Genomic DNA, 144,179 nt, shown 5'->3' with positions numbered 1-144,179 from the left:
AAAGTGGTATTCAAAGCAGCACTGATAGCAGATACAAACTACTGTGTATAAAATATATAGACAAGGTCCTACTGTATAGCACAGGGAACTATATTCAATATTCTGTAATAAACCATAATGGAAAAGAATATATACATATATATAACTGAATCACCTTGCCACACAACAGAAAGTAACGCAAATTGTAAATCAACTATACTTCAATTAAACAACAAAAAAAAGCGGACTTCGCTGGTGGTGCAGTGGTTAAGAATCTGCCTGCCAACGCAGGGGACATGGGTTCGAGCCCTGGTCTGGGAAGATCCCACATGCTGCAGAGCAACTACTGAGCTTGCACTCTAGAGCCCGTGAGTCACAACTGAAGCCCACGCACCTAGAGCCTGTGCTCCACAAGAGAAGCCAACGCGATGAGAAGCCTGCGCACCGCAACAAAGAGCAGCCCCTGCTCGCCGCAACTAGAGAAAGCCTGCACACAGCAATGAAGACCCAATGCAGCTGAAAATAAATAAATAATAAATAATAAATATAAATAATAAATAATAAATAATAAATTAAAACAAAACAAAAAACAGCACTGATGAAATGGAGAAGTGATCAGAAACTAAGAGAACACTTACGAAAAGGCCAGGTAGAACAATTAGGGTTTTTTTAATTTTTGAATTTTATTTATTTTTTTATACAGCAGGTCCTTATTAGTCATCCATTTTATACACATCAGTGTATACATGTCAATCCCAATCACCCAATTCATCACACCACCCCCACAACTTCCCCGCCTTGGCGTCCATACGTTTGTTCTCTACATCTGTGTCTCTATTTCTGCCCTGCAAACTGGTTCATTTGTACCATTTTTCTAGGTTCCACATATATACGTTAATATATGATATTTCTTTTTCTCTTTCTGACTTACTTCACTGTTTAACAGTCTCTAGATCCATCCTCGTCTCTACAAATGACCCAATTTCGTTCCTTTTTATGGCTGAATAATATTCCATCGTATATATGTGCCACATCTTCTTTATCCATTCATCTGTTGATGAGCATTTAGGTTGCTTCCATGACCTGGCTATTGTAAATAGTGCTGCAATGAACATTGGGGTGCTTGTGTCTTTTTGAATTATGGTTTTCTCTGGGTATATGCCCAGTAGTGGGATTGCTGGATCATATGGTAATTCTATTTTTAGTTTTTTAAGGAACCTCCATACTGTTCTCCATAGTGGCTGTATCAATTTACATTCCCACCAACAGTGCAAGAGGGTTCTCTTTTCTCCACACCCTCTCCAGCATTTGCTGTTTGTAGATTTTCTGATGATGCCCATTCTAACCAGTGTGAGGTGATACCTCAATGTAGTTTTGATTTGCATTTCTCTAATAATTAGTGATGTTGAGCAGCTTTTCATGTGCCTCTTGGCCATCTGTATGTCTTCTTTGGAGAAATGTCTATTTAGGTCTTCTGCCCATTTTTGGATTAGGTTTTTTTATTTTAATATTGAGATGCATGAGCTGTTTATATATTTTGGAGATTAATCCTTCGTCCATTGATTCGTTTGCAAATATTTTCTCCCATTCTGAGGGCTGTCTTTTCACCTTGTTTATGGTTTCCTTTGCTGTGCAAAACCTTTGAAGTTTCATTAGGTCCCATTTGTTTATTTTTGTTTTTATTTCCATTACTCTAGGAGGTGGATCAAAAAAGATCTTGCTGTGATTTATGTCAAAGAGTGTTCTTCCTATGTTTTCCTCTAAGAGTTTTATGGTGTCTGGTCTTACATTTAGGTCTCCAATCCATTTTGAGTTTATTTTTGTGTATGGTGTTAGGGAGTGTTCTAATTCCATTCTTTTACATGTAGCTGTCCAGTTTTCCCAGCACCACTTATTGAAGAGACTGTCTTTTCTCCACTGTATACCCTTGCCTCCTTTGTCATAGATTAGTTGACCACAGGTGTGTGGCTTTATCTCTGCGCTTTCTATCTTGTTCCATTGATCTATCTTTCTGTTTTTGTGCCAGTACCATATTGTCTTGATTACTGTAGCTTTGTAGTATAGTCTGAAGTCAGGGAGTCTGATTCCTCCAGCTCTGTATTTTTCCCTCAAGACTGCTTTAGCTATTCGGGGTCTTTTGTGTCTCCATACAAATTTTAAGATTTTTTGTTCTAGCTCCATAAAAATCACCATCGGTAATTTGATAGGGATTGCATTGAATCTGTAGATTGCTTTGGGTAGCATAGTCATTTTCACAATACTGATTCTTCCAATCCAAGAACATGGTATATCTCTCCATCTGTTGGTATCATCTTTAATTTCCTTCAACAGTGTCTTACAGTTTTCTGCATACAGGTCTTTTGTCTCCCTAGGTAGGTTTATTCCTAGGTATTTTATTCTTCTTGTTGCAATGGTAAATGGGAGTGTGTCCTTAATTTCTCTTTCAGATTTTTCATCATTAATGTATAGGAATGCAAGAGATTTCTGTGCATTAATTTTGTATCCTGCAACTTTACCAAATTCATTGATTAGCTCTAGTAGTTTTCTGGTGGCATCTTTAGGATTCTCTATGTATAGTATCATGTCATCTGCAAACAGTGACAGTTTTACTTCTTCTTTTCCAATTTGTATTCCTTTTATTTCTTTTTCTTCTCTGATTGTGTGGCTAGGACTTCCAAAACTATGTGGAATAATAGTGGCAAGAGTGGACATCCTTGTCTTGTTCCTGATCTTAGAGGAAATGCTTTCAGTTTTTCACCATTGTGAATGATGTTTGCTGTGGGTTTGTCATATATGGCCTTTATTATGTTGAGGTAGGTTCCCTCTTCGCTCACTTTCTGGAGAGTTTTTATCATAAATGGGTGTTGAATTTTGTCAGAAGCTTTTTCTGCATCTACTGAGATGATCATATGGTTTTTCTTCTCCAATTTGTTCATATGGTGCACCACATGGATTTATTTAAGTATATTGAAGAATCCTTGCATTCCTGGGATAAGCCCCACTTGATCATGGTGTATGATCCTTTTAATGTGTTGTTGGATTCTGTCTGCTAGTATTTTGTTGAGGATTTTTGCATCTATATTCATCAGTGATATTGGTCTGTAATTTTCTTTTTTTGTAGTATCTTTGTCTGGTTTTGGTATCAGGGTGATGGTGGCCTCATAGAATGAGTTTGGGAGTGTTCCTTCCTGTGCAATTTTTTGTAAGAGTTTGAGAAGGATGTGTGTTAGCTCTTCTCTAAATGTTTGATAGAATTCACCTGTGAAGCCAGCTGGTCCTGGACTTTTGTTTGTTGGAAGATTTTTCATCACAGTTTCATTACTTGTGCTTGGTCTGTTCATATTTTCTATTTCTTCCTAGTTCTGTCTTGGAAGGTTATACCTTTCTAAGAATTTGTCCATTTCTTCCAGGTTGTCAATTTTATTGGCATAAAGTTGCTTGTAGTAGTCTCTTAGGATGCTTTGTATTTCTGCGGTGTCTGTTGTAACTTCTCCTTTTTCACTTCTAATTTTATTAATATGAGTCCTCTCCCTCTTTTTCTTGATTAGTCTGGCTAATGGTTTATCAATTTTGTTTATCTTCTCAAAGAACCAGTTTTTAGTTTTATTGATCTTTGCTATCAAAAGTTTTCTTTGTTTCAATTTCATTTATTTCTGCTCTGATCTTTATGATTTCTTTCCTTTTGCTAACTTTGGGTTTTGTTTGTTCTTCTTTCTCTAGTTCCGTTAGGTTGGTTTATTTGAGATTTTTCTTGTTTCTTGAGGTAGGCTTGTATAGCTATAAACTTCCCTCTTAGAACTGCTTTTGCTGCATCCCATAGGTTTTGGATTGTCGTGTTTTCATTGTCATTTGTCTCTAGGTATTTTTTGATTTCCTCTTTGATTTCTTCAGTGATCTCTTGGTTATTTAGTAACGTATTGTTTAGCCTCCATGTGTTTGTGTTTTTTACGGTTTTTTCCCTGTAATTCATTTCTAATCTCATAGCATTGTGGTCAGAAAAGATGCTTGATATGATTTCAATTTTTCTTAAATTTACTGTGGCTTGATTTGTGATCCAAGATGTGATCTGTCCTGGAGAATGTTCTGTGTGCACTTGAGAAGAAAGTGTAATCTGCTGTTTTTGGATGGAATGTCCTATAAATATCAATTAAATCTATCTGGTCTATTGTGTCATTCAAAGCTTCTGTTTCCTTATTTATTTTCATTTTGGATGATCTGTCCACTGGTGTATGTGAGGTGTTAAAGTCCCCCACTATTATTGTGTTACTGTTGATTTCCTCTTTTATAGCTGTTAGCAGTTGCCTTATGTATTGAGGTGCTCCTATGTTGGGTGCATATATATTTATAATTGTTATATTTTCTTCTTGGATTGATCCCTTGATCATTATATAGTGTCCTTCCTTGTCTCTTTTAACATTCTTTATTTTAAAGTCTATTTTATCTGATATGAGTATTGCTACTCCAGCTTTCTTTTGATTTCCATTTCCATGGAATATCTTTTTCCATCCCCTCACTTTCAGTCTGTATGTGTCCCTAGGTCTGAAGTGGGTCTCTTGTAGACAGCATATAGATAGGTCTTGTTTTTGTATCCATTCAGCCAGTCTGTGTCTTTTGGTTGGAGCATTTAATTCATTCACGTTTAAGGTAATTATCGATATGTATGTTCTTATGACCATTTTCTTAATTGTTTTGGGTTTGTTTTTGTAGATCCTTTTCTTCTCCTGTGTTTCCCATTTAGAGAAGTTCCTCTAGCATTTGCTGTAGAGCTGGTTTGTTGGTGCTGAATTCTCTTAGCTTTTGCTTATCTGTAAAGCTTTTGATTTCTCCATTGAATGTGAATGAGATCCTTGCCGGGTAGAGTAATCTTGGTTGTAGGTTCTTCCCTTTCATCACTTTAAGTATATCATGCCACTCCCTTCTGGCTTGTACACTTTCTGATGAGAAATCAGCTGTTAACCTTATGGGAGTTCCCTTGTATGTTATTTGTCATGTTTCCCTTGCTGCTTTCAGTAATTTTTCTTTGTATTTAATTTTTGCCAGTTTGATTACTATGTGTCTCGGCGTGTTTCTCCTTGGGTTTATCCTGTATGGGACTCGCTGTGCTTCCTGGACTTGGGTGGCTATTTCCTTTCCCATGTTAGGGAAGTTTTCGACTATAATCTCTTCAAATATTTTCTCGGGTCCTTTCTCTCTCTCTTCTCCTTCTGGGACCCCTATAATGTGAATGTTGTTGCATTTAATGTTGTCCCAGAGGTCTCTTAGGCTGTCTTCATTTCTTTTCATTCCTTTTTCTTTATTCTGTTCCTCAGCAGTGAATTCCACCATTCTGTGTTCCGGGTCACTTCTCTGTTCTTCTGCCTCAGTTATTCTGCTATTGATTCCTTCTAGTGTAGTTTTCATCTCAGTTATTGTATTGTTCATCTCTGTTTGCTTGTTCTTTAATTCTTCTAGGTCTTTGTTAAACGTTTCTTGCATCTTCTCAATCTTTGTCTCCGTTCTTTTTCCGAGGTCCTGGATCATCTTCACTATCATTATTCTGAATTCTTTTTCTGCAAGGTTTCCTATCTCCACTTCATTTAGTTGTTTTCCTCGGGTTTTATCTTGTTCCTTCATCTGGTACATAGCCCTCTGCCTTTTCATCTTGTCTATCTTTCTGTGAATGTGGTTTTTGTTCCACAGGCTGCAGGATTGTAGTTCTTCTTGCTTCTGCTGTCTGCCCTCTGGTGGATGAGGCTATCTAAGAGGCTTGTGCAAGTTTCCTGATGGGAGGGACTGGTGGTGGGTAGAGCTGACTGTTGCTCTGGTGAGCAGAGCTCAGTAAAACTTTAATCCCCTTGTCTGCTGATGGGTGGGGCTGCGTTCCCTCCCTGTTGGTTGTTTGGCCTGGGGCAACCCAACACTGGAGCCTACCTGGGCTCTTTGGTGGGGCTAATGGCAGACTCTGGGAGGGCTCACGCCAAGGAGTACTTTCCAAAACTTCTGCTGCCAGTGTCCTTTTCCCCATTGTGAGCCACAGCTGCCCCCTGCCTCTGCAGGAAACCCTCCAACACTAGCAAGTAGGTCTGGTTCAGTCTCCTATGGGGTCGCTGCTCCTTCCCCTGGGTCCCGATGTGCACACTACTTTTTGTGTGCCCTCCAAGAGTGGAGTCTCTGTTTCTCCCAGTCCTGTTGAAGTCCTGCAATCAAATCCCACTAGCCTTCAAAGTCTGATTCTCTAGGAATTCCTCCTCCCGTTGCCGGACCCCCAGGTTTGGAAGCCTGATGTGGGGCTCAGAACCTTCACTCCAGTGGGTGGACTTCTGTGGTATAAGTGTTCCCCAGTCTGTGAGTCACCCACCCAGCAGTTATGGGATTTGATTTTATTGTGATTGTGCCCCTCCTACCGTCTCATTGCAGCTTCTCCTTTGCCTTTGGTTGTGGGATATCTTTTTTGGCGAGTTCCAGTGTCTTCCTGTCGATGACTGTCCAGCAGCTAGCTGTGATTCTGGTGTTCTCGCAAGAGGGAGTGAGAGCACATCCTTCTACTCTGCCATCTTGGTTCCTAATCGAACAACTAGTTTTTCTTTAAATGCCTTTTGGTGGGATTAAAAGAAATTGTTATCAACAAGGCAATGCTATTGTTAAAGAGCACATCACTGGCCTTTGTGTGATGAATAAGAGCAATGAAATAATTTTCCTACTGAACACAGTTATGTCTTTGGGGGGGAAACTTAGATAATCCAGGATCCCTGGAATGATTAGACATTTGACAAAACACTCTGGTCAGTGTATTCTCCCCAAGTCATCAGGGAGATAGAAACATTCGCAGAGGTTAGAGGAGAGAATAGATTCAAGTATATTTTCGTTAAAAGAAATAGCAGGCATTGAACCCAGAGAGTAGCCTACCATGTAACAGATTTCAGCAAGACATGGTAACTCTGTGTTTTCGATAATTAAAAAGAACATACAATAAAAAAATTGATAATGTAATATGAGAGACTGAAGTTAAATCTGGGGCAACATACATAGAACCTGAAAGATACGAGCCTTTGTTCTGAGTCTTTATAGACACACGCGCTGTCACGTGTGCAATATTTTAACGCCATCCTTCTTACAGGCCTACTCATGACGATCAGCCCTATTATTATTCCCTTGGATACAGTTTAGAATATAAGTTTGTGCACTTAGTAAATGGACTGAATCGTAAGCAACTGTCTTTTGCTCCTGAATTGGCTGCTTTGCTTATGCGTACACTTCCCTAGTCAATCTTAGGGGGAAAAATGTTCGTTTTCTTTTGAAAGAATTGAAGTGCCTGGTTTTAGAGAACTAGAAAGAATAACGGCAACCATTGTGTTATTTTCCTATGAAAGTTGACGGATGTTTAAGGTGACTATGACAACAAAATCACTGGCTACTAGTAACAGGTGCTTTTCTTTTGATATGGAACTTAAAAGAGTTTTTAATTATTATTTGAGAATTTCCAGTTGTCTGTTGAAGCGACATAGGGAAAATGGGCAGTGCAGGGCCGGTACTCAAGAAAAAGACAGGAAGCTGGTAAACAGAACAGCATGATATGCGACTATAAAGAGACTTATTTAAGCGTTAAAACTACCTATCATTCAAACGGGTATTTTTCTTCAAAGTAATCTCCATAAGGAAGCTATTAGTGCAACGATAACTTTGTTCTAAGTATTCTGAAAACATCGCTTTGGGAATTGATTTTGTATACAACACCAGCTATGCAAGCGGTCAGGCACTACAGCTTTGCCACATCCTACGTAACAGCTCAAGCTCTGTAGCTTCCCCCCAAATAGCAAAATAAATATCCTTTCCTCAGAAGATTTGCTGCCTCCTCGTCTTACTGACAGCGCCCTACAATTAAACTGAAGCATTTTTAAACATTTTAAACTTGTAGTGAGAGCTATTACCTTCAACACAGATTCATGGCCCTTAAAGTTTTCTATGACCATGTGCTAAATAGACAACGTGAACGGTCATGAACGCACGCACCAACCCACTCCTGTTTTACTATCGGTTTGGTTACACGAGGCTACTCTGCATCAGCACATAAACATTTAGGAAGAAAAATTACCTACACAGCGCAGGTGAAATGTCACAGGCTAGTTAATACATTTTGGTCCTCGATTGCCACTTTAAACTAGCTCGATATTCGTGCAAATTCTGCAGCCAGCTTGAGACCATTACTCACTCCTGACATAGTCGCTTACAATCCAAAGAATGGTCATGTCCCTCCACTTAGGAAGGCAAGAGGCTTAGGACCCAAACTCCATAAATTATCACCTCCAGTCTAAACAAAGCCTCTCGTATCTCATCATTCTGAATAGAGTTACTGTTCCTTAAAAATTGTTAAAATATTGGCTGAGGGCTTCCCTGGTGGCGCAGTGGTTGAGAATCTGTCTGCTAATGCAAGGGACACGGGTTTGAGCCCTGGTCTGGGAAGATCCCACATGCCGCGGAGCAAATGAGCCCGTGCGCCACAACTACTGAGCCTGCGCGTCTAGAGCCTGTGCTCCGCAACAAGAAATGCCGCGACAGTGAGAGGACCGCGCACCGCGATGAAGAGTGGCCCCCGCTAGCCGCAACTAGAGAAAGCCCTCGCACAGAAACGAAGACCCAACACAGCCAAAAATAAATATTAAAATAAAAGATTACTATTTAAAAAAAATATATATATATATTGGCTGATAGAGTATGGTGGCATGGCAGATTTTTTAAAGGAAAAAACTGGCAAATGCCAGCAATATATAATGAAATGTAAGGACACAATTCCTGTCTTACAAGCATTTATCATGTTTGTATAATGTATAATGGCAGTATATAGTATAACAGTCCCCTCCAAAGCCATCACTGCATTACTGTCATTATTGTTTTCAATAAAACCTCTTGCTTTGAAAGGGATGGTGGGAAATGTGACTAAAGATGTTTGTAGGTTAACAGCGTAGATTATGTGTCTACTGTGTTGTCTGTTACTATAAAAATAGTTAACACGTCTAGAGAACTTACTGTGATCCACACACTATGTTTAACCTGTACAGGAGGCATGGCCAACCCTATTTTAAAGATAAGTAAGTAGAAGCTCAGTGAGGTTAATAATTTGCTCTTGGTTTCATCCCTAAGAAGTGGTAAGACCAAAATTTCAACCGAGGTCTAACCTCAGTTTGCATTCGTATTGACTGTTTCTGCGAGTTTTGACTAATCCTAGTTGTTGACGTTTTAGTAGGAAAAATCTCAGTCTCTAGGGGCTGAACTATCAATATATAAACTGTTGTAAATGACAGTATCTGTCAGCTAAAGAAACACAATTTAAAACAATGTTTAAACCCGAGACTAAACTCCGTGTCCTATTTATTGTTTCAAAAATGATTAAATAAATTTCTTTCCCTGACGGACTCACATCAGAATGGCATATGATATATTTGGAATCTACGGTCCAGCCTCAAGTGGCCAGAAAACAAAAGCTGCTTTCAAATCATTTCTAAGCAAAAAGCCGAAAGGCCAAAAATCACTGGAGAAATTCACTCTGGTGAGATTTTCAGTTCTATTTTATTCTCCCTTGCGGTTCCAACAAATATCAGATAATTATCTTGAACTTGGTGATGAACCAAACTCAGATTCAGACAATGGCTTCTCAGAGGGTCAGCCCTTCCATTTAGACTAAGGCAGAGCTTTACAGTGATGAGTCAAATGGGGTCAGACGCTCCACACTTGGCAAAAGCCTCAGTTGTCATATTGAAACAATGTTGACAGGACGGCAGGCTTTAAATAAACCCCCGGTGGAGGCTACTGATATCATTGTTGCTTTCCCTTCTGTCTTATTCAGCCTTGCTGCTTTCTGGAGCACATGCCAATCACACACAGCACTTACTAAGAACTACCGAGACTAGGCGACAGTATTTCAGCAACAGGAGTCAGTCCTGGGCACACACACAAGGGCGCTTCCTCGACGCCCCAGCCCAAGATAAAACACACCGCTGACACCCATCTGCCTCAACGATCAGAAAGCAACCAAAGCCACCACAGCCTCACCCACCAGCAGTTAACCCTTTTCAGTCAGTTTGACCGAATAAAGTGGGCACTGAACACCAAGAGTTCTTCTCCTCAACAATCCATTTTGGCAAAAGTTCTGAGAATGTTGACTGATTTCAGTTCGGCAACATCTATCCGTGTTTCTGGTGAACGAGAAGCTGGCTTACCGACTTTGAGTTAAACACCATGTCAGGATTAGAAACACGGATCAATTAACTCTTTGGGTGGTACCATTTCTCTACGATAAACTAACTTGGACTGCTTCAAGTATAGCCTAAAAATGTAACCCAAATTATGACAAGGCTAAAGCCTTGGATTTGCTGACCTTTCGCTGCGCCGTAATCAACTGTATCAACAGATACAGAGCTAGCCACACTGTGAGGAAAGTTAACTTTTTGACACATTACTCCTCTGTTCCAGAGGAACGGATCGTCCCATAGAGGTAAGAGAATAATAGGAGAATACTGTAATTAAAAGAAATATAATTGGATATTAAGGTGATACTGTTTTAAATGGCTCCAATTATCTTTGCCTTTGGAATCTATGTAATACGGTAATTTCAGCCCATGTACCTTTTGGTACTAAAATTCTGAAGTTGGTAAACAGATATCTCGGTAAGCACACTGGGGTGTCCTAAACCACCAGAACGCTCAGGTAAATGGGCTTTACTACAACGAAAAGTTGCAAAACTACTAAAATGAAGGGAAACGTTGAGAAAAGAATGTTCTTCTAATGGGGGGTCTTAGACTTACCCCATTCTTAGGTTATTCATCATTTTAGTGCTCTCAGAATTTTACAGTCATGGATAATTAAAAAGCTAGAATTTGAAGGGGTCAGAAGATGGCTTGATTTGGTCCTTTACAAATGGGTTACAACGCATCATTCTGAGGCTACCCAAAGGCGAGAGCCGCGGGCTGCCCACGCCTGCCTCCTTCCGGGCAGGTCCTCCACCCTTCAGCTACTGGTCTTGTAAGCAGAGTTTCTTTGGGGAAAATAAAGTGCACTGTTAAGGGAAGCATTAAAACTCATGGCTCTTGTCCATACTCATTTAACAAATGCATAAATTACACACTAAATAAAAACAGGTAACCCACAAGGACCTACTGTATAGCACAGGGATAGCACAAAATACTCAGTATTTTGGAATAACCCATAAGGGAAAAGAATCTAGGGAAAAAAATAGATATATACGTGTGAATAACTGAATCATTTCACTGGACACCAGAAACTCACGTAACATTATAAATCAACTACACTTCAATTTTAAAAAAAGTGAAGTTGAGCAAGGTGATCAGGCTCCCGTCACGACCTGGCTAATGACCAGGTCAGAAGTGCAACAACTGTTCCCACTGCTGATGCCAGAACGCGTCAGGCTCCTTCAGGAGACAACGGTTTTCCTCATGTTGCCGTTTCTTCTGTCCGCAGTACCCAATCCCCTCTTTTAACCTTTTATGTCCTCCTCATTTTCCCAGGATAAATCCATGAAGCCCTTTTGGGATCCCAGGCACCTTCATCCCTGTCACCACACAGCTGAGCACTTACCCAAAGCCTGAAGGAAAGCACAGGGAGAAACTGGCATCAGAGAGAAAAGCCAAAGCTGGGGTGACACCTTCACTTCATTTCAGGATTACGTCACCATCATCATGATCATGATTACGTCATCATCATCTCCTTCATCATCCTTTATATTCACACTGCACTCTATAATGGTTTACTAACATGCACGTCACTTCATTTGATGACCCGTCAACAAGTACTAGGAAAGCATCTTAAGAAACTGAGTGCTGGGGAAATCGAGAATTCGGACGACTCTGTCCTTTTAGACAGACTGCTTTGTCCACAAGTTGCCTAACGTGTGAAATTTCTCTCACAAAACAGATTTTCAAACTTTTGAGGTTGTCTGTTATGCCTCCTGTCCCTTTTTTATTACACAGACGTCTAACACAGAGACACGTGTACAGAAAACAATCTGCAGATGACTGGTTAATGGAACTAGAAATAAAGCCAACACCCTTCACCACAGAGTCCAATGACGAAAAGTTGGGTTGAAAGTGGAATCAACTACAGAGGAACTGCAGGGGTGCTGCAGCCCTGACGACCTCCCTGCCGCTGCTGATGCTAATGACCATGCCCTCCTTCCTGAACCTTCCATGCCCTTTGCTTCATATATCACTGCTCTCTTCTTGGCCCTTTGAAGCTTCCTTCTCAGTGCCATTTTATGGCTTTGCTGACCCTCCACGGATGTTCATGCTTCTGAGTATTTGCTTATGACATTCTTTTCTGGCTTCATCTCTGCTTGAACTTCTCACCTTCCCAGATTCACCTCAATACTGTTTCCCTTCTAAATTCTTTCCTGACCATCCAGGCTGGAATGATTTGCTCTTGCCTCTTTTCTTTTTAAAAAATACTTTTAGTTTTTCAAACAAGAAATGCATTCACAGGGTTCAGAAACCAAGAACATACATAGGCATGCAGTGACATCTCCTTTACACCATTGTTTTCTGTCGCCCAATTTTTCTTCCCATTGATTGATTGGTTGATTTTTGTGTTTCCACGGATACCTAAATAAGGAAACACGAGCGTCATTTTCCTCTGGTTTTACACAAGTGGTGACGTACTACACAGTATGTTTTGCACATTGCTTTTTTTTTTTTCCACTTAATGTTGTGTTTTGGTGAGAGGTGCTTTCCTATTAATACACAGAGTATGGTATCATTCTCTTATATTCTCTTATGCTTAATATTTTATTGCAGGGTTATAAATAGTATATTTTAATCAGTATCTTATTGATGGAAATTTAAGTTGTTTCTAACTTGTACCATTTTGAGCAATGATACAGTTAACAGTCTAATAATACGTTTTTGCACATACGTACTATCATACCTACAGAGTAAATTGGAATTGTTCTATGAGAGACTATGAAATTCTGATAAACATTTTCAATAGTCCTGCATGTCTGTGTTGTAGAAATTTATATTTTCTCAAGCAATATGTGAAGTGCTTATTTGTCTCCCATTCTTGATAACACAGGATTATCAAATTTTCCTATCTCTGTCAATCTTAATAGGTAAGAGATGCTATTTCAGTGTAATATTAATTTTCATTTCCTTTATTATGATTAAGGTCGAGTACCATTTCTTAGTTTTAAAGGTCACATATATTACCTTTTTAATGAATTATTTGTTTATATCATTTCCACATTTTTCTACCAGATAATCTCATTTATTTATAGATGCTCTTTACATATTAGGGAAATTAGATCTTTTTTTCGGTTAAATGAGCTGCGATTTTTTTTCCAGTTGTGCTGTTTGCTTTTGATTCTGTTCACAGCAACCTACCTCATTTTCTAGCTGCTCATTAACTATTCATTGAACTTATTATGTCATAAATGTTTCTATATTTGCTATTACAAACAAATATTGTTGCTGTTCGACTTTGAGAATCTCAAGAGCACATATCATTTCTTATTCAATTTTCCATGACTTTTCTACATGAGCACAATGCCAGGCACCTAAAGGTGAGCAATCAATCTTCTGTGAATGAACTGGTGTTTGCTCTATTTTTTTCTTTTGAGCTTAAATGAAGGCTACACTGGAAAGGTTAAATTGGTGTTAACTACATGTATTACATAAACAGCATTTACAGCACTGCTTTGTTGTGGCTCTCTGTTTCCTTTTCCCACTCTATGGATGCTTAACTGAACAATAACAAGCAGAAATTATTCAGCAGATTGGTTTTAACTTGGGGTCCAATTCAAAGCATGTCATGAGAGTGTGTCTGTGTGTGTGAGGGTGTGCGCACATGGGTGTGGGAGACGGAAGTGGAGGAGGCATGTTCACGGAAACATTTAAGGGCCTGAGCTTTTTTTTTTTTAATCTATAAAAGAAATAAGCGCCAGAATACAGCCTCCTGGAACACACTGAAGATTTTGTGCCAAGATTCCTAGTCCCAGAAATCTATTTAGAAATTATAGCTTTGAAGTCAATCAACAGAAAATCCAAGGAAGTAAGAGACTTGCCCTTCAGTGAATCCAACATCAATCGGGACTACCTCTGTTTGTTCTTTATTTTCCTCCTTGCATATCCTAGATACACATTTTAAGATATCTTTTTTAGAAAAAAAAATGACAATTTAATTTTCTAGGATCAGCCACTTATTCTCATACTATTGCTTCTCAAGTGTTTCTGTGGTTGAATGAAAATACAAGGACGGGGCTGGAAGGAAGGTGTGGAATTCCACACACACGTTCACCCATAACTTTCTCTTGGGTTCAGACCTTAATGAGAAGCCAAGGTGATCCCTCGCTTCGTCTGGGTTCGAGGTCTCTGTGCTAGCATGTGCTGGCTCGAGAGCAATTCACCCAGACTCACCTTCCCTTTTCGTTTGTTTGTATCTTTTTTTTTCTCTCTCTTTCTGCCACTGATAATTGCAGAAAGAAAAAGAAACAGTTTTCCTATGGTGCAGTGAATAGCAGTGAAATATGCCAGGGCAAGGACCCCTTTTCTAGAAAATGAAATACAACATATGGAAGGAAACTAAGAACTCTTGTCAAAATTATTCCACTGTGAAACTAGTTACATTCCACAAGAAAATATAATCATGCCAAGGGTTTCTTTCTTCAGTGACTCTCACATAAACTGCAGTAGGAGAAAAAAATCGAATCTTCAGCTTCATAAGCTGTCAGTGCCATTGGCTACCTAAACCCATTCGTATTCGATTATTTTCAGTCCACTGCAATTTCTATACAGCCCTGGTTGATATTTCTTTGGTTCACTGAATAAAACATTCACATCAGCCTGTGATTGTGCTGTCGCTGTCTCTGCTATAATTAACACAGCAACAGATTAAAAACTACTACTTAAAATAACTGGTGTACAGTTCACTTCCAAACAGAATACACATAAAAAAGATTATCCCACAGAGAGCTGCCAAACGTACTGTAAACTGGAAGGATTTCAATATCCCTTAAACACTCGGCTAGAAGCTAACTGAACCACGTCTCTGCTGTCAGCAGAGCATGAAACCCTGAGATCTGTTTCAGTTCCCATCCAGTCTCTGCCAGTTAAAACTAAAGACTTCCACAGGGTAAAGGCATATTTCCATTTTTACTGGCATTGTCTACTTACTCTTTTCCAAGCAATATATTTCCCTCTCAAGGATGCTTGAGTCTTTTATGAGATGACATTCTGAAAAGCACTATGGTGTAACAAACTTTCCCAACTCTGATCACTTTCCCTCGTCTCTACGAAGGCTTTCTTGGGTGCACACGGTTGTGAATGGCACCGTAAAGGAAATCTAATAGACCCTATCCTTTTTCCAATGAGAATGTATCACAGAAAAACACACACACACTCTCTAGAGAAAAAGAGGGAGAAACGAATGCAGACGGTAAATCTGCTCCACTGAATTCCCATTTCTTATCAAATCAAATTCAATTTTCTCAGCATGTCATTCAGAGACTTCCACAGTGTGAGCCTAGATTATCTTTCCAGCCTATGTTCTAGCAATCTCCTGGCTGTATCTCCCACTCCTAGTAAACCAGATTACTCGTAGCTCCTGTGACATTGGCGCTTTCCCATTATTTGATCCTACATCCTATTTAAGCAGAGAATCAGGGCCGGTGGAGTCAACTCGTCTAGGGTATGGGGTGTTAGATGCCTGCTTCAAAGGGAGGGAGGCAGGGGCCTAGGAAGGAAAAGGTGTTCCTTGTAATCTTATCAACAGGCAGCTGGTGTGCAGCTAAGAAAGGGATCTGAGCCCGACCATTTCTCAGAGTCGCTGAGGAGGAGAGCCATGCAGACCGTCCAAATAAGTTGTCAGTTGAAATGAGTGCTGCAGAAATAAGGTTTCTGTGATGAAACCAGGAAGACAGAGATAGGGCAGGAGGCGTTTTAAAGCGGAGGCACTGAGATGCAATCGAAAGCTGAAGGAATGAGAGGAGAAATGAAATGACTCCCTAATAGTGACTGCTCCTCCGGGCGGCTGGGGACAGAGTTAAGGATGTGAATGGAACCAAGTGCCCCCTCAGGGCTCCTATTCATGGCATTCTTTCTGCAAAGAACATCTTCCTCCACTGGTTCCAATCATATCCAGCCTTCACAACCCATCTCAAAGAGCATCTTTTCCATGAAACCTGTTCCTATCCCTTCAGAAGAGGCCACCCCCTCCCTCTTTTTCACTTCATCAGACATGGCTGGTACTTCTTTACGGCCTTCGGTAGATTGTATATTACAGTCTTCCAGTTTACTTGTCTCATACCTTTACTGTATTATATACATTGTGAACTATGCATTTATTCTTAATATCAACTGTAGCAACTACAAACCCTGATGCTTAATTGTTGCTCAATAAATATTGTTAATATTATTTTACTAACATCTGGGTAGGGAACAAAGATTTGCCTGATCTCTGGAAAAACGAAAAGGGTATCATGGTCCGAACATATCTCTGGGTGTCCTCCCAGCTGTCCAGTATCACTGGCATTCCCACAATATGTTTTAGAGAGATAACTAGTTACGTTCCCCTTATATTGAATATTTATCTACAGTTCCTTATGGGCCTAGTCAATCAATTTGCTAATTTGTCAGAATAAGATTATTCACTATATTCTCAAGGTACATGGAGGGTGCTTAATAAATATCACTGCAGAAATACAGAGATGTCCGTTTTAATATTCTCTCTTAGCAGAGCCAGGAAGCCATTTCATCCCACCTACAAGTCTGATACCAAGACTAATTTAGGTTATGTTATGATTAAAATTTAGTTTGCTATTTTATTTTAGTCAACAATTATTTCTCACTATATTATCTGTTTGTTAAATTCATCATTTTGAAAATATATGCTTGAAACACATATTTCACAGAAACCAGTGGTAGGAGCCACAGGAAAAAATCTTACACTGCTATCAGGAATAAAATACTTGAATGTTGTCTGTATTAGTTGCTAGGAAGATTGAGGTCAAATTTTCAGCCAAGCTATAGCAAAGCCTATTGGACATTAGGAAATATATTTTATGGTTAAAAATTATCCCCAGATTTATTTTACTTTTCCTACTTATTTCTCTATTTTCCAATTTTATTACTTAAAAAATTAGTATTTTACAAGTCCCTTTAAATATTTTTTATTTTAACAATGAGGGGCATAAATAATAAACACATAAAATTAATCTACTCTTATGGACACTTCGATATCCTAAAGTCAACTATATTACACAGAAGTATAATACTATTAAATAAAAAAGAAATTGCCCCTTAGGTATATTTTCTTAAAAGTAGAATGATTTCAAAACTAGCTGGAGGGTTCTGGAAAAATTTATTGATCTAATTGGCTCCAAATATTGAGGGAAGCCATTTATTCATTTTTCTCTCCTCTTTTTCTCTAAAGGGTAAGGTAAATGAAACTCTTACAATTCACTTTTACAATTCTATCATAAAGTAGAAAGGTGACAAATATGGGCCAACTCACTTTTACAATTCTATCATAAAGTCGAAAGGTGACAAATATTGGCTTTCAAAATTCCTTGCGATACTCACAGAGCTGGAAGATGATAAGAAGTGCAGAGTGGTCCTATTCATTAAGGACCTTGTTTTCCAAGGCTATAGGCATGAATCAAGAAAACAAACTATAAATATGATACATTGTTGGCCATTCAGCATTTGAAAGACCGACACCTTTAAAACATGTAGTTCTCTCACTAAAATAAGATGAAAACTTAGAAACTGAAGCTGATGAACAGCAAAATCATTGCAAGTGTGATGAAATTTTGTCATAACTTCTTTTTATTTCCAAAACTTCCCTATCCTTAGTAATGCTATGTTTTGCTTTTATTTGTATATGTTCATTTCCAGTTAAAATGTTTCAGAACTTAATGTTTTGACTGAAAACAGTCATCGAAAGGCCAGTCCAAAACATGAAGTTTCACAAAAAACAAAGTCTTTTCCTTAAAAAACTAAAAATAGAATTACCATATGACCCAGCAAGCCCACTACTGAACATATACCCTGAGAAAACCATAATTCAAAAAGACACATGCACCCCAATGTTCACTGCAGCACTATTTACAATAGCCAGGACATGGAAGCAACCTAAGTGTCCATCGACAGATGAATAAATAAAGAAGATGTGGTGCATATATACAATGGAATATCACTCAGCCATAAAAAGAAATGAACTTGGGTCACTTGTAGAGACGGGGATGGACCTAGAGTCTGTCATACAGAGTGAAGTAAGTCAGAAAAAAAAATAACAAATATCATATATTAACACATATATGTGGAATCTAGAAAAATGGTACAGATGAACCTGTTTGCGAGGCAGAAATAGAGACACAGAGGTAGAGAACAAACATATGGACGCCAAGGGGGGAAAGGGGAGGGTGGGATGAATTGGGAGATTGGGATTGACATATATACACTATTGATACCATGTATAAAATAGATAACTAATGAGAACCTGCTGTAGAGCACAAGGAACTCTACTTAATGCTCTGTGGTGACCTAAATGGGAAGGAAATCCAAAAAAGAGGGGATGTATGTATACATATAGCTGATTCACTTCACTGTACAGCAGAAACTAATACAACATTGTAAAGCAACTATACCCCAATTAAAAAAAAACTAAAATTAAAAATGTGTTTAAACAAACTATGAGGCTTTTTATGAACCAGTTATTTAAATGTGTGGAAGTGAGCAAATGTTATCTTACTGTTGACTCAGAAGAAGACGCTGTGTGGGCAGAGAATGCGGAAGCTGTTTGTGAGGGAAGAGTTTGTCGTCTAAATTAATGTGGTAGACTTGCGTCATAAGCTATCTCCACCGCCCTGCTTTATGACTCTGCTGGGAAGAGTCAAGGTCAATATTCCACTCATTTAGAACACAGAGCCTATTTATTTACTAAGGGACTCACATCCCTTCAGGTTGTCAGGATACAATAAGACTCAGGTTAAAAGCTTCTTTAAGAAATCAATTATTCAGGGAAATGAATCAACTACTAAACTTGAACAAATATGTCAAAATCCTGCTTGCTCTCCTCTGCTACTGGATGCCACGACTAGCCTACCCAAACAGAGGAGATGGTCACCTAGCAACTCAGATTTCAGTGCGGTTAAAGAGGCTCCTCCCCCCGATGCAATATGTTTCCCTCTTTACGTGTTCGTTGAAGGCTTGATTTCTATTATTTTTCCCCCAAATCCTTTAACAAGGAACAAGGCATTTCGTTGCTCAATTAGACTTAAGAATTAAACTCCTTTATGCAGAAGGAGTGCTGTATTCAATACGGCGACCACGCTCTCAAAAAGCAGAAAGTGAAAGCAGTACCTGGAGACTAACAGAGAACAGGAGACCCTGAAAGTGTCAGAAATCAACTTTAGGGGGTCAACGTTTTGCTCCTGGTTTTTGCTGAAGGTAACAACATACTACATGTACCTAGGATAAGGACTGGAGAATTCGTTCTGAATATTTAGACCGATGATTTCTATTTATAGGAAGTAATCATGGCTGGTCATAAAATTAACTGAATACTGAACAAATGGACTCTTCATGGCCCTGTGGGCCAGTTTCCAACAGTGAACATAATCTTCGTACCATTTTGTTCCCATAGATGCACAAAGAGCTGCTGCTTCGGTTTTCTTGCCCAGAGGATTAGTCCATTCAGTTCATCCATATGGTGCCCTAGATTCTACTGAACAGTCAATGAATTATGTGGGTGAATGGCAGTGGACCACATCTACATCCTCATTTTCTTTTCCATTATTTGGGGTTTTAAAACTTTAGTTTGAGTTCATTTTGATTGCTAATTATTAAGTCTCTATAGCTGGTTAGAATTGCTGAGAAGGAGCTGGGAAGATGGTAGAAAAAGGCAAGAAGCTGGGAAAAGGCTCAAGGTTGGTATGGGCAAGTGACCAGCTGGGTTGCCCATTTCCTAGTGCTCCAGAGAGATCTCTATATTAAACCTTTTCTGCTAAAGTCTTTGCTTCAAAACCAGACTAATTCTCTAACAACTTCTTTCAGATGATTTTTTTAAAATACTCGTTCTGCACCCATTATACAGGAAGCACTGTGACAGACTTTCAATTACAAAAATATTTTTTAAAAAGTAATTCCTGTTTTCACGGAGCTCAGGGTCCTTGTGAAGGTCAGCATGAAAGCAATACAGCTGAATAAAAACTATTATAAGAACTGGCGGCAGATTATGAAGAGATGCAACTGTCTCAGAGAGAAGAGATGGAAGGGTTACTTAGCAGGAAAAACAAAGATCACGAAAAAGGTAGCATTGGAAGGAAGTCTTAAAAAATTGTGACTGAGAAATATGATGTGATTTCAACATTATGAGAACCAGGGAATCACTTCCAATTCCTCACCACCTGAGGGTGCGTAATACAATTGGGGGTCTGTGTTTCCATCCTATGCACTTTTAGCTACTTCCTGTTTCTATTTATGCACCGTTAGCTGGTTGGCTGGAAACTATGCTACCACGTGTTCATCCTTACTCGTCTTTCATTCTTTGTAAAAAATGACTCAACTTCTGTAAGATTCTATGAGATTTTCTCATAGGTCTCTATTTCCCTATAATTTTATCATCTTTAGGCCCTTCCTTGACCATCTGTAGGCCCTATCAATTCAGCTGTAATGGGGCTCTCCAAAGGGCAGAAGTATCAGACCTGGGGCAAATCAAAATTGGTTTTCCTTCTCCCCTAGGAAGTACGGTTAAAAAAACATCAATGAAATCTATGAAGGAACTAAACAGAGAGGAGATCTCCCAAAACCAACTGACATGAAGCAGAGTAAGGCCTGCTTCTTCCTCTTGTTGAGGGAACACTGTCATAGAGGAAAGAGGAGGGACTCGGCCACTGGGAGCCTCTCCCACCTTTTCTCCCTGTGCTTTCCACGTGATACAAGGCAGCTAAACCCTTGGTACCCACTTCAGGCCTGGATTCAGGTTGCATCTCTGTGCTTGTAAGAGCCCTCCATTCGGCTGGAACAGAGGAGACTAACTTAGTTGTCACAGCAGATAAGAAAGCACACGCAGTAGCAGTGGAGTTGGCAGAACAGACAAGAACACACGGGTGTTGTGGAGGGCTTTCAGCCACCCGAAGCAGAAGAAATCAGGCCGAGCTCACACAACACAACCCGGAGCAGAAAGGCCTGTGTGTGTTCAGCACACATTCATCACCCTTCCCCTCCACTCATTCATTCTTTAATAACTGTATCCTAGAAATCGATGCTCTATCTCTTCCATCAGTTATATTTTCATTTGCCCAGATGTACTTTTGCTCTCAGCCTCTTGGCGTAAGAAACAGGAGGATAGAATGGCCACTATTCTCCTGAAAAGCAGATTCCATCTTCAGTAGCTTATTGAGAGGCTGACAATAATTCATTCCTACCAACCACTTCCAGAAAGTCAGAGAAGGAACAGCCTAGCGCCCTGAAGGAGAAAGTTAATTTCTCTGGGATTTTTAAATGTACAAAAATCTCTCCTGCAGCATTGGCTATAAACTGCACAAACAATAAATTGTTTTGAAGATTAAGCTCGCAAGAGTTGCTATGACCATTAATTAATGGCATCAGCAAATTGTACATGACATAAACAGAGCGTTTGTGAAAAATCAACACGCACAACTAAATTTGGTTGTAATCTGTTCAAGCCATCTTAGAAATCTCACGAAAATGGAAAACAAAACAAGTATTAAATGGTACAGACGTCTAAGTATTCTGATTTTCATTACTACTGCACCAGCAGAGTTGGATCTTACATTGTAAAATTTTAGGGTAAATTTTGGTTTAGAATGTGTTCCCATTTTCAAGGATGTAGTTTTCTTAGGCCAAAAACATAGTCTGCAATAACTGTAAGGTTTTTTCCCCCTATATTTTTGTATCTTTGACAATAATACTTTATTTAACCCCTTTTCTCACCCTGTATATTTTCTACCTACCAGAACAAATTTGAGGTGAATGAATAAGCTATCCAATTTAGCAAGCATTTTCTTTTATTTTTTAAGATTTATTATTTACTTATTTTTATTTTTTTTTTTTGGCTGTGTCGGGTCTTAGTTGCGGCACGCAGGCTGTTCGTTGTGGCGTGCAGGCTTCCCTCTAGCGGGCCTCTCTCTAGTTGTGGCGTGCGGGTTTTCTCTTCCCTAGTTGTGGCGTGCAGGCTCCAGGGCACGTGGGCTCTGTAGTTTGCAGCACAAGGGCTCTCTAGTGGAGGCGCAAAAGCTCAGTAATTACGGCACGTGGGCTTAGTTGCCCTGTAGCATATGGGATCTTAGTTCCCTGACCAGGCATCAAACCCGCGTCCCCTGCATTGGAAGGTGGATTCTTTACCACTGGACCACCAGGGAAGTCTCTGGCAAACATTTTCTTTTTTAAGTTTATTTATTTATTTTTGGCTGCATTGAGGCTTCGCTGCTGCATGCAGGCTTTCTCTCGTTGCGGCAAGCAAGGGCTACTCTTCGTTGCAGTGCACGGGCTTCTCATTGTGGTGGCTTCTCTCGTTGTGAAGCACGGGCTCTAGGCACACGGGCTTCAGTAGTTGTAACACGCAGGCTCTAGAGTGCAGCCTCAGTAGCTGTGGCGCATGCGCTTAGCTGCTCTGCAGCGTGTGGGATCTTCCCAGACCAGGGCTCAAACCTGCATCCCCTGCATTGGCAGGTGGATTCTTAACCACCGCGCCACCAGGGAAGCCCCATGAGCAAGCATTTTCAATCGTTAAAAAGCTGATGTAAAGGTAGCTGAATATAACCCAAGAAAATAGAACGGATCAGTGTAGGATTACCTGAACCGTACATCATCCTAAAGCAGAGGGGTCATCTCTAATCGTTCTTGCACCTCTTCTTATTGCCTAATACAGGACATGGCATAGAATAGGTTCTCAGAATCGCTGGGTGAAAATGGTTAGAGATGAATATTCTTATCTTGTAAGAATACAGTAAATTTTGTTACCCACCTCTTTCAAATGGCCTCTATGGAAGCAGGAGACCATCCTGCCTCTTGGCACTAAGCTTGAAAAGTGGATTTGCCAAGGTCAATGTCAATAAGGCCAGTTACAGGATCATCCTTAGTAATCAGATCTGTGCTGAAAATTTAGTTCTATATGTGTGAATTAGAAGTGGTCTTATTAGAGTTTTATTTATTTATTTATTTATTATTGTTTTATTTATTTATTTATTTTTGGCTGCATTGGGTCTTACTGCTGCGAGCAGGCTTTCTCTAGTTGCGGTGCACGGGCTTCTCATTGCGGTGGCTTCTCTTGTTGCAGAGCATGGGCTCTAGGCGTGCAGGTTTCAGTAGTTGTGGCATGTGGGCTCAGTAGTTGTGGCTCACGGGCTCTAGAGTGCCGGCTCAGTAGTTGTGGCGCACGGGCTTAGTTGCTCCGCGGCATGTGGGATCTTCCCGGACCAGGGCTTGAACACGTGTCCCCTGCCTTGGCAGGTGGATTCTTAACCACTGCGCCACCAGGGAAGTCCCAGAAGTGATCTTATTAGGCTTTTAAAGTGTGAGACCTGACCGCAGTTTAAATCAAAATATCTCTTCAAGGAGGAGTCATGTATACAGGAAGAGCACTGAGGTAGGAGTTGGCTGACAGAACTCTATCTTGACTGGGTCATTCTGAATGAATCTCTTTTAACTCTCTAGGTCTCAGCATGCTCACCTATAAAATGAAACAAGTTGAACCCCCAAATCTTCTATGTGTGTCAGGGTGAAACTTTTTAAGTAGCCTGTTGCCTTTCACCTAGTAAACCAACAATTGTGAGAAATGACCAGAACGGAGGTCTTTAAAATTTACCTTTAATAATTATTTAATAATAACAACAACTGAAATAAAAATGTGATGAAAGGGCGCCTCTTACTTGATTCCTTGCCCACGGCCTTGGCTTTCCTCATCATTTTTTCCTCCTCTGTCTGATGCTGTTAGAACCTGTGCGAGAGTGTGTGAGTGTACTTCTGGTCCCACTTGCACTACCGCGAGGGCTTAGTTTCTTGGATTTCCCCACAAGATTCTATTTGTCTGCCTGTGCTAGCACTTCTGTGATTTTTTAGTAACTGCTTCTCTAATCCTCCAACATCACCCTTCCAGAGCATCACTTCCTCAGCAAGCTCCCACATTCGTCTATAGTCTAATTTCTTCCACAAAACCTAATACATCTTTTATTCCCATGGAACTTAGAGTGGCTCTGTTCTCCTAACTGAAAGCTGATGGGTACAGTGGCATGACATACCATGGGGACCACCAATTATAGTCTCTGACTTGTTGGCATATGTTCAGTCTCTACCTTCAAATCTCTTTGTCCTCAAGAAGGTACCCCCAAGAGAAAAGGACAGTGAACTTCCCTGACAACGTGATACATGCAGAATCACTGCATACCTATGTACCTATTCTTTACCAGGTGGAACACAAGGTCTTAAAGACGCTTCCTGCTAAAAGGAGATCCTCGCCTATTCTGCGAGTATGAGAAGAGAAATCGTATGAAAGAGAAGTGCTTCCGGGCAGTTCTCTGTTTCAGCACCACTCCTAAAACTGTTCCCGAAGGGAAGAAGGTGTCAGGAAAATGGTTATCACGTGAAACTCTTATCCGTGTCCCCAAGATCTTCACACATTTTAAAATCCATCCATTCTCTCCTCAGAAAACTTAGGGTAAAATGCAGAAAATAATGAGAAACTGAAAAATAGATATGAAGGAAGCATTGAGTTAATGAAAGTCAGTATCAATAGACGTAAAACATACTAAAGAATAAAAGTAAAATCCTATTTTATTGACAAATAGATTTCACATTGTTCAGTGACGCAGAAACCTAATCACTAGTGGAAGTGAGGGAAGGTAAGACCTTCATTACTTTGAAAGGCACTCCGTCTTCTTTGTCCTATTGGTTTTCTAGTCCATTTCTAAGTGCCAATGCCCTATCAGATGCTCAAATGCGAAAACTTGAGTTCAGGTAATTGGCAACACTCAGCTGGACTGTTTTTCATTCCATCTTACATTTCTAAATCATGTTTATTTCATAACTTTAAACTCAAGCCAGATGAAATCCCTTGACAAAAGAACTGAACAAGTCCAGATTGATCTCTTAACTGGATCAATAGAAACTTAACTGAAATGGATTGGGGATTTAATCAAACTTGATATAGTAGAACACTAATGAGATCACTTGCAACTCACACATACAGAACTAAATTTTCAGCACAAATTGATCTGATTATTAAGGATGAATGGTCACCTTTAATAATGGATTAAGGTGGTAAAGAATTATCTTCTTATACAAAAATCCTTTTTTTTCTTTTAAACTACTGGAGATTGCTTTAACTTTTCTTCTTATATTGACCTTTACTTGCTTCTTACACGGTCAGGTTTGAGTTTGGGATTGTTTTAATTTTCAGAATTTGACCTGAAGTTTTCAATTCAGAAATATCTTCTGAGGTATTCTCAAAAAGGAATTTTGTAACAGCCAGAAAAGTCACGGTGATACAAATGTACTGCTCCAGTAAACCACAACATCCCTAAAAGCTGTTTGTAAAATAATGCAAATAGTAGTTAATAAAGCCGTGAGTATGACAGAGGATTGTACATTTGAAGTGTTAGCTTTGTCCATTTTGTGACTATTAATATGATAATCCGGATATACATTTCTTAGAAGATCTGTTACACATTAGAATTTTTAAATATTATTCATAAAACAAATGCATGAAAATTTGATGATCAATCTTCCAGTTGGTTGGGGTAAAGACTTAATATAGTGATGAATAAAGGCCAAAAATTGTCTCTCTCTCCAATCCATTTGAAACATTAGAAGATTCATCCATCCAACATCCATCTCTTCATTTCTACATTCAGTGACTAGCTCCTGCAATGGTGTCAAGTGTTGGCTCAGAACGCTCCCAGCAAGCTTCACTTTTCTTCACCGAAGACAAAGAGTGGTACTATGAAATGGTCAGATCCTAGGAGACTCTGTTGGACACTTTGTTAGTGAATGCATGTGAATGTACCTTTTCCAGATCTTTTCTTCCTGGGATCATAGAATAATGTTCCATGACCTAAACCCCTTGAGAAAATCAGTCAGTCAATCTCTGCCTCTCTCTGTCTGTCTCTCTACTTTTCCTCTATCCCTCCCTTTCTCTTTGGTCTCTCTTCAGGTCTTTAACTCTACTGACTCAAAATCTCCCCATCTAACATTAGGTAAATAGATCCAAAGGCAGAGAGCTTCTCTATACCTAAGAAAATGTTCAAACACTCAACCAAGGCTTTGTATCTTGTTCCTGCATTCTCCTTTGCTTACTGGTGGGTGTGCTCTAAATTAGAAATTCTTAAACATACTTGTGCTTCAGCAAGGAAAGAACAAGATAGAACATGTGGTCTACTTTTTGCTTCTAGGTTCTTAGAACATAGATGGTTTAGATGGAGAAAATCCATCTAAAACGTTCTCTGTCTTTCTGGTTCAGGGTAACTCACAAGAGTTTTATATTGGAGTAGGGGTCTAAAGCCCTAGAACTTCTGCAGTATCTTTGTCCCTCGGGATGCCTTCTCTGTTCATCTTTGTGCCCAGAAGCGCACACACACACAAAGGTTGATTTGTCTAGTGTAGATCTGGATATAAATCTGTTCCTAAAACTAATACCACCATAAGGGTCACACACATCTTTCAACACTGGGAACTATAAGAAATATAAAAATGAACAAGATATTACAAATGTTCTCAAGTGACATGGAATTATCCCTGATTTCCTTGAAGTCACTCTCCTCATGCAGGACTCTTAATTTTTATGTTGTTTTTGAAAATAAGTTTATTGTATTTTTTTCTAAATGTAAAAGTAATGATGTGCTTATTGTAAAGTAAATATTTGGAAAATATAGAAAACAAAAAACTAAAAGAAATAGAAACTCATATATAGTCTCACAACCCAGAGAAAATCATTAGGCTTTAGAGAGGAACTACTCTGTGTTTAAGTTGAAAAGTTCTGGAGCTGAAGCGCTAAATTGAAAATTTCTTTCTGTTTCTAGACCAAAGCCCAAATAATGGCCACATATCTTGGATATTCAATGCAAGTAAAGGTCACCATTTCAGAAAGAAGAGTGGTCAAGATATCCAAGAGACACAGAATAGTTACCTCAATTTTTATTGAGTTATTAACTGATCCCATCCCCATTCCACTCACCCATCCTACCTGATTATGTTGGAAGGAATTCAAAAGAGAGAGATGGCAAATATAAATGGTCTAAATGAGAAAGAGGATGCTCCCAGCTACCGACAGTACCAGACCACTCCGGCCCTGCACAGAGAAAGCCCCTACCCATTTTCAAGTGGATGATAAGGCCTCTTTGGCTTTGAGCAACACATCTCCTAAAAGCACATTAAGTGGACTATTCCTACCTCTTCTGCAATAAGGAGTCAAGAGGTTCTGTGGGGAGATAGGGTTTGAGCTCCTTTGAGAGACCAAAACCATAGTCTAGGATGTGACATGAGTATGGGTAAGTAAAGTGGAGTAGTGGCAAAAGTTAATTAATGTGAGATAGTAGACAAAATGAGAGCTGAGGGTCATTGCTTGCTGTTAGATCAAATGTTACTACTTCCCTTCTTTCAGTGACCCTCTTGGAGGGATGCTTCGACATCCCCACTCTGCTGAACCTAGACGTGCTTTGGCCAAATAAATGTGTGTGAAGTGGTGTGAGTTAAAGAGATGTAGAGGTTTTAAGAGCCTATTTGTGGTTTGCCATGCCTCTTTTCTCCTTCCAGCTAGAGATGGTTCCATTACCCTAAGTTCTAAAGGAAATACGAGGAACAGAGTCAACATGAACCGGTGAAGGATATTAACATGAGAAAAATAAACATTTATGGTTATAAGTTAACAGGACTTGTGTGTCGTTGATTACTGTAGTGCACAATAGCCTACTCTGATGAATACATGCCACTCGCCAAAGATTTCACAAACTGATGAGAGATAGATAATAATAGATGCTACCAACAAGAAGGGGTAGAGCAAACACAACTGTAAGAACTGAGCTGCGAAAGAGATTTGTTTTTTTACGTAAGAGTGAAAGGTGAACTCTGGCCGCTGCATAGGCTCAATTTTTTCACTGTGTATTTGAGTCATAGATTAATGTTACTCAACGTAACACTGTGAGCGTTTCTCCTGTTTTAAACATTTTTGGAAAGCAACATTTTTAATGCTTATGTTCTATCCCATTTATTTACTTATTGTGCCATTGCCAGTTGTCTCCTATTATATACCATTTCAATGATACTCTAAAAAATATCATCATCTTGATACTCAAGTTTTGAATATGTAATTTTATAACCTTAGTTGACTATGAATTTTACTTATTTAAAATCTTTTTGTACTGTCCCTTGCATTAGACTGTAGCTCCTTATATGCACATATTACGTTTATTATTTTCTCTTAATTTCCCTTGACATTTATTTCAGTAAATGACACAGAGCTAATACATACAGTAATTATAACTGGCCAACGAACCCAATAGTGCTACGAACATACTTTTCTCTGACTCTTATAGAGATAACTGACAAGATGGTGGAGTGTTTTCTTAACAATAGCTGCTGTATGGGTGATGTAACTGCATAAACATTTATATTTACTTATAGGAAGGCTAACTCTGAGTTTTATTCTACGTTTGATACAGATAGCCAGGCTCTCATCAAAGTTCTTTAGAAGACAAATTAAGAAAACTGGCAGAAGCCAGTATTTTAATACATCCAAATCCCTATTTCCCTTCTTATTCAATAACTAAAGGCTATTAAACGCAGTAAGATTTTACAAAGTCAAGATCATGACTGATTCAAGTGTGGAATAGAAAAGTCTGTGACTGAAAGAAAAACTAAAGTCTATACAATTAATCATCCGTCGATGACACATACTCACGCAGAAAATCTAGATAATTCCAGCAGGGAGTGAAGGGGAAGAACTAAGCTTCACCCCAATTATCATGTATGCTATACAATTAGATTCTAAATTCACCAAATGTAATGTGTGTAGATAAGATAGAGTGGGGTGATAGTTGAGAATGACAGCCAAATTTCTGACTTGAGCAATGAGGTAAATGGTGATACCATTCTCTAAGAGAGGGAAATCCAGGTTGAGGCGCTGGGTCGAAGGGGAAATGTCTCACATCGTCATGAACATGTGGAAAAAATGTGAGGCCAGGGTGTCTGACGTGTCTATGTGCCTTTATCCATTTGTCAGTTTCGTGGTAATTTCTCATGTGTATCAACCTGGTTGGCGCAGGTTGATAAGTATCTACGGGGTATCTAATCCTATTCATTAGCTAGTTACATACTGTTATTTAAACTTACAAGAGAATAGAAAAGCAGTGGAGAAACAGGACAATGTTTTACCAAGGCAGAAAAGTCGGGAAAATAAATGCTTACACAATAATATGCTTTAACTCATTTGGAGTAAGTGCTGGCCATTAAATATAGTCAAAACAGTTACCATGCTGAGAATTACAGGGTCTTAAACATGCCTTTAACTGATACTTGACATGTTAGAGTGTAATGGTGGGTGGAGAGAGGAGTATCACAATAAATAATTGAAGATAAATTCTAGGCCTCTCAGCAATGATTTCTTTTGTGTTATTTTCACTTCAACACTGAAAGAAATGACAAAGGCATAAATAGAATGAAAGCCGACTTAATGAAGTCTTTTTTTATACAGTTCAGTAATACTGAATCTAAACCAGTTTCCAGACAAGGCAATTCTGGCACCAGAGCCACATCTCAGGACTGGTTTGCTGGGATCGAAACCGAGATGCACTTCTAGAATTGTCTTTATTAGAATGAGTCAAAAAGGTTAATATCTTCGTATCATCTACTTTTGGTGTTTTTTCAACTTGATGGTGTCTGCAAAACCCTTTTCAAGTTACAAGATTTATTCTCTAGGTAGCAATGTGCTGCAGATCGGTGTCTACTTAGTTACTTCGGAGTTTTGAGTGTAGCAATAAATCTAAATAAACACTATAGCCTTTCAAAAGTTAAGGGGCCTCCAGCCCAACCTAGTCTACTTTTAGCTTCTAAGAGTATACTTCGATCTGAACTGCCAGTGATCCAAATTCACATCGTCATTGCAAACTCAAAGCAAGTCAAAGATTATGCTGTATCGACCTCCCATACCCCAAGAGTTGTCTCCGAACAAAAGTTGCTTCAAGAAAGGCAGTTGGCACTGGATATTCATTCATTCATTCAACCATTTTATTGAGGATCTATTTATTGTCAGACATCATGTTGTACTGATATAATCAAAATACTAACTGCATCTTCCCTATCTCTCTTTGGGACCTAGATATATGGCTTGAATTGCAAATTTTAAAATACTGGCAAAGTCAAAGCCTTTCTCACAATTGATATGATTCCAGAGCCCTACTTTATCTTGAAGTCATCTTTTTCCATACCCATCCATATCTGAAACTTAGCTCCTTTAACAGAAGATACACACACACACACACACACACACACACACACACACACATCTGCCTATTCTCAAGTTTAGTAATGCTATTAAAAATACTGTACACTCCCAAGTATAGAATTATATGGCAGAATGTACAGCCTTCTCCCGTCTCTCTAGCTCCCTGTCTCTCCCCATTAAAACTCTCTCCTCTTCTCCACTCTCCTTCACCTCTCAAGACCTAAGTGGCAGTGCACTCGATGGTCCTACAGATCTGTCTCTTGCTTCAACAGTGTTTAGATGCACCAGACCCAGGGACGCCCCTTGCTTCAGTCTCTGCCCACCCTCCAACCTTTTTTCCAGTCTCAACCTTTCGAATCAGCCACTCATCTACCCTCGGCCACCAGGACCTGCCAACACCATTTTTCAATCTTAACTCCTGATTACCGATCAACCATGAGCTCCCAGATTCATCAGAATTATTTCACTGAGGTGGAGGCTGTCGTCAACCACCTGGTCAACAGGCATCTGCGGGCCCCCTACACCTACCTCTCTCTGGGCTTCTATTTCGACCACGACCATGTGGCTCTTGCCGGCGTGGACCACTTTTTTTTCCCGCGAAATGGCCGAGGAGAAGCGAGAGGGCGTCCAGCGTCTCTTGAAAATGCAAAACCAGCGCGGCGGCTGCGCCCTCTTCCAGGATGTGCAGAAGCAGTCTCAAGATGAGTGGGGCGAAACACAGCGTGCTGTGGAAGTCACCATGCTCACGGCAAAGAACCCGAGCTTGGCCCTTTTGGAGCTGCACGCTGTGGGTTCCGCCTGCAGACCCCGCCTGTGACTTCCGGGAGAGCCGCTTCCTGGAGGAGCAGGTGAAACTTATCAAGAAGATGGCAACCACCTGACCGACCTCCGCAGGCCGGCTGGTCCCCAGGCTGGGCTGGGCGAGCATCACTTGGAAAGACAGCCTCAAGGACAGCTAGGAGCCTCCAAAGCCCAACAGCCTTTGAGGAGCCCCTCTGGTGTCAGGGTTTCTGCCCGAAGCCCCTCTCTGCAGCCACTAGGCAGCATTTTAACTACCCTGGAGCCCTCTCCCAAACCTTGGACCAAATGGAAACAATAAAGCTTTTAGCAGAAAAAAAAAAAAAGACCTAAGCAAATTCTTTTCCTAGTTGCATGCCTGACATGTCTGTCTTATTTTACTGAAATGTTCTTACTCAAACCCAAGTCTCTCTCTAGTCTGCGACGTTCTATTTCCCAATAAAATCTCTAATGTATAGAGCAAGGCTGTTCAGTAGAACTTTCTGCCGTGAAGGAAATGTTCAATATTCATCTGGTCCATAGAATAGCTACTAGCCATATGTGACTACTGAACATTTTAAGTGTAGCTCATCCAAGTAAGGATCTGAACTTTTATTTAATTTTAATTAATTAAAGTGTAACTAGTCACATATGGCTGGGGGCTACCATCTAGAACCACTCTAGATCACGTAATCTTTGCTAAGCATTGGAGTACCTGCTCAATTATCAGGGCTATATTGGCAACCAGATCGTTAAGTGTATCTTTACAGACCTCATCTTCTTCACGTTAAATATTCCAATCTCTTAATGAAAAAATGCCAAGGACTGAATCATCAAACCAGACTCACTTGAACCAGAGTTTCAAACTTTAGTAATGATTTTGAGTTTAAAATTAATCCATGGAACAGGCAAAGCAAAGAGAAATCTAGAATCCCTAGGGCAGGTCCCCTGATGCTTTCTTATCACATCAATACCTTCCAGCCCTGATGAATGTATGAGATCACTAATAATGTATGTGACTACAGTACCTACACAGAGGGGATCTATTTTAATCCTGAAATTCCTTCACTTTAATACCAAATAGCTTTCATGACACTTCCTAGAAGGCCATGGCCACACATCCATAGATTTCATTCCCCGCCCCCCCGCAATCCACAGACCATCATAAGCGATCATGGACAGACCAGGTGCATCAGCTCAAAGTATTCCATAGATAAAAGACTCTCCCACTACTGAATGCATTAGTGCTTTCCCGAGGAGCTCTGTAATTAGAATGTCTATAAGAAGATTGACTGGGTCACCTTCGTTCTTTCTTGGAGGCATTTTCCAGGTAAAGGAAGAGAATGCATTGAAGACCTGACGCTTAACCATTTTCTTCCTACTCAAGAAACTGTGTTCACTGATACTCTGTTGAGCCCTAACTTATACGCATCCAACAGTTAGGCGGCTATGGGGAGAATGTATTACTGGTTAAGCATTATCCAAGATGTACTTCCATATTTGGTCCAAGTTCCACAATCCCAGGGGAGCACTGAAAAATGAACTCTTACTATCAGCTGCAGGTTACCTGGACTATGGAAATCTACAGTTTTGAGGTCCGGTATAGAAGCCACTAGCCACATATGGAGTCCTTGAACGTGGCTAGTTCAAATTCAAACATAAATACAAAATGTGCACCAATTTTTGAAGACTTAGTGTCAGAAAAGGAATGTGACACAGTACATTAATAATTTTTATGTTAATTACATGCTTATATGAAAATATGTTGGATATATTTTGTCAAATAAAACATATTATTAAAATTAAGTCTACTACTTATTTTTACTTTTTTAATGTGACTACAAGAACATTGAAAATTACCTGTGTGGCTTGTCTTTTGTGATTCACATGATGTTTCTATTGGGCAGCACTGTTCTAAAATATTCTATTTCAAAAACCCTTTGCTGGGCTTCCCTGATGGCGCAGTGGTTGAGAGTCCGCCTGCCGATGCAGGGGATGCGGGTTCGTGCCCCCGTCCGGGAGGATCCCACATGCCGCGGAGCGGCTGGGCCCGTGAGCCATGGCCGCTGGGTCTGCGCGTCCGGAGCCTGTGCTCTGCAACGGGAGAGGCCACAACAGTGAGAGGCCCGCGTACTGCAAAAAAAAAAAAAAAAAATCCCTTTGCTAGTTAAAGCTCAAAGCCTCTTTGTGATCTCTTCAAACTCCCAGATATTACATTTCCATGGCACTTTTGCCAAATACCTCCTCTATCCACACTGTCTCTGTTTTGCTCTATGTTAGCTCAGCCCCAAATTCATAACCTTTATCAGTTATTAATTTAAAGGATAGGATTTATAAGCGTAGAAACATGATTGACAACTTACGGACCGGAGTTGCATCTTAAGATCTCCTGCCTTCTCTTTGCTGCCTTTCTTTTTATTCTTTATTCATTCTTCCTTTTCCTCTCCTTTCTTCTCAGGAACAAAACAATCTCTCTCTCTTTCTCCCACAAAGCATCATATTTTATTTAAGCACGCTTTTGAGGTCTCTCTCTTTACCTAAATCCAGGCAAAATTTCTCCTTATGATGAAGTCTAGGGAATACATTTTTCTGCATTTTTTTACACTTGCAATACAAAGATGAAAGCCACTGGGGAGATCCTTAGTGTATTCATAATCTAGAGGGGGATACAGAGAAGTTAAAACAAAAATGAAAATGGAATATGGAAGGAGCCATGATCAAGCTATGTACAAGATGCTGTGAGAACATAGGGAACCGACAACACGAGTTGTTAGTTACACAGATGGATAAACGCAATCACAGCTGTATGGTTTTGGCTGCATTCACCCTATGCTCTACCAAGCGACCATGTGACGTCCATCATTCGCTCTACCCCAACTTCTCTACTCTAGAGATTTTCATATTTTAAGTACAATTTTATTAAAAAGCCCCTTATTTAAATAAAACCCTATGGAAAAAATGTGAACCTATGACTCAAATAAAAGCACAGTCACTCTGATTTTGGTGAGCAGTGCGGAGTCCTATTTATTCACTCCTCTCTGCTACTGTGAAATGCAGTAATCCCTAGCGGGACTTTGAGGGGCACAGTCTGCTCTGTTGCCTTGGTTCTTGAAATATTCCCTTTACTAATTTTCTGACAAATCCTCCTTGGTCAACGTTGAGGGCTGCTCTTCCAAACACCCCTAATGGCGGCTCCCTGTGGTTCTCCCCACTCTCAATTTCTCCCCGTGTGTTTTCGTCCAACACGGCTTCAACTCTGCTCCCTAAAGGCTGGAAACATCCAAATCTAAACTTCCAACACGGTTTTCATCCATGCTTCAGGTTCACATAGCAACATACCTGCTGGATAGCTAGACGTCTCCTGTTGGCTTGAAGTTCCACAGGCACCCCCATCTCTACGTGCCCCTCACCTCACACCTGAATGATATCCCTCACACCTGAACGGTTTCTACTCCAGCATACTTCATCACAGTTGATGACACCTCTTTTCTTAAAGTCAGCCTGGTAAACAGCCGGGCATGTTTTACTTTCTCTTTCACTCATCCCACAGCATCTTCGTAAACTACCGAGTCCTCCTAAATATTTTTTCAACATGTCCTGTGTGGTAGACAGAATAACGACCCGTCAAAGATGCTTCCATCCTTATCCCTCAAACCGGTGGATATATCACCTTACGTGGCAAAAGGGACTTTGTAGATGTGATTCAGTTAAGGGTTTGGGGATGAGGCTAATGACACAGGATGGTATTATCTCGGTGAGCCAACCCCAACGTGATCACAGTCATTATAAGAGGGAGACAGGAGAGTCACAGTCAGAGATGTGACGACAAAAACTAGGAAACCAATACATCCCTTATCTCAGTCTCTATGTCCATAGCCCTGGTTTGGTTCTTGTCACGTCTTGTCTAGAACACTGTCACCACCTTTTTATTATGACCCTTCTTACACACTGGTCCTCTAGAATCCAGTCTCTACGCACTATAGGGTTTTGTGAAGGCTGCCCCTTGCTTACCCCCCAAGGAATCCTATAAAGATTGCTCACCAAGGCCTATGTGATCCCAAATGACCTGGCCTTTGCCTCCTTCTCTGGCTTTATGCCTTTATACCTGCCACGAACACCACCTGAGGTCCTGTAACAGAGAAGAACAAACCTGACTCCATATTGGACCTGTTCCTTTAGCCCCATCCGTTACACTTGTGCTCTGTAGCCTATGCTTAGTCACGCTGGCTCTGCACGTTTTGTAAAAGAATGTTGCCTAAAGCCTGAAATATACAGGATAGCCCATTCTCAAGGCGCTGATCTTTAAAGGAATAACACTTTTCCATTCATATAGAGATACAAAGTTGCAGAACAGAGAACAACATTTGTCTCGCTGGAGTTTTATAGGAAGCTTGTGACAGGCCCCACATGGATGGCTGCAAGAACAAAGGATTCCTGCAGCAAGAGGTGTGTCACAACCTGCAACACTCCCTCCCCTTTTACTATAAAAGAAGCCTGCCTGCTAACTCAGGTAAGATGACTCTTTGGGACACTAGTCCACCATCTTCTCGGTCTGCTGGCTTTCCAGATAAAAAGATGGAAAATCCATCTAAGATAGCAAATGTTGTATAGAACAGACCAGGGTTGTCATGGTGTATTTCCAGTTTAAAAGTATAAATTACCTTTGCATTGGTATGTTGCAGATAAGACTCATACTTGGTCAATGAAGGAAAAAGAGTTTATAGGATAAGCAGTAATTTAAAATCCATATTCATATTGGAACACAAATGGAAGTCTCTGGAATGATCTCCCATTGCCATATTTATCTTATATAGCTGAAAGGTTAATAAGCCCATCTCAAGGCTTCTTTTCATGTTTCATGTACTATAGAGTTAAATGTAAATTGTGGAGACTATCTTATGATTCGTGTGATATTGGTATTTGAAAATTATACTACCTGGAAACTTCCGATTATTAGGTCAAAAGTTCTGCCAGGCAAGGTGAGAAGTGAGAAAGTTTGTTCTCTGAAATCTAGAAAACAGGACTGAACTCCCTGGAATGAAGCAGGGGATTGCAGTAATCCATGGGTGAGAGGGACTTCTCTTGCTAACATGGTAAGCTAACCATCCTTATTCTTCTTTACTTTTTACTCTCTCTTTTACGGATGTCAGACGCATAAATAACTAAGAAATCTGTGGTAACTTACAGCACGCACTGACAATTATTTCATTGGTACATGCATTTCTATCACAGCTCCTCAATATCAATTTAATTTCCTGTAAAATAACCCCCCTTCCATTCTAAAAACCGATTTGAATGGAACACGTTCTTATTGCATGATGGCACTTAATTTATTCAAAACTATCGTCATTTAAAAATACTAGTAAGCGGTTTCTCAGTTCATGATCCTTCATCTTGATCAACCTGGGCAGTCTCTGTCCTGGTTTTGGTGCTGTTGTGCTGTTATTATTGTTATTATTTTCCCCCTACATCTGCATCTCCATGCTTCTTGCCTTCCAAATTTCCCTCTTAGAATGCTTTACCTGTCACCTAAAACTCCTGGCTTGTTTTTGCTCTTCATTACCATGTAGTTCAAAGTATTCTGTAAAATATTTTTACTTAAGAGTTTCTTACAGTCTCTTTTTAATATTACAGATATACAGACTTTTTAAAGCTATCTTTTTATTATTAGATAATAAAAAATTATTAGATTTATTAAAATAAATCTAATAATAAAATAAAAATAATTTAAAAATTATTAGATTTATTAAAATTTTCTAATTTTATTACATTATTATCATAATCTCCAAGATATTGATTCCTTGAGATTTGGTGGGTTTTCACTGAGTCCCAGTAGAAACTCAGTTTTGGTGGATGGTCCATGGATGCGGAAAAATAATATTTGCTTATTAAATATATACATATGTAATTTTATATATAAACATAATTTATATATAATTAAATATAATTATGATTTTCAAACATTCTAAACTTCATGTCTTGTGTCTGTTAAAATTTTCAATTAAAATTCATAATCCATCCAAATTTCCCTGTCATTCTGTCCACTGCTCACCCCTTCACCCCTACTAAAAACAAGTCCTGAAAGCAAGAAACCAAAAGGAATGTAGAATTGTCAATTAGAAGTAAAATCGTTTTTTACTAGCTACGGCCTTAGGGCAGGACTGTGGAAGTGAGGTCTGTAATTTGAGGTGAATTGCCTTACTATTGGCAGGATGTTCCAGTGGTGAGAGAGAACCTGGCGAATTACACTTCCATTCTTAACATCTCCCCACAGCTGGATAAGCCATCATCAAAGTGAACATCATTATCCCACGGGTATCCCAAAGAACCAGTAATACCCATCATCAGTCCTCCTACCAGTGGAGGTTTCTTCTGCTTTTGCCCAGTAAGCAAAGAAAATTCAATACTTAGGAACAAACTGAAAAGAAAACATTTAGTGGTTGAAAAATAGGAATAATATTTAAATGCTTTTATGCAAAGATATCTGAAATGTTCCAGGCACTTACCATGTGACTTTTGAACTTTTGATGCTTTGGACTTAATTCCAACTTGCCTCTGTTTCTTCCTAATTGTGAGAACCTCCTAAAGTCGCCATGAGGATTAAATGAGATAGTATACAGTTAGTGCTTAGAACAGTGCTAAAGGCACATAATATGTATTTGTGAAACATTAGTTATTTTTATCTTATTCCCGCCTACATTTCACTCTTTCTATTCTTTCCAACTTCTTGAATGATTCATGCTTTATAGAATGTGTGTGTGTGTGCGCGCACGCGCGCGTGTGTCTAGAAGCCTTTTATCGTTACTAAAATCTCCAGGAATTCTGCTTCCTCAAAACCATTCACCCACTCAGTTATGCAGGAACCTGAAAGCCATGACTGGATTCTGCTTGGGGTTAAAATTTGTTACCTGGAATTGTGACTAAAAGATTTGATTCTTCGTCTGAGTTTTTCTCTTGATTGGAAGAGATGTATAAACTCAGGCATTGTGTAACGAAGGCCAGTACAGGGAAGAATAGAAGTATAACAGAGTCACACAGAGACAGAGATAAGAAATGGAGAGAATGTGGCCTAGCTTCCTGTAGCTTTCCAGTTCCAGACATGTGTTGCTTTCTAAGGCCAGATTGCATTCCTGACAAATGGTTCTTCAAGACATGGTTATATCCATATCCCATTCCCTCTTGTGCTTCGATTACTTGAACTGGTTTCTGTTACGTGCATCTAAAAGAGTCCTAAATAATATAATACAACACATCACAACCACCTTGTTAAGGCTGAAAATTATCTTTGATGGCTTCTGGGATCAGAAGGTAAAACAGTAATCATTGTTCAACATCTTTTCATTTACCACATACCTGAAACCACAAATCCCAGAATGGCTGTCAGCCTGACCAAAATATGAGAAATAGAGAATGACATCATTGGAAGTGTTCTGAAACTACAATACATCATGCCGTCGTCCAAAACAGACATCCCCCTAGATCCAGAGTCTTAGTAGGTTTTCCTGTTTAGTTCCCCTGCCTTCTTCCATTTCCTACCTAGCTCATGCAAGCTTACTCCATGGGGTTACACGCTTCTCCTCTTACACTCTCTCCAGTGGAAATCCATCAAGTTACATCATCTTCAACTGCCAACTTTATATTTACCCATTTAATCAAAAACTATTTGTTGGGTAATAGACATTTTCCAAGTTCCATGCTTGAGTCAGATTGTGGATAAAAAATAGAAAAGACATGTTTTCTGAACCCATGAAGGTGCGTTTCTATGCAGAGTACTCTTTTTTTTCCCTTAATAAATTTGTTTATTTATTTATTTATCTATTTATTTATTTATTTTTGGGTCTTCGTTGCTGTGTGCAGGCTCTCTCTAGTTGCGGTGAGCAGGGGCTACTCTTTGTTGTGGTGTGCAGGCTTCTCATCGCTTCTTTTGTTGCAGAGCACACGCTCTAGGCACACGGGCTTCAGTAGTTGTGGCACCCAGGCTCGGTAGTTGTGGCTCGCAGGCTCTAGAGCGCAGGCTCAGTAGTTGTGACGCACGGGCTTAGTTGCTCTGCGGCATGTGGGGTCTTCCCGGACCAGGGCTCGAACCCGTGTCCCCTGCATTGGCAGGTGGATTCTTAACCCCTGTGCCACAAAGGAAGCCCCAGAGTTCTCTTAAATGTGATGGGCTGGGCAGAAGGAGCGATGGTTCTTTCTCATAGCTGATATTTACTTCCATGTAGAAGGCACCATGTTAGGGAAACACTCTTAGCCTCATCCTAGAAGAGTAGTGTCTTAATCTTATTGGTGAGTTTGGAAAGAAAAAAAAACCCAACTGTATGTCTTTTCTCTCTTGGGAGCCATCCTGACCTCAGAGGACATTAATTCTGCTGTGCTGCTCCACGTCTTAAGTTTTACAGGGGCAGAGACCCATGCGAAGAGGCCTGAAATGGTACAAGACTGCCTGTGGTGGGGTGAGTACACCTCTCTAACCCCAGAGTTCAATGTTAGAACGCCTACTTGCCCATAGCTATGAATCACATTCTTCCATATGAGCTGTATCAGAAATAAAGGCGATATTTTGTTCTCCTATCTGCCTTCCAGTTTCGACTTCTGTCTTAATTGATTCATAACTCAAGCAGGGAAGAGAGGTGCTATTTATAAACCTCCACCAGAACATTAACGATGTGTATCTAAATTCTCTCCTCTCACCTGAGCTCTTGACCTATAATCTGATGATCAGGGGATGTGTACAGATGGAATGTTCACGACCTCAACTTTAGCACTTCGCAAATGAAAATGTGCTGTAATCTCCAATCACCTCATAAAAGGAAATCAGATGTTTACCACCAAAAACCTCTGGTCGGTCACATGCCCCTTTATTTATCAGCTCATTCAGGCCTGACACCACAGAGTCACCTATGACTTCTCTTCCTCTTAATCCTCCAGAGTGAGTCAGGCACGACGTCCTGCTGCTTTTTTTCTCCAGAATTTCTCATTCATCTGCCCTTTTATTTCCCGTCCCAATCTAGACTTCTTCACACCTGTTTACTGCACAAGCTTGCCAGCTAGATTTTGCTGAACCCAGATCTTTCCTCATCAACTCTAGCAGAGTTGACAACCTTGCTCAGTTGCCACTTTGACCATATGATTCCCTTCAGAAATGTGTTCAGTGGCTTCTATCTTCAGGTCAAACTCATTTTCCTGATATAAAGGCACTGGCATAAGTGGACATGATACAATCAACTTCTCTGTATTTACCCTCCTCAACTCCACTCAGAATTAGCTCTGTTATGAACCAAAAGCGTAGTATGCTTTTAATACATGCCTTCCACCAAATTGCAAACCACACACACTTCATCCAAAGTCAACATCTACCGACCCGACCCCCTCCTCCAAATATTTAAGAACTAATGCGAAGCCCAACACACATTGTCACGGTTAATCACACACTGTATTCAATGATGTGTTCCTGCGGTTTATTATTAGACTATAGATTCTTCTTTATCCAAGCTGAATTACTGTGAGTTCCTTGCGCTGAAGAATCAGGGTACATTTCCCATACCATAAAGTTCACTGTTAATCATATAGCAGATACGAAATAAACATTTAATGACTGATGGATGTATAAATATAACAAAGTAATTGTCTTTACCTGAGAGATGGTTTGATCCAAGAGTCAGGAATTTAAGAGTGATCTGATAATCAGAATTTCTACTCTGACCTTTTTGACTTTCTCTGTTGCTTGAGGCAAGGCATGTTAGCTATCTTGAACTCATTTTCTTAATCCAAAAATGGAAGTAAGGCTTGTCGCCTCTCTTATTCATAGAGCGGTGACGAGTGTCCCAGGCAATGCAACGCACGTGGCTGATACAAGGTTAATGAAAATGATAAATAACAGCTATTACAAAATTGAACCGTTGTTCAATTTCTTCTGCCCTTTCAGGCCTTTGATTCAATATTCTCTCACTGAAATCTGAGCGCTTTAATTTGAGAAAGCGTTTTACTAAGAATCATAGACTTTCTACATGAACCTTTTGTTATCATTAGGCACGCCTGGATGGTATCACATTATTCTCTTAAGGAAATCAATACGTCGCTATAAGTGCATAGAAAAACACCTGGCAATGGAACTTCAGATTAGGGAGACCTGGGTATGAAAATCTGCTTCAGAGCAAAATGGCAAAATGACTTCATTCCCCCTCACAGAAACAGCAAACAGCACTGCCCACAGACAAGACGCCCTCGTGAAGATCCCAGGACGTAGGGGCGAGGCTGAAGCACCCTCCTGGACCGCAGAAACCAAGAAAAGACGCATTAGAAGGGTGACTGAGTCTCCCCTCCCTCAGGTCAGTATGCCATCACACCTAGCAGTTCTCCCCTGGCCTACAGTTTCTCCAGGGGGAAAAGGAGAGCCCAGGGCAGACACCCAGCTTCCCCAGCATCCAGGAAGCTTCCCAGGAAACCCACTTAGGTATCTCCTCATGGGAATAACTGGGGGAACAGCTAGAGCTGGAGGAGAGAAGCAGGCTCACAGAAACGAGCGTCTAGATCTCGGCAGACAAATTTCTGCTGGCAGTGATTTTAGCCTGATCTTAGATCTCAGCCAGCAGCTCTGCCCATCTGCAGACCCAAGCCGGTGGCCTGTCTAGCCAGAGAGCTTAGTAGAAGTTCTGCCCAGTTTGGGTGCACAGCCGGCGGGCTGTCCCAGTGGCGGAGCCCCTCCTCTAAACCCACCAAGAGAGTGAAAGTTTGTGAGCAGCTCCGTTCAACGGCTAGACATAGCCTCCAGCCCTGCCTGACCCGCAAGCCCAGCCAGAGACCTTGGGCAGCTGTGACGCTCATCCTGGAGCCCAGCTGAGGCAGAGAACCAGGCTGGCAGCCCCAGCTGCAGAGCATAGCTTCCAGCCCCGTCTGCAAGGGAGCCCAAACCAAGACCCCAGGCAGCCTCCAGCCGAGCCCGCAGTGCTTGGGGCTGAGCACGGCAAGCTTCCTCCTGCAGGCAGGGGGCCCAGCCCGCAACCCTGCCCAGTCACGGAACACAGTCTGTGGCCTCACCTGGACTGCAGCCCCACCCACCGCCAGGTAAAGCTGGAGACCCTGCTCCACCACGGATCCCAGACAGAGACGTCGCCTAAGAGTGGAGCTCAACCAGTGGACCGCCCGATCCCAGGCGGCAGCCCAGCCTCAGCGGAGTCCAGCCAGTGGCACCATCCGGCTGGGGAGCACAGCCTGATGAACACAGATTCGAGAATTCTCCACAAAATCCTAGCAAACCAAATTCAACGTTTAAAGGATTTACACAATGACCAAGTGGGATTTCTTTTGGAGATGTAAATATGGCACGGTATCTGCGAATCAGTAAGTGCGATTCATCACATGAATAGAATCAAAGATTAAGATCGTACGATCTTCTCAATAGACGCAGGAAAAGCATCTGACAAAACAGAATATCCTTTCATGATCAAAACTCTCAGCAGATTGGGTATAGAAGGAATATACCTCAGCCTAATAAAGGTCATACACAGCAAACCCACAGCTGACATCATACGGTGAAAGGCTGGACGCTCTTCCTTCAAGACGAGGAAAAAGACAAGGATGCCCACTCTTACCACTCCTATGCAACATAACACTGGAAGTCCTAGCCAGAGCAGTTAGGCAAGAAAGAGAAATAAAAGGAGTCCACATCAGAAAGGAAGAAGGAAAATTGTCTTCGTTTACTGATGACATGATCACATATTTAGCAAACTCTAAACTTGCCACCAAAAAACTATTAGACAAATACTCTTTGATCTCACATATGTATTATCTAAAAAGTTGAACTCATAGGAAGGAGATTGGTGGCTACCAGGGGCTAAAGGGTGGGGGTACTGGGGAGATGGTCAAAGGGTACACATTTTCTGTTAGAAAACGAATACATAATGCACATGTAACGTACAACACGGTGACTGCAGTTAACAATACTGTACTGTATACTTGAAATTTGCTAAGAGAATAGATCCTAACGTTGTCACTACAGAAAAAAGTAGTCACTGTGCGAGGTGATGGATGTGTTAACTAACCTTAATGTGGTAATCATTTCACAATACGTACATGTATCAAATCATCCCATTGTACTAAACTTAAACAATATTACTTGTCAGTTACATCTTAAGAAAGCTGGGGGGAAAACTGTATCAGAGAATTCCCCGTTTTCCATGGAAGTGTTCTTTAAATAATCTCAAATAATTTTTCTTACTTTATTTCCTTATTTCCTTAAATGAAATTCTTGTTCTCTTGCTAGAAAAGTCACTTTTCATCCATCGTGAATTATGAAGAGTGGAAAAAAAAAACCCTAGAAGTTCTTCTCTGTGTTTCTACAGAACCAGAAAAAATTTCAAACATCTATAGTATTGACATTTTTCACATTGACCCACTAGAGTCAGATGAATGATACCTTTATTCATAAGACAATAACTCTGTTAATAATAGGTCATGCAAGGTAGATTTTTATTTAATGTTTTCATTTGGGCAAAAAATAAATTTAGAAGTTAAGAATAGATTTAAAAATTATAGCACCAGAGGAATCTCTCTCTCAAAAAAAAAAAAAATTACAAACCACCCTAGAGATAGTTGATGAATGTTCAACACTGTAGATCAGATGTTAATCTAACTTGGAAGAGAGAGGGGAAAACATGCTAAGGAGAGACAACAATAAAATTCCCAGAAAAAAGATTTCCCTCGTACGTTGATTACATATTCCTGTAATTACTTCCTCTTTCAATATTAGACACTGAGCCTATTGCAGTTTACAGATACCTTTGGCAGTGTGAACTAATTAGATAAAATATAGGAATAATACAAAAGTGGTAAAACAAATTATCTTTTACTACTGAAAAATTCTATTTCGAATTTTAGGAGAGGGTAAGATTTGAAATTTTGATAAAGTTCAATGTTCATGTTGTGTGTGAATTTCTTTTTGTCTGTGACATCTCCATTATACTGGGTAAAGACCAAAACTTTGAACATTGCCTAATAAGTCCTCTACAATTGCTCCTCTTTTAAAGCGCATTATAAACTTTGTCCTGTGCTCTAGTTGCACCGGTCTTGCATTTATTTCCTTTAACAAACCTTGCTTTCTGTGGTTCAGGGTCTTTATCACACAGTCTGCTTTGCCTGTAACACTCCTCAACCCACCTTCCCTTTACCTGGTTAATGAGCACCCATCCTTCAATATCAGTTCATATCACATCCTCAGGAAAGCCTTCCCCAACCTCCCAGACCAGATCACATTGGGGTATACTGCCTTCTAGCCCTTGAGATCTACCCTAATTCTTAACAATACAATTGAGCGATCAAGAAAAAGTATCTCTGTCTTCAACTTCGTAAGCACAGGCAATACCAACTGTTCAGTATTGTATTTCTAGCACCCATCTCTTTGCTTGGCATGGGGACGTTCTCGTGGAATTTTTCTTGAATCAATAAACAAATAAACTTTGACTTTAATGCCTTGAGTAACAAATTCTTAAAGGAACATGGCAGAGTGGGAGTGAGAAGTAAACCTAAGGTTAAGGTGGAATTCAGAACATGAGAAAAATTTTATGGCATATTTAGATTTTAGGAAATGGAATACATAAAAATAATGACATATTGTTATATAATTACAATGTTAATTACTATGACAAAAGTAAGATTAGTTTCTCTTATTTTTAAGAGAAGTTAGAATAAGAGGAAAATGACTGGTTTGCTCATACCTTTCTTAGGCTTATATTCATTTATACTTATTAATTTAGTTTATTACAGCTAGAGGGGATTTCAATTTTTATAGTAATTTAACCTGAATTAACACCTTTGAAATCCTGTTTCATATCTCTTTTCAGAGATTAATAAATCTTCAAAGCTAAAAACTTAAAGGGTATGGAATCCTAATTCTATTTTTATTTCTAAATTCTTTCAAACATCAAACATTTTAAGATCATAGTTTTTAGTCAACGTCTGCTGGTGACCAGGTGTTCTTAGGCTTAATACTATAAAAACAATAAAATCGCTATGAAGACCTGACCTTCTAAGTCAGATTCCTAGAAAGTCTGCACATATAATTTTTAGGGCATGTGGAAGCAAAAGCAACAGTACAGTTATCCATGACCTGCCCACCCATCCCAGGATACATCATCATCTCAAATTTTTATAAATTAGACACAGCCTAAAAATTACAGTAGAAAATTATTAGATGTAGTTCAGCTGCAAAAAGTCATTGTGAAGCTAAACCAGCATGTTTAAGAGCCTAATGAAAGTTTTAAAAAATTATTAGCCATTACGTATTATCTAATTTTTCCTATACATTTTCGTTACACTTCCAGTCATATTCATTAATTTTAAAATAAGTATATCTACATATCACATGGTTTGTATTTCTTTTCAAAAGTGTTTAAATTTAACAGGTGCAGAAGTTACGTTTCCTTTTTTATTGATCTCCCAAAGTACGTCATCAGGAAAAAGTGCTACTTAACCTCCTGTGTCTACTTCAAAGAGAAGTTTGGTCATCAGAAATATAGATTTTCTTCTGCTCTCCATTTCAGACCATTATTTGTTTTCAAGTTAGTATTATGAAAGAAGATACCTTATCAATAACATAGGAGCCCAAATGCATTTTCATGGGAAGAGATCATAGTAGGTCATTTGCTCATTTCCTCTATTCAAGACCCACCTACCAACATGAACTGGGGATGCAGGAGTGGGGAGAAAGAGGGAACGAACAGGAGAGGAGAGAGTCTGAAACTCTCCAGTTTCCTTATATTCTGAAGGTAAGACATTTCACAGAATTTCACAGAAGCTAACAGATTGCTTACATTTAAAGGTACTGTAAACTACTTCGGAAAAAAGTTTATCATGAAACCTAATGAATAAAAGTCATTTGTTCATTTCTTGAATGTATGAATCTAAAGCACTGAGCACCTACTACACTTTAGTCAGTAAAAGACAACTAAAAATTGGCAAATCCAGGCAGAGAAAGGAATCGAGCATATCGATTACAATGGTGTACAGCGAGTTCTACAAAAGAAGCGCACCCCAGAAGATGGAGATGGTCAGGGCTCAGGTCCCGAACCAGCTTGGGGCAAGTTTTTGGAAGAAGTGACTTTTGAATCTCAAACTTGAATGTTGGGTAGAAGTACGCTACGCTGGGTATAGGAGATAGGAATGGTAGAAGAAAATATAATTCCTGTAGGAATCTGCACTATGTCAAATGAAATGATGGCATATTTTCCTTGTTAGACTACTAGAAAGACATTTAATATTGTGGCAGAGAATATGGAAGTGGTCACTTGTACCTGGAGAAAGAAACGTGGCAGATTATGGAAAGCCCAGTGTGCTGTACAGAAGTATGGATATTACCCACCCAGAAAAAAATATTAATAATTACTAGATGTGAAATCATAGAGGGTTTTTTTAAACATGTACAAATCTCTTTTCTTAAAATAAATTTATTTCACTTACTTATTTTTGGCTGCGTTGGGTCTTCGTTGCTGTGCGCGCTTTCTCTAGTTGCGGCGAGCAGGGGCTGCTCTTCATTGCAGTGCAGGGTCTTCGCATTGTGGTGGCTTCTCTTGTTGTGGAGCACGGGCTCTAGGGTGCGCAGGCTCAGTAGTTGTGGCGCACGGGCTTAGTTGCTCCACAGCATGTGGGATCTTCCCGGACCAGGGCTCGAACCCATGTCCCCTGCATTGGCAGGTGGATTCTTAACCACTGCGCCACCAGGGAAGTCCCCATAGAGGGTTTTTACTATATTTGTGTTTCAGAAAGAACATTCTGGGGAAACATGTGAAGGCTGACTTATAGTGAGACAAGAAACGAGACTTTTGTTAAGAGGTGGGAAATAAGAAGACCGAATTAGGACAGGTGAAAAAAGAAAAGAGAAGTTGCTAGATATTTCAGAGCAGAGGACAGATGGATGTAGGCCATGAGGAAGAAGAATGTCTACAGTGTTTGCTAAATCCGCCACCACTTTCAGTTTTTCGTACAGGAAATCGTTGTGAAGTGGGATACTTCAACAAATTCACATAATGAGTGACAGATAAATCCAATCATTAAAACCAAAGCCTTCAATTTAATGGAATGGACACTGCTAAAAAAAAGAACACAAAACAAACACAAAACAACCAAAAACACAACATGGTTTTTATTAGGTAAACTATCAAATGTTTATTTAACTTCCATGTCAAATGTTTTCTACTAAAAATATGTACAAAAATATATATACAAAGGTTGAAGCAACTAGAAGCATGACAGGTATACGTATACATAAATACAATTGAAATTAAATTCAATGCAACATTGAGTGACGTCATATTGCACCAAAATCTATTCCATACAAAAACACAAGAGTTTCCATCAGATGAAATCACACTTATTTCATAGCATCTTACCACTCACACAAATAGCCTGTAAACACCATCTGGCAGTGTGATGGCTGTACCAGAACCCTCCCTGGAGGGAAATCATTAAGCTGTAGAAAAACCCATTTTATGTCACATATCACATGCTGGTATAGGCATCAGTGCCACGGAACCCTAAGAAACAGCACAGTCCACAGATGAAAGTCCCTTGGCACCATTTATATTTTCATAGTTAATTATCTTAGTACTTCTAAGATGGTTGGAATGTAGATACAGAAAAGAAATGTTGCTCTTTAAGAATTTAGCAATAGAAGATATTGTGCAAAATTTGTATAAAATAGCACAATCCCATTTACTGAGTTGCATTATCACGATGCTAAGATGAAGAGACCCCACCACAGATGAGGACCATGTAGGATGTCAGGCCTCCCTCTCCCTCAGCTGAACTTCTTGTTCCTGTATTTTAGAGCAGCCCCGCAAGCGCACCCGCCCCGACTCACAATGAATGGTCCAAGGTCATGATGAACCCATTCCAGATCCAAGTTAATGGATATAGCTGGTCTATAAATGACAATCTAAGCACAGATCAAAGAGACAGCTGCCAGAACAGCCCTTCAGGATAACCGGACTGCTTTCCCACTGGGTAAATTGATTGCATTGGCACATGTTATTGAAGCTTATCATAGACTGTGAAAAGCACTGAAATACATTCATATATAGTACCTAGTAATATGTTAATGAACATTACAATACATATGGATTTTTCGGCCCCTTGATAGTTGAAAAAGAAATTATTGCTACCAGGTCAAATTTTAGCACAGAGCTCGCTAAACCCATGTTAATAAAGTCAATACAGATATACAGACAATAAAACAACGTGGAAGATTCATCCTGAGATGAATTCTGAGTCAATAACTGAAAACCATGTCTACCAGTACATCACTACCATCTAATCTGCTCTCTGATAAGTAAAAACCAAGCTCTCTGAAACCCAGAGTCAAATCTTTGTCAGAAAATTAGGACAAATTAAGTTCTCGAAGCATTCAGTACAAGAAGCCATTTGTCTTGCCTCTCTGTGACTTGCACTTATTATAAAACTGCAGGTAGTCAACATTTAGCATCAGTGAAACAATTCTATCAATACACGTTTGTTCACCAGTTTGGCGTCAAGAGAAGACACTGCATTACATGGTAATAAGCAATTTTTGCTTGTTTTTTTTTTAAAACACATCTGATGCTTATGTTCGCAAAGTTCCCCAAATGCTGAAAGGTACCCCTGAAAATTCATTACTATTGTGCTGCAATCCATCTACAAAAAGACAGAAATTTGGGGCAAATGTCTGTGTCCACAGTAAGCAAGAGTAAGGTGATATGCCACTCTCTGAACACAGATGGATACTGTCAAAAGATGAACCCTGTTTTCAAGATACTAAGTATCAACAGTTAAGTTCTAGATTTAAAGCAGTAGTAACAACATTCACAAGGAAAAACCAAAAGGAAAAAATTTCTCCAAAAAGAGGATCAAAATAATCCCAGACTTAAAAAAAAGAAAAAAAAAAGAATCCCAGACTACTTAAAATCTTTGCAGGGGTCTTGTGTGCTAACCATAGTTATATGTACTGTTTTTGCTTCCAGAGCAATTTAAAAGTGCCCCGTGGTAGTGTCTGAAGTAATTAGCATACACAGTAGTTTAACGTAGATCATTTCTATTCTGTTATAAGCGTACGCTCATTTGAAATAATCTGTGTTTTACTTCTCCAAAGTATTTTTACTTTATATTCCATTAGTCAGTAAGTGGAAATTTGGAATGAAGGAGAAATGCTAGGGAAAAAAATAATTCAGACATGCTTTAAAATAAGACAGCTCAAACCTCAAACCAGGGAACCACATTGCATCGCCTCCTGGTGCGCTATGAATGTGCTTCAGAGCGTGCACAGAAGAATATTAATCAGTAGGAATAAGTGGGCTCTAACTTCACAATCCTCAGTTCAGTCAGGCCAATCACAACCCAACCGGTTATACAGCTGTAACAACCAAAGGCCTAATCTGTCTTCCCACAAGACGCTGTACAAAGTACTCAAAATACAGTCACTGCTGCAAAAGAGATAACTGTGCATGTCTTTTTTTTTTTTTTTTTCCTCTCCAGTTTTCAACATGGCCTTTAGAGGCTTCCACAAGAGGTAATAAGGATTCGGGAGGCAAGTCTTCTAACCAAGAAATTAATTCATTTGAAAGTCATACTTTTAAAAATAAAATCAGTAGTGTACATGTTGAGGGAAAAAAGTATGCTCACTTTCAAAACAGTGCGTCCATCTGTACGGCCGCTAGACACCTAAATGCTCCACAGTTTCTTGAGAGATTATCTATAAAACTGTTAAGGCACTTATTGATACTATAAAGGTACCCTTGATCCAAGTAGCCAAAATGCACACGTGTAACAGATAACTGTCTGGAGACTGTAACCATCTTCCACTGACATTTTAAAGCCAACGGTAACAGAGAGAAGGGGGCAGGGACACACACAAGGGCATAACCGGAGTGGTAGTTTCAGGCTAAGAATATCAAGTAATTGTATAAAATGAAGACTCACTCCTATCTTGAAAAATATCATGTCAAAAAAATAAAACATACAGGGAACCATGTGATTAACTCGAAGGAAACAGAACCGGTTCAGAAAGATCAAGTTATTATCCTGACGAGACTGTAGGGACGGGCAATTATCTCACAACATACGGAAAACTGGTGAACTTTCTGTGAGACCATGATGTATGCCTCTGTGAATTTGTTATCAGACCTAAAAATAGACCAAGCATTTATTTTTAGACTCCAACTGATTTGAAAAATGCGACAAAAAGAAGGATTAACTCCCAAAACTGGCTATTTAAATATCTTTTTAAGTACAGTACTAATAATACCTAGAGGTTACACTTTTAGGTATTATATATATTGAGATAAATTAAAAATACCGTTTATGGGAAAATTAACCTAAAATACATTTATAGGTAATAATTCTTTTACCTATATATATAAATAATGTAAACAGAAGCTGCTAAGATGACTCTATCTACTCTAATTTATATCCACCATGAGCTTCTTGTCAGTCACACAACGCCATGCTTTAATTCCTGACTTCGAATGGTTACGGAAAATGTAGCTCTGTAAACATTATCAGCACCAACATACAGCATATCACGTAGGGTGAAATGAAACAAGGTTTTATTTAACTAAAGTCAAATTTCTTGACTCCTCTGCATTCAAATTTCAAATCTCTCTCTATTTCTTTCCAAACTAAGAAAAAGAGATACAATTAAAATCCCATTCATTGTTCTTCTATCATTCAGAATTGACACATAAAATATGTCCAAAGTGAAACTCTCTCCTTATATACCACATATAATATGTACTATGAGAAAGCCACTTAGTTATATAGAGATATTTCAATTAACTCACAACTTTACTACTTAAAAATATATCCTACAAATACCCCACGCTTATTTCTAATAGATAAAGTAATGGGAGTACTTTGACCTTTCTCACAGGGACAGATGCAGATTTTTTTAGGGCCAGAAGTATATATAATTTTGCTAACGTTCAAGAAACGTAATACAAAATTCCTAATGAAAAATTAGGTACAGGACCTAGGAAAGGGCATGTCTAAGTAAGGGGCACTGAAGCTTACATTTCATTAGCTTTTAGGGGATTCACAAGGGCATAATCAAAGTCCCTGTGTACAGCAGACAGTTAATTTTTAATATTTCTCTGATTATATTGCATAATAAGTTAGATCAAAATGTCGTTCCCTCCAATCACATACTAACTTTCATTTCCTGCTACTCTGACCTTTAGTTTTCTATCTTTTCATAACCCACTCCTCAATTATAAGAAATCAGCTATAGGTCAAAGATGCTCCCTTTCTCAGTTAGCATTACATTCATCTCAAATAGAGATAATAAGTTTCCTGAAGACTGATTCAGTTCAACATAGAATTCTATTGAGTTATGTAATTATACTCATGTTAACCATCTGATGATATATCAAATAGCAACTGGGGAAACAACTGTACCAGACACATAAAACAATGTAGAAACTTGTTTCAACTTGCATATCTTAGTGTTAGAGAAACTGCCGTGAACTGGAAATGTAATTTAATAATCTGTCCTATTTTTGTGCCAGCAGAGGCAGGGGAGATACGGTATAAGCACGTATGCAAACGTGTGCATACACACATCTAACGTTTATGTTTGGCGCTGGAGTCAGCCATCTTTTCTAGGGCAAATCTTTAATCTCCTAAAGAAAGATAAGAAGAGGGTCTACTCCTAGCTGACCAAGACACCAGTTGTAATAGTCAGTTTTCTTCATTCAATCTTAGAAAAATCTCAGAAAACTAGTCTACTATTTCTTAAAAGGGGTCAAAAACGTTTACTGAAATATTCATAATTATTAAGGAGAATCACTCCATTTCTCCTAGCAAATTGTTTTAGCTTTGGAGGTCTTTACTAGATCTACTAAATTCATATTTAAATACTTGAGAATCTATGCACCAAAAGAGCGGAACATTTGAAAATAGTGTATCAGCCGTCGTAAACTATATTGGCTACTTTTACTTTTTTGTGTTACAATAAACTGATAAAATGTATTTAAACATTTGAATATGCACACTGGTACAAATGTATCACATCTAACAGTTCGATATATGAGAAAAATATATATGAGAAAAAATTTTCCTAAATATATGAGAAAAAATTACTTAGCATAAAAATATATACATATAAAAGTGTGTAAGAGAGTTTTCAAGCTAGAATCTGCTTGACATAATACCATTCCAAATAAATGTTACGACTATTGAATGATTACAGAAGCCCTGTATCTTGTCATGATGTATCCTAAGGATAAGTAGAAATACAACTTAATCTTCATCGCTTTAAAAAAAAATTACTGGGCTTCCCTGGTGGCGCAGTGGTTGAGAGTCTGCCTGCCGACGCAGGGGACACGGGTTCGCGCCCCGGTCCGGGAAGATCCCACATGCCGTGGAGCGGCTGGGCCCGTAAGCCACGGCCGCTGAGCCTGCGCGTCCGGAGCCTGTGCTCCGCAACGGGAGAGGCCGCAACAGTGAGAGGCCCACGTACCGCAAAAAAAAAAAAAAAAATTACTGACTGACTTTCTATCAGGTTAAAATGGTATTACAATGGCATTAGCAATTTAACAATGCAAAAATAATTTTTTAAAATGATGAAAATAATAATGAATATGTAATCCAGTTAGCTTGTATAATGACATATTTAAAGAGAAATTAGAACTAAAACTAAAATAACTAAAATCAGGAGACCTATCTCCCACTTTTGATATAAGCACATTACCTCAGGAATTAATCAGTAACTATACAAACTTCTCCATGAGACTTTACCATTTTTTTTTTTTCATTAGAGGAAAAAAACGATTCCAGGAGAGTTCGCTGGTTTAGATTACATGGGCCTAGACTGTAAACAAGAATATAAAGCAAATCTGTTTTCACCAATAGCAACAATTTAGTGGGGACAGATGTAGACAAATGGATATAAGCTGTACAGACTACAGATCAAATTCTGAAAATCCATAGTAAGAGAAAAAGGAAGGAATTTTTATAAATTCACTTAAAGACCCAAACACTACGTTTGGCTGACAAAATTTCAATCTCAGATAGATATTAAATTGAAATTTAATTGAATGAAATTTAATTAACTGAATTAAATTTTGAAATTGAAATTAACGAATTGAAAATTAATTAATTGAAATTGCCTCAAATTATCATCATTTCTACTTTGATCAACTGTCTATGAACTCTATATATTTGCTCTTAATGATTTGAATCAGTGTAATTCTTCCAAAAATTCTTCTTTTCAAATGGACAAAAATTACAGAATGAAAAAATTCTGGCCATGACTATTTACTCTGAGACTTAAGTAAATAATGGTTAACAAATTTCATCATTATATTATTCTTATTTGAAAATTCCACAGTATTTTCTAAACCCAGCATAGTAAATACCTGTCTGAATATATACATTTCATGTACAGTTTCTTTCAGTGAATTTATCAGTTATCTCTTTTACTTTGTCTGGAAATTACTGATAAAGCCTAGAGAGAGAAATGGAAACATTCTTAGAAACATCAGTTGTAAATCTTATTTAGCAGTGACATTTCTTCCTTAATTTTTATGTAAATATATGTCTTTTCCTAATTGATCTGGACAGTTTTGTCCAAAGAGATATTTTAACAATATAAAATGTATAAAGAAAACGTAAAACTGTCAAAATTCATCACCATGTAAAAACAGCTATGAGATTTTTTAAAAATGTTCAGAAACACTAACAATGTATGTAGAACTATAGAGTTGGGCATAGTATTTTGGGCATTTTCTTTCTTGGTGATTTCCGTCTCCTGTTGATATCGTAACTTGAAGATTTAAAAATGCACATATTTAGATGTATTTATCAAAGAGTAAATTATTAGTGAAACACATGATCATGCTTAAGAGGATTTAATACCAAACTGACTTTTGTTTTGCTCTAAGACAGGCGTTACATCCTTTCCTGATCAATTAGGCTGCCATGAAAACAAATGGCACGTAACTACGGAGCTTCCTGATAATGAGTGAAAAAAATCCTAACATAATAAATTCTCAAGCATTTTTTTTACTTAAACATAATTCCTGGATTTGCCTCATAAACAATAGCCCCTAGAAACTCTTCTTTAATGTATTCATCACAATTAGGCATACCCCTAAGCTTTTTTTCTTTTTCAAAATGCTCTGGGTATAATCCATTAAAACATGTATGATATCTAAGTTGATATCTGTGGGAAGCAATGCAATGCCAATGTAAAATAAATTTCTTTCTTTCCTCTGTCCATAATGATGACATACACTTTTTTGTTTTCCCCAGAAGAGTCGAAAACAATTTTCACAGTACAGTTATCTATAGTATATAAAAATTGTTTTTACAAAACCCATATTAAAGAAAACATCTCAGTTTTCAGTCTGAAGGTTCTTAGCCATAAGATATGTTATAGAGAAAGACCACTAAAGTAATTTCCATTCTGTAGTCGTTTTTCCTAACCTCAACAGGTAGGTATCAGGGACTCAATGATCATGTGAACTTATGGTATAATTGCATATCAGCGTTCTATAACCACATGGAGTAATAACTAAATTTCTTAGAAGGTCCATTTTTTGTTTCAGCCCTTTGGGCAGAAACAAAGCCAAGGATGAATTGCCAAGACTTCAAATGCATTAATTTATAATTTATGACAATCTTCTTCTGGTACGACTTCCAGTATTATCTGTAATGTTCTGGTTGTAATGTCTACAGAGAAATAAAGAAGAGAAATTTAAAATGCACAGAAATCAGAAATGCATAAAAACAGCAAAATGCAAATTATTGGGGATTGAATATTGAAAACTCACAACCGCCTATCTCATAGAGCACTTTCAAGAATTACTTATTTCATTAGAATCCTATCATGCTCAATTAATTTATTAGTCACCTCTGTAACTTCCCATGATGGCGTCTCAGCAAGAATACATTAATACTGGGGCTTCCCTGGTGGTGCAGTGGTTAAGAATCCGCCTGCTAATGCAGGGGACACGCGTTCGAGCCCTGGTCCGAGAAGATCCCACATGCTGCGAAGCAACTAAGCCTGTGTGCCACAACTACTGAGCCTGCCCTCTAGAGCCCACGAGCCACAGCTACTGAGCCCACGCACTGCAACTACTAAAGCCTGCGTGCCTAGAGCCCGCGCTCTGCAACAAGAGAAGCCACAGCAATGAGAAGCCCGCGCACCGCAACGAAGAGCAGCCCCCGCTCACCACAGCTAGAGAAAGCCTGCATGCAACAACGAAGACTCAATGCAGCCAAAAATAAAAATAAAAAAATAAAATTTATTAAAAAAAATACATTAGTATTTTGCGTTCAAATAAGGACTTTTATTCCCGAACCAGGAGGCTGAAAATATTTTGAGACAATAGGACCAAGATATAAATAAATGTTCAAAAATATACTTCATATCGAGTCTAAATTGGTTTGTTGTTTTTGCACCTATGAGAGTACATCCAACTCCTCAGCAAAATCAGAAGAATCAGAATATAATTTCCAGTCTCAAACTTGCAGTGTATTATTGAGCAAAACATTTTATCTCCTAGGGCCTCATTTGCCTCCTCTATAGAATGGGGGGGACTTGGGAGTGATGTCAGCAAGACGGAGGGCCGGGAGGTCCCCCACCCCCCAAAACAAGCAAACAGAAAAGAAAACCAAGAACAATAAACAGTTACAGATGGAAGAAAACAGCTCAGGGAAAGCTCTAGACAACAAAGAAGCAGCAGCAAAAAACCTGGCAGAGCTCAAAAATCAAGGATGGCCACGGACAAAAGCAAAGGAAGCATTTTGTCCCCATCACTCCATCCCCCAGTCGGGAGCTGCTGGGCACCAGGAGGAATCCTCTCAGGAAGGTCGCCGCATGGGGAGAAGGAGAGCAGAAGGACCACAGCAAGCCTCGCCCACTGTGGATGTCTGCAGCTTTGGGTACAAGAGTCTCTCAGTCTTCAGTGACGCTGACCCTAGCTGGTGGAGCAGCCTGTAGTACCCCCCTCTTCTGGATCTACTCCCAGAGGCTGGAGGTGTTGCTGAGGTGAGACCTGCCCTCAGGGGTCCCAGTTGTTGCTGTGCCCGCCTCTCACACATTGGGCACCACAGCACATCTCCATAGAGGACACCAGAGCTGCCATTGCTCTTTGCCCACCCCAGCCCCAGGTTGGGGCCTTGCTCCACCATTACCAAGGCAATCTCCCTGACCTGAGCCGTGCCTCCTGGGTCCCAAGTCGTGCTTTGGCTGCCCGAATTCGCTGTTGCCCTGTGCCTCACCCCCCTGCCCCAGCCCAGGTCAAGACTTTGAAGTGTCATTGCTGAGATGAGTTCTTACTGCCTCCCAGGTCCCAGGTCCTGGCTCTGACTCATCATTGCTAAGGGCAATGCCACTATCCTGAGTCCCACCCCCATGGCAGGTCTGGTCAAGCCTGAGACCCTCCATTGCTGGGACTGGGCTGCCTCTACCCTGAGTTCCGCCTCCATCCCAGCTTGAGGTTCTTGAGCCATCTTTGCCAGCGGTGCTACCACTGCCCTGAGCCCCGCCCCTCAGATTTCAGGTCAGGACTCTGACCCACGGAGGCTGGGACCAGGCTACCACCGCCCTGAACTTCACCCCCCATCCCAGCTTGCGGCTCTGAACTGTCATTGCCAAGGGCTTGCTGCCACTACCCTGTGCCCAGTTCCCTGAGTCCCAACACACAGCTTTAACAACTACCGGAGTCGTACTATTGCTATCCTGTGAGCGCTCCCAGCGGGCGGTGGGAGGGGTGGGGGCAGAGGTCAGACTTTGACCTACCATTCCCAGGCTGGGCTACCACTGCACTCTGCCTTTTCTGCCCAAGCCACCACCGCACCTTGTCATCCCAGGGCCCCCGTCGCTGCCATATTCCCTTTCACCAGCACAAGTCACAGTAGTGAGCCCTTGAGACCCCAGTACCAGTTCCATAGGATATCTGCACATGTCCATGCCCTAGACACCTGTGTCACAGCCACAGCAAGTGTGCCTGTGCTCCAGGACCCTGGCACTGTGGTAGTTCCATGAGTGCCTGATCCCCGGACCTCAGTTCCAATGCTGCTCTGAGGACTCTGGGTGTCAGCACATCAGACCAGGCACCAGGAGGGGTGTCCTCACACAGAGGCTCCTTCCAAGAGCAAAAAAGTAGAGGAGCGCAGGAAGATGTCAGCAGCCTTAGCCTCTGAAGATACCAATAGCCCTACCTGCCACCTATAGGTCCTCTGCAGCTTTAGCCATATAAGAACCCCACAGTCTGGCCAATTTCAGCCTCAACCAGTGGAGTGGCACAGAGACTACATCGCTGTGCCTTCTCGGGAACCAAAGACACTGCATCCCAGTCAGCAGGTGCTCTAACAGCCACCTCCAGGTGAAAGTCTTTCCCTACTGAAGCCAGTCTGAAAAGACTGGAGGAGGTGACATCATTCTCAAATGCACAGATATCAACACAAACCCATCAGAAACATGAAAAAGCAAGGAAACATGACCTCACCAAAGGAATGCAATACCACTCCATTACCTGCCCCTAAGGAAATAAAGATCTGTGACTGATCTGAGAAAGAATTCAACATAATGATTGGAAGGAAGCTGAGTGATATGTGAGAGAACACAGACAGATCAATGAACTCTGGGATAGTATATGAACAAAATGAGAAATTCAACAAAGAAATAGGACCCGTTAAAAAAAAATCAGAAAATTTGGAGAAGAATACAATGAATGAAATGAAAAATGTAATCGCTTTGACGAGTAGGCTCAATCAGGCACAAGAAAGAATCCTGGAGCTTCAAGACAGACCTCTTGATATTTTCCACTCAGAGGAGAATAAAGAAATTAGAATAAAAAAGAAGAAAGCCTGCATGAACTGTGAAACATGATCAAAAGAAAAATTATCCATATTATAGGAGTCCCAGAAGGAGAAGAGAAGGAGAAAGAGACATAAAACTTATTTAAAAATATAATGACTGAAAACTTTCAAATCTGGGGAGAGATACAGCCATCAAGGTACAAGAAGCTCAAAGATCTCCAAACCGATTCAACCCAAAGAGGTCTTCACTGAGACATTCACTTCACTGAGACATTATAGTCAAGCTCTCAAAAATCAAAGACAAAAAGGGAATCTTGAAAGCAGCAAGACATAAAAGAATCATCACATATGAGGGAATCTTGATGAGGCTATCGGCAAACGTCTCAGCAGAAATCTTACAGACCAGGAGAGAATGGGATGATATATTCAAAACGCTCAGAGGAAAAAAACTACCACCAAGAATACTTCACCCAGAAAAGCTGTCATATGGAAATGAAGGAGAGAGAAAGACTTTCCCAGGTCGACAACAGCTAAAGGAATTTGTAGTCGTTAGACCTGCCCTGCAAGAAATGCTAAAAGGAGTTCTTTAAGCTGAAACCAAAATATGCTAATCAGTAGCATGAAAAGATATGAAAGTATGAAGAAGAGGGAACACTTCCAAACTCATTTTATGAGGCCAGCATTACCCTGATACTAAGTCCAGACAAAGACACTCTAAGAAAAGAATATTACTGACCAATATCCCTGATGAATACAGATGCAAAAATTCTCAACAAAATTTTAGCCACCCAAATTCAACAACACGTTAAACGGATCACTCACCATGATCAAGTGGGTTTTATCTCTGGAACGCAAGGATGCATTCAACATAGTACTAAGCCAGAGCAATTAGGCAGAAAAATAAGTAAAATGTATCCATATCAAAAAGGAAGGGCTTCCCTGGTGGCGCAGTGGTTGAGAGTCTGCCTGCCGATGCAGGGGACACGGGTTCGCGCCCCGGTCTGGGAAGATCCCACATGCCGCGGAGCGGCTGGGCCCGTGAGCCATGGCTGCTGAGCCTGCGCGTCCGGAGCCTGTGCTCCGCAACGGGAGAGGCCACAGCAGGGAGAGGCCTGCGTACCGCAAAAAAAGAAAAAAAAAAAGGAAGAAGTAAAATGATCTCTGTTCACAGATGACATGATCTTATATAGAAAATCCCAAAGACCCCTAAAAAACTGTTAGAAATAATAAAAAAAATTCAGTAAAATTGCAGGATACAAAATTGACACACAGAAATCAGTTGTATTACTATATATTAACAATGAATTATCTGAAAAAGAAATTAGAAAGCAATCTCATTGACAATAGCATCAAACAAATTAAAATACCTAGGAATAAATTTAACCAAGGAGGTGAAAGACCCGTATACTAAAAGCGATAAGACTTTAAGGAAAGAAACTGAAGAAGACACAAACAATGGAAAGATACCCCATGTTCCTAGACTGAAAGAAGTAATATTGTGAAAATGTTCATATGACCCAAAGTGATCTACAGATTCAATGCAATGCTGATCACAATTCCACTGACATTTTTCACAGAAATAGAAACAAACTATTCTAAAATTTATTTAGAGCCACAAAGTAATCCTAAGAGAGAAGGACAGAGCTGGAGGTACTGTAATACCTGATTTCAAGCTATATTATAAAGTTATAGCAATCAAAACATTATGGGGACTTCCCTGGTGGTCCAGTGGTAAAGAATCGACCTTACGATGCAGGGGACGTGGGTTCGATCTCTGGTCAGGGAACTAAGATCCCACATGCAGTGGGGCAACTAAGCCCACACACCCCCAACTACTGAGCTCGCGCGCCTCAAGGAGAGAGCCCGAGTGCTGCAAACTACAGAGCCCACGTGCCCTGGAGTCTGCACACCACAACTAGAGAAGAGAAAACCTGTACGCCACAACTAGAGAGAAGCCTGTGCATAACAATGAAGAGACTGCGTGCCGCAACTAAGACCCAATGCAGCCAAAAATAAATAAATAAATCTTAAAAAAAAACCAGTATGGTATTATCATAAAAACAGGCATACAGATCATTGGAACAGAATGGAGAGCACACAGAGGTAAACTCCCACATATATGGTCAACTAATTTTTGACAAGGGTGCCAAGAACACACCATAGAGAAAGGACAGTTTCCTCCATAAATGGTATTTGGGACAACTAGATATCCATATGCAAAAGAATGAAACTGGACCCCTACCTCATGCCAATCACAAAAATTAACTTGAAACGGATCAAAGATTTAAATGCAAGATCTGAAACTATAAAACTCCTAGAAGAAAACATAGGGGAAAAGATCCTTGATATTGGTCTAGGCAATGATTTCTTGGATAAGCCACCAGAAGCACAGGCAACAAAAAACTAAAATAAATAAGTGTAATTGCATTAAACTAAGGAGCTTCTGCATAGCAAAGGTAACAATCAATAAAATGAAAAGACAACCTACAGAATGGGAGAAAACATTTGCAAACTATACATCTGATAAGGGACTACTCTCCAAAATATAAAAAGAACTCACAACTCGATAGCAAAAAAGAAAATAATCCAATTTAAAAATTGGCAAAGGACCTGAATAGATATTTTTCCAAAGAAGGTATACAACTGGCCAAGAGGTATTATGCAAAGGTGTTCAACATCACTAATCATCATGGAAATGAAAATCAAAATCACAATATCACCTTCACCTTAGCAAAAGGATGGCTTTTATCAAAAAGACAAGAGATAACAAATGGTGAGGATGTAGAGGAAAAGGAACCCTTATACACTGTTAACGGGAATGTAAATCAGTATAGCCAGTGTGCAAAACAGTATGGCGGTTCCTGAAAAAATTGAAAATTGAACTATGGTAGGTATGATCCAGCAATTCTGCTCCTCGGTATGTACTCAAAGGAATTCAAATCAGTATCTCAAAGGGATGTCTGTACACCCATGTTCACTGCAGCATTATTCACAGTAGCCAAGATAAAGAAATAACTTAAGTGTCCATCAACAGATGAATGGATAAAGAAGATGTGGTATATATATCACAACTGGAATATTATTCAGCCATGAGAAAAAAGGAAATCTTGCATTTGCAACAACATGGGTGGACTTGTAAGACATATGCTAAGTGACATAAGTTAGACAGATAAAGACAATACTGTATGATGTCACTTATATGTGGAATCTTAAAAAACTGAACTTGTGAAAGCAGAGAGTGCTTACCATGGGCTGGAGGGGTGGGGAAATTAAAGAGATGTTGTTTAAGGGTACAAACGTACAACTAGTAAATATATAAGTTCTGGAGATTATTGTCAACAATACTGTATTATAAAAGTTGTCAAGAGACTATAACTTAACTGTTCTCAACAACAACAGATGATAAAAGATGTTTACCATGATAAAGACATTGTCAAGGTGCTAGCTAATGCTACTGTGTTTTATCTAATGCAATATATAAATATATCAAAATCAACACTTCCTACACCTTAAACTTCCACGATGTTATAGGTCCGTTTTTTCTTAATTTAAAAATTAATTAATAAATAAAGAAGAATGAGGGTCTTGGACTAGATCAGTGGTTCTCAAGGTATAATCCCCAGGCCAGCAACATTAGAATCATCTGAGATATCAGAAATACAACTTTGAAGCCTCATCCTAGACCTACTGAATCAGAAACTGAAGGTAGGGCCCATAAATCTGTGATTCTGATAGACACTAAAGTGCAGGGGTCACTGGGCTAGCTGATTTCTACAGTCATTTTTATCTCGACAGTCTTAGAACCCTGTGACTCCACCTTCCTGAGATATTAGCTCTTGTCCACCTCTTATCTCTGTAATTGGTCTCCACAAAACCTCTTCGAACTGTTACTGGTCCTGAAGCCCCTGGTGCCTATTGTCTTGATGGTTTTCAGAGCCACATCATCTCTCATCCAGACAGGCCATCTTTCTCCTCTTCTATGACTTGTCACCTGTAAGAGTCCCTTCCCAGCAATATTTAATGCCACTAAAAAAGGCACGTTTTTTCATCCTTTATTTTCTAACAGTGTTCCCAAGTTGTTTTCCTCAGCACACTGATTTTTATAATATACATTCACTACAAAGGGTCCAGCGTCATTCTTGCAAATGATAAACTCTATGTAAACGTTCCTCGAATGAATTCTATTCTGTCACAGCCCGCTCTTGACATTGAGATGTACATGGAGCACAAGGGAGTGCTCAAGAGCAACTGAAGTTCATGTTTACAGAAAAGGGAAATGATAGAATTATCCTAGAAAAATAGACTGTGGAAAAGTAGATATCAGTCAATAGTAAGGGCGATGTGGCTTTTGTGGGCAGAGATGGAGCTAGGACTAACTGATAGCTTTAAATAACAAGAATTCTGCCACGGTCAAATGCAAAGCGGTGGGGTTAAGGTGACATGCTCTGCAGCCCTTCCTCTCCGGAGAAGTCCTGCAGTCGCTACTCGAACTAGTCTCCATAACGACGGCCGTTCTTGAGTGTGTGCGCATGCGCACGCGTGTGTGTGACTATTTATGCAGTTGTCTACGGAGATTTTTTTTTTTTTAATGCAGCATCTACTCCTCCATGTCCCAAATGAAAGCCTTTTCCAAAAGTGTGCCTCTGTAATTCTGCAGCCCTCAGCTTTCTTAGACATCTTACTGACCCATGTCACAACACTGCATGGGTTCCAGACAGAGGGAGAACAACTTAAGAGATCCTGTTGCTCCGCTCGTGTGGCATTCTCCTTCCTGAAAGCTCCATTTGGATCTCCTATTCAGTAGCACTTTTGGGGCCAAAGAACCTCTCTCCTCGTTCTACACACCCAGTAATACCTCCACGCTCAGTCAGCCCTGTTGACGGTCCCTCGTGTGGCTTTCTTATGCCCTCTCTTGGGATCTCGAGATTTAAATAATTTTCAGCATGATGGAGGTTTGAGCAGAGTGACTGATTTGGGCTCTGAGTGGCTTTTGGAGTCCTACCAACTTTTCCCACCAGGTCATCTACAGCCATGGGGGTCACAGAGCAGTGCTAAGTGGACCCAAGTAAGCCTCTGAGGAAGCTTCCTGCTTGCCCCCAAAAGCTGCAGAGCATGTGGTCTCCAACTACATCCCTACCCATATAGGGCCTTTGGCTTTGGGAATAATCAGCCCCCTGACAATATTTCTTTAAATAAAGTCGAGCCATTGAGTCTGCATTTGGTGTTTTTAGTTATGTAAGCTATAAGACCAAATAGCAATGGAAATATTTTTAGCTTTGTCTTCCATGTTCAGTCGTTGTTTTGGAAATCCATTGAAACAACTACTGCCCTTGCAAAATCTGATTTATCCAATCATACCTGGTACAAGCGTGGGAACTACAGCCAAAATGGAATAAGCCTATGCAACATTAGCACAAAACCAAGCTTCCCCAGAAATCATAACCACAGTGTCTACGTTTTTCTTTTTTTTTTTTTTTTTGGAAAAGCCTTCAAAACCTTTTCACGTGCATGGCCCCATTTGACCCCTACAGTGAAGATGGTTTGGTAAGAAGTGCAGGCAAGCTTAACTCGTGTAAAACATCGCACCTCAGTCTTCGTGAAGAGTCTGTCAAATGCCTGCGGCAGCTTCCAGGGGAGCATCATAAACAAACTGATCACGACATACTGTATGCAGAACATGCTTTTAGAATTCTGGTTTTGCAAAATCTGTCCACGATGGACAACAGGCATTCTGTGGTGCTGCCCAGTATGATTCTTTATCACTAAAGATTTTGTTTAAATACAGCTGTCCTCCCCAAGTCGCCCGGAGCCAGAGGGACCAACTTCCAGTCACCCCACGCACTCCCAGCTGTGATGGGGTTGGACGGATAAACAGAGGCGGCCGAGGAAAACGGCTGCGGGGAGCCCTGGCTGGGGTTTGCCGGCTCCAGCATCCCCATGAATTAGAGTATGTCAGTGGGGTATCTGTCCCCTCTTCCTTGGGTGAGAAGCTTGTCTTTCTATAAATAAATCGATCCAGATGAATTAAGCACTCCATCACAGATGGGGGAAAAAAGCTCTCTGCACATCCGAGTATTCCCTTAAGAGCACATTTTCTTTTCATCCCAGGAATGCTATCAAATGAAGCGTGGTTCAATGCTGGCATCCTGTGGCCAGAGAAATTCATCAAGTCTCTGAAACTCTCAGCTTCTCGGGTTCTGAACGTCCTCTGGCTATCTCAACTCAGCAGCCTGTCTCCGTTTTCTGAACGCTGTTCGGTGATCCTGTGTTTTGTTAAGGGATGCCCCCCTGGTAAGATGTATTTTGATAAACTATCATTTCACAGGGATGATCTGTTCAGGTATACTCGGGTGAAAATAAGTGATCAGACCAAGGCTAAAGAATGTTCCCCAGCAGAACAATTTGGTGTTAACTCTACACACTGCTCCAAGCAGAGGCTCTCTGGCTCCAAGTTTACACTGAGTTTCTCCCTGACAACAAGGAGGCAATTGGGAGAAGAGGCGAGGTGATGGCTCAGGACTCTGCTGTGTTGTGTGTCCGTGTGTGAGTGTTTTGTTTTGGCCAAAGGCTAGGAAAATACTTGCTACGGCCGCGATAAATATTATGAATTTTCTTTATTTTACTTTAAGAATGCTGCCTAAGTGGAAAATCAAACAAAATTACAGAGGATTGTTGCTTTTCGCAAACTCACTCAAAAGGCAGCTATAAAGATAAAGGGTTACAATGATCGCAGCGTCAAGGCAGAATTGCCACGCTCCCTGGTAAGACTCAATGGCGTTGTTGAGAACCAAATAACCATCATGGGGCTGCGACTTGCTGCTACTTTCACGAATGGCTAACGCTAGATTTAGAGTCCTTGGAGATGTTCAAAACGCCACTGGAGACAGAAAAATAACAGAAAACTTCACAACTACATGAGCATGGAAAAACATCAAAGAAGGAGCAGGCATGAAAACCAGTAGTTGATACGTACCGGCAAAGAAATGGAAGAAAATAGGCACATGTTAGCAGAAGGAAAGCATTTTTAGAGTTGGCTGACTGCAAACAGGAAGGACAAAATGCCTACTAAGTGCGCAAGCACAGGAATTTGTTCTTTCATCATGGTCTCTCACACTGCAGTCCAACTCTAGGGCTGCCCACTCTTTCTTCCTAAATTCTCATGGTTTTCCATGCATTCAGGGGTTTTAATTGTCTCTAGCCAGGATCTGAGATGGACACAGACCCCCCCCCCCAGCAGTGGTGAGTACTAATCTACCCTGAACATTGGTAACGAGCAATCCTAATGGTACACACTGTTTAACAAGACTTGGATTTGTTTTTCAGCAAAGGCTCTCTATGTATTGCCTACAACAGATAAAACGTAACTAAAAATACTCTACCGAAAACCAGTGTGATCTAACAAGACACAGAGATTAAATACCCTGCTAGGCAATCTGTGTGCCTGTGTAAACCTTGAAGAACCAACTTTTATAGTAACACTTCCTCTGGGAATAATGTTGCCAGCTAGGAAACAAAATGCAGGTATAAATAATAGTATAAGGTCTAAAGATATCAAACACCAATTAAAAGCTAATAGAGAATACTAGCAGAAGTCTATTTTACACTTGATCTTAGCCAAAAGGCCGAGAAGCGATGCAGATGTCTATGTTAAATGACCAGCTTCTAAATGAGTTTGTGCAGCACACTAGAGATGGAATATGTACACAGAGTTGTTCGTTTTTTATTTTTAGTAACACTGACATTATTTATTAATAATTTTACCAGAAACCTCCCTGAACTTTTCACTGGGCTTTAAAAAATTAATGATGGTAAAGTAAGTAAATTAAAAGGAATGAAAAGAAAAAAAGTGGACCTCACCAGCAAGAACCTATCTGCTCCTCTGGATAAAGTTCTCCCTCTCTCTCTTCCCACAGGTACCCAATCTAAAAAGAGCATGAATTTGAAGTCCAGCATACTTGGGTTCAAATCCCAGCTCAACGGTTTAAAATCTATACACTTAAACTCTCCATCTCCCTGCACCCTGGTTTTCCCATCTGGGTATAGAAATCAACCAGTTCACACGTGGATCTTGTGGAAGATTGAATGAGATGATGATGTGAGGAAAAGAGCTTCACTGGCAGAGCCCCTGACAGAGGGTGAGGCTTTTGACAGAGGCTGTTCCTAAGCACCCTTCCTACCTACTGATTTTTTTTTTTTTTTTTTTTTTTTTGGCGGTACGCGGGCCTCTCACGGTTGCGGCCTCTCCCGCTGTGGAGCACAGGCTCTGGACGCGCAGGCTCAGCGGCCATGGCTCACGGGCCCAGCCGCTCCGCGGCATGTGGGATCCTCCCGGACCGGGGCACGAACCCGTGTCCCCTGCATCGGCAGGCGGACTCTCAACCACTGCGCCACCAGGAAGCCCGGAACACGGAGTCTTAACCACTGGACCACCGGGGAAGGCCCCTCATGAGCATTCTTGCTGTTCTTATGACCCTCCATGATTCACCAATAGGGTGGTGTTATAATAATGATATTTAAGCCCTTTGCAGGCTCTACCTAACTCCCCACCAAATCTCATATCACTCATTCAGTAGTATGTTATCATACAGAATCAATAAACTACGTTCAACCCAGGATAGAAACAATTAAGTTAGTAAGGGATTCGGAAGAACAATTAGGTCGTTTACAGAACTGCTGATAAAATTCTATCTAAAAATTTGTTCTCCTAGGAAGTGATTAAAGCAACTGGAACTCAATATCCTGAAAGGATTCAGCGGCTCTACCCTCAACATCCTTCCTGCCTTTTCTTCTACCCGTTCTCATTAGAATACGGTAATGTATTCAAACTAGCAATTTCCCCACTTACATTTTCACACTTTAATGCATGCATGTTATATAGGTACACATAGATGGGTTTTCTACAACACAGTCTCTCAAAAGGTCCCGAAACTGCTTAAAAGTCTTACCTGACATTCTTCTGAACCACCTGGGTTTCTTGTCCCATATAATAAAGAGATAGTAGGCAGGGACCCCGGTCAGAGTGATGATGAAGCCAATCCCTGTACTAACTGGGTCTGAATAAAGGGAAAGGGCGACCATGAAGAGACACGTGAAGGAAAACAAAGCCGGGATGAACAGCGGCACCTGGAACACAGCACAGAAGAAAATCACTTCAAGGGTGGTTCAAGAGACAGAAGGTGGATTCAAGATGAGCACATCAGTCATGTGATCAGGTGATACACCTTGATCACGTGACCAAGTGACAGGCTCCATCCTACCACACCTTCGTACCGAAGTCTCTTGCATGGGGCACAGAGACTATATTAAACACACTCCTTTAAATTAAAAAAAAACACAAAAAACTTTGGGTAGAACAAAATCTAAGGATAAATAAGTGTGTTTCATTAGAGATGTTCTGTTTGAACTATTTTACTAGTTAAGCACTATGTTTTACGAGTTATGTTTTTGATTGTAAAAGATTGGTTCTCTGATAATTATGATTAGAATCCACTTTCATGTAGAGCCAGGAGCACGGGCTGCTTGTTACATGTTAAAGCCTTTCAGTGCATATCGATCTTCTGTTGGAGATTCACAATAAGAACTGACAGGGATAAAACAGGCCAACTCCTATTCAACCACTAATAAAGATGTTGCCGGCATTAGGCAATGAATATAATTAGAAACAAATTCTGACAACATGATGGACAACATGATCGGTGTTATTTCTTAAAAGCAAATACATAGTAACGACAAATTAGTCCGTGAACTTTCAAGGCTAGAGGCATATGCGCCAGCCCTCCCAAAAGGAAACACTTAGCTATGGTAAATGGACATTCTATTAAGGGGTATATTCACACATCTTCACTTTCCCTATGTATTTCACATTTCTACTCCTTCTGGAGTGTACAACGCAGAAAAGGGGCAATAAAACAAGTCATAACATTTAAGAACTCTTAAAATGCCTTTTTGTAAAGCAGCGTCCTTTTTAAAGTTTGAATTAGTGATGATTTCATACATATGGGCCTCACTCTGAGTATGGTTGTCCACAACTATTCAGCATAAAAAAAAAGAAGCAGTCCATATTTTGAACATATCAGGTCATTAGACACATTCATGAAAAATCAATATAACAAACATTGTATATTAATATCCCCACTTTTCAACCATGTGACCTACAAAGTTCGGTACATCACAAACGAGCCGATGAACTATTTTTTCAAAGTAAAATAAATCCCATATGAAGGCATGACCTGCAAGGGTTAAACATTTTATTCCAGAGGATTCTGCCCCTCTGCCCAAGCTCTTCATCATCAGCTTATGACAAAGGGAGGACCAGGCATTAGGAGGAAGATTTATGTAAACCCATCAAGATTGCGGAGGTTACCTTGAAAGGACGATGCATATCTGGGCGTTTGTATCGAAGATAAATCAGCCCGGCAACCGCCAGCCCAATAAAAAGCCATCTGGCAAAACTGAGGAAATTCAAAAGACTGTAGAGGTCCCCAGAGAAGAGCATTACCATCGTCAAAGGGTGCTGGGGGGGTGGGGAGGGAGAGAAAAACCAGGCACAGTGAGTTAAAAGAGAACACACGTGATAACAAGCAATATCATCACTGCACGTTATTATTATCTTTTCCAAACGATTCTTTCTACTGATAAACGACCATTGCGCTTAACACCTATAGTCAACTAACCTCCTAGCTATAGATCCAGCTTTTCTACTCTCTCTTTACACACACACATGGATGCATTATTTTTAGCTGTTTTTCATTTGAGTTAAGAGCACGTGCTTTCAAAGAGCAAAACACAGGACACTCCATGACTCAAAATTTAAAGACCCAGAGACTGAGATGGTCGGTAAATAACTAACGATAAAAGTCAAAAGCGCATCCAATACACACATTTGCAGAAAGCTCTGCGAATGGTGTCTGATGAGCCCCTGGCTATGCATACACAGGAAAGACAGCCACCTCTAGAGACTGTGTCCTCTCCTGAGTGCAGAACGTTGACCTTTCCCTCCTCCACACTTCCTCTCCCTGGGTGCTTGCCACACGTGACCCTCAAGACCGCAGAAAAGAATGGAGCGCAGAGTTCAGCATAGCAAGTCTCTACAGCTGCACAGACCAAGGACAGCATGACTGATAACGCAGGCTTACAATGAAAGCCCTCTTCACCAATAATATATTCTGTTCCCACAAAATAATACATTCTGTTCCCACAAGTGAAGTACATTTCCAGAATCCACAGAGTACCCCACCCGCCCACCGGCCTTCACAAAGAAATTTCAAGGAAACATTTTGAAACAAATGAAACCCATGGGGGGTGGAGATGGGGGCACAAAAGTGTTCAGTGCATTCTGTGGTGCGCCTGACAGCAGGAGATTGGGAACAATTGTTACCGGGAAACATTTCTGGGAAATGTTTTTGGGTTTTGGAAACGTTATTGGGAAAAAATAGTAGGTAAAAAGGAATATAACATTGCCAATGGGGATCTGAGGACTCCGACACCTTACACAGTCTTTCATATCCCGTGTTTCACAAATACTTTTCTCTGCATAAAGGATCGTACAGCTCAAATGTAAGTTTTGGTGCTTTTATTTCTCCCATTTAGGGTGGCTCTCAAAATTCTCACTTTCAAGCACAGAATCCCTGCACTGTCTAGGATTCTGTCCACTTTTTCTATAACTTTGTATGCATTTCATGATAAGGGGCCTCTGATGAGACATCTGGGCGTTTGGGGACTGTAACTTTTAGCTCCACTTTCAATAAGTAGAATCGGGACTTATTCCTCGACCTCCTTTTCTGCGAGGCTCTCTGTCGGTGACAGGAGCCCAGGCAATCATTTCCCTTTGATCTCACAGATTTCTACAAAGATGAAAAAGAAGGGACGTGTTATTGCTCCAAAGCATCAAATATGCATCAGATATACTGGATGAAGGGAAGCGATGGAAAATATTCTGCCTCTGCAAATCCACCAGGATACACATAGAGCCACTTTAGCGATGACTGAGAACAGAAAGCACGAGCTGAAGTCAAGTTTGGAATCCTCTTTGCTAAGCTGTTCTTTGAGGTTACATCTAGAGACACATGTTACTATGCATTACCAAAACAATAACAGCTGGCAGAGGAGTGTGCTTGCGGATGTGAATCATGGAGAGAATTTCCGGAAGGTGACCCTCCCGAGATGCAACATAGAATAACCTGACAGGAGAAAAATGCATAATTAATCATCTCCAAGGGAAAAAATCCAGAAATCGAAGAGAAAACTTGCATCTTCTTCATACCAAATGGTTTGACATTTCTTAGGTGATTACTTCGAATTTTATAAAATCTGCCAAAATGTTACGTTCCTTTGAGGAGAAACGGTAGCAACATCTGACTCAGCATAACTCACCCCACATATAATAGCTGGTGGTGAATTTCGTTCTAGATTTCTAATACTGCTCGTGTGTTATCAATCCAGTCCAACTCAACACACACACACACACACACACACACCATTCACATTTATCTGATTGGCTTTTCATCAAATTAAAACAAAAGGGACTTCTGCATCAAACAAAAGGGATACAGATGGTGGTATGGTGATGTCTGGTGTCTCTTACTTTACTTTTTTGCTTGTCACCTTTAGAGAAACAAAAGATTTTATTGCCAGAAATAAAATGTTGTTGTTAAACTCTGTAGACATAACGTTAAAACAACAACAAAAAAACCCTTCATCCCTGGCTTCAGAGTAGGCTATGAGTAGACAAACAGTGCCCTCTAATGGACAGAATAGAACACGCTGTTGATACTTGGAGAAAGATTTCAATCTTGCGTTTCCCTTTAAAAACAGCAGGTTTAGAGGCACTATTTCTTTTCTTTTTAAAGTTATCCTTATCACATCCCATCTCAGACACAGAAATGCATTTCTAGAAATGCTTGAACTCACTCACCTGGAGACAGCAAACACACCACCATTCATGGAACCAAAGCAGGAGAGGGCAACAAAGATTGGAACTGCTACTGAGAAATTTCCCAGGAGCCGCTCAGAAAAAGTCTAGTGAAAAAAAGAAGGAAGCAAATTAATGCTCTGGCAGAAAGTGGAATAAAATGAAACAATTTAGGCCAAACTCGCTCTATGACTTTCTGTTTACCTGGTGATCTGTGTGTGTTTTATAATCCTTGTTTTGGGTTAGGGTCAGACTAACCTCTTAGAATAATAATCAAAGGCAGGTACCATGTCCCTGCTTGTTGCAGAATTATGGGCAATAGTCTAAACAAGCACCTTCCCTCTACTTCCAAAGAGCGATGATCCATTGATCAAATCTTTATCAACTATGATATCTATTGTCTCTGACTCTGGTAAATTAAAAAAACTCAGTACAGAAGTTCTCCTTTTAGAGACAGAAATCCTTCTGTAGAATACCTTCTTTCTCATCTGGAAAGCCACATTTTTATAGCGAAGTACAAAGGTACACTGAGAAGTGTTGCAGATACCTGTTTCATATACCAATCCCACTGTTATGACTTAAAAGCGTGGCAAAAAATAATTGAGGACTTAATCATGTATATTATGGATATGAACAGTTCTGAACATCTTTTGCCCAGAATAATCACATCAGCTGAATCTCTGTTTATGAAGTCCATCCCGCCCTCTCAGTTATCTGCCAATTCCTTCTGTAGTTTCCTATTAAAAGGCTAGAACACCAACACAAGTCCAAGGAAACCAAGCTACAGAAAATATAAAAGTTAAACAAAACTTCTGACCTTTCCTTTTGTTGCATGGCATGTGCAACATTGCAAATTTTCATGAAGGATGTATTTTCCAAAAAAAAAAAAAAATGTGGGATTCTTTACTTGTCCTTGATACAGCCGGTGCTATGTAATTAATGGACCACATTACGCTCAAAGACTTAAGTGCTGCCCTTTGTCTAGTAAGATGAGATGACGACCTGACATCAGGAAGCTCTTGCATTTGGTTGTCTGGTAGAAGTTACAGCAGTGGACAGAGTCTTTTTTAATACAGTGAACTCGTACATAGGTTCACATGAAATGAGATAATTTGTTCCCTGTGGATGTTTCTGATATGACCTAATAGTGACTATTTTAAAAGGAACTGACATCTAGTGATGGGAAGTTCTTTTTTTTTTCACCCTTCATTGTTACAAGGTCATGAATGAGTGCCCTCTTACTAGCTAAGTTTTTATACCAAAAAGTCTGTGTCACAGAATAGCAGTCCCATAACATGACCTTTGAAAGCAAAAGATGCCCCTGAAGTCAAATAAATTTTGGAAAATGCTGTAAAATTATGAGTATCCGCATCTCAGGGAGTTAAAATGCACATTAGCTTCTCTAATATTCTGAGAAGTACTATAGCAATGACATCTGTTTAACTTTGAATAACTCAGCATTTCCTCAAATTAATAATATCCTAGAACTTGTATTCAAAATGATATATATATACCAGGAAAAAAATGTTATGTGGTCCATTTGGAAATTCTAAAGTGGTACTTTGGGAAAAAGATTTTAAGTTAGCATTTGAAAAGCGTCTAAACAGGGAGGAGTACAGAATCAATTGCCATTTGCATACCCCAAAATGCATTCATTTAAACTCAGTAACTGCCCACCTGTCTTTAAAGACATGTTGGAAGAATCATGACTTCTATTCAACATGTATGTCTGGAAATATGTTTTCAAGCAGGCATATGTGGAAATGTTTTACATGAAATTAACAGTACAGAGAAATCGTATAGGAGTGTAGCTGTATCAGTTAAATGGACTATGCTAAGGTATGTTCTAAATTTTTAAAATATTCATTATCATTCAGTTAAAAAAGAATTACTGGATTTCAAAACACTTTCTGCTGGAGGGAACTACTATAAAATTGCATCATTTCATTAACCTAAATTCAAACTGGCATTTTCCCAACTTAGACTTACCACTGCCACGGCCTCTGAAAGCAACAGCTCCTCGGCACTGATGGTCGTAAAGTAGGCCACATTTGTTAGCACGTAGCCAATGGTGACGACGGCCATGGATATACATATCGCAAGGGGGATGGTTCTGAAATGCACAAAGGAATCACTGATCAGTCATCTTTTGTTAGTCATTTCTCTGCAAGCAAAGAAGATAACAGGCTCATTCAAACAGAACAACATGGTATATGGCTAACTACAGGCTCTGTTGGGTGTGTCTAAACATTTCATCAGGGTGAAGTACCACATATTCCTTTGTAATTTAATAAAGTCCATCGGGGAGGTACATTTGTCTTGTCTACTGCTCTACCCCAGAACATGTGGGTCTGTCCGATCCTTGTGCTCCATAAATCCTACGGCAGGGTTTCACACACTTGAGCACGTATCACCCGGAAGGCTTGTTAAAACAGAGACTGATTGCTGAGCCCACCTCAGGAGTTTCTGATTCAGGCGGATTTGCATCTTTCGCAAGTTCCTGGGTAATTCTGATGCTGCTGGCCGGGGGACCACGCTTTGAGATCCACTGTCCTATATATATGCCTTTCAAATCCTGATTCACTTGCCTTGACACCTTTCTAATACTAGTTTCTCAAAAGATCTTTCGCGTTCAGTGTCTTCCCCTTCAGTAATTCCCCTTGCCATCAAATACGTGTACACTTTTGGAAGCATGCCAGCAACATATATCTACCTTTCTAAATGACAGTAATAATAATTTTGTACATAACACAAAAAGCCCAGAAGTGTTCCCCATAACGCCTTTGCACTGCCCTGCTGTGAGTTCAAAGGGAGCTCAAGATCATGAGTATCTATTAAAGCAAGAGCACAGATAATCCCACGAAGTTAGAGGTGACGTGCTGTGAAGTACATAGGACCGGACGGTGCTGACACTACGCAGCATCAGGAAGCAGCGGCGCAAACACAACGTTATGTCTTCATTTAACGCACTGGGAAAGCCAGGAAGTTACTGACCCTCATAATTTGACTCCATGTTACCGATACACATTACTTGCTTAACATAATCACCTCTTCAGACTGTTTCCAGTTCAAGCAACTTAAACCTTCGGCTCCCTGCACAAAGGCGGATGGGTTTTGTGGGTTTGTTTTTTTTTTTTAGCCATAGAGCTTATCAGCCTTCATGGAGCCTTAACCCTGCTGGGTACCACTAATGAAGACCTCCCTATAATTTCTTCCAAGATGAAAATACAGGTCCGAACCAGGAACAAAAAAGGCACAGCCTGCCTCACTCCCCAAGCTGGGTGTGTTGAGCACACTAAGTCCCAGCTCATTACGCTGAATTCTCTATCCCCTGTTGAGAACACGCAAACCCAGCCAGCCAGCAAATGCCATTCATTATGCTGCTTGGAGCTTGACACTTCCCCTGGTCCCCAAAGCCTTAAGCCTTGATGGGGAAACACATTGACCTCTAAAATCCTGGCATCCTGCTAGAAAAGGAGCAGATGTTCCCCTTCCCCAGTGTGAAGAGGGTCCTGTGGAACTTTCTGTTCATGCCGTACCACGCACTGCTGCTTGTGATTGATAAACGCTAAATGTAAGCAAAGGAGATCACTGGGCCAATTAAATACAGAGGGGTAAGTGGCATAAGGCATATTAAAGATAAAGGCAGCTTTTCAACCACTCACTGTATTCTCAATATTTTAAACTCGAATCCTTCAGCTCTTATAACACGCGAAATGGGGTTTTGAGTTCTTTCTATGGAGGAGAGAAGCAGAGAGAAAGAGAGGGAGAAAGACACTCTCTAGAGATCTCCTCGCAAGAGTAGGATTAAGAAATGCAAACGCTCTGTTAATAAAAAGTGAGGTGATTTACTGTTCAGTGCGGTGAAGTCACCTAATCTGTCCGGGACAGGTAGTACTGTCATGTCACATGATGCTGTCATAGAGCACAGAGGAGTCACTCTGAAATTTGACTGTGGCCCTGCCGGCATAGAATCTAGCCTCCCAGCCCAGCTCTTTCAAGGCAGCCTGTGTTTCCTGCCCGGAGATTGCGGTCTTTCTGAGGGAGGATTTCTAAACTGACTTTAGCAGAAGGGACCTTTAAAACATTTGAAACTTCCAGGTTAGTTTTCCTTTTGTTCTTCCTCAGCTTGTCAATAACAAAAAACAGCAGATGCTGCTACTACCCACCCTTTTATTAGCTACTTTACATATTTGCCTCATTTTGTCCTTGGAAAATCCTGTGAGTTAGGAGCACAATTACCATTTTATATACGCGGAAATGAAGTCTTAGAGAGTTTAAAGAACTGTTCAAGGATACACAGCTGGTAAGTGGAAACCCAGAATTCAGCTGCGGATCCAGCTACCCTGAAGTCAAAGCATTTAAACCACTGAAGTGTATTCTCTCTCGTGCATGTGGGTCCTCAAACTCTTAACTATTACTTTTCAGAGAAATTATAATTATTGAATATAATGTTTATTGGAAAGCTCTTATCCAGGCTGTATTCCTCATGTATTCACTGAAAATACAGTTTTGTGTGGTATGAAGGAGGGGGAATGACTTATTCCATGATTTTCATAATTTTTCTGTGTGATACGAACTATAATGTCAAGTGAATGTTTTCAAAAGTTTCAATATTTTGGAAATACTAGTTTATTTTGAATTTAAAAAACCACAGAGGCACACTGAATAAACTTCCCTAGACAACTGTTATAGAAAAGGAGGAAAAGGAAGCATACTTATCAGACAAAATGAAACAGATTATTAACAGTTTTACTATCAGCCAAGTATAGATAGCCTATAGATATAGCCTATAGATAGCCTATAGATAGATCAGCCTAGTATATAGATACTAGAGGAAAAAAAAAATCAAAGGAGCTTAAAATATAGGATAAAAGAGAAAAGGGGTCTAACCTTGCCACAATTCACAGCAAACCCAGTAATTCCACCCTAGGTAAAGTTAAGCCATGGGAACTGAAGAGGATGTGGCCAGCCAGCCAGTAGCTTCTGTCCTTAAGGTTCCATTTCACCTTAACAAAGGGAAGGAGAAGGGTTTGTGGCTGCCTTGGCATAAATAGCAATCATTTACACAGAGGAAATCAGTTGACTTGTTCAGAAGGGCTTGGCACTGTGTGGGTAACTCCTGGATTTCAAGCAGCAAAGCTTAAGGGCCACTGGGTGAGCTGATAAGAGCTATTAGGGCAAGCCAGAGCCATCTTTCTGGAGGCTTTAGATGCAGAGGGCAGATAAACACAGTTAGTAATCCAAGATTAAGGCAAATGGCACATGATAATAAAAGGAATCACAGGAACTGGTAGGACACTGACATTTCAAGCCCCTGTGTAATTGCGAGGTGTCCACCAATTCTAAGTGCAACAAAAGCATTGTCTTTAAGCTGAATAAAAATGACTCACACCTATGAGTTGTAATCTTTCTCAAATGTTGTGTATATATTTTTTTATGATTAACATGATACGAATGTATTGGGAAAAGTTACTTAATCCTTAAGAGCTTTTTGTCATTATAGTCTTTTCAATTATGTATTCATGAGAAATAAGCACTAAGTAAGTGAGAATCTGATATTTTTATTAATCGCAAATGGTTTTCAATCAAAAGGTCTTGGACGGTCTTCTTTCCTTGCAGGTTTATTTTAAATTGGCATCTGTAACCCGTCTATGTAACACATAGATAAATATTTGTTTATTGGAAATTATTAAATGGAAGTCTCTGGAACATCTGCTTAGAAGCACTCTCATTCTAAGGACAGAGCTCCCCAGGAATTTAAATGGCCCCAATAGTAACGGCAGGTAGCTTATATTTGTATAATCTACAAAGCACTGGCAAACGCATTTTATCTCCAAATATACACATTTCATTTCAAGTCCTTTGTGGAATAACATAGAATATGAACAAATGACAAAATCCACAACAACCCACTGAAATAGGAGGTAATACCACCATCTTCAAACAATGGAACCAAGGCTCAGAGAGGTTAAGTGACTGGCCAAGGTCACAAAAGTAGTAAGTGAGAAAGCTGGGTCTTGAATGCAGATCCTCCATCGCTAAGTCCCACATTGCTGAAATATCTTGTCCGTGATATCATGGCTGTTTTGTGCCTACTTTAACTCTAGGTACAAAATGCCTAGGATCCTCACATGCTGACAAACATGTCCTCTATTTTATACACATGATACAGATATCAGAAGGCTGATGGTTACAATGTGACACATTTGAAGCCAAGTACATTTTACTATGCACTTAATAGTCATCACAAATAATCTTGCAAATGATGGAGCACGGGATGCATTTTTAATATACTTTGCAACTCCATGGTAGAGCATCAGCAATGATCATTGTTTCCAGTGCTTTATGTTAGCTAAAAAGACTCCTGCCATGAAAACAGAATGAGTAGACCTAGCTTCAGAGAGTTGAGGACACATGAAGGTCACAAGGATTTCTGAGATTCAGGCCACCCGAGTAATTCTGTAGTCACTTGTATTTAGGACATTCCTAAAATTGTTTTATAACTGGCGCAAAATCTTCTGAGGTTTACGTGAATCAAAATAAGTTTCATACATTCCCCGGTGTGGATACATCCACTGGAGACCACAGAAACCATTGATCCTGGGGCATCTAAAATTGTCTTTGAGCCGTGGGACTGGGCATGATGCCAGTTCTGCTAAAACCTTCTCTTGTGTGTTCTGGAATCTTCTAAGAGAAGTGCCTGATACTTCTCATTTTCTATTTAAAAATCATTAATGTTTTAACACATGTATTTTGCATTCAGGAAAAAAGAGGGAGGGGAGAAAAGAGGAATTAAGAAGGGCAAGAAAATGACGAACTTCTTAATATGTGAGATGCAAATAAAAAAGAAAACAGGGTTTTTCAAAGAACTTTAAAATTTTTTAGTAAACTGTTTATATATAATTGAAACAAAGCCATGATTCATCTCAACATAAAGTATTTAAAATTATAAATGAGTATGTCTTGATTCTGAGTATTTATTTTAGGATCATACCTATTTCACATTGTCTTTTTTTGTGTGTGTGGGTGCTTTGTGACCGCCTGGAGGGGTGGGATAGGGAGGGTGGGAGGGAGGGAGATGCAAGAGGGAAGAGATATGGGAACATATGTATATGTATAACTGATTCACTTTGTTATAAAGCAGAAACTAACACACCACTGTAAAGCAATTATACTCCAATAAAGATGTTAAAAAAAAAACCAAAGCATTTTCTTTATAATGACCCTGTAGAGACCTTGAAAGCTTTTCTCTAGATCTGACCCAGAAGTGACTCGAGTACCTCTTACTTCTCTCTTTTTGATCTACCAATTTATTTTTACAGGATTATTCAGTTTATTTTATTACCACTGCTGTTCATTTTATTGTACTCCTCAAACTTCAGTCATGTGTTACAATCCAAAAGATCAATACTAGTATATCTCAAAGAAAATCTATCTATATTTTTCACTCACGTGATTTTTTTCTTCCATACATTTTTACATAATTTCCCTGATTCTTGCTCATCTCAAACTTTCCAGAGAAACCCCCCGCCCCCCGGCAAGCATGAAACTGTACTATCTGGCTATGTGATTTCTGATATTTCTATCAGGGACTGAATTACAAATAAGGGTCCTTGATTGTTTTCCAGACTTGAAACAATTAGATTACAGATGACCGGAACCCTATGAACTGCCTTGTATGTTATCGGTGATTCTGCCCCCTTGTCATTTAGTGCTATCACTGTATCTCTAGTTGCACATTGTGAGTGGGAACCGGACTGTGAATAACAGTATAAGAGAAATGCACTTGAGGAGACATGGCAAGTTGGGGGGGAAGGTGTGGGTTGTCACTGAAAGAAGAAAATGTAGCAAGAGGAAGAGTACATTCCATAAACCTATTTAGAAACATTCTTAAAGGTCCATGGTTCATGCTCTAACTTAATGACAATTTCTGGGCCAAGGCTGAACACAGTGATGTGACGAGCAGATTGTCACATAAAGGTACACAGTGATCCCACTGATTTCAAGCACTAAACACCTGCCCTCGGCTTCTTATGGTACCACGGCAAGACCACAGGTGTTTTCACTGAGACGCTTTAAATTTCAATACCACTGATGTCTAATCTAAATCTCACCATTCTCCATTGTCCACAGATGAAGAGCTCCATAAACAAAAAGAGAAGACAGAGGGACCTGTAGGGAGATGTAAGAAATGAACAGACACAGATTAAAAGACTGCAGCCTGAAGGAGGCTCATGGAAAAAACATACACAGAGGCATGAAGGAGACAGAAAACTGCAGCAAAACCACGCAGAAAAATGAACTGAGATGGAAACTTATAATTCAGAAACATAGGGTCATAAGCAATCAGAAGCATGAGTCTAAGCGTTTTTAGCCCTAATAATACTTTATTTTTTTATCCAACTAGCAGAATAAATTCCTGCCTAAATAAAATTATTCAGCAAAATGGAGCTTGGGGGTAAATTTTCATTTGCTTGAATTTCATACCAATAAAAAATCTGCATTGTCTGCATCTCATTTGTTCTCATTTCTCAAGATTTAGAGTGTGTCGTCCGGATATATTACAGTTATCCATATTTGTCATGGATGAACGTAAAGAAATTAGTAGGCAAGTTTGAGTGCACAAACATAGAAACAAAATTGGTTTTTGATAAAATGTTAGCAAGTAAATAACTAAGAAAACAAAATATTTTAATAACAATAAATTACATTTCATACTAATGTTCAGCTCTTATTTTTTTTTTTTTTTTTTTTTTTTTAGTACGCAGGCCTCTCACTGTTGTGGCCTCTCCCGTTGCGGAGCACAGGCTCCAGACTTGCAGGCTCAGTGGCCATGGCTCACGGGCCTAGCCGCTCCGCGGCATGTGGGATCTTCCCGCACCGGGACACGAACCCGTGTCCCCTGCATCGGCAGGCGGACTCTGAACCACTGCGCCATCAGGGAAGCCCCAGCTCTTATTTTTGTTATATTATTTTTATAGTATACTTTTTAAAATGTTATTTCCCTCAGGATTTTGTCTAAAGTACTCTAAGGTGATGCAATATCTCAGTGAACCTTTTTTTTTTTTTTTTTATAACTGAGTTCCTGAGATTCAGATATGCATGGCTGAGAGAATGAAGTACTCACCACCGTTTTGTACTCCTCTTTCCAAAGTATCAGTCAATCCTGAGAAGAAGCTACCCAGATAGACCACATTTTCCAGACTCTCTGGTACCTAGGTGGGAGTGTGACTCATCCTTATGTGTCAACTGATGTGAGTTTTAGGCCAAGGTGGTTAAGAAGTGGGCTGCCTTGTCTGCCCCCAAGCCTTTCTCTAGTTGTATAGAGGATCTATAGAGAGGCAAAGCCACAATGTGGAAGGAATCTGGGCCACAGAATCAACATGAGGAAGAAAGTCTACCGCTCAGCCAGGGACACCAACTGTAACATGATCTAAAAACTAAACTTTCGATTGTTTAAAGCCATTGAAAATTTGTGGTTTGCTTGTTGGAGCAGCTGGCACTACCCTAACTAATAAAAGAATGAAGGGCCTCATTATATCAAGACTTTTTGTAGATCTCAGTGAATTAGTTTTTATGAGACAAATTGGGTCCTCATTAATTTTTATCTCATATTTTTTTGTTTCGTAAGAGACCAGTATATGATATAAAGTCTTTAAAATAATGTCCCAAATGAGATCCAACTGAAACACTTACATTGGCTAAAGTTAGAACAGTGAAAATTCTATTATTCCAACTTCCCAGAAACAGAGCAAACACAGACCCCATTGTTCACTATTTTGAAATATAAAATCTCCTGCACATTTGACAACTGCCTCCGATCCAACAAAGATCAAAGTATAATCGCCTCTTGTTTTGGCCAAAGATACATAATAAAACAATGCAATGTTAAATAAATATACTCTTATGCTAAGTACAAGGCAAGGTAAAATAAACATACCCACTTTGGTATAATAAGTGGGAATTAGAGTCAAAATTCCCTCTGGTCATAAACACGTGTCTTAGAAGGAACTGATAACACTTCTCCTACTATAAACCCATAAATCAAATCCAGTCACATTTCTGACCAGCTGCACAATAAGAAATGGAACAGGTACATATGGAGACATTCAACCCTGACAAATGAACTACTGAAAACTGCCTTCAATATCTGTGACCAACAATGACAAGTCTAATTATTAGAAACCATTTTACTTTGACATCTGGTAGTCAAGGAGACACCAGGGTAATATGGGAATCAGAATAGAAGATGGACAATTGATAAGATTAGAGGCTAACCTGTCCTCACTCACTTCAACCAGATCAGTCCTCTCTTCCTTGTTTTATGTATTGATATACAACTGAAGGGATCCAGCGCTTTCAAACAGTTTTAACATCACTCCACTAGATGCTACAAGTCAAATTATGTCTTTAAATACTTTTTTGGGACTCAATGCTGGCTTCCTAAACTACGGTTTTCAAACTCTATGAATTGGTTTCATAACATGCCTATCTACGAATGATTATAGAGGTATGTATGTATGTATATATATATTTGATCCTACAAAGTTGAAAATAACTTTTCACTGCAACAAATCCTATTTATAGGTAATTGAGGGAAACATTTATAGTAGGAAAGGTATAAGGTTGATAGGGGAGCCAACAGCTATGGCCTGGCTTTAATCAAAGTGGTAAACCCGCATGGCTGGGCCCCCGAGAACGTGACACAGCAGCTAATGGAGCTGCAGAGAAAGGTGAAGATGAGAAGAAATTGAATGGATGGGTTAAATACCTTTCCAGTTGAGAGAGATGATAGGTCATTGTCAAGAAAGTGATGATTTTGACTCCTGCTTGGAACAGTTGACAGCTCCCTGCAAAGGTCACAGAGGCCCCCAGAATGGCAGAACCTCCTGTAAGTTCCCCTCTCCTCTCCTTGGGCTGTCCATTTACAAAGATTCATATTCCCAGCAGAAACGGAAATTTCATTATCTTTCATCTTTCAGCTCAAAAGTTAAACTTTTCAAAAATTAAGCTTTGTGCTTTATTTTATATTTGCTAATGCCTTTTCTTAGACTACAAGGATTCGTAGGCAAATTTCTCCCCAAGGATACTTTAGCAAAGTCAAACACAACATGCAATGGTTGAGGGACTACCTGCCCCAGAAAGAGAAGTGGTCCCCGCATTCACCCACCCTGTAATTTCCCTTCTCTTTCATATTTTCCCTCAGCCCCATCCCCAAATTCCTATAACCAAGAAAAAAATGTATATGTACCATCCCAAGTGTAAGTTTTCCTTATGCAACATCTTGTCTCTGATGTTTGCCTTCAGTGTTCGTTTTGATTTCATAGAATTATGAACATTCTCTGGACTCCAATCTGAAAGCTGGGTCCAGTCATCTTCCAGTCACTGGCAGGAACCCAGGAGATCACTGGACCTCTCCAGGCATAAACTTCCTCCTTAGTTAAAGAGGGTGCTGAATTAATGAAATCTAACGTCCATTTCTCTTGGAAGTTCATTATTCAATCACTTTAACAAATAAAGCTGATTTTTAAAGATTGTTTAACAATACCTTGAAAACTTAGTTCAGTCCTTGCTCGTGTAACAGAGCATCCTACGGAAGTGCCTGAGTCTGTCCTGTTCTGTCGCTCAGAGGAAAAAAACAGGACACAAATTTCACCAACTCTTCTCCTGGGTCTTGAGGTTATGATCCTATCCTCAATCACGAATACCAGTCCATCACAGTACCTTCATAGTATCAGTCTGGCTGATAGCAGTGATCATTACAGAAGAGCATATAAAGGAAGAGTGGTGAGGGACCTTCAAAATGGCAGAGGAGTAAGACATGCAGATCAGCTTCCTCCCCACAGATACAGCAGAAATACATCTACGTGTGGAACAACTCCTGCAGAACACCTACTGAACGCTGGCAGAAGACTTCAGACTTCCCGAAAGCTTCCCAAGAAACTCCCCACATACCGGGCCGTGTGGCTGACAGGGTCGTGGTGCTCCGGCCAGGTGTCAGGCCTGTGCCTCGGAGGTGGGAGAGCTGAGTTGAGGACATTGGCCCACCAGAGACCTCCTGGCTCCACGTAATATCGAACGGTGAAAGCTCTCCCAGAGACCTCCATCTCAACGCTAAGACCCAGCTCCACTCAACGACTAGCAAGCTACAGTGCTGGACACCCTATGCCAAACAACTAGCAAGACAGGAACACAGCCCCAACCATTAGCAGAGAGGCTGCCTAAAATCATAATAAGGTCACAGGCGCCCAAAAACACACCACGGGACGCAGTCCTGCCCACCAGAAAGATGAGATCCAGCCTCACCCACCAGAACACAGGCACTATTCCCCTCCACCAGGAAGCCTACACAACCCACTGAACCAACCTTAGCCACTGGGGGCAGATACCAAAAACAACAGGAACTACGAACCTGCAGCCTGTGAAAAGGAGACCCCAAACACAGTAAGTTAAGCAAAAGGAGAAGACAGAAAAACATACAGCAGATGAAAGAGCAAGGTAAAAACCCACCAGACCAAACAAATGAAGAGGAAATAGGCAGTCTACCTGAAAAAGAATTCAGAGTAATGATAGTAAAGATGATCCAAAATCTTGGAAATAGAATGGAGAAAACACAAGAAACATTTAACAAGGACCTAGAAGAACTAAAGAGCAAACAAACAATGATGAAAAACACAACAGATGAAATTAAAAATTCTCTAGAAGGAATCAATAGCAGAATAACTGAGATAGAAGAACGGATAAGTGACCTGGAAGATAAAATGGTGGAAATAACTGTCGGGGAGCAGAATAAAGAAAAAAGAATGAAAAGAATTGAGGACAGTCTCAGAGACCTCTGGGACAACATTAAACACACCAACATTCAAATTATAGGGGTCCCAGAAGAAGAAGAGAAAAAGAAAGAGACTGAGAAAATATTTGAAGAGATTATAGTTGAAAACTTCCCTAATATGGGGAAGGAAATAGTTAATCAAGTCCAGGAAGCACAGAGAGTCCCATACAGGATAAATCCAAGGAGAAATACGCCAAGACACATATTAATCAAACTATCAAAAATTAAACACAAAGAAAAAATATTAAAAGCAGCAAGGGACAAACAACAAATAACATATAAGGGAATCCCCATAAGGTTAACAGCTGATCTTTTAGCAGAAACTCTACAAGTTAGAAGAGAATGGCAGGACATATTTAAAGTAATGAAAGGGAAAAACCTACAAAAAAGATTACTCTACCCAGAAAGGATCTCATTCATATTCAATGGAGAAATTAAAACCTTTACAGATAAGCAAAACCTAAGAGAATTCAACACCACCAAACCAGCTTTACAACAAACACTAAAGGAACTTCTCTAGGCAGGAAACACAAGAGAAGGAAAAGACTTACAATAACAAAAACCAAACAATTATGAAAATGGTAATAGGAACATACATATCGATAATTATCTTAAATGTAAATGGATTAAATGTTCCAACCAAAAGACACAGACTGGCTGAATGGATACAAAAACAAGACCTGTATATATGCTGTCTACAAGAGACCCACTTCAGACTTAGGGACACATACAGACTGAAAAGGAGGGGATGGAAAAAGATATTCCATGCAAATGGAAATCAAAAGACAGCTAAAGGAATAATTCTCATATCAGACAAAATAGACTTTAAAATAAAGACTACTACAAGAGACAAAGAAGGACACTACATAATGATCAAGGGATCCATCCAAGAAGATATAATAATTGCAACTATTTATGCACCCAACATAGGAGCACCTCAATACATAAGACAAATGCTAACAGCCATAAAAGGGGAAATCGACAGTAACACAATCATAGTAGGGGACTTTAACACCCCACTTTCACCAATGGACAGATCACCCGAAATGAAAAGTAAATAAGGAAAGACAAGCTTTAAATGATACATTAAACAAGATGGACTTAATTGATATTTATAGGACATTCCATCCAAACACAACAGAATACATTTCTTCTCAAGCACTCATGGAACATTCTCCAGGATAGATCATATCTTGTGTCACATTTCAAGCCTTGGTAAATTTAAGAAAACTGACATCATATAAAGTATCTTTTCCGAACACAATGTTATGAGACTAGATATCAATTACAGGAAAAAATGTGTAAAAAACAGAAACACATGGAGGCTAAACAATACACTACTTAATAACCAAGAGATCACTGAAGAAATCAAAGAGGAAATCAAAAAATACCTAGAAACAAATGACAAGGAAAACAAAGCGACCCAAAACCTATGGGATGTAGCAAAAGCAGTTCTAAGAGGGAAGTTTATAGCAATACAATCCTACCTCAAGAAACAAAAAACATCTCAAATAAACAACCTAACCTTACACCTAAAGCAATTAGAGAAAGAAGAACAAAAGAATCCCAAAGTTAGGAGAAGGAAAAAAATCATAAAGATCAGATCAGAAATAAATGAAAAAGAAATGAAGGAAACAATAACAAAGATCAATAAAACTAAAAGCTGGTTCTTTGAGAAGACAAACTAAATTGATAAACCATTAGCCACACTCATCAAGAAGGAAAGGGAGAGGACTCAAATCAATAGAATTAGAAATGAAAAAGGAGAAGTAACAACTGACACTACAGAAATACAAAGGACACTGAGAGACTACTCCAAGCAACTATATGCCAATAAAATGGACAAACTGTAAGAAATGCAAAAGTTCTTAAAAAGCATAACCTTCCAAGACTGAACCAGGAAGAAATAGAAAATATAAACAGACCAATCACAAGCACTGAAATTGAGACTGTGATTAAAAATCTTCCAACAAACAAAAGCTGAGGACCAGATGGCTTCACAGGCAAATTCTGTCAAACATTTAGAGAACAGCTAACACCTATCCTTCTCAAACTCTTCCAAAATATAGCAGAGGGAGGAACACTCCCAAACTCATTCTATGAGGCCACCATCATACTGATACCAAAACCAGACAAAGATGTCACAAAGAAAGAGAACTACAGGCCAATATCACTGATGAACATAGATGCAAATATCCTCAGCAAAATACTAGCAAACAGAATCCAACAGCATATTAAAGGGATCATACACCATGATCAAGTGGGGTTTATCCCAGGAATGCAAAGATTCTTCAATATATGCAAATTAATCAATGTGCAATTAATCAACCATATTAACAAACTGAAGGAGAAAAACCATATGATCACCTTAATAGATGCGGAGAAAGCTTTCGACAAAATTCAACACCCGTTTATGATAAAAACCCTCCATAAAGTAGGCACAGAGGGAACTTACCTCAACACAATAAAGGCCATATATGACAAACCCACAGCAACATCGTTCTCAATGGTGAAAAACTGAAACCATTTCCTCTAGGATCAGGAACAAGACAAGGTTGTCTACTCTCACCACTATTATTCAACATAGTTTTGGAAGTTTTAGCCACAGCAATCAGAGAAGAAAAAGAAAGAAAAGGAATCTAAACTAAAAAAGAAGAAGTAAAACTGTCACTGTTTGCAGGTGACACGATACTATACATAGAGAATGTTAAAGATGCTACCAGAAAACTACTAGAGCTAATCAATGAATCTGGTAAAGTAGCAGGATACAAAATTAATGCACAGAAATCTCTGGCATTCCTATACACTAACGATGAAAAATATGAAAGAGTAATTAAGGAAACACCCCCATTTACCATTGCAACAAAAAGAATAAAATACCTAGGAATAAACCTACCTAAGGAGACAAAAGACCTGTATGCAGAAAATTATAAGACAGTGATGAAAGAAATTAAAGATGATACAAACAGATGGAGAGATATACCATGTTCTTGGATTGGAAGAATCAACACTGTGAAAATGACTCTACTACCCAAAGCAGTCTACAGATTCAATGCCATCCTTATCAAACTATCAATGGCATTTTTCACAGAACTAGAACAAAAAATTTCACAATTTGTATGGAAACACAAAAGACACCAAATAGCCAGTTTTGAGAAAGAAAAACGGAGCTGGAAGAATCAGGCTCCTGGGCTTCAGACTATACTACAAAGCTACAGTAATCAAGACAGTATGGTACTGGCACAAAAACAGAAATATAGATCAATGGAACAGGATAAAAAGCCCAGAAATAAACCCATGCACATATGGTCACCTTATTTTTAATAAAGGAGACAAGGATAGACAATGGAGAAAAGGCAGCCTCCTGAATAAGCGGTGCTGGGAAAACTGGACAGGTACATGTAAAAGTATGAGATTAGAACACTCCCTAACACCATACACAAAAATAAACTCAAAAGGGATTAAAGACGTAAACGTAAGGCCAGACACTATCAAACTCTTATAGGAAAACATAGGCAGAACACTCTGACATAAATCACAGCAAGATCCTTTTTGACCCACCTCCTAGAGAAATGGAAGTAAAAACAAAAATAAACAAATGGGACCTAATGAAACTTAAAAGCTTTTACACAGCAAAGGAAACCATAAATAAGACGAAAAGACAACCTTCAGAATGGGAGAAAATATTTGTAAATGAAGCAACTGACAAAGGATTAATCTCCAAAATATACAAGCAGCTCATGCAGCTTAATAACAAAAAAACAAACAACCCAATCCAAAAATGGGCAGAAGACCTAAATAGACATGTCTCCAAAGAAGATATACAGACTGCCAACAAACACATGAAAGAATGCTCAACATCACTAATCATTAGAGAAATGCAAATCAAAACCACAATGAGGTATCAGCTCACTCTGGTCCAAATGGCCATCATCAAAAAATCTACAAACAATAAATGCTGGAGAGGGTGTGGAGAAAAGGGAACCCTCTTGCACTGTTGGTGGGAATGTAAATTGATACAGCCACTATGGAGAACAGTATGGAGGTTCCTTAGAAAACTAAAAACAGAACTACCATACAACCCAGCAATCCCACTACTGGGCATATACCCTGAGAAAACCATAATTCAAAAAGAGTCATGTACCACAATGTTCATTGCAGCTCTATTTACAATAGCCAGGACATGGAAGCAACCTAAGTGTCCATCGACAGATGAATGGATGAAGAAGATGTGGCACATATATACAATGGAATATTATTCAGCCATAAAAAGAAACGAAACAAAATTGAGTTATTTGTAGTGAGGTGGATGGACCTAGAGTCTGTCATACAGTGAAGTAAGTCAGAAAGGGAAAAACAAATACCATATGCTAACACGTATATATGAAATCTAAGGGAAAAAATGGTTATGAAGAACCTAGGGGCAGGACAGGAATGAAGATGCCGACGTAGAGAATGGACTTGAGGACATGGGGGGGGTGGGAAAGGTAAGTTGGGACGAAGTGAGAGAGTGGCATGGACATATACACACTACCAAATGTAAAATAGATAGCTAGTGGGAAGCAGCCACATAGCACAGGGAGATCAGTTCGGTGCTCTGTGACCACCTAGAGGGGTGGGATAGAGAGGGTGGGAGGGAGACGCAGTGGGAGGAGATATGGCGATATATGTATGCATAAAGCTGATTCACTTTGTTATAAAGCAGAAACTAACACACCATTTTAAAGCAATTATATTCCAATAAAGATGCTTAAAAAAAATTTAAAAATAAAGGACAAGTGGTCTGTCCATCCTTCCAGATTCTAAAACAGTGTCTGTAGATCAGATCAGACCGCTGGATGCCACATTACATGGACCACATTATCACAGACACTCATATTTTCTGCCTTTATTTTTTATCAAAACTGTATTGCAAATATATTTTTAAAAATCATATGAATTTTAGGAGGACATCTGTAGTAATATTATTAAGGATATTGTCCTTTATCAGAGTCCTTTATAAAAATTTCATTTCACCTCCGTTTATCAAATATCTTCTTTATGCTAGACATTATTGTAAGTAAAGTGATAAAGACATCAACTACAAACGAAAACTCACTTGTTCGTGGAATCTAAAATTCAAACAGGATAAGACATGGAGCTCCCTGCTCTGATTCTTCACGTGATCATCTCATTACTTTCACTTAGGCTTAAATCAAAAGTCTCCTCCTCAGAGAAATCTCCCCTCCTTTTCTAAGTATGCCCCACGACCCCTGTACACCTCATTCTCTACTATTTTTAATGTGAGGAAAACAAAACCAAACATTTTCTAACTTCAACAGTCTTCTCAAATATCTTTACATATTAATACTCACCAAATTCTATGGAGAAATTAAGGATATTCAACTGAGCACGTAATGTGGCCTGAAAATATATCCTCTAAATCTCTAGGGCAAATTTTTTTTTTCTTTTTTTTTTTTTGCGGTACGCGGGCCTCTCACTGTTGTGGTCTCTCCCGTTGCGGAGCACAGGCTCCGGACGCGCAGGCTCAGCGGCCATGGCTCACGGGCCCAGCCGCTCCACGGCATGTGGGATCTTCCCGGACCGGGGCACGAACCCGTGTCCCCTGCATTGGCAGGCGGACTCTCAACCACTGCGCCACCAGGGAAGCCCTAGGGCAAATATTTTTGAGAGGAGTTGTCAGAACTGTTTGCCACCCTTAAGGATAATTTCTGCTTTTTATTAGCTTGTAATCACACATGGAAAGAGTTCCTGACCTCTTTGGCCTCTGTTATTTATTTATCTATTTATTTTTTGCTTTTTTATCAAACCTTTTATTTGTAAGACATGTTTTATTTTATTTGTAGGACATGTTCTAAAAGAAATAGCTCATTAAAATAGGGAGAGAAGATAACTACTTTGGAAAATATAACTTGGGATTAAAATAATTAAAACAGAAGTGCGTTTATAATGGTGGTGAAAAGACTCACAAAACTTACCAAATTTAAATCACTTCAACCAAACTAAGCTATCGTTTTGACTCTTCCTTTTACATTATTTTCATAGCTTTGAGGTAAATCTGTACAAACCTCCCAAAAGAAGACTTTAAAAAAATAAATAAATGGAAGCAGCAAAGAGGAAAAAGGAAATAAAAGGTTAAGAGGCAGCTTTAACAGAGAAAAGGAATGTTTATTCCATCAAAACCTCATGTGAATTCTAAATTATTAAATCTCTGAGAACACCTGACTTATGAACAGGATAACATGGCCCCTAGCCAAAATCATTTTTAATAAAAATCAGGAAACCTCCTGAAGTTCATCTCAGATTTAATATCAAATGCAGCAGCCGCACATGAACATCTTCCCATAAAACACGAACAAACACAGCACGGCACAGTCAGCTGGCCGCCATCGGCAGGGAATCAACAGTACAAACAAACAGGGTGTCCGAACCATGGAAGGGATCAGGCCTCACAACCTGCAGGGAGAAGCCAATGGAAATGGAACACAGACTAAAATGACGTCATTGAGGAAGGAAAAGGGCACAAGGGAGACTCATTTCTAAATACACAATAGCAGCTGACTCACTCTTGGTCAAAGCACTGAGGTTCTCGATTGACTATTCGATCGAGAGAGCAACACAATTGTGTCTTGAGTTGATTTCTGTGCATACATTTGGAATATACCAGATGAATTGGAACCAGCATGAGAAAACAAATGCTAGAAATGACATAATCCAATATTGCCATTCTCATTTTGTAAGAAAAGTAGCAAATGTCTAAGAGATGCATAAAACATGATTCAAATATTTTCCAACAGATGTTTGGTTCAATCATAAGAAGGATATCAAGGAAAAAACTTATTCTGTCTAATGTATGTTGCTTAGGAATTGTGTTTATTACCATGTTAATAATCTATGTAGCAAAGGATTATTTCTCAGGAATATAAACTCAACTATTTGGATGCACACATAATAATTAAATTCATTCATATTTAATCCCTTACAGGGCAGTTTCACCAATTACAAGGACCATAAAGAAATAATTTTTTTGCATGTTTCCATTGATATTTCCACTAATATTTTGGCATTTGGTATTTTGTTTTAAAATATTCTGGAAAATAGAAAATCATTATAAAAGGTGCTTCATTAGTAGAGCTCAGAGGTTAAAAAAGAAAGGCTGAAAGGGGAAAAAAGTAAGACTACTATTATCAGAAGATATCTTGTAGGTTACTTTAATTAGTTAGTATTTTTAAAATCTGATAGAAGTAAAAGAAGAAACCAATTAACCATAATATCCAATATACAGAAGTCAACAATTAACCATAGTACACAGCAAAAGAAATTTCTGGAGTACAAAGGACTTAGTCATATGTGAAGAATATATCTTGATACGATACAGATTATGAGATAACACTACCAAGATAATCTGAAAAACTATGAGCTTTAAATTTCAAAGCACTGTATATATTCTCTTCCTATGCATGAAAAGCTGAGAGTAAAAACTGCCTTCATACAAATAAGTTATACTCAACGTTGATTTATTTAGAGAAAAAGAATAATACTTAAGGCTACCTTTCCCTCCATATTAAAGAGTATTAAAACTTTTAATAATAAAAATTGTATAGTAATTGGCTGATATATCAATAGAAAGATAAGTGGAGAATAGATTACCTTGAAATAAAATCTAGTATATGACATAAAAACTTAATACATAATATGATATGTAGTAAGTATTATAAATTAAGTAAATACCATAAGCTAAGTGGTATTATGACTGTTCAATAAATGATGGGATATTGGGAAATTTGGGGGAAATCAAGAGCTTACACTGGATGGAGCACACTCAAAGAAATCCATTCCAGATAAGATTAAAAGTTTAATGGGAGGGTTTCCCTGGTGGTGCAGTGGTTGAGAGTCCGCCTGCCGATGCAGGGGACACGGGTTCGTGCCCCGGTCCGGGAAGATCCCACATGCCGCGGAGCAGCTAGGCCCGTGAAGTTTAATGGGAAAAGAAATCAGGGAAAAACAAACAAATAAAATATGAGTGAGATTTAAATGATCTAGGGATGTAGAAAGATTTATGGTATAAAAGCAATATATGGAAAAATTTTTAAATGGTTACATTTAAATGTAGCAGTTAAATTTAAATATCTAACTTATTAATTACTATATTTAAATTTAAAGTTCTATAAGCTGAATCATAAAGAAAAATTTAGTTACATGAAAAACTGATGAAATGTTTACAAAAAATATAGGATATAAAGAATAAGAGCTTCCCTGGTGGCGCAGTGGTTGAGAGTCCGCCTGCCGATGCAGGGGACGCGGGTTCGTGGCCCAGGTCCAGGAGGATCCCGCATGCCACGGAGCGGCTGGGCCCGTGAGCCATGGCCGCGCGTCCGGAGCCTGTGCTCTGCAATGGGAGAGGCCACAACAGTGAGAGGCCCGCGTACCACAAAAGAAAAAGAAAAAAAAAAAGAATAAGTGCCTATGATATACAAAGAATTCTGCTGAATTGTGAATATTCGTGCCCCCAAATGGCATCTACACACAGCTACTAGACATGGGAGAAGTATTAAGCCTCATGCATGATCAAAAACTGCAAATGAGGTATAATTTTTGCTTTCAGTTAACAAAGATTTTTGTTAATAATGACACACACTGATTAAATATTCTTTTTTTTTTTTCTTTTTGGGGTACGCGGGCCTCTCACTGTTGTGGCCTCTCCCGTTGAGGAGCACAGGCACCGGACGCGCAGGCTCAGCGGCCACGGCTCATGGGCCCAGCCGCTCCACAGCATGTGGGATCTTCCCAGACCGGGGCACGAACCCGCGTCCCCTGCATCGGCAGGTGGACTCTCAACCACTGCGCCACCAGGGAATCCCTGATTAAATATTCTTAATTATCACTGATGGCAAAGGAAACTGATATACCCATTTTGTAAAGCAACTTGGTAATACAAAAAGAGACTTTTTAAAAGTTCATTGCCTTTGACATAGTAATTCTCTTTCATCAACCTTCTCAGAAAATCATTGAATATGTACAAAGATTTATATATTAAATGAGTAACACAGCATTATTAGACTAAGAAAAATTGGAAACATTTTCAATGCCTAACAGGAAAACAAGTAAATAATGGTACACCTACCCAATGAAATATTATACCATTAAAAATGGTGTTTACTTAAATTTTAAAGATCTAGGAAAATCTAATGAAATGACATGAAATGAAAAAAGGATAGATCTAGATGAACAGGAAGAGCTAGAGCTAAGCGCGAGATACAGCACATCTAGATGGCAGAGCAGATTTTAGGGTACCTTCAAACTGCTAGGGATGCAGCAATGAATGACACAGGAGAAACTGACAATAAATAAGCAAACAAGTAAATACATACTAAATATAATGCCAAGGTTATGAAGAAAAATGCATATGTACATTCAAATCAAGTAATATAATGCAATACACACATGCATGGCACAAATACACACATATATATACACAAATGTGAAAAAAATCAACAATAACAATGAGTACTTTCATTTGATCTGATTATGAGAAGATAGGTGACTTTAATTTTCTTCTACTTTTTTTTTTTTTTTTTTGCGGTACGCGGGCCCCTCACTGCTGTGGCCTCTCCCATTGCAGAGCACAGGCTCTGGACGCGCAGGCTCAGCGGCCATGGCTCACGGGCCCAGCCACTCTGCAGCATATGGGATCCTCCCGGACCGGGGCACGAACCCGTGTCCCCTGCATCAGCAGGCGGACTCTCAACCACTGCGCCACCAGGGAAGTCCTCTTCTACATATTTTTGGATATTCTAAACTTTGATCATCTAGTATTATTAAGAGAAAGGGGGAAAGGCTACATATTGTTATTGAAAATCATAAAGTTTGACTTTGACTTTTCCTGGTAGGGTACAGAAGCCATAGAAAGTAATTTTCCTTTCTATCTCTCGACTAAATCATTTGACTACAACTAGAGATGGAGAATTGTGTCCTAGCCATTTAAAAAATGGAATAAGCAAGGTGTGTCTGTTAGGAGAAATATGAGAATGAAATAACCAGGATATCTTGTGCTCCTAGGTGCCCCTGGATCAGCCATGTGGAGCTGTGAGGCCAGGCTGAGAGGTGAGGGACTTTTGGGAGGAGTCGCGATAGAAATGGCAACGGCAGGAACAGAATTAACACTATCTTTTAGAGAACAGGAAACTGCCGCTCTGTTCAGTTCCTGACGTGCATCATAAACTTGACGGTTTGAAAGCACCTACGTATCCAAGCAGAAGCTCTCTCGCTCGCTGCCGTTCAGAGTTCAGGCTGTGGCTTGACAGCAAGACAAATAGCTTCGTGGCCCAGACAGAGAGGTCACTGAGTTCAATTTGCAGCTGCTTTGCCCCCACCTTTGCTACTCGCTCCACCCCTCCATCCTCGGCAAGAGTACACGGCATTATGGGGACCAAATAGCCAAACACTTACATACATTTAAAACACATTTAACCTTTCCTCCATCAGACCCTGAGCAGCTACAAAACAGCCTTTTAGAATCATGACCTCCTCTTGCTATCTATCTCATTCATTTCTTTTGTCATTTCCTGGCTAAAAAAAAAAAATTAATTGCATCTTCTATCTCAATTTCTCTTTGGCCTGCCTCAGGCCAGAATACAGGAAGGGAGGTTTTGATTCTTTGACAATATCAAGACAGGGAAATGAAATATTGTCCCCTCCCCCAGAGACAGCAGAACTATTTTAAGAAGGAGTCTCTCTGTAAAGATGTTAGAGAAAATAAAAAGCAACTATTTCCTGAGAAGAGCCTAACCTTTTAGCATTTCCTAATCATCAAATTTCTGTTTTAATCTTGTAACTAAAAGACCTTCAATAAACGACCTGGAATAGAATACTTAATTCAAGTTAGCCTGGGACCTCTTTCATTATGTGTGTGAACAACAGTTGTAGAAAGTCGAATGCAGGCAAATGTTAATGCTTTTACACATTTTTAAAAGCAGTTTTGTGGTCTTCTCAAATGATGTACAGGTCACACCTAATGATTACATTCTCCTCCCAGCTAATTTCAAGGCTACGATCTCGCCCTAGCCATCTCTCTTAGATGTGCGTTCAAACAACATTAAGTATTTAGAAAGAGGACTGGAAAGGGTTCAGCATTTTAACTCGTAAATATAGACAAATTACTCTATCTCTATGACTTTGATTCTTTTATCTTTACAAAGAAAGGGTTGTGAAATTTGATGGCCACTTCCCTTCCAATTCTAACACCCCAGGCCTTTGTGATTTATTTTCCCAAGGTCAAGTTCGTTGTGTTGTTAACTGTGACAGTGAGTTAGTCTAATAAACTAGGCCACCCCAATGCCAATGTGTGAATGGAAGAAGGTAAATGGGTGGAGAAGTATCTGTACACAGAGGTAACATGAAAATTGAAACAATTTAGACCTTTAGAGACATTATTACATCCTTTGCGATCTATCCATGAGAGAATGACCATGATGGTAGAATGTTGGGGAGGAAGAAAAAATGGCATCATGAAAGGCCAACAGGTGAGACACTTTGGATGAGGTGGGACATGAGATGCCTATAAAAAGCACTGTGTGATGGGTAACCTACCAGGTTCTAGAAATGACTGTTTATAAAGCCATGAATTATAATCTTTAGTCTCTTTTTCATTTTATGATATATGACTATAAATTATAAGCCTTACTTTTCCACATATTATGAAATATTTGAGTGCTATGCTATAGACTTAATTTCATAAACTATCTTCCATATAATATTGTATATCTCACCATGTAAAACAGTGGCCTCTGTATTTCATCACTGCATTCTCAACTAATTTGCTTTGGTATTGATTACTGTTAAGCTTTGGGCAGTTCTATTTGTTCCATATGTAAAATTTTAAGAAAGAGAGAGAATACAAGGAAAGAGGAAACTTAGAATATGTCACAGTAGTGAGCAGTCAGTTGGGAAAATCATTTGATTTTTAAAAGCTATGAGCTGGTCTCCTTAGAAAATGAATGAAATACTATATGTTTTTGGAAAACAACCTCCAAATTCAAAGATTAGAAATGCCTAACTCTGAGACTGAGATAATTTCTGCCTCCCATGGCAAAGTGTTTCAGAAAGTGTGTCTTTTACCTTGTCATAATGGATCGCAAACCCAACACTTACGCAGGACAGAAGAGAAATACTTTGCCCAAGTTTACAAATCCTGATCTGATAATCCCTATTGGATTACAAATGAGCTAATGACATGATGTTTGATGACAACAATGAAAAGTAAGTTGACTACCATTAAATAAGCATCTATTATGAGCAAAATAATGTCAGACACGTCAGTGTATTATTTCTAATTCTCACCAAAACTCTGCAAGATACGCATTAGAATACCCACTTAATAGTTGGGTAAAGGAATGCATATACACTCTTGAAAGTTATTACCAAAATCTCTCTCTCTTTCTAACTCTCTCTCCCTCTCCTTCTCTCTCTCTTTCTCTCTCTCTCTCTCATTCTTTAGGTAGGCAGTATAAAATAATAAATAAATCAATAATTCTAATTGGATTATTGGAAATGTCTTATGCTTAAAGTAGTAGACCTATCAGAGAAGATACCTCCCTGCATAAGTAATTCCCTCATAATATATGCTTAGACTCTTGAGAAAAATAAACACAGTAAAAGGTTACTAGGAACATCCTGTACCACTTTATAGACCATTTTATGCCTTCTGTAGGCATATATGATAAAAATAGTAAACAGGACCTGGGATTCATCATCAGAGATTACTGATCATCCTAACAAGTGTATTAGCATCTATATTCCTCCTGGAACACGCCACATATCATAAGATCCTGTACTTAAGGTCACCCCACTGCATCAGATTCCACAACTTGGACTAACCCTAGATCTTCAGATCTAATAATTAAGTTTCCACATAGAGAGGTGCCAATCTGGCTTTATCCCCACCCCACCCCCATTTGTCCATCCAAATTTCTTACCATTTTCTGAAATAACTCGAAAAACTTTAGTCCTGTCTGATCTCCAAATCATCATGAAATCTAGAAACTGGTCACAGAATCCCTTTCTCTGTGTCTGTGTACTTGACACTTTTTCTTCCTGAGATAGATCTTGTAAGTTTCATCCCTTCGCCATGCTTCTACTTGTCAAACTAGGTACTTGTGTGTCACCTACAAGAATCATAGAACATACTAGAGTTGACAGAAAACTCAGAATTTGCTACTCTACCATTCCTTTTCTGCAGACGAAAAATCAGCAGCTCAGAGGGGTAAAGGATGTAGCTAACGTCACAAAATTAAATATTTTCAGAAGCGGAACTAGAACTTTACTCACTCACTCCAAGCTCAGAGCTCTTTCTACAACACCAGTGTGAATCTCACTGTGGCTGGCAGTGCCAATTACCTCCCAGCACAACTCTTGTCCTGTACTGGCATAGCTATTTTCCTCACCTCCTTATGCCCCCTTCCCCTGGAATATCAAATGTTTGAATGTCAGCTTTTTTAACACATCTTATTTAAAATATTTCAAAACTCTTTGACCTTAAAAATCTAACTAAGGATTTTTGGATTTCCTTTATCTTCCTAGTATGTGATACCCTCCCCAATAATATAGACCTGTGATGTAGTATATGCTTCCCCACATTGATTCCTATATATTTACTAACCTGAAAAGGGAAACTTTATATTACAGAGCTAGAAGCAAACGTAGGCAACGGTCTCTCCCTTTTCAACCTGAATAAAGAACTGTGGCTAAATTATAACCCCTTCTATCTCTATTTTGAGAATTCCAATGCTTAACCAAATTCTCTTACGTCAACACATTTGCATATAAATTTTATTCTAAAATGAGCTCTCTTCTCATTTAATCTCACTTGCTCTCCTACTGGCACGGAGAATAAATGATGCCACCTTCTTCATTCATTCATTCAAAAAAAGACAACTCTGTATATTTTCGGAGAGTTATGTGAAGGCTACGTTGACTCACTCCTTTTCTCTGAGCAGTCTGTTTAGTCCGTATCTTTAAACTAGGACAGTGTAGAGATTATGGTGCTATTTCCTAGAATTTTCTGCCACGTAATTTGTCACCGTGTCTGACTCCAGCAATGGTTCAAGTACAGGAAACAATTACGTTTTCTGAGATACTTGCTTTAATTAAAAATAAACTTATAAAAGATTGAAATGTGACTTCTTGGACGGTAACTCTCTTTAAACTGTATATATGTCACAAAAAGAAAATCCACTGGTTGTGCCATTGGGGTCATCTTCCCCAAGTACTGCTTCACATATAACAAAAACACAACATACCTGCACCCGTCCCATCCCACGGGCTCCTGGATCAGTTCCTAAACTCCTGTAATGGAAGCTAAGGCTCACCCCATGCCAGCACCCACATCTTAATTACCCCCGTGTCTTCTATTCCTCTTCACAATCTTTTGCTTTAGCTACAGCAGTCTACAGAGTTTTCCCTGAAACCACTGAACAGCTCCACGGATTTGTGCATGCCCATCCCCTATCTGAGATGCCTTTACTTCTCTAGTCTACCTTTCTAGGTTCTGCCCTTCTCCCAACTTCCTCTTCCACAGCCAAGTTACTTCCTTAGCAGCCATTACACCACCTTGCATACCCATGGATCATTTCTGCTCTGCCTCCGAAAGAGAACAACTGGCATTTGGAAAGAGCTCTGATGGATGGATCTAGAGGTGATCGTATCAAGCAAAGTCCGAAAGAGAAAAGTACCATATGATATCGCTTATACTTGGAATCTAAAATATGACACAAACGAACTTCTCTACGAAACAGAAACAGATTCACAGATTTAGAGAACAGACGTTTGGTTGCCAGGGCAGTGCGGGTGGCTGGCGACTGGAGGGATGGAGTGGGAGTTTGGGATTAGCAGATGCAGGCTGTGATATACAGAATGGATAAACATCAAGGTCCTACTGTAGAGCACAGGGAACTACATTCAATATCCTATAATAAACCATAATGGAAAAGAATATGAAAAAGAATATATATATACACACACACACATACATATATACACATACATATGTATAAGTGAATCACTTTGCTGTATACCAGAAACTAACACAACATTGTAAATTGATTATACTTTAATAAAAAAAAGAAAAAGAAAAGAAAATCTCTGGAGCCAGACAAACAGTCCATGCGTTATGTCTAATACGGATTATAATCCTAATTTCCTCACATACTAATTACATGGCCGTGAGGAGTGAATTCACCTCTATGCACTTTCTCAACTGAAGAATGGAAATAAAACACATCATATTTTCGAAAATAATGAAGTGCTACCCTGTCATCCATCTCTTACTCAGATAACAAGTATCATTTATATTTTTAATAATGCATTTTTAAATTAGACAGAAATTCATTAAAAAAATCATTTGGGGCTAAACTAACACTTGTATTCTCCTGTTGTGTACCAATTCTATAGCTTCTTTCCTAGAAATAAAAATAACAATTTCAATACATGATACCAGCCACTCAGATCAAGATCTTGTTTGTCAGATTTCATAAAGGAGTTTCTTGGTAAGACAGTGAGCCTAAAAATAGGTGACTGAAGCGGAAGTACAAATAGTCCATCCATTATAGCAGCACTACTGGCCAACAGTGTGACGTGGGCAGTATGGGTGTGGCTATGCAAATATTGGTTCAGAAGGAAAAAAAACCTGCCAAGAAATTCATTCTGATTATGATGCGTGAGCATATTACCACCTGAGGGAGGTTAGAGACTATTAAATGAAAAGCAGTTCTCATCATCTTCTGAACCTTTTAACTACCGATAATTGGGTACTTTGCTGATGGTGCAGAACAACTTTTCAAATTGATTAATAAGTCATGTGTGTTGAAAAGGCAGCCCCGTTCATAAAACAATTATGCTAATCCTCTCATTTTTTCCAAAGATTATGAAATATTCTAATCTTTGAAGAACATAGGTTTGGGCTGCAGATGGGTTTGTATATTACTTGTCAGGCTCATTAACATTTTTGATTCTCACATATTTTATCCTCACAACCCCATGAGAACTGCAATATAGGGATTATTACCCTCTATTTAAAAGGGGTAAACAAAGATTCAGAAGCAATTTAGAGGTCTGCCCAAGGTCAAACATCTAGTTAAGAGGAGACAGCATCAGAATGTTTATTTTCTGAACAAGTGCTATTTTCAAAGACTCAGTAAGTATTTTTATAGTTCACAAAAGCGAAGGAAAATGTCGCTTTACTGGAAAGTCTCAACTTCACTGGGTTCATTTTAAATGTTTACTTTATTGGTAACACAGCTTTAGCTTGTACCTACACGAATTCCAAAGTGGCTCATTTTCCCGAGCGGGTCGGTAAGCTGAGTCAGTGTTTGAATACGACTAGAACTAAATTACCAAAATTACTTCAGTGCATGGCGCGCGCACAGATAACGGCCTAGACGCATCTCGTCTCTGCCCATAAGGAACAAGGTGGGATATTATTCTATTTTTGTGAGACTCTTAAACAACACTGTTTCATGAATGAATGAATACCACGCAGCAGTCCACAAACTAGATATTAGGGGGTCTAAGAAGTTTTTCACCAATTGTAACCCAGAATGTAAAATTTAGTTATGAGCCGCCTGTTGGGTACAATCATTAACTGTCCAATTCAGGAATAGAGAAGGGTAGCTTATTTGCATAAAGCAGAATATAGATGAGGGGACCTACTAAAGTGTGAACTCAAAAGCGGGAGACAATCTAATGACTGACTTACTACTTCTAATTGCAGGAGGTGCTTCCTTTCAGATAAGAGGATTCTAACTCTGCAACCTCTGGTGTATGAGAAATTCAATGACATTTGGGTTGTACCTATTTAGTCAAGACATTTGGCTCACCTATGTATGCCAGCCAGCCAACAATTTATCAAAGTTTGAAATGGTTACAGAAACTAGCAGGTTGGGGGGCGGAGTCAAGATGGTGTACTAGGAGGACACGGAATTCGCATCTCTGCGAATCACCTCGCAGCACAACTAGGGCACCCACCAGGCACCGGTGGAGAACCACAGACACCTAAGGGGACGGGAGGAACCCCCAGCGACTGGGTAGGACGTGGGGCGTACGGGGAGTGAAGGGGGAGGAGAAGTGGAAGTGGGACGGGACTGGTGCCCCTGAGGGGCGGCTGGGGGAGGGGGAGGGATCCCACGCCTGAAGGGGTAAATTGGGGAACCACTGGGAGGTCAGAGGGTCCAAAGGGAGTGTGGCCAGGTTTCCCCTGCCCACTTGGGCCCCCAGGAATCTGCTGAGATCCCAGGCCTGATCCTCTGCCCACCAAGGCCCCTCCAGCCGTGCAGGTCCTGAGGGAGTGGGAGGGAGGGAAGGGGGAGCAAAAGTAAAGGCCGGACCTCTGGGACCGGCACCCTTGAGGGTGGCTGGGGCAGGGGAGGAGTTCCTACACTCAGCAGGACCCCCCCACAGTTAGGGTTCCAGCGGGGACTGGGGAGACCCTGGGGGAGAACTGGGGGTGAGGGGGCATGGAGGAACGGAGGGGAACACAGCCAGCGCTTTCCCTGTCCACTTAGGCACGGGGGAGACTGTTGGGGTCCACGGCGTAATCCTCTGCCCTCAGAGCCTCCCTCCTACCGAGAGCCCAAGCCCCGCCCCTACACCCCAACCCAGGGCCCTCTACACTCGGAGACACGCCCCCCCCACCCAGACCCCCTCCAACGCACTGGGCCTAAACCCCACCCACACAGCCTCACCCAGGGCCTTACCTCCAAACTCTGGAACTCCACACTCCAGAGGCCCCCCTTTGGACGTGCTGCCTCTCCGCTTCCGGGCAGGTCTTAAGCAGGGGTCCCCTCCTAGGCCCTAACCCCCAGGGCCTTTTCCGGCTACGTGGGTCCTGAGACTACAACCCCGCCCCCACCCCCCCACCCCCGCCTAGATCCTGTCCCACCCGAAACCCCGCCCCTGCTTAACTTCCACCCCTGCCTAAACTCCACCCCCCACAGCCAAAGATTTTTTTTTTTCTTTTTTCCTCTTTTAGATTGGGATTCTGTTTTACCTTGTTATTGATTCATTGTTGTTGATTCATTTATATTTTTATTTTTTCTAATAAATCTTTTATTTTTCTAATTTTATTTTATTCTTTATACTTGGTTATTGTACTGCTCCTTTTGGCTTGTTCCCCTTTTTCTTTTTTCTGTGTGGTTTTGTTTTACCTTGTTGCAGTTGTTTCAATTATATTTTTATTTTTCCTAATATATTTTTTATCTTTCTAATTTTATTTTCTTTTTTATTCTTTGCTATTGTACTGCTCTTTTTTTTCTTTTCCTTTTTTCCACGTCATTTGGCTTGCGGGATCTTGGTTCCCGGGCTGGAGGTCGGGCCCAAGCTCCTGTGGTAGGAGCTCTGAGTCCAAACCACTGGACTAACAGAGAACCTCAGGTCCCTGGGAATATTAATCGGACTGAGGCCTCCCGGAGGTCCTCATCTCGGCACCAAGAACTGGCTCTATCCAACTACATGCAAACTCCAGTGCTGGACGCCTCAGGCCAAACAACCAGTAACACAGGAATACAACCCTACCCATCCAAAAAAAAAAAGAAAAGAAAAGAAACGACAAAACAATATGTTACAGACTAAAGATCAAGGTAAAAACCTACAAGAACAAATAAATGAAGACAAAATAGGCAATCTACCTGAAAAAGAATTCAGAGTAATGAGAGTAAAGATGATCCAAAATCTTGGAAACAGAATGGAGAAAATATAAGAAACATTTAACAAGGATCTAGAAGAACTAAAGAGCAAACAAACAATGATGAACAACACAGTAACTGAAATTAAAAATACTCTAGAAGGAATCAGTAGCAGAATAACTGAGGCAGAAGAACGGATAAGTGAGCTGGAAGATAAAATGGTGGAAATAACTGCTGGGGAGCAGAATAAAGAAAAAAGAATGAAAAGAATTGAGGACAGTCTCAGAGACCTCTGGGACAACAGTAAACACACCAACATTCGAATTACAAGGGTCCCAGAAGAAGAGAAAAAGAAAGGGTCTGAGAAAATATTTGAAGAGATTATAGCGGAAAACTTCCCTAACATGGGAAAGGAACTAGTCAATCAAGTCCAGGAAGCACAGAGGGTCCCATACATGATAAACCCAAAGAGGAACATGCTGAGACACATATTAGTCAAACTATCAAAATTTAAATACAAAGAAAAAATATTAAAAGCAGCAAGGGAAAAGCAATAAATAACACACAAGGGAATCCCCATAAGGTTAACAGCTGATCTTTCAGCAGAAACTCTACAAGTCAGAAGGGAGGGGCAGGACATATTTAAAGTGATGAAAGGGAAAAACCTACAACCAAGATTACTCTACTCGACAAGGATCTCATTCAGATTCAATGGAGAAATCAAAAGCTTTACAGACAAGCAGAAGCTATGAGAATTCAGCACCACCAAACCAGCTTTACAACCAATGCTAAAGGAACTTCTCTAAGCCGGAAACACAAGGGAAGAAAAAGACCCACAAAAACAAACCCAAATCAATTAAGAAAATGGTAATAGAAACATACATATCAATACTCACACTGAATGTAAATGGATTAAATGCTCCAACCAAAAGACACAGACTGGCTGAATGGATAAAAAACAAGACCCTTATATATGCTGTCTACAAGAGACCAACTTCAGACCTAGGGACACCTACAGACTGAAAGTGAGGTGATGGAAAAAGATATTCCATGCAAATGGAAGTCACAAGAAAGTTGGAGTAGCAATACTCATATCAGATAAAATAGACTTTAAAATAAAGAGATAAGGAAGGACATTACATAATGATCAAGGAACAAATACAAGAAGAAACCATAACAATTATATATATTTATGCACCCAACAGTAGGAGCAACCTCAATACATAAGGCAAATGCTAACAGCCATAAAAGGAGAAATTGACTGTAACATGATAATAGTGGGGGATTTTAATACCCCACTAACACCAAGAAACAGATCATCCAGACAGAAAATAAATAAAGAAACACAAGATTTAAATGACACAACAGACCAGATAGACTTAATTGATATTTTCAGGACATTTCACACTAAAGTGAAGAATACACTTTCTTCTCAAGTGCACACAGAACGTTCTCCAGGACAGATCACATCTGGTTCACAAATCAAGCCTTGGAAAATTTAAGAAAACTGAAATCTTATCAAGCATCTTTTCCAACCTCAACACTGTGAGATTAGAAATCAACTACAGGAAGAAAAAGAGTAAAAAACACAAATACATGGAGGCTAAACAGTGCACTGCTAAATAACCAAGAGATCACTGAGGAAATCAAAAAATACCTAGAAACAAATGACAACAAAAACATGATGATCCAAAACCTATAGGATGCAGCAAAAGCAGTTTTAAGAGGGAAGTTCATAGCAATTGAAGCTCACCTCAAGAAACAAGAAACATCTCAAATAAACAACCTAACCTTAAACCTAAAGCAACTAAAAAAAAAAGAACAAAGAAAACCCTAAGTGAGTAGATGGAAAGAAATCATAAAGATCAGAGCAGAAATAAATGAAATAAAAACAAAGAAGACAATAGCAAAGATCAATAAAACTAAAAGCTGGTTCTTTGAGAAGATAAACAAAATTGATAAACCTTTAGCCACACTCATCAAGAAAAAAGGAACAGGACTCAAATCAATAAAATTAGAAATGAAAAAGGAGAGATTACAACTGACACTGCAGAAATACAAAAGATGATAAGAGACTACTTCAAGCAACTATATGCCAATAAAATGCACAACCTGGAAGAAAAGGACAAATTCTTGGAAAAGTACAAGCTTCCAAGATCAAACCAGGAGGAATTAGAAAATATAAACAGACCAATCACAGGTAATGAAATTGAAACTGTAATTAAAAATCTTCCAACAAACAAAAGTCTAGGACCACATGACTTCACAGGAGAATTCTGTCAAACATTCAGAGAAGAGCTAACACTTATCCTTCTCAAAAGCTTCCAAAACACTGCAGAGGGAGGAACACTCCCAAACTCATTCTATGAGGCCACCATCACCCTGATACCAAAACCAGACAAAGATATCACAAAAAACGAAAATTACAGACTAATATCACTGATGAACATAGACGCAAAAGTCCTCAACAAAATACTAACAAACAGAATCCAACAACACATTAAAAGGATCATACACCATGATCAAGTGGGATTTATCCCAGGAATGCAAGGATTCTTCAATATACGCAAAACAATGTGATACACCATATTAACAAATTAAAGAATAAAAACCATATGATCATCTCAATAGGTGCAGAAAAAGCTTTTGATGAAATTCAACACCCATTTATGGTAAAAACTCTCCAGAAAGTGGGCATAGAGGGAACCTACCTCAACATAATAAAAGCCATATATGACAAACCCACAGCAAACATCATTCACAATGGTGAAAAACCGAAAGCACTTCCTGTAAGATCAGGAACAACACAAGGATGTCCACTCTCGCCACTCTTATTCAACATAGTTTTGGAAGCCCTAGCCACGGCAATCAGAGAAGGAAGAGAAATTAAAGGAATACAAATTGGAAAAAAAGAAGTAAAACTGTCACGGTTTGCTGATGACATGATACTATACCTAGAGAATCCTAAAGATGCCAGCAGAAAACTACTAGAACTAATTAGTTTGGTAAGGTTGCAGGATACAAAATTAATGCACAGAAATCTCTTGCATTCCTATACACTAACAACGAAAGATCAGAAAGAAAAATTAAGGAAACAATCCCACTTACCATCACAACAAAAAGAATAAAATACCTAGGAATAAATCTACCTAAGGAGGCAAAAGACCTGTACTCAGAGAACTATAAAACACTGATGAAAGAAATCACAGATAACATAAACAGATGGAGAGATATGCCATGCTCCTGGATTGGAAAAATCAATATTGTGAAAACGACTATACTAGCCAAAGCAATCTACAGGTTCAATGCAATCCCTATCAAATTACCAATGGCATTTTTCACAGAACTGGAACAAGAAATTTTACAATTTGTATGGAAACACAAAAGACGCCGAATAGCCAAAGCAATCTTGAGAAAGAGAAACGGAGCTGCAGGAATCAGGCTCCCTGACTTCAGACTATACTGCAAAGCTACAGTAATCAAAACAGTATGGTACTGGCACAAAAACAGAAATATAGATCAATAGAACAGGATAGAAAGCCCAGAGATAAATCCACACACATATGGTCACCTTATCTTTGAAATGGAGAAAAGACAGCCTCTTCAATAACTGGTGATGGGACACCCACATGTAAAAGAATGGAATTAGAACACTCCCTAACACCATACACAAAAATAAACTCAAAATAGATTAAAGACCTAAATGTAAGGCCAGACACTATCAAACTCTTATAGGAAAACATAGGCAGAACACTCTGACATAAATCACAGCAAGATCCTTTTTGACCCACCTCCTAGAGAAATGGAAATAAGAACAAAAATAAACAAATGGGACCTAATGAAACTGAAAAGCTTTTGCACAGCAAAGGAAACCATAAACAAGATGAAAAGACAACCCTCAGGATGGGAGAAAATATTTGCAAATGAAGTAACTGACAAAGGATTAATCTCCAAAATTTACAAGAAGCTCATGCAGCTCAATATCACAAAAACAAACAACCCAATCCAAAAATGGGCAGAAGACCTAAATAGACATTTCTCCAAAGAAGATATACAGATTGCCCACACACACATGAAAGGATGTTCAACATCACTAATCATTAGAGAAACGCAAATCAAAACTACAATGATGTTTCACCTCACCAGTCAGAATGGCCATCATCAAAAAATCTACAAACAGTAAATGCTGGAGAGGGTGTGGAGAAAAGGGAACCCTCTTGCACTGTTGATGGGAATGTAAGTTGACACAGCCACTATGGAGAACAGTATGGAGGTTCCTTAAAAAACTATAAATAGAATTATCATATGATCCAGCAATCCCACTACTGGGCATATATCCAGAGAAAACCATAATTCAAAAAGACACATGCACCCCAATGTTCATTGCAGCACTATTTACAATAGCCAGGACATGGAAGCAACCTAAATGTCCATCGACAGATGAATGGATAAAGAAGATGTGGTACATGTATACAATGGAATATTACTCAGCCATAAAAAGGAATGAAATTGTGTTATTTGTAGTGAGGTGGATGGTCCTAGTATGTGTCATACAGAGTGAAATACATTAGGAAGAGAAAAACAAACACTGTATGCTGATACATATATATGGAATTTTAAAAAGTGGCACTGATGAACCTAGTGGCAGGGTAGGAACAAAGATGTAGATGTAGAGAACGGACTTGAGAGCATGGAAGGGAAGGGGAAGCTGGGATGAAGTGAGAGCGTAGCATTGACATATATACACTACCAAATATAAAATGGATGGCTAGCGGGAAGCAGCCGCATAGCACAGGGAGATCAGCTCGAAGCTTTGCGATGACCTAGAGGGATGGAATAGGGAGGGTGGGAGGGAGGCTCAAGACGGAGGGGATATGGGGATATATGCATACGTATAACTGATTCACTTTGTTATACAGCAGAAACTAACAGAACATTGTAAAGCATTTATGCTCCAATAAAGGTGTGGAAAAAAAGAAATTAGCAGGTTGATAATCAACATATGCAGGTAAAAAATATTGGTAGCCCAGTCGAAGAGGTTATAGTAAGTTTCTCATTGTATTTTACGTGAATTATATCTGTTTAAAGATATTGTGGAGGAGATTCGTGCATTTGGTGAGAAGCTAGATTATACAGTGTCCAAGGTCCTCCTCTAGTTCTGAAGTTCTTTGATTCTATTCACTTGTGGTCTCATATTTTATGGATAATTAATGGGATCAGAAACACAGGGTAGAATTAAATCAGCCACTATTACTGCTCCTAAAACACGAGTTTATGATTCTAGACTCAAAACATAAACTTCAATAAAGCTAAAATTCAAATTTAGAAACAACTAATGTGAAAGGACGTAAAGCAGTCAAAAGCACTGACCTTCAAATGTTTGCCTCATAATGGGGTTAGAATCCTTAAACTTTTTTAAAAACTATCTAAATGTCTTCCACAAAGCATCGAAGGATTAATATCTGTCTTCTTTGATTACTGCCTGATAAAATACTATAACATAATCCTGTCATTTCTGCACCACTTATTTGACATTTCAGCCTTACAGGAACAAACTGTGTTTGAGCCAGACGTATTTTTTATGCATATGTGAAGCTGAGAAATGCAAGAATTTTGATCCCAGGGTACATCAACCTCATGTTCCATCAGTGAGAAATTTTCAAACTGCACAAAGGCAGAGTAACTTGGTGACCTTGTTGTCTGAACATAGAATCATTTCTTCTCTGTGTCATCTGGACAAATTCTGATCTTTTGTCTGCCTCAGTGGCTCAACCACTATATTTAAAAATGGATTTACCAAATTTTTCATATATATATATATTTCCAGAAGAAATGCATAAAATAGAGTGATTTTAATTTAGGTTTCAATTATTTCAACAACTGAAGAGAAACACTGTCACATATTAAGATAATCCTAACAATGTCTTGTTGTCATTAATAAAGAGATGCCTCATTTTGCCAAAGAAATCTTTGTAAATTTTGGTATAAATTCAATTTTACAAATTAACCTGGTTAGGAGATGTCATTTCTAAGAAGTTCATTTGGCAAATTCTTTTTGCAAATTAATTCTGCTTAATAATCCCTATTTTTTTCTATCTACATTTATCTATAGTGAGGTAACTATGAAAATCAGTTTGCATACCTTAAGAACATATAACCCTTGAGTATTTGTAAAAGACACTTTGAAAATATTCTAAGAATGTAGCAGATAACATTACTTTTTAATAAAAAGGTCACAAAACATAGTATTACTGTAATCTGCACATGTATACATTATATGCTATTTTCTAGCGACTGTGGCATTAGAAAGCTGGAAAGCATAGAAAGCAGAAGATTTGCCTCTCATAGAAAACTGCATCCTTAAAATGCCAATATGCAAGATAAAAGACTTCAAGTCAACTTTTCATATTCTGTCATGCAACTGTGCTACGGCACACTTGGGCAAGATTTTTAAATTGCTTTGTTTTGCTGTGTTTTTAATCATGTTAACAGTTGTATATGTCCTATAAGCAGTAGGCCTTATAAAACAGTAAAATATTATTAATAAATGCCTTTACTCTGGCTTAATATAAGTCAGTGAGGATTAGAACATATATGCTATGAATTTAAGACTGCACCATCTGAACGGAATGCAAGCAATGTGATAGTGGACCATTTATGAGCCCCTGTGATCGACCACAGACCTTAAAGGTTTTGGGGCATTTTTCCCAAACCAAATTTCTCTTCTTCTAAGTTATCATTGGTGCAAGGTGTGATGACTTTCAGGCATCAATTAATATAAATTGAAAGCAGGCAAAGTATTAATTAAACATGACACCCTGATTATTTAAACCTTCTATTAAACTTGATTATTCACAGAGAGTTGATAGCCTGCTCTTCAGCAATGACGGATGATATCAAGGTTTACTGACTTCCTTCAAGTCTAGCGTTTCCAACTATTCAGAACAGAAGGAATAAATGAAGTGAGAAGAACGCTGGAACGAGTCTGATAGACAGACTAATCTCAGACCCCCAAGGTCAAAGTAAAGCAATTCATCTCTTGGCTTTCATGAACATGAGACATGATTTATCCATCTGAGAGCAGAATTACAAACATTATACATCTCAATGATAGGTTCTTCACACCGTGTAACTTTTTGAACAGTGATCGATTGCACAGTTGCCACAAAATTAATGTCATAAAGCAAAACTCATTATATTTGCAAATAAAAACACTGATTTTTAAGAACAAATGTACACATTAGCAACTATTACCACTACATACTTCATTTGGGGGGAAAATAACATTTTAAAATTCATATATTCCTTGAGATTCTATCACCTTCATGGTCCAAACTTTGGATATATGTGCTCCTCAAAATACTATTCTTACTCTAATATTTATTGTTTGTGGAGCCAGTTAGCATGCTATAAATAATTATTCAATGAAATACTTTTACATTTCTATAAAACTTCAATGATAATCACTGTGTTTTCAAATAAAAATGTTAAATACCTCGTAAAGGGTAACTACTCCCTTAGATCCAAAGCTACTCTTAGAGAAGAAAACACAAATTATAAGACAGACCATGGGAACATTTTTTAACATTACGAATGTAATCACAGAACAGGAATTTTGCCCAATTTTTTAGGATTAGTGCTTTACAAGCTTTAAAGAATAGACGAAACTTAAGAATAGAAAAAGCCACGAGCTAGTTATTTGGATTGCATTAATCTCCCAGTTTATCTCCCACTTGTTACGGTATTAAGGAACTGTTCTGTAACAGTTCAGAATAGCAGTTCAGAAATTATTCCATAAAGTATTAGCTAATTTGAAAGATTTCCACTGAAATTAAATTATATGTAAAGGGTAGCCAATTGTGACCATGAAACCTTACTGCACATCCTATATATTTTAACGCACATTGCTGTTTTCACTGATCTAAATTAATGATCCCTTTTTCTATCGGGTCACAATTTTAGGGAAATTTTATTGCCTAGGTGGAGAAGGACAGTAAAAAGGGTTGTATATCTAGCTGATGATTCATTTCACCAGCTGCTGAATGCTGCCCATCACAACACACCTGGACACATGCACCCGTGACTGATGGGCAAACACATTTATCTCGGCACGTCACAAAGGAGATGGAATTATAATTATTCTCCCTTGTATCTAAAGGTATTTTGGAGCCGGTCTCCCTACAAAATAATACAAATTACACATCTGGACGAGGTCCACACAATTTTACCATCTATTCTCAATATTCGATCATCAATATTTCCCAAACCATTCTCTGTGTTTAAAAAATAAGATTTAGTTTTACAAGACCTGGAAAAATTGTCAACATTTCAGGGAAATGCTATTTTTAAAATTAAGACATTGAATAAATTGCTCAAAACCCTGAATTTCTTTGCTTGATAAATACATAGTACAAATTTAAGCTTTACTTTCCATTAAGGGGATTTCTCGTATTCTGATTTTGAGAAAATAAACGTGTTGTCTGAGTTTTACACAGACTCCTCCATGCAAACATCGAATATCTGAGTACCTAGCATAAAAGAACCAAAAGGGGGCTTCCCTGGTGGCGCAGTGGTTGGGAGTCCGCCTGCCGATGCAGGGGACGCGGGTTCGTGCCCCGGTCCGGGAAGATCCCACGTGCCGCGGAGCGGCTGGGCCCGTGAGCCATGGCCGCTGGGCCTGTGCGTCCGGAGCCTGTGCTCCGCAGCGGGAGAGGCCACAACAGTGAGAAGCCCGCGTACCGCAAAAAAAAAAAAAAAAAAAAAAGAACCAAAAGGTATCAGAGGTTTCTTTCTTCAAGTTGTCTTGGCGGTTACTCATTATCTTGACCTAAAATCGAGAGATTTGTAATCTCTCCTGAAAAGTTCCTAAGTTTAAGAGCTTAAAATATAATTTTAAAATTAAAAGTATTCTAGGAATATTTAATGAAATTTGCAGAATCATGATTTCCAGAAAATGACAATATTTCATCCACTGTAACCAGTGATAACAATCTTAGTCTTATACAACAGGCTTCAATATGGTGTGAAAATTTTTTTGCATTTCTTTCAAAAACACTGAAGAAAGAGAATTGCTTAGGATACTGAAACCTAGGAAACACTCTGATGGGAGCAACATTTTACCTTGCTCCTAAAATAAGGATATGATAACAGTAGCAACAACCAATTATGTAGAGATTAAAAAGTAACAGTCACTAATCTACGTACTCACTACCACCGCCCAATGAAGTAGGCGCTATTATTCTTCTCACTTTTTGAGATGAGGAAATTTCTTTGCAACAGCGGACAACAAACCCCGAATCAACACATCCCTGTTCTTTAGTATTTGTATATCTTGATCATGAACATTATCAATGTGTGAAACTAAGCCTCTTAAATTAAGAAGAAGAAAGAGGGAGAGAGAGAATCCTAAACTGGCATACCTCTCTGGCAGAATGCATTAGAAATTTAGATCAAGCTAATAATGGCATAGTTTGAATATGCTTAATATGCACAATAGTATAATTGTACATATTGAAAACAAAATCTATGCTTAAATTATTAAATAACATTAAATGAGAATATGAACTATTTCCATGCCACTGATGTACCATGTAATAACTGTTCCATTATAGGTCACATCCACAGACCTACAGTTTGCCATTCTTTTCATAAGAAATATTCTCTGATATTGGATTTTAGTAATTGGTCTCTTTAAAATGTTTGTAGACTTAAAAAAGACAGTCATAGGGCTTCCCTGGTGGCACAGTGGTTGAGAGTCCGCCTGCCGATGCAGGGGACACGCGTTCGTGCCCCGGTCCGGGAAGATCCCACATGCCGCGGAGCGGCTGGGCCCGTGAGCCATGGCCGCTGAGCCTGCGCGTCCGGAGCCTGTGCTCCGCAATGGGAGAGGCCACGACAGTGAGAGGCCCAAAAAAAAAGATAGTCATAAACCATAATAATCTCTTTCACACAATGGAGACTCAATAAATAGTTTACATAAAATCTAGTAAGAGGAGTCTTTCCTCCTCATTGCCACTTACACACTAATTATTTGCAAAAAAATTAAAAGGCAGGGCAACCCATTTATCCCTGTAATCAGCGGATTTAGAGTCATAACGTAGTTTACCACTTCAGAGCCATGCTAGAAAGAACTAGTTCCCGGTCAATGTATGTTCTCTACCACAATTCCAGGTATAAATACGAAAACATTGCTAGAAGTTTATCATATTTCTCAATAAAATAACCATTTCATATGTTTAAATTACATAGTGATTTGCATAATGGTTAAATCTCTACCACAATTCCAGGTATAAATACGAAAACATTGCTAGAAGTTTATCATATTTCTCAATAAAATAACCATTTCACATGTTTAAATTACATAGTGATTTGCATAATGGTTAAATCAGATAGTATGAAACACTATTTGAACCTCAATTACTGGTTTGCATATTCAAAATTCTGACAACTCTGGTACTTGGCCAGATCTAATCGGCTACCTATATACTCGCTGCCCGAATTTTAGTCAACCTTAATTTGAATTGTCAACCCTTAAGCATGTTCTCTGAAGTCCAGGCTACTTCATACTGACTCACCTTTGTACTTGTTTCCCTTTCTTGGAAGTTTGTCCCTTCCTCTCCCTTCTCTCACACTCTCTCTCTCTCTCTGTCTCTCTCTCTCTCCTATAATTACCTAAGGAACACCTACTTATCATTTGAGTCTCTATATAAGCAACATCTCCCTAGATAAATATTTTCTCCTTTCGTCTCTGTCAAATGGGGAAAATAATCTACTATGGTACCAATCACACCATGTTAGTTATTTGTTTACACGTTTGACTCAATGACTAGACAATGGAATCTTGAATACGTCTTATTCATCATGTCAGATGGTGCACCATAGTTGGAACATGTTATAGATATTTCATAAAAGTCAGAAGAATTAAATAACTCTAAAATTCTGTCTTTATCTTACACTGTACTACTTAAAATTTCCCTTTTCTGGCTGTAGATTATGTGATTTTCCTGTAAAAAGTCAAGTTTTTAGACAAATCATCAAAATAATTCAGTTTCCAAAGTTCTAGGTTAAAAATAGTTCATTCTGAAACATTATATAAATCATCATCAAATCACCTAATCATCAAAAGGATGATTTTTACCAATAACAAAAAGGAAAAGCAGTCATCCAGCTCCCCAAATTTACAAGTTCCTAGAATATTCTGCACTTATTTATAGGTTTTCATAACTACTTGTTCATTAATTACATTATTCCCTTTAATTGGATAGCTCTGAAAAAGCTCACATGAATTACTAGAAATAATCAACATTCGGAGTTCACGTTTCATAGCACGTTTGTGAACATCCAAGAGTCCGTTTTAAGTTGTATGTATGTTTTTATGAAATGAGTTACCTAAAATATAACTCTATTCTTTTATGCTTTCAGGTTACCAGACAATTTTATATTGGATGTAGAATATACAATAAAGTTATTTACATCTAATTTATGATAAAATCAAGTAAGTTTTACTGCCCAAGAGAATGATGGTAGTGAGAAAGCTAATTAGCCCTCACTGAATTCCTTCTTCAGGTCCACTTTTTTAACCATACAACCTTACATTTCATTCCTTATAAATATTTCAGAGTAGTTATGGCTACTTACTTTTCAGGATTTTCCACTTCTTCAGTAACAAAGTTGAGATAAAACCTAAAAAGACATCCATGAATTATAAACCATTAATATATTTTATGATCATCACCCAAAGTTTGAAATTTTAAATATTTAAAATCAAACTCAGAATCATAAAAACTTTATAAACAAATAACCTAAGATGAATATCTCCAGCACCCAAAGCTCCCACAATTCATTTTTCTATTAAGCAGTATTTATGGAGCTCTTTTTTATTTCTTAACTTTTTCATAGAGGTATGTATAGCACACAAACAGTAAAGTGAACAAATCTTAGTATACAATGATAAATTTTTACATATGTATACACCTATGTAACTGACAAAAGGATTTAAAGGTACAACATTTCTAGCACCCTGGAAGGTCCCCTCAAGGCCCTTTGCAATCATTATCATCTCCTCCACCCTCCTGTAAAGGCAACCACTATTCTGATTTCTACCACTATAGATTAGCTTTGTTCGTTTCATTACAATAGACTAATAACATTTGCTTGTATAACTATTATACAATATTTATTCTATTGTGTCTGGCTTTTTTGCTGGACTTTATGTGTGTGGGTCTCATCCATGTTGTTTGTAGTAATTCATCATTCTTTATTGTTGCTTTTCATTGTATGGATGTAACACTATACACTCTACCACTGATGGATATTTGAATCATTTCCAATTTATAGCTATTATGAATATAGATACCATAAATACGCTTGTATATGTTCTTTTGGGGACCATGCAATCATTTCTCTTGGGCATATACTCAGAATAGGGTCACTGGGTCAGAGTAGATACATGTTTATAGTCAAACTATTTTCCACCATTTTTGCATTCCTACCAGCAATGTATGAGATTATCACATGTCAGGCACTGGGGAAATAAAAGTAGAAAATCTATAATCTTTCTTGTCAAGGAGCTCATAGTTCATAGAATGGTCCATAGAGTGGTGTGATACAGCACAGAAGGCAATGTTAGAGCATGCCCAGGTTACCATGGAAGCCAGGGGTGAGGTCTAAACCAGACTGGCAGGTCTTGGAAGGTTTCTGAGAGAAGGCATCACCCAAGCTGAGTCTTCAAAAATGCTTGAAGTTTAGCCCTGGTCAAGTGGCGTGAGGACATTCCAGGCAGAGTACAGCACATGAGCACGGGGGTGTGGAAAAGCGCTATATGCACAGGGGTGTGAGCAACAGCGTAGTACCCTGCAGCACAAAGCGTGCCCTGGGAGTGAGAACAGGATGTAGGTACAAGATGGCCTTTGGCTTCTGGGAATCCAGCTTTTAGTAGGCGTGATAAAAACTTGCAGGACAATAGAAGCACGATAATAGCATTTCTTAGTTTTAGGGGATTGGCTTCTGGATATGAACACAGAAGGCACATAGGAAATAAAAATGGGATAAAGGATAATAAATTCTCAATTTGCACTTTTTTTTTTTTTTTTTTTGGCGGTACGCGGGCCTCACTGATGCGGCCTCTCCCGTTGCAGAGCACAGGCTCCGGACGCGCAGGCTCAGCGGCCATGGCTCACGGGCCCAGCCGCTCCGCGGCATGTGGGATCTTCCCAGACCGGGGCACGAACCCGCGTCCCCTGCATCGGCAGGCGGACTCTCAACCACTGCACCACCAGGGAAGCCCGCAATTTGCACTTTTTCCTTTCAACTCACTGTTTTCCACCCAAATAACCTCAAGTCGTAAGGCAACTATGCCTTATGCATAATAGCAACGGTGAAGTTGCTTTGCGTGTGTGTGTGTGTGTGTGTGTGTGTGTGTGTGTGCGCGCGCGCGCGTGTATTTAGGCAGCTAATTTTAGGCCCACTGTTAGTCATTACACTGTAAGTTGATAACTAAAGGGCAGAACACTGAGTATTTCCCCCAGATCCTGGACACTTTTGTCGTCTCTTACATGACAAGAAGCATTGGAGGCACACAATATTTCACTTTCAAGTCCCATAGGATTACACATATTACCCTAAACTTATGGCCCTAGAGAAATTCAGATTCCTTTCCCTCACTTTATGACATTACTTATCCCATCCAGGCATGTCAATTACCTTGTATCCTTGACTTCTTTTTCTAATCTAAAGTGACTTCTCGAGACCATTTAAAGCCCTTAAAGTTCTCTTTCAAGGTTCCAAGATGTAAAATGGAGGCAACTCCTCAAATAAGCGCACAGAGATAACTGGATCATGAAGATGGGAGAACTAAGGGATCGTAACGAAGAGAACTAGACATACAAAGACCTTTCTACTTCTCCATTTCAGAGGCTTAGAAACTTTCCGCAAAGTAAAAAAGTCATATTTCCATTGTATTCCTCTATACTCTTATTATTCCTTAGAAGATAAAATAGCTATTATATAGGTCCACAGAAGCACGGTTCTACAGGAACAAATTCTCTATCATCTAAAACCAAGAGGCTGGAATATTAGCCCATCAGCCTTTAATATAATTAAGGTATCTCACACCTTAAAGCAAAGATGAGAAAACCTGTCTTATTCCACCTTTATTCACAAATAGGCAGTTGATGTTCATGGTTGTAAAACAAAACAAAACAAAACAAAACAAAACACAAGGCAACAGGCCCAAAATGGAGTCGCTTATGCTAAGCCTCGTGTCACCAAACCAAACTGTAATTCACTTAAAGTTTCAGATCTCCCAGAAATGGAATCTGAAACCAGTCGATTAGGAATTGCATTATCTAAGCATTCTGCCTGACAGACCCCTGCCATCCCCTAAATGAGAATAACTTTGTAATAACCAAGCTGTTTTATGGCTTAGTATAACTTCCCTGTTCTCACCGCCTTCTGCCTATAAAAGCCTTCTCTTCTGTACAGCTCCCTGGAGCTCCTTTCTGTCTGCAAGATGGGATGCTGTCAATTCATATCGATTTTTGCTCAAACTCTTAACATTTTAATATGCCTCAGTTTATCTTTTAATAAAGTTCAGGTGTCTCATACTGTAAGGACCATGTTCTAAGTAGAAATATTTGAATACCTGAGAGAAAACAGTAGCACCAAAGGTGATGTAAAAAGTCAGCAGAGCAGCCAAGTATATTTTTTAATGACTAGAAAGTAAGTTTCTAAAATTAGAGGTTGCAGTTACACCAGGAATGCAAGCAACAATCAATACTTATATCTGGAATATGCACTCTGAGGGATCTGATGTGTTTGCTATAAGCCCAAGGCAGTGGGAAGTACAGGAAGAAAATGAACAAAACAAAAAACCTAAAAAAAAAAACCCACGCAAAAACCACACACACACTTAGAAATATTTCCAGGCTTCTCACTTCAAAAATAACCAGTTCCTTCTAAACAGTTGTTTTAGAACTGGTCTTTTTCCAACAATGTTAAGGCGAGAAAGGAAATATGAAAAAAGAACGAATTGCAAATATTTTGCCATAGAGAAAAGGAAAGGGCTTGGGACAGGGCGGGAGGTGGGAAGGAGAAAGCTTCTTATTTTGGTCCAAACATTCACTCCTGTGGGAAATACACCTTCACGCTCTCTAAGGCTCCAGCCATGCGTCCATAGCCCATCTCCTCAAGTCCTCTAGAGAATGTTCATAAGATCCATTGTTCCAGCTTTTCCGTGATCGTGTATAAAAGGCACTGCAAAGCTGGCAATGCATTCTGATACCCAACCATGTGAATTATTTTGAAACGAAGCTTATTCTTTAGATTCGATTTGACACAACGCTACAAAATAATCCCAGCGGGTGCTTTAGAAAGACTAAATCCACTGAGGATAGGATTTAAAAGGGAGAAAAAAGACAGACCAAAAAACTATTTTCTATCACACAATTCAAAAAAAAAAAAAATCCCACCAAGCAATAGTTAGCTTTGGATCAGGATATGGGACTGAAATTGATTGAGTTCCCCGGGCCACCAGGGAGACTGGAGGACATATTTCTCTGAATGCAGACGTTGGCAATCATACAAAAGTTGTTCTGACCCAACTCTGTGGCCTGGCTGGGTTAATGATTTCTTTCCCCCTAATCATGTTTCCGTGAAGGAGTTTTCATCATTCTACAAAGGTCCAGCACTCCTCGTAAACCAACAGCCTGCTCTATTCAGGTCCGAGGTTTGGCTGGTCTTGTTCCTATTCAATGCACAGGGGGTGACTTAATAATGGAGCAGGGCCTCCCAGACAACAGGGGTCTTGCTGCGTTTACTTACACCCTGGGTGGTTAACTTCTGAGGACGACAGCTGCTTTTGTCTCCTTATTTGCAATGCGCCCTACACCCTCTTTTTTTTTTTTTTCTTTTTTTGCATCAAAGATTGTCAGGGCAGCAGCACAGGGAGTGGAGGCTCATTTCTGGTGCCCAATTTACAAGTCCACAACCCAGTCTTGTAATTCCATCATGAAAGACAAAAAAAGGTCAGAGAGGCAGGATCACACTTGGAAAGTGCCTGAACACCCCCTGCTTTGGGAACTCTTTTAGTCTCCATCTTGTTCCGTTTATATCCAGATATTAACTTTTTCCTCCGGCACTCCAAACCAACAGACTAGTTCTACCCACAGCTCCCTTTTTCTAAGACTGGTGGCCACAGGTTAACAAGCAGATGATTTCTACCTATCCACAAAGAAGCATGCAGGTAACAGAACAGCCTGTTGGAGACGTACAGTTACTTATCTGCCCCCTTACATTAACCATTGGTAACACGTAACAGTCCACTGAAAATCCCGGCCTTAATTTCCTACACTATGATTGAACCCTCTAGAATACAAGAAAACCAACAGTTTCCTGTTCTTTAACCTAGGATGTGGACATGAGGATTCGACGGGTAAAAGTATGACCAAAGGTTCATGTAAACCCCATTTACACCGTAAACAGAGTATTGAAATATATTTCTAGGCCCAAGATGGAGCCACTCAACCTCCAAACGCCAAGCCACCTCTGGGGTCTATAATTATTTCCTTGTTTCCTACTCATTTTCTATTTTTCTTTTCTTTGCTCCTTACTCTTCATCCTATAAAGGCTTCCCATCCTCCACCCCATTTTGCAGTTCTTTGGACTCGTTTACTATCACCTAAATTGTCATTTTTAATCATTTTAACAAAAGTAACATTTGGGGTTCAGCATCAACAAAACTAAAGATTAAGATAATAAGATCATTCAAAATGAAAAGAGTCTTTATACTTGGAGAAATCTACCGGCCCTCAAAAGCTTACAGAAGTGGAGAAGATTTGCTCTCCATAAAGCAGGTAACCTGAATATTCAGCACTTAGAGTAGGGGAGTGAGTTGGATAGAAGAATACTGTTAAGATTCCGTGGGAACAGATGCATGGTACTCACAGGCTAAAGAAACTTCATTCAATAGAATTAATCAAATCTCCCTCGTGATGATCTCCACATTCCGCATTCCTGATTGAATACCGCCAAGCCCCCAACACTTGGCTCTAGCTGAAAGCTTTTGTCACCTCCCCCACTTGCTCTAGTGTCTCTTGGTGACCCTCCCAGGGCTTGGCTGGGGCCCCAGGGGTGCCAGAGCTGTGATCAGGCTGAATAGCCATAGAATAGATGATTCTGCTGCTAACCCTGCGAGCACAATTCCGTTCTATTTTTTGTTCAGCACCACGTTGTGCTTTGGACAAAAATAAAAAGACTTCAAAAATACTAAGAGTAATGCTTACACGCAATGGCTATCAAAATATTTCGAGAATACACAAACATTTACACTAGACATTTTAGAGCTACAATCGTCTAAGAACTTCAAACATTTTACTTCAAATACCATATTAAAATTTTTAGTTCCTGTACTCTCCTAATTCTCCTCTATAATTCAGTGAGATTAACAGGGTAAAAATATCTTTATATTCCATGCATTAGCTGGAAGGTAAGATCCTAAAAGCAAAAGAAACAAAAGGAAATTGTATTTGTATTTGAAATGAATTTACATAATTTTTGAGCTAGTGTAGTTCATTATTTTTAGACTCATAGAACATTCTCACAGCAACTGTACAACTATTAGCTCTATAAATAATAAAAAAGAAATATTGCTAGTAATTATTCCAAAACAATGAAATTTAATTGCATTACAATTATTTTGATGTTTAAGTAGTATTTTTCTACCTAATAGGATTTCTTGCAGTAGTCGCTTCAACTAAATCTTATTAGGTCAGTAAAATTTAATTAGGAAAAAAATCCCACTCCTGGCCATGATTATTGTTATTCAAGTTCCTGAACAAAGCAAGACATAAATACAAAGCTTTAATGCTTCAACCAGAATGGCATCACAGTTGGACAGGGATTTAAGGAAATGTACTTGTGGCACAGTGATTTTATTCATCCTTCCCGCATTTTTTTTTTTGTTTTTAAGTGTTGAGGAAATTTTAAGGAATTTGTAAGGTCCTTTAAAATGTAACAGATTATCTAGTACACCTGATTTCACTATCCCTTTTCTCCTCCCTGCCTTTAGAGTACCATTTTACCTCCTGGGAACATCTTATTTCTGTAACTGAATTATTTCCTTCTCATGGGAAGGTGGAGTAAATCAATTAATCACTATTGGGTACACCTCCGTAGCTTCTGCTGGGAGGCTTTCTGACAAAGTATCAATACTAATCTTTAATTTCTTGTGGCGCTCTTATGCCCTTACTGATCCATACTTATAAGTGATTTGTACTGGTTCTCAAGACCCAGCATTTGTTTCTTTTTTACCTTATCAGGTTAAACCTGGTAGTTGCCTTGACTGGAAACCTCAGTGATGTTTGTGTTAAGTTGTGTGCACGGTAATTGTCCTGGTGAAGGGAGCCACATCATCTTTCTCACTTCAGGTAAAGCATGTCACACTGGATTATCCCTGTTCACGTTTGCCTAGCACCTTGCTTGGCACTTAAAGTACTTGAAGGAATTAATGAACCACCCAAATCACCTGTTGATAGCGATATCAACTTACCAGCCAGCGTATGCATACATTCCATAATAAAAGGCCAGTGGCAATCCCATAATACTTGCATCTCTTCCTGAAAAGGCATCTTTAAAGTGTTGTGTTTGCCCTACAATAAGAACAGAAAGATTTAGGACTTTTCAAAGATTTGGTTATTATGCATTCTTTAACCATAAACATGAATGCGGGGGTGGGGAGGGGGATTGGGAATGAACCATACAGTTTCAGGCCTAGATTTCTTACTCTCTGCTCATTCCCAACTTTACTAATGCTGTATCCATTCTACAGAAGGAGTCCCAAAAGTATACTGATTGCCACTAACACTACCTCACATTTATTTTAATAAAATCATGGCAAAGAGGAAAATGGCATTTCAAAAACAATCTCTTTTTTAAGCATGCCTCTACTCGTAACAGAGTTTAACCAGGAAAGAAGACTAAAGGATAGTCTGTAAACTATAGTTTTTAGGAGTGTGATATAATTCTTAAAAATGATGGTAATATAATGTTTGGGAAGAATATTCAAGGGTCTATCTTCAATGAGGAGGCATGAAACCCAAGAACCACCTTCTCAGATCATTTAACTTACTTTCTGCTTCCTCCCTATAGTTCATTAGATACCAACAGGGGTTGGAAAACCCTGTGGAACCAATCTGTTCCGCACCCCCAAGCTTCTTTTGTAAAGAAAGGTTTATTGGAGCACACTTAGGTCCACTTATTTACCTATGACTGATACTATCAGTCTATGGCTAATTTCACTCTCCAGCGGAGCTGAGAGTTGTGGCAGAGACCAAATGGTGCACGAAGTGGAAAACATTTACTATCCGCCCATTTACGGAGAAAGTCTGCAGACCCTTTCCTAGAGAATGGCATGCTTTCCTTCTAGAAACAGAAAAGAAACTATACTGAACTCTAAAATAAATAGGTTTAAACAAATTTTTGCAGCAACATGTGAACTGAGCACTTTTATTTTTATTTTTTATAAATTTATTTATTTATTTTTGGCTGCGTTGGGTCTTCGCTGCTGCGCGCGGGCCTTCTCTAGCTGTGGCCAGCGGGGGCTACTCTTCATTGCGGTGCATGGGCTTCTCATTGTGGTGGCTTCTCTTGTTGTGGAGCATGGATTCTAGGTGCACGGTCTTCAGTAGCTGTGGCACGCAGGCTCAGTAGTTGTGGCGCACGGGCTTAGGTGCTCCACAGCATATGGGATCTTCCCAGAGCAGGGCTCGAACCCATGTCCCCTGCATTGGTGGCGGATTCTTAACCACTGCGCCACCAGGGAAGTCCTGGACTGAGCACTTTTATGCATAACAGTTTTCTCTACTTTGTAGAGACTTTTCCTGTATATCTTTTGGATAATTAAAAAATAGAAATTCAGATTTACTTTAGTCAATCAGTATTCAAAGTTAGGCATGAAAAGTCTCTATTTCCCAAAGAAAACAGCAAATGAGATGATCTAAATGGGAAATGTGACTTGTTTCAAAACTGGCCTTCCCGTAAGAAAATAAAAGGCGGATGAGAGGTAGATGATATACATAAGACCCTTTTTCTCTTCACTCAAATCTCAGTTTTTGCCTGCATTGTACAGACAACAACACATGTATCAATATAACGTGCAAGTTTTGAGACCCAAAATGGAGAATATTGAGTTATCCACTAAATGACTTTCCCCTCAAAGCATCCAATTCCTAAATATAGTTCATTTTTTAAAATGCTACTGTCAATTCAGAAATACCTATTTTACAAAAACATCTCTTATCCTCACAGAAGGAAAATATAAATACTGGAAACCCTGTAAAAACATCTGTTGCCTATTGCCTTACCATGATCTGTAGTCTACTTGGCCTTAAGGGACAATATTCCTAAGAGTGCAGCACTGAATAATCAATAAAAGATATCAAATTTTTTTTTTTTTTTTTTTTTTTTTTGCCGTACGCGGGCCTCTCACTGTTGTGGCCTCTCTCATTGCGGAGCACAGGCTCCGGACACGCAGGCTCAGCAGCCATGGCTCACGGGTACAGCCGCTCCGCGGCATGTGGGATCTTCCCGGACCGGGGCAGGAACCCGTGTCCCCTGCTTTGGCAGGTGGACTCTCAACCACTGCGCCACCAGGGAAACCCAAAAGATATCAAACTTTGCAAAGACTGAATCCCAAGCACAGATCCTGAAAAGGGCCATTTTGAGAGTATTACGAAAGAGAGGTGTTTCTAAGTTTAAGGAATATTTCGGCTGCATAACAGAGGTCTCACAAAGATGAAAGTTATTATGTTCAAAGGAAAGTTTAACAAATCCTCATAAGAGAATACAGAACATACAGCTAGTTTCTGGATCTCATTAGATTAGAATAAATGCACAATCTGTATAAGTAAAATTTCTCTCTTCTTGAAGTTTCATATTAATGTGAGAAATGTGATAAGTTAGAGACAAAGAGAATCACTGTTTTATAATAATAGAGTAAATAAACCTGCTAAGAATACTCTCCAAAATATTTAATTTACTTTAAATGTAGTAAAATTCTCAGGTCACTTCTCTGTTAAGCGAGATATAAGGAAACATGGTCACATTAAGCACTGATATTGAAACTGAGCAGGACCCTGTGGGGCCTTCCCCATGTCCCCTGCCTCTTGTTTGTAGAAAACCTTTAACCTTCTAGGCCTTCCCTGAGTTCCAAAGAGCAATTTTAATCAGAGAAGTGAGAAAATGCAGAAACAAAGGAAAGCAGTCAAACAAGACAAAACAAAATAGTAATAGTTTAGCCGTAAAACAAACTCAAGGTCTTTTAGTTACTCCTCAAGGGCTATAGATAACATCCTGAGTCACACCCTTGAGTTCTTTTCCAGATACTAAAATCCCCACCAGGTGGAAGAAGCTAACTGCATGATCACCGCAGTCTTGTGGCCCCAAACTGGCTGCAACCTGAGGATCGATAATGCTGACCTCTGTGACCTTACCTGTTACCTCCTCATCAACCAATCAGAGAATGGTGCATGAGCTGATCATAAACACTGTGACCCTCTCCCCCACACTGTCTTTAAAAAGCCTTTCCTGAAAGCCATCCAGAGGTTCAGGTCTTTTGAGTATGAGCTGCCCATTCTCCTTGCTTGGCCCTGCAATAAACACTGTACTTTCCTTCACCACAACTTGGTGTCAGTAGATTGGCTTTTCTGTGCATCGGGCAAGCAGACCTAAGTTTGGTTCAGTAACAATACCGTAAGTATTAAAGGATCATTCTGTTGTAATGTCAAAAAACAAATCTAAACAATCTATCATGACTTTTGCTCTCAAGGAATTTGCAATACACTACCACTTGGGCAACGTCACCTCACACACATATATAAATAAGTGGTAAAAACTGACTACAGTCTTACATTACATCAAAAAGAAAAAAGAAATGAAAAAAATCTTTGTTTTAAAGGATAGTATATCATCCTTTGGAACCTAAACTAGAACAAAAGAAGGGTCCATGACCCAGAGTTTCTGCACTTTCCAAAAATGGAAGAAATTCCTTACAGAAGTCTAAAGAGTTAGCCCAGAAAAGGAGAGCAGCAGCAAAACAGATTATTTTCCCTACATTTCTGACGGGTCAGATAAAATATGGGCAGGCCAGCTCTGTGGAGGCCAAGGTGAATTAGAAGAGTGAGCCCACGTCTTCCCTTCAGTGTAAGCTATAGTGTTAAACATCTTGATTGTGTTTACGTTGGCTGATGTTGCTGGATTTGATGCAAACATTCAGCCAGGAGAGCTCTAAGCTCTCCCACAAGGCTTATTAAATGGACAGCAGCAGCTCCCTTTCCCCAGCTACAGAATGACGAACCGTTCCACTTTTATTACTGTTTAATGCCTCTACCATCAGCAATGACTTTTTTGCTTAATTTTGGCATTTCCTTTTGTCTTGTGTAATTCTTCTCTTGCCACTTCATTAAATTTCTCTATAAATTCCGTTTCTTGGAACAGACAATATCAATGTAAACATTAAATACTTAACATGCCCAAGTTATACGTCAGTCCTTTACAATTTCATCTCACTTTCTTACTTATTTCCTACCATTGTGCCCATTGTTAGTTAAATAACTCACCTGGACCTCCTTCTCATCCAACAACTTCCCCTGAATCAAGCAACTACCTGTGCCTTCTTACCTAGAACAACTGAAACTCGAAATGACATCACCCTCAACCATCTCATCTTTGCTTGTTTAATAGTCAAGTCTATAAGGCAAATACTCCCAGAAAATGGTGTTACATCTCCCCAGAAATGCAGATTTTACATTAAAAATAATGTAACAATAAAACTTACATTTTTACAGCTATCTTTATTGTCAGATAATATTTGTCTTTTTGCGAACGCTATTCCCATATCTGACTCTCCTTCTGTCAAGAATCTATTCTCAAGGTAAAAGGAATAATAACCGTAAAAGAATTACTCATTATTTTTCATTATTTTCCAGATAGCTTTTTCTCTCTAATCTTTAACACTGTGGTTGAACTACTTTAAAGTAAAAATAAGAAGACATGTTTATCTGTAGTTAAAACTAATGGCTTATTTTTCTTTCCCCCTTTGTGTTTTCGCTACAAATAGTTTAGACCAAGAGAAAATTCACTGATGCCTTATTTTGTTGCTTGGCTCAGTCTTAATCCTCTTGTTGCCATTCAGCTGTAAATACCAACTCAGCCCCCAATGTTGCAGGCTTTCAAATCAATTAGGTGACGGTACAGAGCCTAAGTTCCATGAGCAGAGAGTCTAATTAAGGGATTCTGCTAGCACAAGTGAAAGTTAGTGTTAGAAGAGACCAAAAGCAGAAACGTATTTTAAAAAGCATTTACTTTTCAGTCCCTACCTTTAATTAGCTGCATCACTCCAGGGACTATAATTATCAGAATTGCTGTGAGCTTGCAAAAGGTTAGGAAAATCTGGATCCGGGCGCTCCAGCTGACACTCATGCTATTTAGGACCATCACCACAGCTGCAAACAAATAGATGAAGTTAGAAAAGGTGAATCATCATTGGTATGAAGACGTCTTAGGTTGTGGCTCTTCAAAGTGCCATCCATGAACCAGCAGCGTTGCCATTACCTGGAAGCAGTTGAGAAATGCTTAATCTCAGGTACCACACCAGACCTAAGGGCTACAAATCTATCTCAGCAAGATCTCTAGGTGATTTTTATGCACACTGAAGTTTCAGAGGCTTGGATGAAACCTGTGAACAGTAAGAAGTTCTCTCTTGTTCTTTGTATATGTCAGTAAGAGTGGACAAATACTGTAGCGCCCTAATAACCATATAAAAATACCTTCTAAGCAAATCCCGAAGTCATCACATGCAATGAGATTGTTGAATGCAATGAGATTGTTGAAGTCATCACATGCAATGAGTCATCACATGCAATGAGATCTTCAGCTTGATACAGCAGGCAACTCTTTCCTCGTTCAATGATTGACTTTGTGCATAGCCACCCGCCAGCTGGGCATCACACTCAAGAAGGGGCAATGTGTGAGCTGCGACATGATTCTTCACCGTCAGGACTAGCTGTAGACAGCATTTTTTGCGTTTCCTTTCCATTTTCCAATCAGCACAGTCAGGAGTGACTTTCAACCTACCCTAAATGTATAGGCTTCCCAGATACGTTTTGGAACTTGAAAAAATGTTACAAGGGATGAATCCAAAAGAGTTCCCAGAGGCACAGTGGGTCTGAAGCCAGCAGAATTTCCCTTTCTTGGTGATACTGTCCACAGTGTCCCGAGTAGTATTCAACCATTCACTCTCCCCGCACTGTGGACCATGAGAACCTTGAGGGCAGAAGAAGCATTATTCATCTCTGTCTTGCTAGTATCCAGCTGCATCCCTGGCCCAGGAAGATCGTCAACATGGTTTTGTTGAATCAATGAATGAGCTGGATCCTCAGTTTTAAAAAACCAACTTCAGCCAAAGAGGAATGAAATGAATGGCGATATTCTCAAACCGTGCCTCCTATACTCTGCTGGAGTGACTTATTCTAGACAGTGGATTTCAACTTTACGCTCTTTCTAAAACCTTATGCTTAGTGTTAACTTTCTCCCTCCCCCACTGCCCCAAAAGCTACTTCATACCTGATATTTGTAGTTATTATCTATAAGCTTTATTTTTAAAAAGGTGTGTTCTCCCTAAACAAATAACAAAAATGTATGAAAATACTTCTTGGAGGATAAAACCAAACACAGAATTCTTACAGTTCAGGTTGCAATAGGAAGCTTTCCATATGTACAATAATGAGTCATCTTCATAGTTCCAATTGCCTGATACAATCATTAGCTCATTTCAGAATTTAAGAATTGGAGCAAATGTATCAACACAATGTATAATAGCAAAATTTTTAAAATAACCTAGCCCCCAAAGGAAGGCTAATTAAGGTATACCTTTTTAAGGGTTTACTATGCAGCCATGTAAAATCATGATGCAGTTAAATATTTATTCCGCGAAAGATTGTTCATGACGTTTTACTGACCAATACAGCAAATTACAGAGAGATGGGTAGATGATAAATTGTTAGGTAGATAGAAAGACAGATAAAGACACAGAGAGAAAGGAACGGAAAAATTCTGAATGAGTGTTTACTAAAACATTAACAGAAGGTACCTACAGATGATAGAATATTGAATAATTTTCAAGTTTAAAAATTTATTTTTCTGCATGATTTAAAATAATTTTTATAATGAACATGAAGTATTAAGTAAAAACTCAATAAAAGCAATTTTCATTTTTGAAAACAACTCAAAGATGGGAAGAATAAGGGACCATGAAAATTTAGATAGGAGGTTACTAATGAAGAAATATTTCAAAGGAATAATGATGAGAATGATTAGAAAGGCTGGAGCCCTGAATAAGCTACAGGGGAAGCTAAGAGAAATATTTCATCTGTGTTTGAAGCTGGAAACATGAAGAAATAGACAGGTCTATTGTTAATCACCAAGTGCATTATTTTATCAGTGAAAAGATAAAAAATAATTATTTTTCTCTCCCCTATACAAAGCACTTATATACTGAAAATAATTTAATGCAACTCTGTGTTCATCTCCATCACCCAGTGATTCTTTTCCTTTTTCTATGTAAATTACTCTGTGATAAATGAGTCATGATAAGAAAGGGATTATTTTTTTAGTTAAGGAGATTCAGCACTGATCTGAAGATAATTGGGTGCATGTTCCCACCAACAACAAAAGAGCACTGTTTTCTTTTAACTAGAGCTCCTAAAACCCCAAAGTATTTTTGAGAGTATTTTTGAGAGTACTCCACAATAGAAAACAGCTGTTGTAAGGAGAGGAGGGGAGAAAAACGAGGAAGGAGAAAAAGGAATAGAGGGCGGGAGGGCAGGAAGGAAGAAAAAGAAGAAAGGGAGGGAGGGAGGAAGGGGGAGGGAAAAGAGAAAGGCATTCTCGTATTTAGAACCTCTATATATTTGCAAAGAGGAAAGAAGGTTTGTTACGTTCATAAACAGCGTAGGCATTACATTCCATGCCTATTGAAATAGAAAAAAAATGAGTTTTGGGAATTTTATATTTTGTAAAGTTTTCTTAGAAAAATGGAGGACAAAATCAAACAAATATTATGAATGGATAATCTCACCTTGCTTTCCTTTCAGACAGCTGAAATAAAAATTCTGGTTAAGCCTGATTTCTCTCAAAGGTTTCTCAAAACCCTGCTTTATCTGAGCATCCAGACATTGCCCTCATTATTCCATCCGCCAAATTCCAGCTGAGATGTACCTCTATGACCCTGAAGGGATACAGCTTAACAAGTAACAAGGTAGCCAGTACGGAGGCACTGTGAAGGTCCTGAAGGGCTAGAACTGCTGTCTCATCATGTGTCTTTCCAGAGAAATTTAAGTCTATGTATATTGCTTATCCAACAATCCTGAAAAGGGATTTGGGATTCACTAAATGCAAGTTTTCAGAGCTTCTGGAACAACATCTACAATACTTTGGTTTTTATACACTATCTATCCACATTGTAATCATCAAAGAAACGTGAGCAAGCGTTCAGCCTAGCTTTACTTCCTTTGAGTAATGATGGCTAACTTCATGCATTAAGGATTACCTGTATCAATTTGGGCTTATTATTATTGCTTACCTTAAATGTTACCAAAATGAAAACGGAGGAACATACAGTTTTTATTTACTTATTAATGATGCCGTTTCCTAAGAACTGAAATGCAGCAACAAGGAGTGTTGAAAACTGGTACCATGATTTAAGGACTGGTAAGTATTTCTTTCTGCACTTCCGTCATTCAAGTCTGTCTTTTATTTTGCAGAGTGAGATGACCGAGCCTGGATATATTGGGTTCTCTCCCAGGTTTCTGGCTTCTGACTGCTCTGTGCTAAACTGGTAAAATATATGGACGGTATATGGACACGACATGGTGAGCTAAGGTGAAATTGTTCCACTGTTCTTTGTAGCAGCTGCCTGGGTCGCCTCTGTCTCTTTGCATTCATTTCCTGGATACATTAATTTCAGATAGGCTTTTAGCAATAAACAACCTTTATAAAGCAGAGAGACTATATCTAGGATCTCACTATTGGGAATAAAAATGGTAAGCCTTAAATAAATATATACTATTGTTATATGACAGACATTGCGCAAGGACCTTACGTGGATGATGTTATTTAATCTTATCTCTATGACGTGGTTACCATCACTGGTGTTATTTTTCTGATGAGCAGGTGAGAATCCAGATATTACTTAACTTGCCCGTGTTCACGAAGGTAAGGTGCAAAGATAGGACTGAAGCCAAGTAAGCTGACCCCAGAGTCCACACTTTTACCAGTCGTTCACAGGTAACAATGCGGAAGTAGCTCAGAAGACACGTACGATCTCACTACTATACCTAGTTCTTCCAGACTCCCGGTGACGCTTCCTCTCTGCTATGGTTCATGTTTATCTTGGCTGGGATTTCAGGACACTTTGATTCCACCTTTTATGTCTCATCCTCCTGAAGAGTACGGCTGCTGTTCTGCGGTCCTTGTATATTTCAACACATGTATTTCCCTAAGAATTGCTTGTCATGGTATCTAGTTATGGTAGAAAAGGAGCAGGGATAGTCCAGTTTCAGATTTATAGAGAGTCACTCCATGTACAATGTCTGAGAAGCTAGCACAGAACTGGGCCTAGAGTTTCTTTCATGTAATTTAATGATGCCAGGAAAGGACAGTTCTAGAAAAGAAAGTACAGTACTGCATTTGTAGAAATGGCTATTCCTTTTTCCCACATCGCCATCATTAGTGTTACTTTGTTTCCTTCCCCCAATTACTCCCACAGGTTATGGGAAGAAGGTAGGGCTCTTTACTCACCTACGTAAACTAGACTAGTAAGAAAATTGAGATGGAGAGAGAGGCTGTTAGGGATGCATCTGAGACTAGATCCCACATTTTATTTTATTTTATTTTATTATTTTGCGGTACGCGGGCCTCTCACTGTTGTGGCCTCTCCCGTTGCGGAGCACAGGCTCCGGATGCGCAGGCTCAGCGGCCGTGGCTCACGGGCCCAGCCGCTCCACGGCACGTGGGATCTTCCCGGACCGGGGCACGAACCCGTGTCCCCTGCATCGGCAGGCGGACTCTCAACCACTGCGCCACCAGGGAAGCCCTAGATCCCACATTTTAAGGAAAGTATTTTTATTATAATATTCTGCCATTCGAGTGTATACTTAAACAGGGTCTAGTTTCAGGAGTGCAGAACCAAAAAACTAAATATCATTTCAAGTATTGAACATACTTCAATGTTTATTGAAGCTACAAGGAGAGTGAAAATTCATGAGGGAGTAATGTCAGTATTGGGCTAGAGGAGAGAAGACAAATGTGAATATATAAGATTTCCCCGTTCAACTTCCATGTGCCTGATACGTTTACCAGAATGGACAAGATTTGGGGTAAGCAAAAACTTCTCATTTTTATTAATTTGACAGAAACGAGGTAGAGTACTTTTAAAAGGGTAGGGGGTGAATTAGTATTCAGTAACGCCCCCCTACCACCCCACTCTCATTTCTCAAGTGGTTGGTTAAGGCACTCTGCTAAGTCTTAAAAATCTGACTAACTTCGCCCTTCCACAGCCATTCAAGATAGATGATCTTTTCACAGGTGTTTTACCAATAAATAAAAACAATGCTTAAAGAGGTTTAATATTTAGCCCTAAATCACATAACTAAGAAATTATGACACTAACTTTCAATTCCAGGTCGTTTGCCTCCAGAGCCTGAGTTATCACCACTACGCTAAGATGGTTCAAAAATTCAAAAATTCAAAAATTCATGGTGTTAGATCGGAGCAAACTATTTACCTCCATCTTCCTGCTGCCTGAGAGACCTGAAGATGTGTAATCCTCCAAGTTTAACACACAGGCATTCCATTGGCTTCTCTACTAGAGAAAAATTCTTAGACCTCTTCTCATAAAAATCAGTTGTCAATAAATATTTACTGAGTGCAAACGACACGCTAGGTGCTATGGGAAGGGCTGGAAACACAGCAGTGAGTAAGCCCCTGGTCTCATGGAATTTGATGAGATGTTTTCCCACAAGAGTATAAAGAGCTACCATTTGTAACTTCATTCTTAAAAACTTTCTGGCATTCTCCAAAACACTTTATATACATTGTCTCTTTTACTATCGTTTCATCTTCACAAGACACCTGATGAGACTGGGCACGATTTAAAGGTAAGAACACGGAGGTGCAGAAAGTTGAAGTGATGTGTCCCCGAGTCTCACATCGGTAGTATGTTATCAAGGGCAAGGTGAATCAAGAACACCATTACCTTTCCAGAACTCAGAAATGTCTAATTCGAGTATTTTTCTTTGCCTCCCTTCAAAGATTTCGCCGAACAATTATTTGTGTAGGTTCCATGAATGAAGGGGGAGAATCCAGGATGAACCTACTTAGTTCAGAAATACATGTACCCAGCACTAGGGATATTTTAAGTGCAATTCCTAACTCTTTCCTGCTAACTGACCACTCACCCCTCTACTGTCAAATGTTCATGTCTCTCTTCGTTGTTCTATTGAAATACTTCAGTCATGTACAACCACAAATTCTTTCATGGGTATGCAGTTCAATTATTCCTGGGGAGCTCTCTATCTCCAAGTAGGTCAAACTTCATCAAGTGGGATCATATTGATTCTGAAAACAGTGATTCAGTTAGTATCTACAAGTAAGTGATCATCTCCCATTATATTTAAGAGTTTGGAATGTCGACACTTATAACAGGAAGTTAGAGTCATATTGGGCTTCATATCACTTATATCATTTTGGTCATGTTCCTCTTTTTTAATTTCCTTTTTTAAAGAGAGTTCTAATATCTGTGCCCATTGGTGAAAATGAACAACTTCCTAATTTAGAGACAATAAAGAAGACTCCTAGTTGAGGAACATTACTAATAATCAAATACTGGAGGAAGGCTCTTGTGACCATCGATGGACAGCTAAAATCCTAACACTGAGAGTGACAGCTGCCAACACTAGAAAATGCATGAACACTACACACACCCAACACACAAACACCATTCCATGAGGCTAAGTGCGTTCTAATTCAACACGTTATCGGTGAGGAAGGATATTTTCCAATACAGAATCCATTTAAAAATTGGGTTTTCATTTGTAAACGTCTCTTTTTATGTACAATCCAGTTACTATTTTACTAACAAAGTGGTTTTGTTTGCCTATTTTAAAAGCTTAGCCGTCAGAGCTACTGACCCGGTGCAAAACGGGCATGTAATGTCATATCAGGTATCACTCCACCTCCTTATTCTTTTCTTTGTTTTCCAAACACAAACTTGGCACTGAACTGTAAGCAAAAAGAACACCATGTGGGAAGCAGTCCCACCACACAAAAAGTCTTAAGAAACTTTGTCTCCAATCCCTGTTGTAGGGATTTTTTTTTCTCTTTCATATGTACACCTATGATACTCACTTATGCCCACAGCTGTAATGAGCTTGACTGCAAGTTCAGGAATTTCACACTGAATGAAAAATGGTTCCAGAATGTACCGTCCAAAGGCCAGAGATATCACAGCAGTGGCTGCAGGGCTAGAAAAAAAAAATACATATTTAGGTTAACTACAGAAAAAGAAAAGAGCATCTTCACTCAACTCGTTCTACGCTGAGGTGCTATTATTCAGCATGTGGAACATATTAAATACGGAAGTCTGTGATTTTCAGAAGTCCATATTTGATTAGGTTGTCATAGACATTCCAAATGAAATACTGTCTACAACTTTGGGGGCTCCTTTTTAAACTTCACATCTCCTTGCGTACAAGGCTGGGTACTGTCAGTTTTGCCCCTGCCTTCCCGTATTTGAATTTTTCTTAAAAATTGAGTTTATTACTTGAGATCCTGACAGAGGTGGGCTTCACAAGAAGCAATCTTCTTTCTCAGTAAGTCAACAATAAAACTCCAGCACGGTATGAATGCATTAACAGTGCAGGTCTAATGGGTCGGGTCATGGTCAGAAAAGGAACACAAAACTCACCTTAAAAAAACTAGTACTAATAAGCATTCATTGCAAATATATGCTTATGTGCTTGATACCGTATCAGTCTTGGTTTTCCACACAGACCAAAACTTGAAGAGCCAAGTGATTATTCTTAATTCCACAGAAATATTTAGATGCAAAGTATATATTGAAAAATAAAAGTATTCTTGTAATTTTACAAATGGAGAAAACATGCATGAAATAAGAAAATGCAATAACTTCAGGTATATAGTGAAATAGGTAACAGACCATTCTATCTTAATTTTTCAACTATTTCTATGCAAAGATTACAGATGCCTTTCAGTTTAAATATATCTATATATGAATGCATATCTGTTAGATACACAGGTAAGTCCATGATATTATCTACTTTGTCCTGCCTGTCTTCCCTTTCAGCTTATCTTCCTTCTCATGGTTATACAACACCCATGTCCAACTCCTAACTGTCAGAAAACCAACCACCATTATGTGTTCCAACCTTGACCTGCCAGTACTAGCATGACAGATTTCTTGATTTTTTTTTTTTTTTTTTCTTTTCCAAGAGAACCTCTTCCTCACCCCAACAAGATTATTTTTCTCGGTCACCATCATTTATAAATTTTTGACGTATAAATTAAAATCTGATCATGACATCGTAGTGCTTTCAAGACATGCTCAGGATACGCAAAAACTCTTCAATTCAAGGCTTTATCTGCTCTAAGCTTTTCCTTCCTCTTCAGTGTGCTTCTTCCCACACAAGGATATGAACACCCTTTGCCCGAGACCTCTGCAACTCACTGACGGTTTCTCATACCTCAGGTCTTAGTTCAGTCTTTTGCCCAAGGAAGCTTCTCCAGTCCCCCGACGGGGTTAGATCTCCCGGAGTGTACTCTCCTCCAGAACCTCATGGTTTCTCTTTCACAGTGTGTATCACAGTAGTAACTTTATATTCTCTTATGTGATGTCTTGATTCATAACTATTTCCCTCATTTGACCCCGAGATCCATGAGTACAAGGCTGTGTCCAACTTAATCATTATTTCATCTTCAGTGTATAGTATAGTGTCTGTCATACAGTAGAAACCCAATGAATATTGAATATACAGTCAATGTGTGAATTCAATCAAATGACCCCTGATGTGTGATTTTTTTTCCCTTAAGATTTGTTTTTACAGACTAATTCTGACAAGAGTGTCTTGACCTGAGGTACAATTTTAATAGTAAGTATTTAGGTACCATGGGTGTTTTCAATGGAAGAGAAATGTTAAAGTACCTAGGTATCTTGTCACCCCTCAAGCCATTCATGACTCTGCCTATCTGAGAAACCAGTTGAGTCCATTATTACAAAGAAATATATGAACCCATTAAAAACGCTTCTAGAATATATCTAGGTAGTTTCTTCTGTAAACACACACGCACACGCACCACGAAGTAGCTCTCCTGTGATTAAAGTAACGTTTGATCATGAGCTGCTTGAGAATAGGGACCATGGCTCACTCCACTTCAGGTCGCTTTAACGTGCCATTCACCGTTCAGTGGCCGTTTGTGGAATGAATAAGTGAACGCATAAGCACCGTATCGGTGCTACTGCTGCAAATGGAATGGTCATGCTCATCACACCGCCCATACAATCAGCCAATGCAGGACTAAAGCAGGACTCGAGTCCAGCTACATCAGGTTCCAAAAGCCTACTGTCCTGACAGGCCAGCACTCTAGATAGGTAGTGTAGCCATCTGAATGCTGAGTATGTTGTATTCAAAATATTATAACCTTAATCTTTCAGTTACTGCTTCAAAAAGAATTTAATATCTGATCATCAGGGCACTGAATTAAGTGGTATAAGGGTTACAAAAAGTGTGAGACTTGGTCTTATATGCTTGAAATGCTTGCAGTTTTAACAGGGAAACAGAGCGCGGATTCCTAAAATATTAAGTAAGGTTATAGGACATCATGTTCAATGTCAAATGAGAAGATGAGACTGCATTTTTCTCAGAAGAATTAAGAGAGGAAAGACATACTATAAACTAGGGTGAACAGGAACTTGACTGTGGAAATGACAGAATTTAAGTTGACCTTTGAAGAGTAATATTCAGATGATCAGAAAAGAGTGGAAGGTGCATCCCGGGCCAATCCCAGAGTTTAGAAAAGGAACAAAATACCTCTTTATCATGATTTCATTATAACAAACTTTAAATAATGCAGAATTGTCTAAAAGGAGAACAGATTTCACAAAGAAGTAAATACTACTCTAAGCTCTTTGATAAAAAAGAGACTCCTAGAACTATAAAAACCAAGATTAGTGTTAAGTCAATACTTACTAGCTCTGCATTTGCCACTTAGGCCCACATGACAGGATAAAAGCTCACAGGAGCTCTCAGCTGTGTAAGTTTGATAAGTTTACAGTAAGAGCATGTTTCTCTACTTACTCATGTTAAACTCTGCAATCAGAATGTGTTAGTCACATTTCACGGACGCCATCTGCCTTCAAGATACTTTTAAACTTCTCAGGTGACATCATAAGTTTCCCACAAAGTTGGAGGAAATTTGCCGCTCAGGGTGACTTAGCATTATTTGGTTTGATTTTAAACCAGGGCTATCAGGAAGAGGAACGTATTCTTACAAAAATAAACTCAAAAAAGCTTTTCGCAACAGTAGTTCACTGATTTGTTTAAGATGAGGATATGAGTCATCTGTGACAAGTGAAGTTTTGTTCTTTTATAGAGTATAAAACTTGGTTAACGGGCTTCCCTGGTGGTGCAGTGGTTAAGAATCCGCCGGTCAATGCAGGGGACATGGGTTCAAACCCTGGTCCAGGAAGATCCTACATGCCACGAAGCAACTAAGCCCATGTGCCATAACTACTGAGCCTGCGCTCTAGAGCCCGCATGCCACAACTACTGGGCCCACGTGCCACAACTACTGAAGCCCGCATGCCTGGAGCTTGTGCTCCACAATGAGAAGCCACCGCAATGAGGAGCCCACGCACTGCAATGATGAGTAGCCCCTGCCTGCCACAACTAGAGAAAGCCCACATGCAGCAATGAAGACCCAATACAGCCAAAAAAAAACAAAAACAAAAACAAAAGCAACAACAACTTGGCGATATACTAAATTGTTAGGAACAGAAGCTTCCTAGTCACGAAAACTGAGTAAACTAAGATGGCTTAATGGTGTAATCTACAAGAAGAAAAACTCCAGTTCCTATAAGGTAACATTTAAGTTTGTCTAATTATGATTTACAATCAAACAAAAGGTCTGATTTATCAAGGTAGATTTTGGTGCTTCTTATCCTTTTCAAGTCAGCATCTGCCCTGAAAATGTCATGGAAAATAACTGAATATTAACAAAAAGCAGATGCTTTAAAAGTTTGGCAAGGTTGGCAAACTACCGCCAGTGGCAAAATTGTATTAAACACATTCATTGAGAAAGGTATTCCATCCCAGATTTTATGTCCTGAAGTAGACATGTTTACCATATAATCACGACATGTATATTTCTAACTACTTAAAAATAATCAAGGTGATTAAAAAATGGTATAACGAAGGGCTTCCCTGGTGGCGCAGTGGTTGAGAGTCCGCCTGCCGATGCAGGGGACACGGGCTTGTGCCCTGGTCCGGGAAGATCCCACATGCCGCAGAGCAGCTGGGCCCGTGAGCCATGGCCGCTGGGCCTGCGCGTCCGGAGCCTGTGCTCCGCAACGGGACAGGCCGCAGCAGTGAGAGGCCCGCGTACCGCAAAAAAAAAAAAAAAAAAAGGTATAATGAATAGGTTTATTTTTCCTTAATTTTTTTGTATGTAGGCTCTTACCGTATAATGAGCAGTTCTACCCAGACTCGCACAAAAGCTGGTAACGGGCCAAAGACTTCCAGAATGTATGTGTAATGACCACCAGATTTCTTTATAGTTGTTCCCAGTTCAGCATAGGACAAGGCTCCTGTGAAATATTTATAATAAAAAGGTGAAAAGTTAAAATATTACCAAGTCATCCAGCAGTAGAATGGATACAACGTTTCTGTTGTGTGAGATGTTACTACCTCCTTTGATCTGAATGACATCCTTTTTCAAAATTAATAACAGTCATCGAATTCCTAAGAGCCTCCAGATTCCTCTTGTAACCTCCTCACATTTGAGATCTAGTTCATTCTATTCAAACAACGTAATCTGACCTGAAATAGTAAGGACAAACTTCTAAAACAATATCATATTATTAAGAATTTTGAATCTCAAACCTGACAAGAGAAAAGGAGTAGATGGATGCCAATATTACTAACCTATTTTTCAAAGAACTTCACATCAAAACAAGGAATTATCACAAATGGACGTCATTATATTGAGAAGCCTTTTAATAAATGATATTTCTGTGGCATGTCAAAATAAATAAGATTCATCTGTTCTCCAGAGAAGTATGGACCCAAGGCTTTGGAAGCCTTCATTTAATTTGTAGGATATGTTTTGTTTGTCAACAAAATGAATTTTGACGCAGCTATTCTGTTTTTAGGAAAGTTTTTCTTGCATGTCTTCGAAGTACACACTCTGCATGGCTGAAATAACAGCTACTTTTAAAAAAGAGGTACTATGACGTATTTACACACGTTAGGTAAAATTAACTATAGACCAAATTTTAACATCTAGCAATAAACTTCACACAGAGTTGAGCAAGTTCTATAATCTCCCCAAACCTCAGTTTCATCCTCTGTAAAATAAAGAGCTTAATTCTCACATCACAAGGAGTTTGTGTGTTTAAATTTGAAATGGATGCCAAGGACAGCGTTGAGCCTGCCACGCAGAAAGCGCCTCGTGAAATACAGCTGTATCTACTAACGTGAGCAATGAATTTCCAAGAAAATGAAAAATATATTTTGACATTATGTGAAAAGTTCTCTCCATACTGCCAAGTACTCAAACGTAAGACGTAATTTCTGCCTGGCCTGCTCTGGGGACTCAAAGTGTGGGAACTTATTACTAATCAGTAAAGCTTCAGGTAGAACTGTCCAACATGAATGTAATTCGGATATTCAGAAAAATCTTAGCGTCAGTTACTGTATTCCTGTATCACTTATTGTATTCCTGAACCTAGTACTGGATCAGAGTCACCCGGGGAGAATTTTTTATTTAAAAACAAACAAAAAACAAATGCTAAGGCTATACCCCAGACTTACTCTCTAACCAAGAGAGGCCAGACTGTCCAACAGAGGCATCCAAGAAGATCTATTATTTTAAAATTCACACAGGTTAATTTTAAAGTAACTAGTCTACAGATTGATATTTGGGGATCACTGATATAGCCTGTCTATTTATAACTAATTGGAACTAGTTGCAATTCACTCTCTGTTGGAAACCAGTCACCATGTTGGTAGGCTGTACAAAGAAGCAGCCGATATAAAATGTTATTGGAAAGTGTCTTAAGTACCTCAGAATTTATCCCCCAAGAATCAATACCTAGACCTTTGTATGCTTTGCTGAAACTCCAGGATAGTTGCCCCAGGTTTAAATTGAGTTCTGGAGAAATGAAATTTTCATTTAAAGGTCTCAAGCTCTATAACCATTTTACCCAGATGAAAACAGTTCAGAATAGGTTGTAAGAATCCATGTATTGAGCCTGGCTTAAAAAAACCCTGTAAATCCAATATACAAATTCTTTACTTTTAGTCCCAGAGTTCTAGAGTTCTAAGACAAAGGATTTTTTTCCTTATATTTTGCTTTGCTTCCTGTTAAGAAGGTACTCCTATCAAAAGTTCCTAGTAACTTAAGTGATAAATGCAATGCAAATATAGATAAGCAGGTTAGTACAGGAGCACACTCACTGCAGTTAGTAATCAAAGAATACCAACTCAAGTATAAACTTAGCTAGTCCCTTTAGCTTTTTTTTTTTTCCTGAACTTCTTGAGATGATATACTTATGCAGAAGCATATTTTCTTAGTACAGGTCAACATCACTTTCATCACTTTAACTAGTTAATGCTCAGAGCCATCCATTTTATTATATCTGAATAACCTTTTATTGTTTACGAAAATGGAATCTCATAGTGGGAGCTGCACGCACACAGTATGCAAAATCCAGGAAACTGGTTATGGTTTCTCCCATCAGACACTGATTTGTTCCGAATATACCACGTGTTGGAGAAGATTAAAGGCTGAGGAGGCATAGTCATTTAGAAAGATCAACAGTTAAGTTTCTCTTTGTTCATCTATAAACGTACATGCCACACCATATGAATACCACGAACCCTTTGTAAGCTAAAATAACCCCAAAATAATTCCTCTGTAGATCTTTCTATGCAGCTTTTTTTTAAACAAGTTTTATTTAAAATACCTTCTTCCTAATAACGGAAGTTGGAGTTCTCTTGATGAATGCTCAGACCAACGCTGAAAACACTGCAAGGCCTTAAGAAATAATGGATTGGTCCTTGTAGGACCAAGAGTTAGTACTTGGTCCTAGAGTTTGGACAAAGAGTTAGTACCTTTAAAGAACAGTATCTTTTGAAATCAGAATACACTGTTTGCCAGAGAAGAGCAAATATGTCTTAGACATGTTTCCCATAACATAAATGAAATTTCATTTTCTTGACCATTCACCAGTTTTTGTCACCTTCACAACTAACCCAGGTAGCTTTCTAGTAATGTGCCCACCTCATGAGGGGACATTTATTACCTCTTTACTATTAATGATCAAGTCAATAAAAGAGATCTAGATTTTGAAGAAAAATTAATAATCGTACTTCTTCTACCAGTTCTGTTTAGACTAACTCAGCAGACAGGTGGGCCAATGACCTGTGTCTCTGAAGACCAAGTGAACTAGAAGTGAAGAAAACAGAGCTGGGCAGACACAGCAAACTAACACCCAATTCCAATTTTACAATTTATATTGCAAAGGTTTATGGGTACTGGGGAGAGATGAAAAGTTGAAAAAACTGTGAACTATGCCCAGACCCTTGCAATATTCTCATTTACAAAAGGAATTGAATTGTATGCCATCACACTTCTTTCCACAATAAGGACTTCTGAAAGAATACTGGGAACTGACAAGCGCCTGAAGTTAAAAAATTAAAAAGGAAAAGACTGCCACCCATTTGTTTAGCCAATAAAGAGTCAGTAAAACTTCTGCTGAACACTCAGTTCTGTGTCTGAACAGGCCACACCGGGTTTCACTTCACAGGTGTTTCAGTCAGTGCGCCAGCTGCCAAGATGCCCCAAACACAGGTAACATGCCTGGTATGCCTGGTACAGAGAGCTTGCCTGTGTTTTACTGGGTCATCAAAGCCAGCCTTGACGTCATTGCCACAGGGAAAAATCAGAAAATAATCTGCCTGAGTCAGCAAAGGCGAGCACAGCCTACAGGTCGCAATTTCAGGGAATTCAGGATTCTGCCAACAGTGGAGAGTGTGCGTGGACAGTTCGCATACCTCCCCCCAGATCAGAAAATCTGGGGGAGCCCTGGCCATTCATTCCCTCCTTAGAAATCACCCTCTGTTCTCCCAGAGAGCACGGCACCCAGCCCCACAGACACACCCCCAGAGAAGCGGCAACACTCACCAAACAGTGACAGGACCCCGCACACCGTCCAGACAACCAGGGACAAGCCCACGCTGCCCGTGTTCTGGAGCACGCCCTTAGGAGAGATGAAGATTCCTGCTCCGATGATGGTGCCGATGATGATGGAGATCCCTCTCAACAGACTGATCTTCCTCTTCAGCACAACTTTCTCCTGCCCAGGTGGCTCCTTGCCACCCAGGGAAGGCAGCCTCGTGTTAACACTGCCCTGCAGGTAACCCCCATTGGAGATGGTGGATGCCACAGCCTTTCTGACCATGGTAGTGACCCGCAGGGTAAAAAGCAAACAGAGCAAAAGAAAGAAAGAAAAAAAAAAAATTTAAAGAATAAAACCTCCAAACTTTCAACTTTGGTGTCTCTTGGGGTGACTGACCGATTTGATCTCTTCCTCTTTGCCTTCGGATTCCTTCTCAGCGCTAGTGTGCTCCCAGGTAAAAACTCTAAGGTGTATGTTCACCTTCCGCAATCTAATTACTCACAGGAACACCTGTGTGCTCGTTCATGGTGTTCTGGTTTCTCCACCTCCCCGACTACCTCTGCTGCTGAGGCTGCGGCTGCCGCCCTATCATTACAGCCCAGCTCAACTTCCTCATGGGCTGGTATTTAAGCTGCTGCCTGTCTCACCAACTTACTCCAGCTAGATGATGATGCAAATTCTCCAGGTTTGCATCAGCCACATGAGAAGGCTCCAGCATTACTCAGCGCTTTTTTTTTTTTTTTTTTTTTACCACGAGCCGCAAGTTGCTCAACTGACCAAAGCTTTCAGAGAACAAAGCACACTCTTAACGGGGATCTTAACCAATCCAGAAGTAGTAAATTCGGAACAGACCTTCCGAGCGATTTCAAGCAACTCCTAGTGAGGGACAAAAGCTCTTCACTCGAAAAGAAAATGAAAAATGAAACAGGAAATGATCACTGTGTTGAAAGGAGTTTCTTTTCTTTAACGTACAAATAAAATCGTTTATACCAACCTTTTGATCACAGAACAGAACTCAAAGCTGCATTGTTTATAACAACAAAATTTAGATTTCGTGATGTTTCCTGCTTATTTAAATTTCTTTTTGGGTTTCCTAGCAACACGGTCAAATCTAATATTTACAAACCTAGAATGATTCTGTATAGCTGCTGTCACGCACATAACAACTGTGAGTTTTACTTAACATTAAAAGATAAAAATTATTTCTTACTACCCATAATAACACAGGTACTTAAAATTGTCATCTGAGTGTGACTACTTCAAAAATTACAGTGACTCCAGAAAAGAGTCATTTTCTGATTCTCATAAGTGCTAGGTGATCTCCTAAACTAAGTAAAAGATAGACTCTTCACTTGCATGTTGTTCCAAAAAATTACACACACACACAAATCTAATTTCAATATTAAGCAAAATTTACAATGATATAAAAACATGCATATAACAAAGGCTTGAGAAGGGATACACAGAATAAAATCGAGGAAAGTGTTAAGATTATGTAGGAATTTTTTCTAAAGTATAGCAACTATTGTTATATTATGATTATAAACTTAGAATGAATTAGAAATATAAGCTAAGATTAAAATGTTTAGTTTGCTAATAAGGACCTACTGTATTGCACAGGGAACTCTACTCAATACTCTGTAATGGTCTATATGGGAAAAGAATATAAAAAAAGTGGATATATGTATATGTATAACTGAATTACTTTGCTGTACACCTGAAACTAACACAACATTGTAAATCACCTATAGTCCAATAAAAATTTTTAAAAAATGTTTAGTTTGAAACAGTAAGAAAGGCAAACATTTTAAAACCCTATTAACTTTCTTAACCAAGTGTCCATAAAACAAATACTGAAAGAAAAGAAATCCTAGGTATCACTTTTGGCTGTGGTCATAGGTGGTTTTGGATTCAGTGAGAAGAATTAGATGCTATCATTACCCTGAAGCTACATTTGCAAACGCGATTAAATATGCTTCTGAACAGCTAAGCAAAGACAACAGACAGAAAACGTGTGTGCAAGGTGGAGGTGGGGATGGAGAGGGGGTCAGGATGACACAAGAAAGGAACAGCCACTAGAAAGTAACATGGAGAAGGTCAGACTGTTTTCTGTTACGTTGGCACCTGAGGAAATGATACCACGTCAGTGCTCTATCATCCAGATAACTGAGGCTACATCATTTCTTATTGGTATTATGTAGCTAAACCCTACGTAATTTGCTTTGAGTATACCAAGTTAGGGTTTTTATCAAGACAAAATAAATACTTTTCCCAGCTGCATGGCTTTCAAAAAATAAAGATGGGTAGTTTTCCTCATCCAACCTTGTTGAAATGCCAAAAAAAAAAAAAAAGAAAAGAAAAAGAAAAAGCTATAGGAAAAAAAAGGAAGATTCTGTTTCTCTTTCTCCTCCTACGAGTCCTTCAATCACACAATTCTCTTGATTAATGCACATAATGAAGAGAGGAGAGGCCTTTGTTTCCCAAAAAGATTAGCCCTGAAGAAATACAAGTTAAAAGTAGAACGCAAACTAACGCAGAGCCACAGTTCAATTTTAAATTTTGTGCTAAATGACTAAACTCATAAATTGAGAGTAAGAATGCATTCAGACAGAAGTTAGATACATTCTAAAGGAGGAAAAATATTCTTTTAATATCAAATGACATTCTCCTCCTTTGGAGTTTTTTTTTTTTTTTTTTTGCGGTACGCGGGCTTCTCACTGTTGTGGCCTCTCCCGTTGCGGAGCACAGGCTCTAGACGCGCAGGCTCAGCGGCCATGGCTCACGGGCCCAGCTGCTCCACGGCATGTGGGATCTTCCCGGACCGGGGCATGAACCTGCGTCCCCTGCATCGGCAGGCGGACTCTCAAACACTGCGCCACCAGGGAAGCCCCCTTTGGAGTATTTTTAAAAATTATTTACAAAGAAAAGTTACTGAAGTTAGAACAATGGCCAAAAGGATTGTACTATCTATATAAAAGACAGTCACATTCAAAACCTCTGCATAGCTGCAAAACAGTTACCAAAGACACCAGTATATCTCATCCAGTCACCCAGAAATTTACCAAAAGTGTAGTTTGTAAAGAAAATATTAAGTTACCTTCTGGGTTACTTTATAAATCAACAGTCCTAAACTTATAAATTAAAAAATTGTATGGTCTTCAAATATGTGTGTATCGTGAAAATTAGTTCCAAGCAAATGCATTTATATCCTCCGTCCTGCTTTAGGCCTTATTTTAAGCGTTCCTGTCAAATTGGGAAACT

General features: G+C 39.3%; 1 protein-coding gene across 1 annotated transcript; it reads right to left on the bottom strand.

Annotated features, from left to right (window-relative positions):
- Positions 1-47,335: 47,335 nt before the first annotated feature.
- Positions 47,336-141,593, bottom strand: SLC7A11 (solute carrier family 7 member 11). Its single transcript, XM_030876913.2, has 12 exons — positions 140,924-141,593; positions 137,198-137,324; positions 132,851-132,966; positions 125,764-125,889; positions 120,939-121,038; positions 114,032-114,076; positions 72,875-72,998; positions 70,889-70,992; positions 70,058-70,154; positions 68,339-68,488; positions 66,921-67,098; positions 47,336-54,879 (listed from the first exon to the last, which is right to left on the bottom strand). The coding sequence occupies exons 1-12, from the start codon at positions 141,198-141,200 to the stop codon at positions 54,812-54,814; spliced, it is 1,512 nt and encodes a 503-aa protein (XP_030732773.1). The 5' UTR covers positions 141,201-141,593; the 3' UTR covers positions 47,336-54,811.
- Between the last annotated feature and the right edge of the window lie 2,586 nt (positions 141,594-144,179).

This window comes from Globicephala melas, chromosome 5 (assembly GCF_963455315.2).
Source record: "Globicephala melas chromosome 5, mGloMel1.2, whole genome shotgun sequence".
Classification (NCBI taxonomy): domain Eukaryota; kingdom Metazoa; phylum Chordata; class Mammalia; order Artiodactyla; family Delphinidae; genus Globicephala; species Globicephala melas.
Note: the sequence above shows the minus strand (reverse complement) of the source record. Positions and strands in the feature narration are given on the sequence as shown.

Bases quoted from the DNA above. Each gene is read 5' to 3' on its own strand.
- SLC7A11 (XM_030876913.2), bottom strand. From the start codon at position 141,200: ATGGTCAGAAAGGCTGTGGCATCCACCATCTCCAATGGGGGTTACCTG. The intron at 68,489-70,057 runs GTAATGCATAGT...CCACCCCCCCAG, and splicing joins TGCCAGCTGTTATTGTTTTG to CACCCTTTGACGATGGTAAT. The intron at 67,099-68,338 runs GTAACCTCCGCA...GCTGTGTTCCAG, and splicing joins ATATGCATCGTCCTTTCAAG to GTGCCGCTGTTCATCCCGGC.